At 45.7% G+C, this 144,179-nt stretch overlaps 2 protein-coding genes across 2 annotated transcripts; one reads left to right on the plus strand and one right to left on the minus strand.

The window, feature by feature from the left end:
• Positions 1 to 24,979: 24,979 nt before the first annotated feature.
• LOC120987316 lies at positions 24,980 to 105,257 on the plus strand. Its single transcript, XM_040415885.1, has 8 exons — positions 24,980 to 25,079; positions 49,338 to 49,490; positions 77,936 to 78,067; positions 78,159 to 78,308; positions 89,266 to 89,382; positions 101,000 to 101,149; positions 102,148 to 102,291; positions 104,951 to 105,257. Exons 1-8 carry the CDS (start codon positions 24,980 to 24,982, stop codon positions 105,148 to 105,150), a joined length of 1,146 nt encoding a protein of 381 aa, XP_040271819.1. The 3' UTR covers positions 105,151 to 105,257.
• Positions 105,258 to 129,709: 24,452 nt separating this feature from the next.
• On the minus strand, positions 129,710 to 135,360 carry LOC120987317 (phospholipase A2 inhibitor and Ly6/PLAUR domain-containing protein-like). Its single transcript, XM_040415886.1, has 5 exons — positions 135,309 to 135,360; positions 131,190 to 131,306; positions 130,962 to 131,111; positions 130,697 to 130,840; positions 129,710 to 129,897 (listed from the first exon to the last, which is right to left on the minus strand). The coding sequence occupies exons 1-5, from the start codon at positions 135,358 to 135,360 to the stop codon at positions 129,710 to 129,712; spliced, it is 651 nt and encodes a 216-aa protein (XP_040271820.1).
• Positions 135,361 to 144,179: the final 8,819 nt, after the last annotated feature.

Genomic DNA, 144,179 nt, shown 5'->3' on the forward strand with positions numbered 1-144,179 from the left:
CACCAACTTCAGCACAGCCAGAGGTAAACGTCAGCAGGCCGTTCTGAAACTGATGTGTTTGGGGGACAGGCCCCACACTGCGTAGGAGTTGTGGCGGGGTATAGAACAACAGACCGACGGGTGGTTGCTGCCAGTGAGCCTGAAGCCCGGTCTGGTGGTGTGCGATAATGGGCGAAATTTCATTGCAGCTCTGGGACTAGCCGGTTTGACGCACATCCCTTGCCTGCCGCGCTTCCGGCGTTCTCATCCTGCCGGCTGTCCATCGGCAGGATGCTCTACAGTGTAACTTTGGCCTTCCCGCCCACCACCTCATATGCGACGTGCCCACCAGGTGGAACTCCACCTTGCATATGCTGGACAGACTGTGCGAGCAGCAGCAGGCCATAGTGGAGTTTCAGCTGCAGCATGCACGGGTCAGTCGCACTGCGGAACAGCACCACTTCACCACCAATGACTGGGCCTCCATGCGAGACCTGTGTGCCCTGTTGCGCTGTTTCGAGTACTCCACCAACATGGCCAGTGGCGATGACACCGTTATCAGCGTTACAATACCACTTCTATGTCTCCTTGAGAAAACACTTAGGGCGATGATGGAAGAGGATGTGGCCCAGGACAAGGAGGAGGAAGAGGGGTCATCTCTAACACTTTCAGGTCAGTCTCTTCGAAGTGGCTCAGAAAGAGGATTTTTGCAACAGCAGAGGCCAGGTACAAATTTGGCCAGCCGGGGCCCACTACTGGAGGACGAGGAGGAGGAGGATGAGGAGGAGGTGGAGGAGGATGAAGATGAAGCATGTTTACAGCGGGGTGGCACCCAACGCAGCTCGGGCCCATCACTGGTGCGTGGCTGGGGGGATACGGAGGACGCAGACGATACGCCTCCCACAGAGGACAGCTTGTCCTTACCTCTGGGCAGCCTGGCACACATGAGCGATTACATGCTGCAGTGCCTGCGCAACGACTGCAGAGTTGCCCACATTTTAACGTGTGCTGACTACTGGGTGGCCACCCTGCTGGATCCCCGTTACAAAGACTATGTACCAACCTTAATTTCCTCACTGGAGCGTGATCGGAAGATGCACGACTACTGGCACACGCTGGTAGACGCGCTCCTGGTGCCGGGGGACAAGTGGAAGCACAAGGCGAAGGCAGGGGAGGAGGAAGAGGTCACCAACGCAGCTGTGTCAGCGCCAGCACATCAGAAGGCAGGGTTAGCATGGCCGAAATGTGGAAAGCTTTGTCACCTCGCCGCAACAACCGGCCCCAACTGCTGATATGGAGCGTGTTAGCAGGAGGCAGCATTTGAACAACATGGTGGAACAGTATCTGTGCACACGACTACACGTACTGACTGATGGTTCTGCCCCATTCAACTTCTGGGTCTCCAAATTGTCCACATGGCCAGAGCTTGCCCTGTATGCCTTGGAGGTGCTGGCCTGCCCTGCAGCCAGTATACTCTCTGAACGTGTATTCAGCACGGCAGGAGGCGTCATTACAGACAGACGCAGCCGCCTGTCCACAGCCAACGTGGACAAGCTCACATTCATTAAAACGAACCAGGCCTGGATCCCACAAGACTTGTCTGTACCTTGTGCAGAATAGACATTTATACCACCATCAAACATACATTCTTGTACTCAAGTCAAGTGCAATAATTATTTTCTTTTTTTTTTATTTGTCCCAATATTTTGGGGGCTACCTACCCCAATAAAAAATAAAAAAACATTGTTGGCTGCCTCCACCTACAACAGGTAACATCTGCAGGGGACATCTACTACATTATCTGTACTCAGAGAGTTATCACTGTGTTATCTGTGGTGTTACATAGGACTGCAGGTGACATCTATCACATTATCTGTACTCAGAGAGTTATCACTGTGTTATCTGTAGTGTTACATAGGACTGCAGGTGACATCTACTACATTATCTGCACTCAGAGAGTTATCACTGTGTTATCTGTGGTGTTACATAGGACTGCAGGTGACATCTACTGCATTATCTGTACTCAGAGAGCTATCACTGTGTTATCTGTGGTGTTACATAGGACTGCAGGTGACATCCACTACATTATCTGTTCTCAGAGAGTTATCACTGTGTTATCTGAGGTGTTACATAGGACTGCAGGTGACATCTACTACAATGTGTGTACTCAGAGAGTTATCACTGTGTTATCTGTGGTGTTACATAGGACTGCATGTGGAATCTACTACATTATCTATATTCAGAGAGTTATCATTGTCTTATCTGTGGTGTTACATAGGACTGCAGGTGACATCTACTACATTATCTGTTCTCAGAGAGTTATCACTGTGTTGTCTGTGGTGTTACATAGGACTGCAGGTGACATCTATCACATTATCTGTACTCAGAAAGCTATCACTGTGTTATCAGCGGTGTTACATAGGACTGCAGGTGACATCTACTACATTATCTGTACTCAGAGAGGTATCACTGTGTTATCTGTGGTGTTACATAGGACTGCAGGTGACATCTATCACATTATCTGTACTCAGAGAGTTATCACTGTGTTATCTGTGGTGTTACATAGGACTGCAGGTGACATCTACTACATTATCTGTACTCAGAGAGTTATCACTGTGCTATCTGTGGTGTTACATAGGACTGCAGGTGACATCTACTACATTATCTGTACTCAGAGAGGTATCACTGTGTTATCTGTGGTGTTACATAGGACTGCAGGTGACATCTACTACATTATCTGTACTCAGAGAGTTATCACTGTGTTATCTGTGGTGTTACATAGGACTGCAGGGAACATCTACTACATTATCTGTACTCTGAGAGTTATCACTGTTATCTGTAGTGTTACATAGGACTGCAGAGACATCTACTACATTATCTGTACTCAGAGAGTTATCACTGTGTTATCGGTGGTGTTACATAGGACTGCAGGTGACATCTATTATATTATCTGTACTCAGAGAGTTATCACTGTGTTATCTGTGGTGTTACATAGGACTGTAGGTGACATCTACTACATTATTTGTACTCAGAGAGTTATCACTGTGTTATCGGTGGTGTTACGTAGGACTGCAGGTGGCATCTACTTCAATATGTGTACTCGCAGTGTTATCACTGTGTTGTCTGTGGTGTTACATAGGACTGCAGGTGACACCTACTACATTATCTGTACTCAGAGAGTTATCACTGTGTTATCTGTGGTGTTACATAGGACTGCAGGTGACACCTACTAAATTATCTGTACTCAGAGAGTTATCACTGTGTTATCTGTGGTGTTACATAGGACTGCAGGTGACATCTACTACATTATCTGTACTCAGAGAGGTATCACTGTTATCTGTGGTGTTACATAGGACTGCAGGTGACACCTACTACATTATCTGTACTCAGAGAGTTATCACTGTGTTATCTGTGGTGTTACATAGGACTGCAGGTGACACCTACTACATTATCTGTACTCAGAGAGTTATCACTGTGTTATCTGTGGTGTTACATAGGACTGCAGGTGACACCTACTAAATTATCTGTACTCAGAGAGTTATCACTGTGTTATCTGTGGTGTTACATAGGTCTGCAGGTGACATCTACCACATTATCTGTACTCAGAGTTATCACTGTGTTATCTGTAGTGTTACATAGGACTGCAGGTGACATCTACTACATTATCTGCACCCAGAAAGTTATCACTGTGTTATCTGAGGTGTTACATAGGACTGCAGGTGACATCTATCACATTATCTGCACTCAGAAAGTTATCACTGTGTTATCTGTAGTGTTACATAGGACTGCAGGTGACATCTACGACATTATCTGTACTCAGAGAGTTATCACTGTGTTATCTGTGGTGTTACATAGGACTGCAGGTGACATCTACTACATTATCTGTACTCAGAGAGTCATCACTGTGTTATCTGTAGTGTTACATAGGACTGCAGGTGACATCTACTACATTATCTGTACTTAGAGAGTTATCACTGTGTTATCTGTAGTGTTACATAGGACTGCAGGTGACATCTATCACATTATCTGTACTCAGAGAGTTATCACTGTGTTATCTGTAGTGTTACATAGGACTGCAGGTGACATCTACTACATTATCTGCACTCAGAGAGTTATCACTGTGTTATCTGTGGTGTTACATAGGACTGCAGGTGACATCTACTACATTATCTTCACTCAGAGAGTTATCACTGTGTTATCTGAGGTGTTACATAGGACTGCAGGTGACATCTACTACATTATCTGTTCTCAGAGAGTTATCACTGTGTTGTCTGTGGTGTTACATAGGACTGCAGGTGACATCTATCACATTATCTGTACTCAGAGAGTTATCACTGTGTTATCAGCGGTGTTACATAGGACTGCAGGTGACATCTACTACATTATCTGTACTCAGAGAGGTATCACTGTGTTATCTGTGATGTTACATAGGACTGTAGGTGATATCTACTACATTATCTGTACTCATAGAGTTATCACTGTGTTATCTGTGGTGTTACATAGGACTGCAGGTGACATCTATCACATTATCTGTACTCAGAGAGTTATCACTGTGTTATCTGTGGTGTTACATAGTACTGCAAGTGACATTTACTACATTATCTATATTCAGAGAGGTATCACTGTGTTATCTGTGGTGTTACATAGGACTGCAGGTGACATCTACTACATTATCTGTACTCAGAGAGTTATCACTGTGTTATCTGTGGTGTTACATAGGACTGTAGGTGACATCAACTACATTATCTGTACTCAGAGAGTTATCCCTGTGTTATCTGTGGTGTTACATAGGACTGCAGGTGACATCTACTGCATTATCTGTACTCAGAGAGCTATCACTGTGTTATCTGTGGTGTTACATAGGACTGCAGGTGACATCTACTACATTATCTGTTCTCAGAGAGTTATCACTGTGTTATCTGAGGTGTTACATAGGACTGCAGGTGACATCTACTACAATGTGTGTACTCAGAGAGTTATCACTGCATTATCTGTGGTGTTACATAGGACTGCAGGTGACATCTACTACATTATCTGTACTCAGAGAGTTATCACTGTGTTATCTGTGGTGTTACATAGGACTGCATGTGAAATCTACTACATTATCTATATTCAGAGAGTTATCATTGTCTTATCTGTGGTGTTACATAGGACTGCAGGTGACATCTACTACATTATCTGTTCTCAGAGAGTTATCACTGTGTTGTCTGTGGTGTTACATAGGACTGCAGGTGACATCTACTACATTATCTGCACTCAGAGAGTTATCACTGTGTTATCGGTGGTGTTACATAGGACTGCAGGTGACATCTACTGCATTATCTGTACTCAGAGAGCTATCACTGTGTTATCTGTGGTGTTACATAGGACTGCAGGTGACATCTACTACATTATCTGTTCTCAGAGAGTTATCACTGTGTTATCTGAGGTGTTACATAGGACTGCAGGTGACATCTACTACAATGTGTGTACTCAGAGAGTTATCACTGCATTATCTGTGGTGTTACATAGGACTGCAGGTGACATCTACTACATTATCTGTACTCAGAGAGTTATCACTGTGTTATCTGTGGTGTTACATAGGACTGCATGTGAAATCTACTACATTATCTATATTCAGAGAGTTATCATTGTCTTATCTGTGGTGTTACATAGTACTGCAGGTGACATCTACTACATTATCTGTACTCTGAGAGTTATCACTGTTATCTGTAGTGTTACATAGGACTGCAGAGACATCTACTACATTATCTGTACTCAGAGAGTTATCACTGTGTTATCGGTGGTGTTACATAGGACTGCAGGTGACATCTATTATATTATCTGTACTCAGAGAGTTATCACTGTGTTATCTGTGGTGTTACATAGGACTGTAGGTGACATCTACTACATTATTTGTACTCAGAGAGTTATCACTGTGTTATCGGTGGTGTTACGTAGGACTGCAGGTGGCATCTACTTCAATATGTGTACTCGCAGTGTTATCACTGTGTTGTCTGTGGTGTTACATAGGACTGCAGGTGACACCTACTACATTATCTGTACTCAGAGAGTTATCACTGTGTTATCTGTGGTGTTACATAGGACTGCAGGTGACACCTACTAAATTATCTGTACTCAGAGAGTTATCACTGTGTTATCTGTGGTGTTACATAGGACTGCAGGTGACATCTACTACATTATCTGTACTCAGAGAGGTATCACTGTTATCTGTGGTGTTACATAGGACTGCAGGTGACACCTACTACATTATCTGTACTCAGAGAGTTATCACTGTGTTATCTGTGGTGTTACATAGGACTGCAGGTGACACCTACTACATTATCTGTACTCAGAGAGTTATCACTGTGTTATCTGTGGTGTTACATAGGACTGCAGGTGACACCTACTAAATTATCTGTACTCAGAGAGTTATCACTGTGTTATCTGTGGTGTTACATAGGTCTGCAGGTGACATCTACCACATTATCTGTACTCAGAGTTATCACTGTGTTATCTGTAGTGTTACATAGGACTGCAGGTGACATCTACTACATTATCTGCACCCAGAAAGTTATCACTGTGTTATCTGAGGTGTTACATAGGACTGCAGGTGACATCTATCACATTATCTGCACTCAGAAAGTTATCACTGTGTTATCTGTAGTGTTACATAGGACTGCAGGTGACATCTACGACATTATCTGTACTCAGAGAGTTATCACTGTGTTATCTGTGGTGTTACATAGGACTGCAGGTGACATCTACTACATTATCTGTACTCAGAGAGTCATCACTGTGTTATCTGTAGTGTTACATAGGACTGCAGGTGACATCTACTACATTATCTGTACTTAGAGAGTTATCACTGTGTTATCTGTAGTGTTACATAGGACTGCAGGTGACATCTATCACATTATCTGTACTCAGAGAGTTATCACTGTGTTATCTGTAGTGTTACATAGGACTGCAGGTGACATCTACTACATTATCTGCACTCAGAGAGTTATCACTGTGTTATCTGTGGTGTTACATAGGACTGCAGGTGACATCTACTACATTATCTTCACTCAGAGAGTTATCACTGTGTTATCTGAGGTGTTACATAGGACTGCAGGTGACATCTACTACATTATCTGTTCTCAGAGAGTTATCACTGTGTTGTCTGTGGTGTTACATAGGACTGCAGGTGACATCTATCACATTATCTGTACTCAGAGAGTTATCACTGTGTTATCAGCGGTGTTACATAGGACTGCAGGTGACATCTACTACATTATCTGTACTCAGAGAGGTATCACTGTGTTATCTGTGATGTTACATAGGACTGTAGGTGATATCTACTACATTATCTGTACTCATAGAGTTATCACTGTGTTATCTGTGGTGTTACATAGGACTGCAGGTGACATCTATCACATTATCTGTACTCAGAGAGTTATCACTGTGTTATCTGTGGTGTTACATAGTACTGCAAGTGACATTTACTACATTATCTATATTCAGAGAGGTATCACTGTGTTATCTGTGGTGTTACATAGGACTGCAGGTGACATCTACTACATTATCTGTACTCAGAGAGTTATCACTGTGTTATCTGTGGTGTTACATAGGACTGTAGGTGACATCAACTACATTATCTGTACTCAGAGAGTTATCCCTGTGTTATCTGTGGTGTTACATAGGACTGCAGGTGACATCTACTGCATTATCTGTACTCAGAGAGCTATCACTGTGTTATCTGTGGTGTTACATAGGACTGCAGGTGACATCTACTACATTATCTGTTCTCAGAGAGTTATCACTGTGTTATCTGAGGTGTTACATAGGACTGCAGGTGACATCTACTACAATGTGTGTACTCAGAGAGTTATCACTGCATTATCTGTGGTGTTACATAGGACTGCAGGTGACATCTACTACATTATCTGTACTCAGAGAGTTATCACTGTGTTATCTGTGGTGTTACATAGGACTGCATGTGAAATCTACTACATTATCTATATTCAGAGAGTTATCATTGTCTTATCTGTGGTGTTACATAGGACTGCAGGTGACATCTACTACATTATCTGTTCTCAGAGAGTTATCACTGTGTTGTCTGTGGTGTTACATAGGACTGCAGGTGACATCTACTACATTATCTGCACTCAGAGAGTTATCACTGTGTTATCGGTGGTGTTACATAGGACTGCAGGTGACATCTACTGCATTATCTGTACTCAGAGAGCTATCACTGTGTTATCTGTGGTGTTACATAGGACTGCAGGTGACATCTACTACATTATCTGTTCTCAGAGAGTTATCACTGTGTTATCTGAGGTGTTACATAGGACTGCAGGTGACATCTACTACAATGTGTGTACTCAGAGAGTTATCACTGCATTATCTGTGGTGTTACATAGGACTGCAGGTGACATCTACTACATTATCTGTACTCAGAGAGTTATCACTGTGTTATCTGTGGTGTTACATAGGACTGCATGTGAAATCTACTACATTATCTATATTCAGAGAGTTATCATTGTCTTATCTGTGGTGTTACATAGTACTGCAGGTGACATCTACTACATTATCTGTTCTCAGAGAGTTATCACTGTGTTGTCTGTGGTGTTACATAGGACTGCAGGTAACATCTACTACATTATCTGTACTCAGAGAGTTATCACTGTTATCTGTGGTGTTACATAGGACTGCAGGTGACATCTACTACATTATCTGTACTCAGAGAGTTATCACTGTGTTATCTGTGGTGTTACATAGGACTGCATGTGAAATCTACTACATTATCTATATTCAGAGAGTTATCATTGTCTTATCTGTGGTGTTACATAGGACTGCAGGTGACATCTACTACATTATCTGTTCTCAGAGAGTTATCACTGTGTTGTCTGTGGTGTTACATAGGACTGCAGGTGACATCTACTACATTATCTGCACTCAGAAAGTTATCACTGTGTTATCTGAGGTGTTACATAGGACTGCAGGTGACATCTACTACATTATCTGTACTCAGAGAGCTATCACTGTGTTATCTGTGGTGTTACATAGGACTGCAGGTGACATCTACTACATTATCTGCGCTCAAAAAATGTTATAAACTAAACTACAGGTATGTTACTACATTTTCTGTAAAAAGGGGCGTGTCCTCAGGTGGTGGACGCAATACATGGCTTGCCCTGGGTGCTAGTAACCCACGCTACGCCACTGTGTGAAAGCTTTCTCAGTTTAGGGAGTGGAGAGGGTCACGTTACCAGTTAGGGACGGAAACCATAGACGAAAGCTTTTTAGCAGAGAACCATATTGGATGTTTGAATTAGGAAGCTGTTTTCCCAAAGGTCTAAACAAGAAGTATGATTTGATTTTACGGTATCACTAGTATTGTTTGTGCACAATTTGTTTTATTCAGAATTTTTCTTTTTCCATGTTTTATGTGATACAAGTTCCAATGTGATTGTTGGGATGTGTAGTTATATGGAGGGGGCCACTCTTTGCAATTGATGTCATAAGTAAGGACTGAAACGCATAGACATTGCATGTGAATCTTGTCCATGGATTTTGCCGCGAACTAATAAAGAAAACCGCATTTTATCGGAAGCTGGATTTTCACCATTATTTCCTCTACTAAACATGCTGTATTGTACTGCATTGTCCCTCAGTGTATTATAGGCCTCCGTAGCTGCCAGTACCCAAGGGCTTTACAAGACTTGTGGTTGCCATGGCAACCATCGGGATGCCACCATCGCAGCGTAAGGACCCGATAGGGTGAGATAGGGACCGATAGGGGGAGAGAGGGAGCCCCTTCACTGTGCGAACCTTCTATATTCCATGTCTATCATTGATCGCGGCACATCATTCCAGTTGTGGCTGTATACGCTACATGTAGTAAGCTCCCCCTAGTGGTTACTGTATAATCTGTATGTAGTGAGCTCCCTCTAGTGGTGGCTGTATAATCTGTATGTAGTGAGCTCCCCCTAGTGGTGACTGTATAATCTGTATGTAGTGAGTTCCCTCTAATGGTGGCTGTATATATCTGTATGTAGTAATCTCCTGAGCCTCCCCTAGTTGTGGTTGTATATATCTGCATGTAGTAATCTCCTGAGCTCCCCCTAGTGGTGTCTGTATATATCTGTATGTAGTAATCTCCTGAGCTCCCTCTGGTGGTGGCTGTATATATCTGTATGTAGTAATCTCCTGAGCTCCCTCTAGAGGTGACTGTATATATCTGTATGTAGTAATCTCCTGAGCTCCCTCTAGTGGTGGCTGTATATATCTGTATGTAGTAATCTCCTGAGCTCTCTCTAGTGGTGGCTGTATATATCTGTATGTAGTAATCTCCTGAGCTTCCTCTAGTGGTGGCTGTATATATCTGTATGTAGTAATCTCCTGAGCTCCCTCTAGTGGTGGCTGTATATATCTGTATGTAGTAATCTCCTGAGCTCCCTCTAGTGGTGGCTGTATATATCTGTATGTAGTAATCTCCTGAGCTCCCTCTAGTGGTGGCTGTATATATCTGTATGTAGTAATCTCCTGAGCTCCCTCTAGTGGTGGCTGTATACATCTGTATGTAGTAATCTCCTGATCTCCCTCTAGTGGTGGCTGTATATATCTGTATGTAGTAATCTCCTGAGCTCCCTCTAGTGGTGGCTGTATATATCTGTATGCAGTAATCTCCTGAGCTCCCTCTAGTGGTGGCTGTATATATCTGTATGTAGTAATCTCCTGAGCTCCCTCTAGTGGTGGCTGTATATATCTGTATGTAGTAATCTCCTGAGCTCCCTCTAGTGGTGGCTGTATATATCTGTATGTAGTAATCTCCTGAGCTCCCTCTAGTGGTGGCTGTATATATCTGTATGTAGTAATCTCCTGAGCTCCCTCTAGTGGTGGCTGTATATATCTGTATGTAGTAATCTCCTGAGCTCCCTCTAGTGGTGGCTGTATAATCTGTATGTAGTGAGCTCCCTCTAGTGGTGACTGTATAATCTGTATGTAGTGAGCTCCCCCTAGTGGTGGCTGTATAATCTGTATGTAGTGAGCTCCCTCTAGTGGTGACTGTATAATCTGTATGTAGTGAGCTCCCTCTAGTGGTAGCTGTATATATCTGTATGTAGTAATCTCCTGAGCTCCCTCTAGTGGTGGCTGTATATATCTGTATGTAGTAATCTCCTGAGCTCCCTCTAGTGGTGGCTGTATATATCTGTATGTAGTAATCTCCTGAGCTCCCTCTAGTGGTGGCTGTATAACCTGTATGTAGTGAGCTCCCTCTAGTGGTGGCTGTATAATCTGTATGTAGTGAGCTCCCCCTAGTGGTGGCTGTATAATCTGTATGTAGTGAGCTCCCTCTAGTGGTGGCTGTATAATCTGTAGGTAGTGAGCTCCCTCTAGTGATGGCTGTATAATCTGTATGTAGCGAGCTCCCTCTAGTGGTGACTGTATAATCTGTATGTAGTGAGTTCCCTCTAGTGGTGACTGTGTAATCTGTATGTAGTGAGCTCCCCCTAGTGGTGACTGTGTAATCTGTATGTAGTGAGCTCCCTCTAGTGGTAGCTGTATAATCAGATGATTTTCCTATTTCATGACGTAAAGTCATGATTTTATTAAAGACACGGAGGCGAGTATTGCTATTCTCCTTCTTTACTCTGACCAATAGCAGCAAAGAAAAATATTGAAACATGTGACCAGCCCCTCCCCATAGTCCCAGTATATCAGGCAACACCGCCTGCAGAACCTCCTCTTTCTTTGTAAACCAAGTCCGAAAAGTCCAACTGAACCGCAAACCAGGAAAACCGGAACAGCCTGGGAACAAAACCGCCATCCATCCGGAAGCAAACTGGGAACCACTGGAAACAACACCGAAGGATGCTTCTCAACCTGTCCACCTCACACGATCGGCTGGAACTGAACTGCCGACCCTCCGAACCATGACGTAGACCAATGAATACAGCACAGTATGCCGGTCTCAACCTGAAAGGTGAAAAAACAGAGAAATGATAGAAACAGATTGGGGCATTGTATCCAAAATCAAATGGTTGCAACAAACCTACTCAGGAAAAGCTCATAGAGATAAAACCAATATGCCAATGACACACAATCAAAATCAGTCATAGTACAAACCTAAACATAGGGAGATAACACAGGGTGGGCAATACTCGCCTCCGTGTCTTTAATAAAATCATGGAATAGCCTGGGTTGGACGGCACTCCTCTGGTGTCCTTTTGGTACGGTGCTCAATGGTAATTTGAGGTAATATAGTGAAGGAAACCATGGCACTCGTTTATAGTAGTTTTGAAAATTAGTATTTTTCATTTCATAATATTTCATATCATTTTCATTTCATCATTTATCATTCTATTTTTGTCGGCATCCAGGAATATAATTTGCACAGACTGGCCAACGTTTCGGTCCTAGTATGGGACCTTGATCACGGCCTGGAGTAAAATATAATGCAATATATCAGGGTATATTTTACGTGATGAAAACATACATTTAGTTCATAGTATGTACAGCAAAAAATGTCCAATGTCTCATATATGGGGACACAGAGGATGGGTAAAAGGCATACTTTCAACTCATATTAGCATCATCAATAGTACAGTTACTTTGAGAGAGATATATAAAGACATATATAGTCAAACGCATCGGTGATTAGCAGTGAAGAAAACTGTAGAGAAATCAGCAGCAGCCGGGATCTAAATACGCTTGGCGAGGTTAGCACGGGCAGAGTAGTGCAGGTCAGCAGAGCGTCTCAGGGGTGGCGTGGCCTATAAAGTGTGGCATAAGTTATACCATGTTATCAGTAATCAAATGGCAAGTCATAGTAAGGCTAGGTATATAAACACAAGGCAGATCTGTAGTATATGAGTAAGTAAGTAGAGGCCATGGTCAGGTCACCTGTGGGCATCTATTGGAGCTGCCGATGGTAGAGAGAACAACAAGGGTGCAGGCAGAGCGGCGAGATACAAGTAGTTAGAAGGTCCAGTATTTACCTTAGTCTTTGTTGCATGTTGCCTGTGTGGGATGCGCTGGCTTGCACTGCGCTTGTGTCCCTTTTGAATGGTGCCGCTGGTGCAGGCGGGCGTCCTGCGCACGTGTGCCCGGCTCCGTCGCACGCATGACATCATCACGCTCGGGCGAGTGACGTCACTACGGCAACGGCGTCCGTGCGCATGCGCAGTGGGCCGGCCGGGACCCGAGCTGGCAAAGTAGTATTGGCAGCGTAGTGAAAAGGGGATTGGATTACCCAGACATAGATAAGTTTAGTGATCATGATCTCAGAAGGCATATAGGGTGATGCAGTATGCCCCCTGGGAGAAAGACCAGTTACAGCAGGCTTTGGAATAAAAAATATAAAAATATAAAAATATATATATATGGGGACCCAACCAGGGTAGACGTTTGCTAGCAGGCATGACATGTTAATTTATACTAATTAATACCATAAGTCAATAGTGCTACATTTTATCTATATAGTCAAGACATATTATAAGTATTGGAGCAGCACAATCTATTTTTGTATACTGTATTGACGCCAGTACAGCTATGTTAAACTTATACTATATGGAATACTATACGGCTATGGTATATCTCATACTACCTGGTTGGGATGGACTTTATGAGTCATTTTGTCTGTGGAAGGTAACGGAGAAAATATGGTGTTAGTAAGCATATCATAACAGGTTGAAGATATAAACATTAACAAGTGATACAAAAAGCAAAAGAAATTACGAGGTTTTAATGTCCAATCCTATATGTCATACGATATAGTGATATAGATCACGATGTACAAAAGTCAAAGTTTTCTTCACTGCTAATCACCGATGCGTTTGACTATATATGTCTTTATATTTCTCTCTCAAAGTAACTGTACTATTGATGATGCTAATATGAGTTGAAAGTATGCCTTTTACCCATCCTCTGTGTCCCCATATATGAGACATTGGACATTTTTTGCTGTACATACTACGAACTAAATGTATGTTTTCATCATGTAAAATATACCCTGATATATTGCATTATATTTTACTCCAGGCCGTGATCAAGGTCCCATACTAGGACCGAAACGTTGGCCAGTCTGTGCAAATTATATTCCTGGATGCCGACAAAAATAGAATGATAAATGATGAAATGAAAATGATATGAAATATTATGAAATGAAAAATACAAATTTTCAAAACTACTATAAACGAGTGCCGTGGTTTCCTTCACTTTAATAAAATCATGACTTTACGTCATGAAATAGGAAAATCATTTGATTTTATTACAAGACCCGGAGGCTCGTATTGCAAGTTCAAAGTTAAGACAAATTATCAATGATAGATGAGAACACATGAGGACCCGGCCGAAAATAAAATTCTCTGAACGTGGACCAATCTGCCAATTTCAAAATGTCCTCCAGTCTGGCGCCAGAAACCGCCAAAGAGGTAGCAGATGCCCCCCTAGCGGAATGCGCCGAAAAAAGAGAAGTGTCCACGCTCGCCAATTCCATGACCCACTTCATCCACCTGGCCAGCGTGGGAGTGGTCACTGGGGCAAAAGGCCGAATGATAGACAGGAAGAGCTGAGGAAACTCCCGCGACCGATGAAGAGAAGTACGAGCTTCATATTCCTTGAGGCACGCCACGGGACAAAGTGAAGGCGAGGCCGGGAAAGCAGGATAAGCGACCAAACGTATATGGGTCTTAGTCCTCCTAGAGATGTCAAAGGAGACCCCATCCGGGGTATACGAGCGGGCATCATAATCCAAAGCCCGCACATCTGACACCCGCTTGCAGGAAATCAGGCAGAAAAGGGTGACAAGCTTTGCCGACAGCTGCCTCAGGAAAAGGTCTGCATTCTGAGGCCAAGAAGACAAAAAAGAAAGGACACGAGATACATCCCAAGTGGCAGAAAACCTAGGCCTCGGAGGACGAGACATCCGAGAGCCGCGTAAGAGACGGCAGACCAAAGGATGTTGACCCGCAGGAGTGCCGTCAAAACCTTGATGAGATGCAGAAATGGCCGATCTGAACAGGCTGATCGTGCGATAGGCCTTGCCCTGGTCAAATAAAGAAGACAGGAAATGCAAGATCTCCGTCACAGGTGCCGAAACGGGATCCAAGTCCCTAGCCACGCACCAGCGAGCCCAAGATCCCCAGGCTGATCTGTAAGATCTCCTGGTTCCTGGGGCCCATGCATTCTCCAAAAGGACTGTTCCCGAAACTCCCGGGACCTCCCAGGGTCCCCTGAAAGCCGACATGCCAACAGGCGCAGGGATCCGTCCAAGAGAAGAGGATGTGGTTGGTGATGCGGAACCGCAAAAGAGAGTCTAAGATATCGGGAGCAGGTACGGGATCTCTATCATCATCTCCAGAAGATGGGGAGACCACGATTGGGAGTTCCAAAATGGGACCAGAAGAACCAGATCCGCCACATACTGGCGCACTTGAATCAGGGTCCTGGGAATCAGCTGGAAGGGATGAAACGCGTAGAGCAGGCCCTTGGACCAATCCTGTAGGAACACGTCCACCGCTTCGGCCTCCGGGTCCGGGGGCCAGCTGTAGAAACGTTGCAGTTGCGTGTTCAGGCGGGAGGCAAACGGGTCGATGCAGAAAGGTCCCCAAAGCGACGCTAAGGAACGGAACACCGCTGGATCTAACTGCCAGTCGCTGGAGTCGGAAAGATACCGAGAACCCCAATCCGCACGAATGTTCTGGACGCCTGGAAGATATTCCGCCAAAACAATCAACTCCTTGTCTAGGCAATAGTCCCAGAAGTCCTTCGCCAAACGAGACAAGATGGTGGAGCGGGTGCCTCCCATGCCGACACATTGTCCATGCGTAGTTGAATGCAGGATCTGGCCGTGTTTCTCGTGAAGCTCTTGATCGCGAACGAACCTGCCAACAGTTCCAGCACATTGATATGGAATCCTACTTCGGTCTCTGACCAGCCGCCTCCAGTTGTGACCCCCTCGCAGTGAGCTCCCCAGCCCGACAGGCTGGCATCCGAATCCACCACGAAGTCGGACGATGCCCGAAAATAGCCTTGCCGTTCCAAGCTTGTAAATTGTGGATCCACCAGGATAGCTAATCCTTGGTCTCCTCGTCCAGGGAGATCCAATCCGTATAGGAAGCTCCCGCCCGCAGGTGGGAAATTTTCAGGCGCTGAAGAGCCCGGTAATGGAGTGGGGCCGGGAAAACCGCCTGGATAGATGAGGCCAGCAGACCTATGATCCTCGCCAGTTGGCACAAAGGGATCTGGGAAGATGACTTGGCTCTGCACAATTCCTTCCGTATCGACCGAACCTTGGCCGGTGGTAGGCTGAGTGTCCCTGCCGTGGAATCCACCAGAAACCCCAGGAACTCCATCTCGCGAGACGGGGTGAGGCAGGATTTCTCCTGATTGAGGAGGAAACCCAGATCCGACAGAAGATCCATGGTCCAGCGAAGGTGATTTAGCAACACCGACCGATTCTGGGCCATGACCAGAATGTCGTCCAAATACACGATGAGGCGAACTCCCCGACTGCGTAGCCATGCCATAGCCGGGCGCATCAACTTGGTGAAGCACCAGGGAGTTGAAGAGAGGCCGAACGGGAGGCACGTGAACCGCCAAATCCTGTCCTGCCAAGAGAAACAGAGAAGGTTTCGGATGCGTCCTCGACAGGGACAGTAAGATGCGTCCTTCAGGTCCAACTTGACCATCCAATCGCCCACCTGCAGAAGGTCCCGAAGGAGATGGATGCCCTCCATCTTAAAGTGGCGGTATCTGACGAACGCGTTGAGGGCGCGTAAATTGATGACTGGCCGTAGTTGGCCCCCTTTCTTCGCCACTAGGAAAATATTGCTGATTATCACAAAAGGGGACATCGGAGCCGGCTCTATGGCTCCCTTGCGGAAAAGATCCGACAGCTCTGAGTCGACCAGTATGCGGCTCTCCACCAACAGCACTACAGGGTGTGGAGGCGGGATGGACAGTGGGGAGGACGTCAGCTCGATGTGGAAACCCCTGACTGTGGATAGGACCCATTGGTCTGAGGTGATACGGGACCAAGCTGGAGAAAAAAGACGTAGTCTGCCCCCTACACAAACATTTAAAGAACTGAAATGAGTTGGAAGACTCACCGTAGGGGCGTGTGGAATTAAGAATCCCTCTGTATCCTCTTGAACGCCAGGAACTTCCCCGGGAAGGGAAAAAAGATGACGGCTCCCGTCTGTGCTCCTGGAAGGCAGATCTCTGAGAGAAGGAGCCTCGGCCCGAACCACGGGACTGAAACTGGGCACGGCCGGACAGGGGGCCCCTAAAGCTGCCGGCCCTGGTAGAGACCCTACCGTGGAAAACTCTCTTCATTGAGCTTTGGGCTTTGTCTAGGGCAGTGAAAGCTCCCACAAACCGCCCTAGGTCCTTAATGAAGGACTCTCCAAATAATAGGCCCTGGGCCTCCTTACCAGCCTCAGTAAGAGCTAGGTTAGATAACTTGGGCTCAATTTTGAAAAGAATGGCTTTACGCCTCTCTATAGCTAGGGACGTATTTACGTTACCCGCTATGCAAATGGCCCGTTGTACCCATTCGCGCAATTCCACAGGATCAACCTGCTTATTCTTGGCTTTTGCCACCTCCGCCAGGTCAAATAATTTAGCTAGCGGCCCAAAGATGTCAAGGAGCTTGTCCTGACAAGATCTTAACGCCGACTCTAGACCCCTACGCGGGTTCCAACTGGATTTTGCGAGGAACTGCGTCATTTTGGGGTCCACAGCAGGAGTCTCGCATACCTTATTAGGGATGACGGGTCTGGGGCATTCCGCCCTAAGCTTATTGCGAGCCTTTTTGGAAAGAGGGCAGCGCACTCGAGCCTCCAAATATTTGGAAACGTGCTCCAACGGCAACCACTCAGCAGAACGGGGATGGTGGAGCGAATCCGGGTCAAACAAGGGTTCCCCCGAGGGATCCGTTAAAGATGCAGGCATTCCATCTGCAGCGGACACTAGGGAGCTACACCCGGGTAGGGGGTTATTATCCATGACCCCCGAGGGGTCCTCCTCTGCCTCCTCAAAGGCGTCATCCATAGCCTCCTCATCGGATCCGACCTCAGAGTCGGAATCCAAATCCTGTTGTGCTCTAGCACATTTCCAATTGCGCGTGCGTTCTGCCTGACGCGTACAGGCTCTTTTGCGCGGACCCAGCGCGCCAACATTGGTGGAAACATCATCACCCTTATTTCTTTTTCTGGAGGCAGACGGCCCTGGCCCGGTGGGTGTTGACACCATGGCGGGCTGCGGGGTATGTGAGGTAGCCGGATGGGCAGCAAGGGCCTGGGCAATAGTTTGGGAGATGACCGAAGTCATAGACCCCATGGCTAGAGCAATGGCGCTGGACCGTGACGCCTGAAAATCTATGGATTGATCACTAGGGATCGGGACATGACCATCCTCCCCCGAAGGGGTTAATTCAACTAGAGGAACGTCCTCCTCTGCAGGGCCCTGCTCACTATGCACAGCTTTAGGCATGCTGACCTGCTGACAATATATATATCTATAAATGCCGAAATTATATATAATATATGGATGCACTAAATAGGCTGGGGACTATTAGACTGGCGATAGGGATTTGCCCCAGGCCAGTAAGAGAAGAAAAATGACGGAGAAACCTGAAAAGGAAAACCCCAGAGACGGACCGAGGCAGCAGGAGCTCCGATCTGCACAGACACACAGCGGAAGCGGAAGCGCCTGAGTTCTCGCGAGATCTCGGGCGCGCCTGCAAGTATGAGAGAGAGCAGACGGCAAGCCGCACGGAGGTAAGTAGCGGCGGGAAAATGGGCCGCTGGATAACAAAAAGGGGGGGGGAAGGGAAGAGGGCACAGTACAGGCGAACTAGGTGAAACAGGGAGATAAAAGCGTCCTACAGACTAAAGAGAGGGAGGCGCAGAATTAACCCCCCAATAGCCACAACGAGGACAAGGACATGAAAACATACGTAGTAAAACAAAGTGTCAACAATATATATATATATACCCCCAAAGAGCCCCCAAAGGGGGGAAAATGCAGAATACAGATAAAACTAAAACCCAAAAATAAAACAATATATATATATATACGTAGGTCTATATGAAAAAAGACAGAAGCAATAAATCTCACTACTTATCTCTGCGTCAGCAGCAAAGAAAGAGGAGGTTCTGTAGGCGGTGTTGCCTGATATACTGGGACTATGGGGAGGGGCTGGTCACATGTTTCAATATTTTTCTTTGCTGCTATTGGTCAGAGTAAAGAAGGAGAATAGCAATACGAGCCTCCGGGTCTTGTAATAAAATCTGTATGTAGTGAGCTCCCTCTAGTGGTGGTTGTATGATCTGTATGTAGTGAGCTCCCTCTAGTGGTAGCTGTATAATCTGTACGTAGTAAACTCCCTCTAGTGGTGGCTGTATAATCTGTATGTAGTGAGCTCCCTCTAGTGGTGGCTGTATGATCTGTATGTAGTGAGCTCCCTCTAGTGGTAGCTGTATAATCTGAACGTAGTAAGCTCCCTCTAGTGGTTGCTGTATAATCTGTATGTAGTGAGCTCCCCCTAGTGGTGACTGTATAATCTGTATGCAGTGAGCTCCCCCTAGTGGTGGCTGTATAATCTGTATGTAGTGAGCTCTCTTTAGTGGGGGCTGTATAATCTGTATGTAGTGAGCTCCCTCTAGTGGTGGCTGTATAATCTGTATGCAGTGAGCTCCCCCTAGTGGTGGCTGTATAATCTGTATGTAGTGAGCTCCCTCTACTGGTGACTGTATAATATCTACATATATAAGCAAAACTTCGTGGCACTCTGCCGTCCGTTTGCCGCTGGAAGTCGGGTTCCCACCCCATTTCAGTGAAGATAATAAAACTGCAGCAATTGCGTTGCAAAACAAGGAATACTTTAATTGATATTTGCGGCTGTGTACAATTATGACGTTTCGGCCATACATGAGGCGCTTTCCAGATAGTGAGAACGCACAAATTATCCCGACGCCCGCATCCTGGAGATCTATCACAACAAGCGGCAGAAGTCTGATGAAGGCCAATGTATGGCCGAAACGTCATAATTGTACACAGCCACAAATATCAATTAAAGTATTCCTTGTTTTGCAATGCAATTGCTGGAGTTTTTATATCTTCACTGTATAATATCTACGTTGTGAGCTCCCTCTAGTGGTAGTTGTATAATCTATATGTAGTGAGCTCCAATTAATGGTGCTGTATAATCTGTATATAGTGAGCTCACTCTAGTGGTGGCTGTATAATCTGTATGTAGTGAGCTCCCTCTAGTGGTGACTGTATAATCTGTATATAATGAGCTCCCTCTGGTGTTGGCTGTATAATTTGTATGTAGTGAGCTCCCTCTAGTGGTAGCTGTATAATCTGAACGTAGTAAGCTCCCTCTAGTGGTGGCTGTATAATCTGTATGTAGTGAGCTCCCTCTAGTGGTGGCTGTATAATCTGTATGTAGTGAGCTCCTCTAGTGGTGGCTGTATAATCTGTATGTACTGAGCTCCCTCTAGTGGTGGCTGTATAATCTGTATATAGTGAGCTCCCTCTAGTGGTGGCTGTATAATCTGTATGTAGTGAGTTCCCTCTAGTAATGGCTGTATTATCTGTATGTAGTAAGCTCCCTCTAGTGGTAGCTGTATAATCTGTATGTAGTGAGCTCCATCTAGTGGTGGCTGTATAATCTGTATGTAGTGAGCTCCCTCTAGTGATGGCTGTATAATCTGTATGTAGTGAGCTCCCTCTAGTGGTGGCTGTATAATCTGTATGTAGTGAGCTCCCTCTAGTGGTGGCTGTATAATCTGTATGTAGTGAGTTCCCTCTAGAAATGGCTGTATAATCAGATGATTTTCCTATTTCATGACGTAAAGTCATGATTTTATTAAAGACACGGAGGCGAGTATTGCAATTCTCCTTCTTTACTTCTGACCAATAGCAGCAAAGAAAATAGAAAAATATTGAAACATGTGAACAGCCCCTCCCCATAGTCCCCCTATAACAGGCCACACCGCCTGCAGAACCTCCTCTTTCTTTGTAAGTCCAAACCGAAAAGTCCAACTGAACCGCCAACCAGGAACCGGAACAGCCTGGGAACAAAAACCGCCATCCATCCGGAAGCGAACTGGAACAACAGGAACCACTCTGAAGAATCTCCTGAAGCTGTCCACATCACACGATCGGCTAGAACCAAACTGCCGACCCTCCGAACCAAGACGTAGACCACAGGATACCGCCTATTAGGCCGATCTCAACCTGAAAAAAGGCGAAAAAACAGAACCATGATAGAAGCAAATTGGGACATTGTATCCACAAACAAATGGTTGCGACAAACCTACTCAGGAAAAAACTCATAGAGTTAAAGCAATATGCAAATGATACACAGTCAAAATCATTCCTAGTTTAAAACCCAAATAGGGAGGGAAAACATAGGGTGGGCAATACTCGCCTCCGTGTCTTTAATAAAATCATGACTTTACGTCATGAAATAGGAAAATCATCAGATTTTATTACAAGACCCGGAGGCTCGTATTGCAAGTTCAAAGTTAAGATAAATTCTCAATAATTGATGAGAAAACGTGAGGACCTGGCTGAAAATAAAATTCCCTAAACGTGGATACTCTGGACCAGTCTGCCAATTTCAAAATGTCCTCCAGTCTGGCGCCAGAAACCGCCAAAGAGGTAGCAGATGCCCCCCTAGCGGAATGCGCCGAAAAATAAGAAGTGTCTACGCCCGCAAGTTCCATGATCCACTTCATCCACCTAGCCAGCGTGGGAGCGGTCACCGGGGCAAAAGGACGAATGGTAGAAAAGAAGTGATGCGGGAATTCACACGACCGATGAAGCGAAGTGCGAGCTTCATATTCCTTAAGGCACGCCACAGGACAAAGTGAAGGCGAGGAAAGCAGGATAAGCGACCGAACGTATGTGGGTCTTAGTCCTCCTAGAGATGTCAAAGGAGACCCCCTCCGGAGTATACGATCGGGCATCATAGTCCAAGGCCCGGACGTCTGACACCCGCTTGCAGGAAATCAGACAAAAAAGAGTGACGAGCTTCGCCGACAGTTGCCGTAGGGAAAGGTCCGCATTCTGAGGCCAAGAAGATAAAAAGGAAAGGACACAAGACACGTCCCAATGGCAGAAAATCTAGGCCTAGGAGGACGAGACATTCGAGAACCGCGCAAGAGACGACATACTAAAGGATGTTGCCCCGCAGGAGTACCATCAAAACCTTGATGAGAGGCAGAAATAGCCGATCTAAACAGGCTGATAGTGCGATAAGCCTTGCCCTGGTCAAACAAAGAAGATAGGAAATGTAAGATCTCCGTCACAGGTGCCGATACGGGATCCAAGTCCCTAGCCACGCACCAGCGAGCCCAAGAACCCCAGGCTGATCTGTAAGATCTTCTGGTGCCTGGGGCCCATGCATTTTCCAAAAGGACTCTAGCTGTTCCCGAAACTCCTGGGACCTCCCAGGGTCCCCTGAAATCCGACATGCCAGCAGGCGCAGGGATCCGTCTAAGAGAAGAGGATGTAGGTGGTGATTCGGACCTCGGAGGAGAGTCTGAGATGTCGGGAGCAGGTACGGAATCTCTGTCATCATCTCCAGAAGGTGGGGAAACCACGACTGGGAGTTCCAAAATGGGACCAGCAGCACCAGCTCCGCCGAATAACGTCGTACTTGAATCAGGGTCCTGGGAATCAGCTGGAATGGAGGAAACGCGTAGAGCAGATCTCTGGACCAATCCTGCAGGAACGCGCCCACCGCTTCGGCTTCCGGGTCCGGGCGCCAGCTGTAAAAGCGTTGTAGTTGCGAGTTCAGACTGGAAGCAAACAGGTCGATGCAGAAAGGACCCCAAACTGACATTAAGGAACGTAACACCGTTGGATCTAACTGCCAGTCGCTGGAATCGGAAAGATACCGAGAACTCCAATCCGCATGAATGTTCTGGATGCCTGGAAGATATTCCGCCAAAACAATCAACTCCTTGTCTAGGCAGTAGTCCCAGAAATCCTTCGCCAAACGAGACAAGATGGTGGAACGGGTTCCGCCCATGCCGTTGATGTACCTCACCGCTGACACATTGTCCATGCGTAGTTGGATGCAGGATCTGGCCGGGTCTCTCGTGAAGCTCTTGATCGCGAAAGATCCAGCCAACAGCTCCAGCGCATTGATATGGAATCCTGCCTCGGCCTCTGACCAACCGCCTCCAGTTGTGATCCCCTCGCAGTGAGCTCCCCAGCCCGACAGGCTGGCATCCGAAGCCACCACGAAATCCGGACGATGGCCGAAGATAGCCTTGCCGTTCCAAGCTTGCAAATTGTGGATCCACCAGGATAGCTCCTCCTTGGTCTCCTCGTCCAGAGAGATCCAATCCGCATAGGAAACTCCCGCCCGTAGGTGGGAAATTTTCAGGCGCTGAAGAGCCCGATAGTGAAGTGGAGCCGGAAAAACCGCCTGGATAGATGAGGCCAGCAGACCTATGATCCTGGCTAGTTGGCGCAAAGGGATCTGGGCAGATGACCTGGCTTTGCACAATTCTTCCGTATTGATCGAACCTTGGTTGGAGGTAGGCTGAGTGTTTCTGCTGTGGAATCCACCAGAAACCCCAAGAACTCCATCTCGCGAGACGGGGTGAGGCAGGATTTCTCCTGATTGATGAGGAAACCCAGATCCGACAGAAGATCCATGGTCCAACGAAGATGATTCAGTAGTACCGAACGATTCTGGGCCATGATCAGAATGTCGTCCAGATATACGATAAGGCGAACTCCTCGACTGCGTAGCCATGCCATAGCCGGGCGCATCAGCTTGGTGAAGCACCAGGGAGCTGAAGAGAGGCCGAATGGGAGGCACGTGAACCGCCAAATCCTGTCCTGCCAAGAGAAACAGAGAAGGTTCCTGGACGCGTCCTCTACTGGGACAGTAAGATAAGCGTCCTTCAGGTCCAACTTGACCATCCAATCGCCCATCTGTAGAAGGTCCCGAAGGAGATGGATGCCCTCCATCTTGAAATGGCGGTATCTGACAAACACGCTGAGGGCGCGTAAATTGATAACGGGCCGAAGTTGGCCCCCTTCTTTGCCACTAGAAATATATTGCTGATTACCACGTAAGGGGACACAGGAGCCGGTTCTATGGCTCCTTTGCGTACAAGATCTGACAGTTCTGAGTCGACCAGAATGCGGCTTTCCGCTGACAGCACCACAGGGTGTGGAGGTGGAATGGACAGTGGGGAGGAAATCAGCTCGATGTGGAAACCCCTGACCGTGGATAGGACCCATTGGTCTGAGGTAATACGTGACCAGGCTGGAGAAAAAAGACGTAGTCTGCCCCCTACACAAGCATTTAAAGAACTGAAATGAGTTGGTAGACTCACCGTAGGGACGTCTGGAATTAGGATTTCCTCTGTATCCTCTTGGACGCCAGGAACTTCCTCGTGAAGGGAAGAAAGATGACGGTTCCCGTCTATGCTCCTGGAAGGTAGATTTCTGAGAGAAGGAGCCTCGGCCCGAACCACGGGACTGAAACTGGGCACGGCCGGTCAGGCGGCCCCTAAAGCTGCCGGCCCTGGTAGAGACCCTACCGTGGAAAACTCTCTTCATAGAGCTTTGGGCCTTGTCTAGGGCAGTGAAAGCCCCCACAAACCTCCCTAGGTCCTTAATGAAAGGTTCTCCAAATAATAGGCCCTGGGCCTCCTTACCGGCCTCTGTAAGAGCCAGGTTGGATAGTTTGGGTTCGATTTTGAAAAGAATGGCTTTCCGCCTTTCTATAGCCAGGGACGTATTTACGTTCCCTGCTATGCAAATGGCACGTTGTACCCATTCGCGCAATTCCACAGGGTCAACCTGTTTGTTCTCTGCTTTTGCTACCTCCGCCAGGTCAAATAGTTTAGCTAGCGGGCCAAAGATGTCAAGGAGCTTATCCTGACAAGACCTTAACGCAGACTCCAGACCCCGACGCGGGTTCCAGCCGGATTTTGCGAGGAACTGCGTCATTTTGGGGTCGACAGCAGGAGTCTCGCATACCCTGTTAGGGATGACAGGTCTGGGGCATTCCGCCCTAAGCTTATTGCGAGCCTCTTTGGAAAGAGGGCAGCGCACTCGAGCCTCCAAATATTTGGAAACGTGCTCCAACGGTAACCACTCAGCCGAACGGGGGTGGTGGAGCGAATCTGGGTCGAACAAGGGTTCCCCAGAGGGGTCCGTTAAAGATGCAGGCATTCCTTCTGCAGCGGACATTAGGGAACTACACCCGGGTAGGGGGTTATCATCCATGACCCCTGATGGGTCCTCCTCTGCCTCCTCAAAGGCGTCATCCATAGCCTCCTCCTCGGATTCGACCTCAGAGTCGGAATCCAATTCCTGTACTGCTCTAGCACTTTTCCAATTGTGCGTGCGTTCTGCCTGACGCGTACAGGCTCTCTTGCGCAGACCAAGCGCGCCAACATTGGTGGAAACATCATCACCCTTATTATTTCTTTTTCTGGAGGCAGAAATCCCTGGCCCGGTGGGTGAGGACACCATGGCGGGCTGCGGGGTATGGGAGGTAGTCGGATGGGCAGCAAGGGCCTGGGCAATAGTTTGGGATATGACCGAAGTCATAGATCCCATGGCTGCAGCTATGGCGCTAGACAGTGACGCCTGAAAATCAATGGATTGGTCACAAGGGGCCAGAGCATGATCATCCTCCCCCGCAGGGGTTAATTCAGCTAGAGGAAAGTCCTCTTCTGCAGGGCCCTGGCCACTATGCACATTTTTTGGCATATTGACCTGCTGGAAAGTTATGACTGAGAATAGAATAATCTATAATAAGTAATACTGAACCAGCTCTGCTATATGCTGGCGATAGGGTAGTTGAGGGTTAATATGCTGGCGATGGGGGAGTAGAGGGTTAATGTGCTGGCGATAGGGATTTGCCCCAGGGCAGAGAGAAAAGGAATAAGCCGAAAAAACCTTGAAAGGAAGAGCCGAGGAACGGGTTGAGGCGGCAGGCAGCTCCGATCCACACAGACGTACAGCGGAAGCGGAAGCGGCCGAGATCTCGCGATATCTCGGGCGCGCCTGCAAGTAAGAGAGGGAGAGCCGCCGCAGCCGCACAGAGGTAAGAAACGGCGGGAATTTGGTCCGTCCGACAAGGGGGGAAGGAACAGAGGAGGGCACAGTAAGGCTGAACAAGGGAAGATAAGGATGAAAGTGCTCCACAATAAAGAGAGGGAAGGCGCAAAATTAACTCCCTGATAACCAAACAGGCGATGAGAGGGAAAAACCTAATAAACAGAGGGACAAAAAATATATATATATATATATATATATATATATATATTCACTCTAGAATAGCCCCAAAAGGGGGAAGCAAGTACAGATAAAAAACTAAAACCCCCAAAATAAAAAACTAGGAATATGGGTCGCAATAAATCCCACTACTTATCTGCGGTCAGCAGCAAAGAAAGAGGAGGTTCTGCAGGCGGTGTGGCCTGTTATAGGGGGACTATGGGGAGGGGCTGTTCACATGTTTCAATATTTTTCTATTTTCTTTGCTGCTATTGGTCAGAAGTAAAGAAGGAGAATGCAATACGAGCCTCCGGGTCTTGTAATAAAATCTGTATGTAGTGAGCTCCCCCTAGTGGTGACTGTATAATCTGTATGTAGTGAGCTCCCTCTACTGGTGACTGTATAATATGTATGTAGCGAGCTCCCTCTACTGGTGACTGTATAATATGTATGTAGTGAGCTCCCTCTACTGGTGACTGTATAATATCTACATATATAAGCAAAACTTCGTGGCACTCTGCCGTCCGTTTGCCGCTGGAAGTCGGGTTCCCACCCCGTTTCAGTGAAGATATAAAAACTCCAGCAATTGCGTTGCAAAACAAGGAAGACTAATTGATATTTGCGGCTGTGTACAATTATGACGTTTTGGCCATACATGAGGCGCTTTCCAGATTGAGCTCCCTCTAGTGGTGGCTGTATATATCTGTATGTAGTAATCTCCTGAGCTCCCTCTAGTGGTGGCTGTATATATCTGTATGTAGTAATCTCCTGAGCTTCCTCTAGTGGTGGCTGTATATATCTGTATGTAGTAATATCCTGAGCTCCCTCTAGTGGTGGATGTATATATCTGCATGTAGTAATCTCCTGAGCTCCCTCTAGTGGTGGCTGTATATATCTGTATGTAGTAATCTCCTGGGCTCCCTCTAATGGTGGCTGTATATATCTGTATGTAGTAATCTTCTGAGCTCCCTCTAGTGGTGGCTGTATATATCTGTATGCAGTAATCTCCTGAGCTCCCCCTAGTGGTGGCTGTATATATCTGTATGTAGTAATCTCCGAGCTCTCTCTAGTGGTGGCTGTATATATCTGTATGTAGTAATCTCCTGAGCTCCCTCTAGTGGTGACTGTATATATCTGTATGTAGTAATCTCCTGAGCTCCCTCTAGTGGTGGCTGTATATATCTGTATGTAGTGAGCTCCCTTTAATGGTGCTGTATATTCTGTATGTAGTGAGATATCCCTAGTGATGGCTGTATAATCTGTATGTAGGAAACTGAAGAAAAATAACTGAAATAAAGTGGCCATGGTGGCTCCCGACATCCTCCATTGTATGCATTTTTGCTGGGGATTGCCGCTAGCAACGGATCACATGCGGAGGAATTGCTCCCCCGGTTACAAACATGCTACAGTGTTTGGGGTTTTTGAGCATTTGCTCCCATGGCCACTTTATGTCAGTTATTTTTCTTGAATTGTTTAGAATGTGCCATTGCGTACTGCTGGTAGCATTCTGTTGCACCTGGTAGCCTGTGTCACATGGCCTGTTATAGGTGGAGCTTACAGCCTTATCATCTCTCCCACTGCCTGAGTGATCTCACTTTGGAGGTATGTGGGAGTTGGCCGTAAGTGTTATCTTAGCACCTCTCAGACCGTTGTTCACACTCCGTAGGTAGCTTAGTGGTAGGAACCCGTAGCGCCCTCTAGTGGTGGATGTATAATCTGTATGTAGTGATCTCCCTCTAGTGGTGGCTGTATAATCTGTATGTAGTGAGCTCCCCTTAGTGATAGCTATATAATCTGTATGTAGTGAGGTTCCTCTAGTGGTGGCTGTATAATCTGTATGTAGTGAGCTCCCTCTAGTGGTGGCTGCATAATCTTTATGTAATGAGCTCACTCTAGTGGTTGCTGTATGATTTGTATGTAGTGAGCTCCCTCTAGTGGTGGCTGTATAATCTGTATGTAGTGAGCTCCCCTTAGTGGTAGCTATATAATCTGTATGTAGTGAGGTTCCTCTAGTGGTAGCTGTATAATCTACATGTAGTGAGCTCCCTCTAGTGGTGGCTGCATAATCTTTATGTAGTGAGCTCCCCCTAGTGGTTGCTGTATGATTTGTATAAAGTGAGCTCCCTCTAATGGTGGCTGTATAATCTGTATGTAGTGAGCTCCTCTAGAATGTGTCATAGAATGTGTCGGCAGATAAGAACCATTTGGCACATCTAGTCTGCCCAATATACTGAATACTATGGATAGCCCCAGCCCTATCTTATATGAAGGATGGCCTTATGCCTATCCCATGCATGCTTAAACTCCTTCACTGTATTTGCTGCTACCACTTCTGCAGGAAGGCTATTCCATGCATCCACTACTCTCTCAGTAAAGTAATACTTCCTGATATTACTTTTAAACCTTTGCCCCTCTAGTGGTGGATGTATAATCTGTATGTAGTGAGCTCCCCTTAGTGGTGGTTGTATAATCTGTATGTAGTGAGCTCCCTCTACTGGTGGCTGTATAATCTGTATGTAGTGAGCTCCCTCTACTGGTGGCTGTATAATCTGTATGTAGTGAGGTTCCTCTAGTGGTGGCTGTAAAATCTACATGTAGTGAGCTCCCTCTACTGGTGGCTGTATAATCTGTATGTAGTGAGCTCCCTCTAGTGGTGGCTGTAAAATCTACATGTAGTGAGCTCCCTCTAATGGTGGCTGTATAATCTGTATGTAGTGAGCTCCCTCTAGTGGTGGCTGTATAATCTTTATGTAGTGAGCACCCTCTAATAGTGGGTCTATAATCTGAATATCGGGAGTTCCCTCAATTGATGGCTGTATGATTTATATGTAGAGAGATCCCTCTGTTGGTGGCTGTATGATCTGTATGTAGTGAGCTCCCTGTAGTGATAGTTATATAATCTGTATGTAGTGACCTCCCTCTAATGGTGGCTGTATAATCTTTATGTAGTGAGCACCCTCTAATAGTGGGTCTATAATCTGAATATCGGGAGTTCCCTCAAGTGATGGCTGTATGATTTATATGTAGGGAGATCCCTCTAGTGGTGGCAGAATGATCTGTATGTAGTGAACTCCCTCTAGTGGTGGCTGTATAATCTGCATGTCGTGAGCTCCCTATAGTGATGGCAGTATGATCTGTATGTAGTGAACTCCCTCTAGTGGTGGCTGTATAATCTGCATGTCGTGAGCTTTCTTTAGTGGTGACTGTATAATCTGTATGTAAGGAGCTCCCACTTGGTGGCAGGCTGCAGTTCACAGCACGACCACTGGGTGGCTACTCAGAGTTATCTAGGACACTATTGGAAAAAGTACTGCCTACTCTGGTGGCCAGGACTGTGAGACTACGCATAGTCCAGAACATTTTCCTATAGTGTGCAAGCACGACTAATGCTGTTGGATTATAGGGTTGTCATAACCAGAGATGAGCGAAGTTTTCAAAAATTCAATTCGGACGATTCAATGAATTTAAAAAAAAAGATCGATTTGATCCAAATTAACTTGTCACAAAGCACATCATAAATCAGTAATTTCTCAGTCTGCAGAGAGAGTGTATGCTGTGTACATCATGGGACCCCCACCAATCAGCTGTTTGAGAAGGCACAGGCGCTCAATGTAGCTGCGCTGCCTTCTCGCAGCTCACCAAGCAGGGGAGCTGACCCTGTGAAACATTATATGCGAGGGCCTGCAGATGAGCTGACCCTGTAAAAAATTGTAGGTGAAGGCCTGCTGGTAAGTTAACCCTGTAAAAAATTATATGCGAGGGCCTGCTGGTGAGTTGACCATGCAAAAAATTATATGCCAGGGCCTGCTGGTGAGTTGACCATGCAAAAAATGATATGCCAGGGCCAGCTGGTGAGCTGACCCTGTAAAAGATTTTAGGTGCGGGCCTGTAGGTGAGCTGACCCTGTAAAACATTTTAGATGCGGGCGTCGCTATTAGACTCAGTTCACACTTCACTTATTTGGTCAGTTACAGTTCAAAAACTTAGCAAATAACTGAATTGTGAACTCAGCCTTACAGGTAAAAAGAACCGGCCCGAGATACTACTATAGACTGAAAGAGCGCACTCGTTTTACACCATCAGCTGATTCCACATAAATGTCTACAGAACCTGTTCTGTTACACGCTGAGACAAGTTATGTCCCCCCGACAGAGTGGAGAGGGTGTCAGCAGTAAGTTTGTGTTGACGTCACTGATTATTTTCCCCTTTTTCTCATCCGTCATAAGAACAACCCCATAAAAACGTATCCTGTCTGTGGAGCATCCGCCTTTACTCGGTCAGCATTTGGTCAGTAATCCATCAGTATTGCTAAGGCCAAAAAAAAACATGAGAGAGTCCAAAACAGAGATGACACGTGAATGGAATATTTGCATGTCTTCTGTGTTTTGGACCCACTCGTGCTTTTGGCTTCCAAATCACAATCAAATCCCAATGCAAAATATTGACCATGTGACAGAAACCTTGTGGATTCTCCAAAGACGGGATCTGTTGTGTTTCTTATTTTTCGTTTCTTCTGACAGATAAGAAGAGTAAAATAAACAATGACATCAACAAGGCCAAACAGGAACACTAGTGGACCAGCCACAGAGTGGTGAGGGTGGCAACAGCATGAGGAGTCATCATAGTAGCCCAGTAACAGAGTGGTGAGGTGGTAGGCCACATCTGTGGCAGAAACAGCCCAAGATAGTGGCAGTAGGAGAAGATGTCAGAGGCATCAGGCGGTAGCAGCATCAGAATAGTGGCTAAAGCACGTGGCCAGAAGTAACGGGCCATTTTTCCCAGTGTTCTGGTGTGGCATCCAGAATGATCTAGACTGATGCATGAGGCACTAGCTTGTTGAAATCCTGGCTGATCCATGCCTGATTCATCTTTACAAAGGTCAGTCTCTCCAAATTTTGTGTTGAAAAGCAAATTCTCGTTAGATTAACTATGCCCCCTGCCGCACTAAACACCCGCTCTGATGCCACACTACTGGCCGGGCAGGAAAGCTTGTCCAGGCCAAATCAGGTTTGGCTGCCCAGTAGTTCAAGGGGATCTTGGATGTGGGATGGCGGAATGCACTCCAAGTATGCCATTACCTGCTGGTTCAGGTTCTGCTCCATGTCCTGCTGCTAGTGGTGCTGGGTGGTTTCTTCAGTAGGCGAGGGAAGAAAAGTGATCATTAGAGACTGAAAAATAAAGTGGCCTCCTTAAAGGGCCTGAGCAAATGGCAGGTGTCAAACATGAGCTGCCACTGGCTAACGTCAAAGTTACACAGGGGAGTACTTCTGTCCACCTGCATCATCAAGAAATCATTTACGGTCTTCCTCTGCTCATATAGTTGATCCAACATGTGGAGGGTGAAGTTCCGACGTGTAGAAATGTTGCATATAGGATGATGTTGGGGATCGCTATTCTGCCTTTGCAGCTCATGGAGGGCGTGTTTTGCAGTGTAAGAGTGGCTGAGGTGCATGGAAAGTTTCCTGACCATTTTCAAGATGTCTTGCAGTTGGGTGGAAGACTTCAGGAACTGCTTTACAACCAGATTAAAGATGCACGCCATGCAGGGTGCATGGGTCGGCCCTCCTTGACTCATCGCCAATACAATATTCTTCCCATTATTGGTGACCATGGTTCCTATCTTCAGTTGGCGTGGAGACAGCAAGGATTCAATTTCTTCTTGAAGAACGAGGAGCAGTTCCTTTCACAGTTTGACTCAGTTTGCTCAGCAGGCCAGGTGCAAAACAGCGTGACACTGCCGTGCTCTGCACATGTGGTATGCTGGAGGACCACTTCCAATTGTGTTTACAGTGAAGGCTGAGGACAAGGTGGAAGATGAGGAGGCAGAGGCGGACATTGGCGCAGGAATCGCAGCTTGAAAATGCTGAGGCAGCATTGCCATCACCTGGTCAAGTTGCTGGTGTGCCTGTGCAGGAACCATATTTATCAAGTGGGTCATAAAGGACAGATATTGTCCTTGACCATAGTTACAGCTCCACATATTGACGCTGCCATGTACTGTACCAGACACTGACAGTCTCAATGACTGGCCCAACTTCTGCTCAACATACGTGTGCAGGGCTGGTACTGCCTTTTTGGAGAAGTAATGACGGCTTGGGAATCTTCACCTCGGCTTGGCAAAGGCCATCAGTTCTCTGAAAGGTGCAGAGTCAACCACATGGAAAGGGAGGGACTGTAGTACCAGCAACTTGGCCAGGAGCATGTTCATCTTCTGTGCGAGGTGAAGGAGGAGGAGGGGCAGAAGCATTAGGACCAGTAGATGATGGGAAGAAAACACAGCTCCCTTCCGCTGAGGTGGTGGAGCACCCTGGCCACGCTTCTCCTTCTTCCCAAAGATTCTACATACGGCCACACTGACATCCTCCAGCGACTTGATGAAAAATTCCCACACCGGCGAGTATATTATTTTACCCCCACCACTCCATGCTGACTGCCTGTCGCTGCCTCTATGAAGCCGTATACCACTAGTTGTTTCTAGACAGGTAGGCTCCAGAGTAGCAGACGGTCTACCATGGTATGTTTGTCTTCATATCTCACACATCTGCAACCCTGCTGACTCATGGCCATGCTTGCACCCTTCTGGCTCAGCCGATGTCTCATGCGCAAGCTGGCACCTTCACCCCCTGATTATGATGATGAAGCCTTCTCTTCACCTGGCTCCCACTTGTGATCTGATACATTATCATCCACTACTGTCTGCATATTACTGATGTCACCTTCATCAGTCTCATGGCTGCATCCCTGACCGCTCACAAAAACTGCTTCCACGGGACTCTCATAGTTGCTACTTGCGCGCCTCCCGTCGAAGCAGCGGATCTCTCCTCCAATTCTTGGCTGGGCAATAGCTGCTGACTGTCCTCAATAAGCTTGTCCTCGCTGAAAAGCAGAGCAGAACTGGCAGCATACAAAACTTCCCGAGCAGAAGAAGCAGAAAAAGAAAGAGGCAGGTTCAGGACAGGTGGTGGCACAGAGCTTGTTCCTGGCCCATGCCAACTAAGTGTGGTGTCAGAGGAACCCACTGACTTCTGGATGTGGGTTCCTGATATCAGTTGAGGTGATGCTGAAGACTGAGTCAACAATTCAAGGGCAGCTGGGTTGCTGGTCAAAACTCGACCACTGGATGACCCTGGCCGCTCTGGCCTGTTGCTGCGACTGCTGCTATCCCCCTTCTTCTGCTAGCTCCAGAAGCATTTTTGCCACTGCCCATTTCCTTTGAAGGCCCTGGTACCTGTCTGTTGGACATACTGGACTGTATCAGTAACTGTAAGTATGAAATAGCTGTAGTATTAGAGCTCTTTTTCACTCCAATTAGAGAATGAAGGCTTAATGGAATTACTTATCTATAAAACAAGGTGGAAAAACAAATAACTGTAAAAACAGAGCGCTATTTTACCCCAATTACGGCGTTATAGAATTACTTATGTATAAAACAATGAGGATACCCCAATAGCAGTAGTATTAGACCACTTTTTAACCCTAATTACAGAATTGATCTCCCTACACTGTCCCTGCGCTGTCCCTTCCTATTCAACTATTCCTATCCAATATTTTACAATTAAAGTCTATCCTAATCACAGTCCCTAGCGCCTGTCACGGCTCTACCTGCACTAACTTCACAGTAATATGGTGGAGACCGGACAGGATGAGCCTTTTTATAGGGCTGTGACATCATGGTGGTGGGCTATCTGTTGATTGGCTGGCTGCATGGCATTATGGGTGCTCCCTCATTGCCGGGCTTCTTTGTCTCTTCTTCTGCAACAGCCATTTAAAAAAAAATATCTGATTCGTTACCACGAAGCGCGAGGAACTTTTCCTGATATTCGGATCAAATTCCACTTCGTTAACCTTGATTTGCTGAACACTAGCTATGATGTCTCCGCAAAATGACTCCAACCTGTCTATGATATCATCTAATGCAGTGTTCCTCAACTGCAGTTCTCAGGGCCAACCTGCCGGTCATGATTTGAGAATATCACACAGAATGAAGACTTGTGGTAAGTCCTGACGCACTGACACTAATTATATCACCTGCTCAATACTAAGGAAATCCTGAAAACTTGACCGTCAGGTGGGCCCTGAGGACTGGAGGTGAGGAACCCTGATCTAATGAACCTCATTGGTCCAGTTCGTCACGTGTCCCTCTAGAAAACTTAGGGTGAGGTGGGCTTTATGTAGCATGGGCACCTAATACAGCAGAGCTTCACCTTCAATCTCTCTACCCAGACCGCAAAGAGCATGTCCTGCACCTTGTATTTAGGAACATTCAACATAGCAACACTCATTGAAAAGAAAACCAGGGGTGAAATTGTGGAAATGTTGATGTCTTTTTCCATGTTCCCCAGTCTACTTTATGCATGAATTTGTATCCTGCCGACTACGGCAGATGTAAGAGAGTCAAAAGCCTACAGGTGTGCCTTATGACCACCATACTGTAAAGGGTGGGGCAGTGACTGGACACACGGCAAGTGGTTTACTCAGTTTGAAGCAATGAGCATAGTCTCCCATTGAGGATGGTTAGGGCAGGATCGCATTGGCGTTATTGAATTCCGTTATAAATTCCATTATAACAGAGTTATAACTGAATATAACAGAATTCTAGGAATGCAAAGCGGAAGCCTTTAAGAGGCATTCAGTTTTGCTCCATCCTAATACATGGCGGCACATAATTCGGTTCAGTTTGGTTCCGTTATACATGATGGAAAAAATAGTCCTGTTGACGGAACCTATAACGGAATTCAATAACGCAGATATATACAGGCAGAATTGCGGTACATTACACATCAAATACAATATCTGCATAGTACAGAATATTAGACTTTACATACCATAATATGGCAAAGCATACAATGGAGGTTCAGTGAAGAATTCTGTGTGCTGGAGGGGGTAGGTCAGTGCTCTGACGGTTCTCATCGGGGCACCCCCTTACAGGCTGACCCAATGCATTTATGGCGCTGCTGGTGGCAGAAGATTGATTAGATTATTTGCATCACTGTTGCAACTTTTTCATACTCAGGGGACATCAAACTAATATGCGTCAAACATCACCGACTTCTTGTCACCTGTGCCCTGCTCCTGCCTCCCCAAGGGGCCCTGCCAGGTGTCTTACTGCAGAGCAGTCAGTAAGAAGCTGACACTCATCAGGACAAGAGTCACCATGAGACTCCTACTGCTCGTCTGCATTTCAGTGGCTTCAGGTAAATTCTACTCCATTCCTATTTTTGTTTCAAGGCTGACTTAAGGGGGTGTCTGGACCATAAAGGGGTTCCTCTAACTGAGCTGATCCAAAAAACTTCAGGTGACATAGTTTGTAGGGGTGAAAAAAAGCCCTCAGTCCATCTAGTTCAGCTGGTCATCCTGCAAGGTGATCCAGAGGAAAAAAAAAACAAACCTGTGAGGTAGAAGCCAATTTTCCTCATTATAGGGGAAAAAAATCCTTCCCGACTCCAATCGGGCTGCTGAGATGACCAGGTGCTATCACTGGAGAAGCTACAGAGTGAAGAAGTCATTCGCTGGCCACCAGTAGGAGACCATATAAATCCTAGCTAGTAGAGTGGGTTCAAATCCCCCTTCCAAGACCTCCACATGCCCTTGTAGGGACTATGGTCAAGGTATTTTATCCATGGGGCAAGCAAGGATTATGACTGCTACCAATCCAGTATCTGTGGGGAGCCACTGTATCTATAGGAGGTGCGCAATCTGCAGCCACAGTGCACACTGTCTAGTACACCATATAGCTAGAGGGTGCATCCAGGTTACAGAAGAAGACATATCGTAGATGGGGCCTCTGGAACAGGTTGGGTGCAGAAGATTTAAGTTGAACCTCTAAATACAAGCTATGTATGCCGCTGTATATACAGTACATATAAAAACCCTAAAGTCCACAGCAGATCCACAGATTCTTTGTATGAGCAGGAGGGTGGGAATAAATGTAGGACAACTAAAGAGGTGTAGCTAGGCTTTCTTACACCGGGGGCAAGGATTCAGATTTTTCACCCCCACCAGAACCCTTCCCAACCCTGTCGCCGCAAATTTTTCACTTCTCTAACTCCGTCCAATGCATAACAACACTGTCCCAACTATCATAGGGTGCACGGCGGTACCAATACTCCTTGCAATAAACAAAAGAACCAACTGGTCCTACCTCATCCAGGGTGTTGCTGAGGTCAGCGTGATGTCCCTTAATCACATAAAGAAGGGATGGTGAATTATCTGGTAAATACCTACAAGGGGGCACTGTGCTGGCCTGCAAGATCGAGCCATCCCAATGTATAACAAGGGTAATTTAGGGCATTTCCCCTTAGTGCTACCACACAGTACTAATGCCCACATTGTGTCCCCTCACAGTTATTATGCCCACCTTGAGGCCCCCTCACTGTAAGTTATGCCCACCTTTTTGCCCATCACAGTAGTTATGTCTCATTTCTGCCCATCACAGTAACTATGCCCATCTTTGTGCCCCTTCACAGTAGTTATGCTCATCTTTGTGCCCCTTCACAGTAGTTATGCCCATCTTTGTGCCCCTTCACAGTAGTTATGCTCACCTTTGTTCCCATCACAGTAATTATGCTCTCCTTTGTTCCCATCACAGTAATTATGCTCTCCTTTGTGGCCCTTCACAGTAGTTATGCCCATCTTTGTGCCCCTTCACAGTAGTTATGCTCTCCTTTGTGCCCCTTCACAGTAGTTATGCCCATCTTTGTGCTCCTTCACAGTAGTTATGCTCTGTTTTGTGCCCCTTCACCGTAGTTATGCTCACCTTTGTGCCCCTTCACAGTAGTTATGCCCATCTTTGTGCCTATCACAGTAGTTATGCTCACCTTTGTGTCCCTTAACAGTAATTATGACCACCTTTGTGCCCGTCATAGTAGTTATGCCCACCTTTTTGCCCATCACAGTAGTTATGACCACATTTGTGCCCATCACAGTAACTATGCCCATCTTTGTGCCCCTTCACAGTAGTTATGCCCATCTTTGTACCCCTTCACAGTAGTTATGCCCATCTTTGTGCCCCTTCACAGTAGTTATGCTCACCTTTGTTCCCATCACAGTAATTATGCTCTGCTTTGTGGCCCTTCACAGTAGTTATGCCCATCTTTGTGCCCCTTCACAGTAGTTATGCTCTCCTTTGTGCCCCTTCACCGTAGTTATGATCACCTTTGTGCCCCTTCACAGTAGTTATGACCACCTTTGAGCCCGTCACAGTAGTTATGCCCACCTTTGTGCCCCCTCACACGTTACATAATGTGGATGACTGGGTGCGTGTACGTCACTTATCTGGAGAAGAGATGGCATCAGGTGCACTATAGGAGGAAGACAAGCTGGTGGAGGGAGTGTGGTGTTCTGGGCAATATGCTACTTGAAACCTGGGGTCCTGGTATCTTGCGGATGTAGCAAGTACCACCTACCTTACGACTGTGGAGACAAGTGCCCCCTACACGGCAGCAGTGCCACTTAATGGCAGTGACCTCTCTCATCAGGATAATGCCTCGGCCACACTGCAAATACTGTCCAGGAATGAGGAACATTACAAAGAGATTGAGGTGATGACTTGTCTCCAGATTCCAAGCTCTCAATCTGATCATCATCGGTGGGATGTCTGGAGGCTGCACCGAGCAACTTAAAGGATCTGATTCCACATGACATCTCTGAGGTCTTGTGGAGTCTATGAGCCGACGGGTCAGAGGACGAGCTGCACTAGATTTTATATGTTGTATATACAGTACAGACCAAAAGTTTGGACACACCTTCTCATTCAAAGAGTTTTCTTTATTTTCATGACTATGAAAATTGTAGATTCACACTGAAGGCATCAAAACTATGAATTGACACATGTGGAATTATATACATAACAAACAAGTGTGAAACAACTGAAAATATGTCATATTCTAGGTTCTTCAAAGTAGCCACCTTTTGCTTTGATTACTGCTTTGCACACTCTTGGCATTCTCTTGATGAGCTTCAAGAGGTAGTCCCCTGAAATGATTTTCACTTCACAGGTGTGCCCTGTCAGGTTTAATAAGTGGGATTTCTTGCCTTATAAATGGGGTTGGGACCATCAGTTCCGTTGTGGAGAAGTTAGGTGGATACACAGCTGATAGTCCTACTGAATAGATTGTTAGAATTTGTATTATGGCAAGAAAAAAGCAGCTGAGTAAAGAAAAACAAGTGGCCATCATTACTTTAAGAAATGAAGGTCAGTCAGTCCGAAAAATTGGGAAAACTTTGAAAGTAAGGGCTATTTGACCATGAAGGAGAGTGATGGGGTGCTGCGCCAGATGACCTGGTCTCCACAGTCACCGGACCTGAACCAAATCGAGATGGTTTGGGGCGAGCTGGACCGCAGAATGAAGGCAAAAGGACCAACAAGTGCTAAGCATCTTAGGGAACTCCTTCAAGACTGTTGGAAGACCATTTCAGGGGACTGCCTCTTGAAGCTCATCAAGAGAATGCCAAGAGTGTGCAAAGCAGTAATCAAAGCAAAAGGTGGCTACTTTGAAGAACCTAGAATATGACATATTTTCAGTTGTTTCACACTTGTTTGTTATGTATATAATTCCACATGTGTTAATTCATAGTTTTGATGCCTTCATAGTCATGAAAATGAAGAAAACTCTTTGAATGAGAAGGTGTGTCCAAACTTTTGGTCTGTACTGTATATGTTCTGTCTGTGATTTTATACAGTTTTATTCCATGTTCTTCAGGTTACCGTCTTACATGTGAAACATGTTACTCGTCTGCTGAAACACCAACCGACTGTAAGGGGCAAAGCATACTGTGTTTTACAAACGAGCAGTGCCTCACTCTGCATATGAACACAATATTTGGTGAGTACGGTACAATGCCAATATCTCAGAGGGCCACCCCCGTCACTGGGGGTGATTGATGATGAGAAGCCATATTGACCCAAATTATAACTGGTCTCTTTAATTTTATTGTAGTAAGGACAATACGCCGGGGACCTGGTGTGTCAGAAATTGAGCTCCTAGTTGTTCCCTGTCGGTGACAACTTTTTCAAAAGTTCAGCATTAAAGGGGTGGTCTGTTTCAGAAAAGTAAAATGATGTAACATTAGAGAGGTTGTCCACAGGGCACATTAGTGGGGTGTGACCTTTGACACTACTAAAGGGCCATGATTCTTGCATCGACAATCCGACACTTGATCCGTGTACCTACAGAAGGACAGGATGCCGCGACATGAGCTCGTTTATTGTCTGTACTGTATATGTCATTGTTATTTAGCCACCTTATGACAGTCTTATTTATTCAATTTATTTGTTTCTTGGGCACCACATGGAAATATCATTTGGGCACCACGGGGGTCATTTATCATTCTGAAATACACCTAAATTAGGTGGATTTCAGGCACAAAATGTGGAGTAACAGCTTGTTACCCCGCATTCTGCGATTTCGCCCCGCTCCCGCCAGGCATAGAAAAAGGTCTAAATGTAAGAAATCTGGGAGGTTCGGAAGAAGTCTTACATTTAGAACTTGCGCTTCATAACGTCGGCGGATCCTCCGCTAGCGCAGGGGCTTATTAAGACTGGCATCTAAAACCGGTCCTAATAAATGTGCCTCCATGTTCTTTGGACACCTCTTTGCAGTGTTATTCAGGCACCTTAGGCCAGATTTACTTTGGCACCTTATGACAGTGTTTTTTGGGCACCTTAAAGCAGAGTTAGTTAGGGGCCTTATAGCAATGTTATCTGGGAAAGGCACCTTATGGCAGTGTTATGGTAATATTAATCAGTCACAATCTTGCAGTGCCATTTTTGCACCTTATGTACCTTATGGCAGTTTTTTTGGGGCACCTTATGGTAGTGAGATATATGAACTAGGGATCAACCGATTATCGGTTTTACCGATATTATTGGCCGATATTCAGTATTTTGACCGTTATCGGCATCTATTTTGCCGATATTCCGATAACTTATTGGGAACACAGATCGCGCTGCTGACGGCGCTCTCCGTGTTCCCTCAGCAGCACAGGGGAGAAGGAAGCAGTGTCTCCCTCCCCCTGTGCTGCTGCCGCCAGTGAGAGGACGGAGGACAAGATGAGGAAAGGGGCTGTGGCCGCTGCGCCACCAATGAAGATAAGTCTCTCATTAATTCATATACAGGAGGCGGGAGCTGGCTGCAGAATCACATAGCCGGCTCCCGACCTCTATGAGCGGCAGCTGCGATCTGCGGTAATTAACCCCTCAGGTGCCGCGGATCGCAGCTACCGCTCATAGAGGTCGGTAGAGCGTAGTGCGCCCCCCCAAGGCCCCCAGTATTAATCATTGGTGGCGCAGTGCGACCCCCACCCCCACCCCAGTATTAAAAACATTGGTGGCGCAGTGCGCCCCCCAGTATTAATCATTGGTGGCAGTAGCCACAGGATACCCTCTCCCCTGCTCCTCCGATCGGAGCCCCAGCAGTGTAAGCCTGGGGCTCCGATCAGTTACCATGGCAGCCAGGACGCTATTGAAGCCCTGGCTGCCATGTTCAGCTCCATGCTGCTGTGTGCACAAAGCACAGAGCAGCAGGGACAGTGTGAGCTCCTATTCACCCTGATAAAGATCTATCAGGGTGAATAGGACAAGGGTTCTAGTCCCTAAGGGGGCTAAAAGTTAGTAAAAAAAAAACCACCAAAATATTAAGTATGAATAAAAAAGAAAGATTTACAAAAAAAAACAACACGTTAACAATAAACATATTAATTTTCTGCAGATTTGTGTAGGATTTTTTTTTATTCCCAGAATATCGGAAACTTCACAAATTATCGGTATCGGCCCTAAAAAATCAATATCGGTCGATCCCTAATGTGAACCTTATAACGGTTTCATTTAGGCACCTTATGGCAGGGTTATTTAGGCATCTTTTGGCAGTGTTATTCAGGCACTGTATGCCAGTGTTTTTTGGACACCTTATAGCAGTGTTATTCAGGCACTGTATGCCAGTGTTATTTGGACACCTTATAGCAGTGTTATTCAGGCAGCGTATACCAGTGTTATTTGGACACCTTATAGCAGTGTTATTCAGGCACTGTATGCTAGTGTTTTTTGGACACCTTATAGCGGTATTATTCAGGCACTGTATGCCAGTGTTATTTGGACACCTTATAGCAGTGTTATTCAGGCACTGTATGCCAGTGTTATTTGGACACCTTATAGCAGTGTTATTCAGGCAGCGTATACCAGTGTTATTTGGACACCTTATAGCAGTGTTATTCAGGCAGCGTATACCAGTGTTATTTGGACACCTTATAGCTGTATTATTCAGGCACTGTATGCCAGTGTTATTTGGACACCTTATAGCTGTATTATTCAGGCACTGTATGCCAGTGTTTTTTGGACACCGTATAGCAGTGTTATTCGGGCACTGTATGCCAGTGTTTTTTGGACACCTTATAGCAGTGTTATTCAGGCACTGTATGCCAGTGTTTTTCGGACACCTTATAGCAGTGTTATTCAGGCACTGTATGCCAGTGTTATTTGGACACCTTATAGCAGTGTTATTCAGGCACTGTATGCCAGTGTTATTTGGACACCTTATAGCAGTGTTATTCAGGCACTGTATGCCAGTGTTATTTGGACACCTTATAGCAGTGTTATTCAGGCACTGTATGCCAATGTTTTTTGGACACCTTATAGCAGTATTATTCAGGCACTGTATGCCAGTGTTATTTGGACACCTTATAGCAGTGTTATTCAGGCAGCGTATACCAGTGTTATTTGGACACCTTATAGCAGTGTTATTCACGCAGCGTATACCAGTGTTATTTGGACACCTTATAGCAGTATTATTCAGGCAGCATATACCAGTGTTATTTGGACACCTTATAGCAGTGTTATTCAGGCACTGTATGCCAGTGTTATTTGGACACCTTATAGCAGTGTTATTCAGGCAGCGTATACCAGTGTTATTTGGACACCTTATAGCAGTGTTATTCAGGCAGCGTATACCAGTGTTATTTGGACACCTTATAGCAGTATTATTCAGGCAGCGTATACCAGTGTTATTTGGACACCTTATAGCAGTGTTATTCAGGCACTGTATGCCAGTGTTTTTTGGACACCTTATAGCAGTGTTATTCAGGCACTGTATGCCAGTGTTATTTGGACACCTTATAACTTTATTATTCAGGCACTGTATGCCAATGTTATTTGGACACCTTATAGCTGTATTATTCAGGCACTGTATGCCAGTGTTATTTGGACACCTTATAGCAGTGTTATTCAGGCACTGTATGCCAGTGTTATTTGGACACCTTATAGCAGTGTTATTCAGGCACTGTATGCCAGTGTTATTTGGACACCTTATAGCTGTATTATTCAGGCACTGTATGCCAATGTTTTTTGGACACCTTATAGCAGTGTTATTCAGGCACTGTATGCCAATGTTTTTTGGACACCTTATAGCAGTGTTATTCAGGCACTGTATGCCAATGTTTTTTGGACACCTTATAGCAGTATTATTCAGGCACTGTATGCCAGTGTTATTTGGACACCTTATAGCAGTATTATTCAGGCACTGTATGCCAGTGTTATTTGGACACCTTATAGCTGTATTATTCAGGCACTGTATGCCAGTGTTATTTGGACACCTTATAGCAGTGTTATTCAGGCACTGTATGCCAGTGTTATTTGGACACCTTATAGCAGTGTTATTCAGGCACTGTATGCCAATGTTATTTGGACACCTTATAGCTGTATTATTCAGGCACTGTATGCCAATGTTTTTTGGACACCTTATAGCAGTGTTATTCAGGCACTGTATGCCAATGTTTTTTGGACACCTTATAGCAGTATTATTCAGGCACTGTATGCCAGTGTTATTTGGACACCTTATAGCAGTATTATTCAGGCAGCGTATACCAGTGTTATTTGGACATCTTATAGCAGTGTTATTCAGGCACTGTATGCCAGTGTTATTTGGACACATTATAGCAGTATTATTCAGCCACTGTATGCCAGTGTTATTTGGACACCTTATAGCAGTGTTATTCAGGCACTGTATGCCAGTGTTTTTTGGACACCTTATAGCAGTGTTATTCAGGCACTGTATGCCAGTGTTTTTCCGGACACCTTATAGCAGTGTTATTCAGGCACTGTATGCCAGTGCTATTTGGACACCTTATAGCAGTGTTATTCAGGCACTGTATGCCAGTGTTATTTGGACACCCAATGGCAGTGTTGTTCAGACACCATATTGCAGTGTTATTTAGGCACTGTATGTTATTTTTTGCACACTGGTGCACTATAAAGCAGAGAACACATACAACTACATATTCTCATATTTTGACATTAGCGCTTTTTCCGATTTTATTTTGGAAACAACTTTCCTAACATCTGCACATATATTATTTGGAAACAATAGAACTAGGGATTAGGGATTATTCTGGATTACAGTGGTACTATACCTACTATACATGAAAAATGGAAGCTCTTTGCGCACATTTTTGATCAAACGTGTGTGAGACCCATCTACCGACGTCAACTGGCATCTGCCCAGGAGAGGCAGCTCTATTAGTGTTAGGTACCCATCTGAAGAATTCACCTTGACGTTGGTAGTCTTAGATGGGTCCGACACACGTTTGATCAAAAATGTGCGCAAAGAGCTTCCTTTTTCAAGTATAGTAGGTATAGTACCACTGTAATCCAGAATAATCCTGTCACGGATGGTGTACAGGGAAACAAGACAATACAATATAATCTATGACTCACTGGATCCACAACTAAGGAACAAAAGGGAGACCCCTGCATGAGACCTGCCACTCTCCCTGACTGCTCAGCCTATGCGAACACCCCAAAGGTGGATGGGCGCATATCCACGTACCTCGACTATCTTACACCTGAAGACCCTACAATAGTGAGGGGACACGACCACCGGCTCCCTACACAGACACGGAGGGAGTCAGGGTCACCTGGATCCAGTAAACAGAAAATCACAAATACATAAACAGCACTTATCTTGCAGACGACTGGGAACTAGGAACAGCAAGCACACACACTCCAGGAAGTTGTATAAGCCGCAACCTAATGCATTATGGGGAGGAACTTAAAGGGAAGCAATCAGTCCAACTGCATGACAGCTGAGATAGGCTAACGAGATGAGGAACTGAAACCAAAACAAAGAAACTCAAGGAGGAGGTTTTAGACGGCTCCTGTCAGAGCTTCTCAGCTGTCTGGTTGTGACAGTACCCCTCCCTCTACGAGTGGACTCCGGACACTCAGAGCCCACCTTCTCAGGATGGGACCTATGGAAAGCCCTGATGAGACGAGTGGCCTTAATGTCCGTCACTGGGACCCACATCCTCTCCTCAGGACCATAACCCTCCCAATGAACGAGGTACTGGAGGGAACCGCGGACAAGACGAGAATCCACAATCCTAGAGACCTGAAATTCAAGATTTCCATCAACCATAATCGGAGGAGGAGGCAAAGGCGAGGGTACAATAGGTTGAACATAAGGTTTCAATAAGGACTTATGAAAAACATTATGGATCTTCCAAGTCTGAGGAAGATCAAGACGGTAGGCAACAGGATTGATGACAGACAGGATCTTGTAAGGCCCAATAAACCTAGGACCCAACTTCCAGGAGGGAACCTTCAATTTGATATTCTTGGTAGACAACCACACCAGATCACCAATATTCAGGTCCGGACCAGGCACACATCTCTTATCCGCCACACGCTTATATCTCTCACTCATGCTCTTTAGATTATCCTAAATCTTTTGCCAAATAGATGACAAAGACGAGGAGAATCTGTCCTCATCAGGTAAACCAGAAGACCCCTCTCCCGAGAAAGTCCCAAACTGCGGATGAAACCCATATGCACCAAAAAATGGTGACTTATCAGAGGACTCCTGACGACGGTTATTTAAAGCAAACTCAGCAAGGGACAAAAAAGAACACCAATCCTCCTGATTCTCCGCTACAAAAGAGCGCAGATATGTCTCCAGATTCTGATTGACGCGCTCCGTCTGGCCATTCGACTGCGGGTGGAAAGCAGAAGAGAATGACAACCGAACCCCCAAGCGAGAACAGAAAGCCTTCCAGAATCTGGAAACAAACTGCGTGCCCCTATCAGAGACTATGTCTGAAGGGATACCATGCAATTTGACAATGTGGTCAATAAATGCCTGCGCCAGCGTCTTAGCATTGGGCAAACCAGGAAAAGGGATGAAATGCACCATTTTGCTAAAACGGTCCACCACCACCAGAATCACAGTTTTCCCCGAGGAACGAGGCAGGTCCGTTATGAAGTCCATGGACAGGTGTGTCCAAGGACGGGAAGGAATGGGTAAGGGAAGGAGAGGACCTGATGGCCGTGAATGAGGGACTTTGGCACGAGCGCAAGTCTCGCAGGCTGCCACAAAACCCTCAACCGACTTACGAAGCGCAGGCCACCAGAATCTCCGAGCGATGAGATCCAGTGTGGCTCTTGCCCCCGGGTGCCCAGCAAGGACCGTATCGTGGTGTTCCTTAAAAATCTTGTGTCTTAAAGTGAGAGGCACAAACAACCTCCCAGGAGGACAAAGATCAGGAGCCTCCGACTGGGCTGCCTGCACCACTGCCTCCAATTCAGGAAAAAGAGCAGAGACCACCACACCTTCAGCCAAAATGGGACCCGGGTCTTTAAAATTCCCACCTCCCGGAAAAAAACGTGACAGGGCATCTGCCTTCACATTCTTAACCCCAGGGCGGAACGTGACAACAAAATTAAACCTTGAAAAGAACAAAGACCATCTGGCCTGTCTCGGGTTTAGACGCTTGGCTGACTCAAAGTAGGCCAGATTCTTATGGTCAGTAAACACGGTAATAGGGTGTCTGGCTCCCTCTAGCCAATGGCGCCATTCCTCAAAAGCTAACTTGATGGCCAACAACTCCCTATCTCCCACATCGTAATTTCTCTCTGCGGAGGAGAGTTTCTTCGAGAAAAAGGCACACGGTCGCCATTTGGCAGGAGAGGAACCCTGAGACAAGACCGCACCCACACCCACCTCAGAAGCATCAACCTCAACTATGAAGGGTAAAGAAATATCAGGTTGTACCAGGATGGGAGCGGAAGCAAAACTCTCCTTGATATTAGAAAAGGCCTTACGCGCCTCTACCGACCAGGAAGAAAAATCTACCCCCTTTCTGGTCATATCAGTGAGTGGTTTAACAACAGAATAATAATTCAAAATAAATTTCCTGTAATAATTGGCAAAGCCCAAAAAACGCATCAGCGCCTTCTGATTCTCAGGAAGCTCCCACTCAAGCACAGCGCAGACCTTCTCAGGGTCCATGCGAAAACCAGAAGCGGAGAGAAGAAACACCATAAATTGAATTTCCGGAACTGCAATCACACATTTTTCCAGTTTCGCGTATAATTTATTCTCCCGCAGGATGAGCAAGACCTGACGTAAGTGTTCCTTATGAGTCTTGAAATCAGGAGAAAAAATCAAAATGTCATCCAAATACACTAATACAAATTTTCCCATTAAATGATAAAAAATGCTGTTGACGAAATGCTGAAAAACGGCTGGGGCATTCATCAAACCAAAAGGCATAACCAAATTCTCAAAATGGCCCTCTGGGGTATTGAAAGCCGTCTTCCATTCGTCTCCTTCTCTTACCCTGACCAGGTTGTATGCCCCTCTTAGGTCTAATTTGGAAAAGACTTTAGCCCCAACAACCTGGTTAAACAGGTCCGGAATCAGAGGAAGCGGATAAGGGTCACGAATAGTGATACTGTTCAGCTCCCTGAAATCCAGACAAGGTCTTAAAGAACCATCTTTTTTCTTAACAAAGAAAAAACCAGCGGCAACAGGTGACTTTGAGGGTCGTATGTGTCCTTTTCCCAGACTCTCAGAGATATAAGCACGCATAGCGACCCTCTCAGGTTGGGAAAGATTGTATAAACGAGATTTAGGCAGCTTGGCGCCTGGGATGAGATTAATAGGGCAATCGTACTCCCTGTGCGGAGGCCAATCCTGAACTCCACTCTCAGAGAAGACATCCGAAAATTCAGAGAGGAAAGGTGGTACAGTCTTAGTAGAAACCTCAGAAACAGATGTCATGAGGCAATTCTCTCTGCAAAAGTCACTCCAACCATTTATTTGCCTCGCTTGCCAATCAATGGTGGGGTTATGTTTAGTGAGCCAGGGTAGCCCCAACACTAGAGGAGTAGGCAAACCGCTAAGGACGAAACATGACACATCCTCAACATGAGCATCACTCACAATTAAACGGATATTGTGAACTATGCCCTTTAATGATTTCTGAGAAAGTGGAGCGGAATCAATAGCAAAAACAGGAATATCCTTTCCCAAAGTGCATACCTGGAAACCATGAGTTATTGCAAATCGATTATCAATGAGATTGACAGCTGCTCCACTATCCACAAAAATCTCACAAAAAATGCTCTTGCTCTCTAGCGCCACCCTAGCAGGCAGGACAAAACGGGAACTACAAGCAAACGGAAAACCTTCAATTTCCACCTCAACCCTGCCAATAGTAACAGACGGAACATTTTTAAAAGATTTTTTCCTTTTTGTTTCTTTATTACTCTCAGAAAACTGCCTGAATCTCCTAGAGGGACACATTTGCCAAATGATTTATACCTCCACAACAAAAACAAACCCTCCCATGCGGGCTGAATCGTCTATTGTCTGAGGCAATCAACCCCAGCTGCATGGGTTCCTGCTCAGAAGGGGCTGACAGCGACTGAGACCCCTGCGCACAGAATGAGACCGCTGCACTGTCCCGGGACTGAGTATGACAGGAAGGAGAGATCTCTCCTCTCTCTCTAAGACGCCTGCCAATACGAACGGCCTGAGACATAGCAGAATCCAAGGAGGTAGGTCTCTCATGAAAGGCAAATGCATCTTTCAATCCTTCTGAAAGATCATGGCAAAATTGACTTCGGAGTGCAGCATCATTCCAACCAGTATCAGGTGCCCATCTCCGAAATTCTGAGCAGTATATCTCTGCGGATTGTGTACCCTGGCATAACAGACGTAGTCTAGACTCAGCCAGAGCAATACGATCCGGATCATCATATATCTGACCCAGGGCTAAAAAGAATTCGTCCACTGAACAGAGGGGCCGTGTCCCCTCCGGCAGCGAAAAGGCCCAGGACTGAGCGTTACACCTGAGCAGCGATATAATGATCCCCACCCTCCGTTCCTCATCACCAGAGGAATGGGGAAGAAGGCGGAAATGGAGTTTGCAAGCCTCTCTAAAACGCACAAAATTCTCACTACCCCCGGAGAACGTATCCGGGAGCGAGATCTTAGGATCAGAACAAACTCCATGAACGCAAGCTGAACCGGTCACTTGAAACTGAGAAAAAGTCTTACGGAGATCAGCTACCTCCAATGAAAGACCCTGGAAGCGTTCAGCCAAAAGTGAAACCGGATCCATGCTTGAGACGGTTTTGGCGGCTTATAATGTCACGGATGGTGTACAGGGAAACAAGACAATACAATATAATCTATGACTCACTAGATCCACAACTAAGGAACAAAAGGGAGACCCCTGCATGAGACCTGCCACTCTCCCTGATTGCTCAGCCTATGCGAACACCCCAAAGGTGGATGGGCGCATATCCACGTACCTCGACTATCTTACACCTGAAGACCCTACAATAGTGAGAGGACACGACCACCGGCTCCCTACACAGACACGGAGGGAGTCAGGGTCACCTGGATCCAGTAAACAGAAAATCACAAATACATAAACAGCACTTATCTTGCAGACGACTGGGAACTAGGAACAGCAAGCACACACACTCCAGGAAGTTGTATAAGCCGCAACCTAATACATTATGGGGAGGAACTTAAAGGGAAGCAATCAGTCCAACTGCATGACAGCTAAGATAGGCTAATGAGATGAGGAACTGAAACCAAAACAAAGAAACTCAAGGAGGAGGTTCTAGACGGCTCCTGTCAGAGCTTCTCAGCTGTCTGGTTGTGACAAATCCCTAATCCCTAGTTCTATTGTTTGCATATATAACAGTGTGCTGCCATTTTTTGTTTGCTTTTTGTCTAGCTTTATGGATGTGCACCTGTGACTTTGGATGTGCTGGTCTAAATGTTCTTGCAGATATTTTTTTGGAACAGATATTAATTTGTTCTTATTTTTCTAATTCTTAGTTGAAGATCGAGTTAATCAGCATTTCACCAGAAGACAATGTTGGGATTACCGAGCTTGTGGTCAGAGTGGCAGAATCTCCTCACCATCACATAAAATGACATTCAGCACCTCTTGCTGCTCCTCAAATAACTGCAGGGCGCCACTTCCGGAATGTAGGTATTATGGGTAAACCTTAATGGCTTTGTTTACTGGTGCTGTGTGATGTGCCATCATTCACTAGCGGTATAAAACCTCTTTATAGGGATATTCCAGTCAGTGTAGGTGGTTAATTGGTGGGGGTCTGATAGCTAGGACCTGCACTGATCGCTTGGATCGGCACGGTATCAGTGCACAGACATTGGGAGGGCATGGCGCATGTTCTGTGCAAACTTCTCCCAAGCACCAATGGGCACTGGGAGAAACATGGAACCCTGTTCTAGAGAACTTGAATTTGTGCCATTTCTTTTCCACTCTTCTTGTAGGTTATTCTGCATGATGTGGAAGTTTAGGTTGCTTAGAAAACCACTTTTGTTTAGGTGACCACCTTTGGAGAACCTGTAGCGAGTTGTCACACAGTTGTCAGACATTTTTAACACGTTAAGGACCCAGGACCAGAATGCTCGTCCTAAAGGGCTGGTACTTAGTGTCCCAGGACGAGCATTCTCGTCCTGCGGTCCTTCCTCCCCCCAGCGTGCGGTGTCGTGATCAGCACAGAGATACTGACAGCCAGATCCCTGCTGCATCCACCAGCATCGGTGATAAGACCGATGCCGGTGGATTAACCCCTCATTTGCCGTGGTCAGTGCTGACCACGGCATATGGGAGGTTGGCGCTCCCTCACCTTATCCATCGGGTCCCCGTGCTACTTTGGCGGGGACTCGATGGCTGCCATGGCAGGCCCAAGCCATTCCAAGGCTTGGGGCCCGGCATGTACAGAGGCCTAAGAGGCCCAGCCCCAGGCTGGGTCTCCTAGGCAACTGTTAGCATCTTACAGTGTAAGACACTAACAGTTCAATACAGCACAATAAAGATGTATTGTGCTGCATTGAAACAGGCATCAGACCCTGTAATGTTGAAGTCCCAGAGTGGGACATAGTAACATAGTACATAAGGCCGAAAAAAGACATTTGTCCATCCAGTTCGGCCTGTCATCCTGCAAGTTGATCCAGAGGAAGCCAATTTTCCTCACTTAAGGGGAATAAAAAATTCCTTCCCGACTCCAATCAGGCATCAGAATAACTCCCTGGACCAACGACCCCTCTCTAGTAGCTATAGCCTGTAATATTATTACACTCCAGAAATACATCCAGGCCCCTCCTGAACTCCTTTATTGTACTCACCATCACCACCTCCTCAGGCAGAGAGTTCCATAGTCTCACTGCTCTTACCGTAAAGAGTCCATAGTCTCACTGCTCTCACAGTAAAGAGTCCATAGTCTCACTGTTCATACAGTAAAGAGTCCATAGTCTCACTGCTCTCACAGTAAAGAGTCCATAGTCTCACTGCTCTTACCGTAAAGAGTCCATAGTCTCACTGCTCTTACAGTAAAGAGTCCATAGTCTCACTGCTCTTACCGTAAAGAATCCTCTTCTATGTTTGTGTACAAACCTTCTTTCCTCCAGACGCAGAGGATGTCCCCTCGTCATCAGGAGTGATCTCTGTACTGACCCCTGATATATTTATACATATTAATTAGATCTCCCCTCAGTCGTCTTTTTTCTAAAGTGAATAACCCTAATGTTGATAATCTTTCAGGGTACTGTAGTTGCCCCATTCCAGTTATTACTTTAGTTGCCCTCCTCTGTACCCTCTCCAGCTCTGCTATGTCTGCCTTGTTCACAGGAGCCCAGAACTGTACACAGTACTCCATGTGTGGTCTGACTAGTGATGTGTAAAGTGGTAGGACTATGTTCTCATCACGGCATCTATGCCCCTTTTGATGCAACCCATTATCTTATTGGCCTTGGCAGCAGCTGCCTGACACTGTTTTTTGCAGCTTACTTTGCTGTTTATTAAAATTCCTAGATCCTTTTCCATGTCAGTGTTACCGAGTATTTTACCATTTAGTATGTACGGGTGACTTGCATTATTCCTTCCCATGTGCATAACCTTACATTTGTCAGTGTTAAACCGCCACTTATCTGCCCAAGCCTCCAATCTATCCAGATCCCTCTGTAGTAGTATACTGTCCTCTGTAGTGTATATATACAGTATACTGTCCTCTGTAGTATATATACAGTATACTGTCCTCTGTAGTATATATACAGTATACTGTCCTCTGTAGTATATATACAGTATACTGTCCTCTGTAGTATATATACAGTATACTGTCCTCTGTAGTATATATATATATATACAGTATACTGTCCTCTGTAGTATATATACAGTATACTGTCCTCTGTAGTGTATATATACAGTATACTGTCCTCTGTAGAATATATACAGTATACTGTCCTCTGTAGTATATATACAGTATACTGTCCTCTGTAGTATATATATACAGTATACTGTCCTCTGTAGTATATATACAGTATACTGTCCTCTGTAGTGTATATATACAGTATACTGTCCTCTGTAGAATATATACAGTATACTGTCCTCTGTAGTATATATACAGTATACTATCCTCTGTAGTATATATACAGTATACTGTCCTCTTCAGTGTAAATTACTTTACACAGTTTAGTGTCATCTGCGAAAATTGATACTTTACTCTGCAAGCCTTCTACAAGATCATTAATAAATATCTTGAAGAGAATAGGGCCAATACTGACCCCTGAGGTACTCCACTAGTGACAGTGACCCAATCTGAGTGTGTACCGTTAATAACCCCCCTCTGTTTTCTATCCCTCAGCCAGTTACTTACCCACATACAGACGTTTTCTCCCAGTCCGAGCATTCTCATTTTATATACTAACCTTTTATGTGGTACAGTGTCAAATGCTTTGGAGAAGTCCAGATATACGACATCCATTGATTCGCCGCTCTCAAGTCTAGAACTTACCTCCTCATAGAAACTGATTAAATTTGTTTGACATGACCGATCCCTCACGAAGCCATGCTGATATGGCGTTATTTGCTTATTTCCGTTAAGATGCTCTAAGATAGCATCTTTAAAAAAAACCTTCAAACCGTTTACCCACAACAGATGTTAAACTTACCGGCCTATAATTTCCAGGCTCTGTTTTTGGACCCTTTTTGAATATTGGCACCACATTTGCCATGCGCCAATCCTGTGGAACATTCCCTGTCAGTATAGAGTCCGCAAATATCAGAAATAAGGGTCTGGCTATGACATTACTTAATTCCCTTAGGATACGGGGGTGTATGCCATCTGGTCCTGGCGATTTGTCTATTTTAATCTTTTTAAGTCGCTGTTGTACTTATTCCTGGGTCAGACAGGACACTTTTAATGGGGAATTTATTTCAACATTCTGCATTTCATCTGACAGTTTATTTTCCTCAGTGAATACATTGGAAAAAAAAATATTTAACAGCTTTGCTTTCTCCTCGTCGCTTTCTGCGACTCCCCCCTCATTGCTCTGTAGAGGGCCGACACCTTCAGATTTATACTTTTTACCATTTATATAATTGAAGAACATTTTAGGGTTAGTTTTACTCTCTTTGGCAATTAATCTCTCGTTTGGCCGCTTTTATTTGTTTTTTACATGTTCTATTTTTTTCCTTATAGTTTTTCAGTGCTTCCGTGCTACCCTCCTGTTTTAGTGTTTTATATGCTTTCTTTTTGTCATTTATTGCCTTCTTTACAGCTCTATTTATCCACATTGGTTTCTTTTTGTTCCTTAACCTTTTATTCCCATAAGGTATGTACCTCTCACAATGAGCTTTTAGGATGCTTTTAAAGATATCCCATTTTGTGGCTGTATTTTTATTTTTGAGGACTTTATCCCAGTTAGTTAGGCCTATGGCCTCTCTTAGTTGGCTAAATTTTGCTTTTTTGAAGTTTGGTATTTTTGTTCCTCCCTGTAGAAACGCTCTTTTGAATGATAATTGTAAGGTTATTACTTTATGGTCACTATTTCCCAGGTGTCCCCCGACCTGCACTTCTGTTGTTCTGTCAGGTCTACTGGTTAGTACTAAGTCCAGTATGGCCGTCCCTCTAGTCGGGTCCTGAACCAGTTGGGAGAGGTAATTGTCTTTGGTTATAGCCAAGAACCTGTTTCCTTTATGAGATGTACAGCTCTCAGTTTCCCAGTCTATATCTGCGGAGTTCCCCCATAATAACCACCTCATTATGATTTGCCGCCTCGTCTATCTCGTTTAGTAGTAGATTTTCTGTGGACTCTGGTATATTAGGTGGTTTATAGTAAACTCCTATTAGTAATTTATTGTTGTTTTTAGCTCCATGTATCTCTACCCACAGAGACTCCACATGTCCATGTCCATCACTTATATCTTCTCGGACTGTGGGCTTTAGACAGGACTTTACATAAAGGCAGCCCCCCCCCCCCCCCTCTCTGGTTTTGACGATCCTTTCTAAACAGACTGTAACCCTGTACATTAACTGCCCAGTCATAGCTATCATCCAGCCGTGTCTCAGTTATTCCTACTGTCATAGCTATCATCCAGCCGTGTCTCAGTTATTCCCACTGTCATAGCTATCCTCCAGCCATGTCTCAGTTATTCCCCCTGTCATAGCTATCATCCAGCCATGTCTCAGTTATTCCCACTGTCATAGCTATCATCCAGCCGTGTCTCAGTTATTCCCACTGTCATAGCTATCATCCAGCCGTGTCTCAGTTATTCCCACTGTCATAGCTATCATCCAGCCATGTCTCAGTTATTCCCACTGTCATAGCTATCATCCAGCCGTGTCTCAGTTATTCCCACTGTCATAGCTATCATCCAGCCATGTCTCAGTTATTCCCACTGTCATAGCTATCATCCAGCCATGTCTCAGTTATTCCCACTGTCATAGCTATCATCCCGCCATGTCTCAGTTATTTCCACTGTCATAGCTATCATCCAGCCATGTCTCAGTTATTCCCACTGTCATAGCTATCATCCAGCCATGTCTCAGTTATTTCCACTGTCATAGCTATCATCCCGCCGTGTCTCAGTTATTCCCACTGTCATAGCTATCATCCAGCCATGTCTCAGTTATTCCCACTGTCATAGCTATCATCCAGCCGTGTCTCAGTTATTCCCACTGTCATAGCTATCATCCAGCCATGTCTCAGTTATTCCCACTGTCATAGCTATCCTCCAGCTATGTCTCAGTTATTCCCACTGTCATAGCTATCATCCAGCCATGTCTCAGTTATTCCCACTGTCATAGCTATCATCCAGCCATGCCTCAGTTATTCCCACTGTCATAGCTATCATCCAGTCATGTCTCAGTTATTCCCACTGTCATAGCTATCATCCAGCCATGTCTCAGTTATTCCCACTGTCATAGCTATCATCCAGCCATGTCTCAGTTATTCCCACTGTCATAGCTATCCTCCAGCTATGTCTCAGTTATTCCCACTGTCATAGCTATCATCCAGCCATGTCTCAGTTATTCCCACTGTCATAGCTATCATCCAGCCATGCCTCAGTTATTCCCACTGTCATAGCTATCATCCAGCCATGTCTCAGTTATTCCCACTGTCATAGCTATCCTCCAGCTATGTCTCAGTTATTCCCACTGTCATAGCTATCATCCAGCCATGTCTCAGTTATTCCCACTGTCATAGCTATCATCCAGCCATGTCTCAGTTATTCCCACTATGTCATAGCAATCATCCAGCCATGTCTCAGTTATTCCCACTATGTCATAGCAATCATCCAGCCATGTCTCAGTTATTCCCACTGTCATAGCTATCATCCAGCCGTGTCTCAGTTATTCCCACTGTCATAGCTATCATCCAGCCGTGTCTCAGTTATTCCACTGTCGTAGCTATCATCCAGCCATGTCTCAGTTATTCCCACTGTCATAGCTATCATCCAGCCATGTCTCAGTTATTCCCACTGTCATAGCTATCATCCAGCCATGTCTCAGTTATTCCCACTGTCATAGCTATCATCCAGCCATGTCTCAGTTATTCCCACTGTCATAGCTATCATCCAGCCGTGTCTCAGTTATTCCCACTGTCATAGATATCACCCAGCCATGTCTCAGTTATTCCCACTATGTCATAGTCCTCCTCACACATCACTAATTCCAGCTCCCCAGTTTTATTAGTCAGGCTTCTGCCATTAGTATACATACATTTGAGAGGTTTATGTATATTTTTTACCCTACACCTTTCCTTCTGAGCTGTTCTAGTCCCTCCTTCCATTCCTCCCCCAGTCCCACTACCTGCCCCCGGTCTCTATCTGCACTATCTTCCCATCCTGTAACGTAATTACCCACCCCCCCAGGGACAAATAATAAAGTAACAAAAAAAGCTAAAAAAAAAAAGTTTAAAAAAATATTAAAAGTTTCTAATAAAAAAAAAGCGTCCTTTTCCCAAAATAAAGTAACAACATTTGTAAAAAATATTAGGTATCGCTGTGTTCGTGTCTGTATCGACCGGCTCTATAAAAATATCACATGACCTAACCCCTCAGATGAACACCGTCAAAAAAATAAAATAAAAACTTTTTTTGTCATCTTACATCACTAAAAGTGCAACACCAATCGATCAAATAGGCGTTTGCCCCCCCCCACAATAGTACTAATCTAACCGTCACCTCATTCTGCAAAAAATGAGCCCCTACCTAAGACAATCGCCTAAAAAGTAAAAAAAGCTATAGCTCTCAGACTATGGAGACACTAAAACAAGATTTTTGGGGTTTCAAAAATGCTTTTATTGTGTTAAATGTATTTTATTTTTTTAAAGTAGACATATTAGGTATCGCCGCGTCCGGAAAAACCTGCTCTATAAAAATGTCACATGACCTAACTCCTCAGATGAACACCATAATTTTTTTTTTTATAAAAACGGTGTCAAAAGCCATTTTTTGTCAACTTACATCACAAAAAGTGTAATAGCAAGCGATCAAAAAGTCATATGCACCCCAGAATAGTGCCAATCAAACTGTCATCTCATCCCGCAATGATACTCTACCTAAGACAATCGCCCAAAAAAATAAAAAAAACTATGGTTCTCAGAATATGGAAACACTTAAACATGATTTTGTTTTATGTTTCAAAAATGATATTATTGTGTAAAACTTAAATAAGTAAAAAAAAGTATACATATTAGGTATCACCGCGTCCATAACAACCTGCGCTATAAAAATATCACATGACCTAACCACTCAGATGAACACTGTTAATTTTTTTAATAAAAAACATTTTTTGTCACCTTCCATCACAAAAAGTGTAATAGAAAGCGATCAAAAAGACATATGCACCCCAAAATAGTGCCAATCAAACCTTAATCTCATCCCACAAAAAATTATACCCTACCTAAGACAGTCGCCAAAAAAAATAAAAAAAAATATGGCTTTTAGAATATGGAAACACTAAAACATGATTTTCTTGTTTCAAAAATGCTGTTATGGTGTAAAACTTACATAAATAAAAAAAGTTGACATATTACGCATCGCCTCATCCTTAATAACCTGCTCTATAAAAATATCACATGACCTAACCCCTCAGGTGAACACCATTAAAAAATCGATGAAGCCTCTTTCCGATTGTTTGGGACATCTGGAAAATGGCTTGTCCGGAGAAGAAAAGGTGAGCACCCAATTTTTTGAAAAATTCACAATTTTCTAAATTTCAATTTCTCTGCTATTGAAACAGAAAGTGATACCTCATAAAATATGTATTACTTAAAGGGGTTATCTAATATCATAAACTGCCCCCCCATGTGCCGAGCCCCTCACAGGTAATATACTTACCCCGCTCCCTGCACCGCTCATGCTACTCCCCGTGCGCCGATGAAAACATCTGGTGTCGGGGGGAAGCAGCCAATGGTAGGCTGGGATGGGGACGAGCCTCCCTAGCATCGCGGGTGACGCTCCATGGACCATGCTACTAAGTGTGTGTCCTCTGCAGTGTGTCCATGCCTTGAAGAGCTATTTGAGGGTGAAGATGTTAGCACTAGATGCATGTTGCATATTTGGAAGCCCAGATTCTGGATCTAAATAGGCAGCTTGCAACACACAGGTGCATTGCTGACCTGGAGAGAGGCTTAGACCTCACTGTGCAGGCACTGGCTGCGGTCAGTGAAATGGAGGTGGGTGGAGGAGGGGAAGATCAGGACTATGGGGTCAGTAGGGGTAGAGGTGCCAGGGAGGCTAGTCATTAGTTGGAACGCCCTTGTAAATATGCCTGTTTGGCTGATTTTAGGGACGAAAGCCCAAGGCCAGCAACACTGCAGCAGGGAGCTGGTCCTAGCACCCAGGAGGATGACTGCTGTAGGAAGGGTGGGAAAAGGAGTGCAGCAAAGATCAGACAGATGCTGGTGGTAGGGGACTCTATTATTAGGCGGACAGACAGGGTCATCTGTCGCGAAACCGTGAATGCAGTGTGTTGTCCTCTGGGTGTTTGGGATCTGCATATTGCGGATCGTATAGTTAGATCGCTGGGTGGGGCTGGGGAAGACCCGGTGGTCATGGTCCATATTGGTACCAATGACAAAGTCAGGGGGAGATAGAAGGTCTTTAAAAACAATTTTAGGGAACTAGGAGAGAAGTCCAGAACCTCCAAATGTTTTTGAAATACCACCAGTGCTAAGAGTGTCACCAGATAGACAGTGGGAGCTTAGGGAGTTAAATAAGTGGCTCAGAAGCTGCTGCAGGAAGGAAGGGTTTGGGTTTCTGGCTCTACAGAAGGCACGGGCTTCACCTTAATGGGGAGAGTGCAGCTGCTCTGGGGGAAAGAATGGTTAGACGGCTGGAGGAGCTTTTAAACTAGGATCTGGGGGGAGGGTAAGGGGGTCATACTAATAAGGGGGTAGATAGTGTAGGTAGAGAGTGGGATAGAGCAGGGGACAGAGGGGATTTAGTTGGGGTTGGGGTTAGTAAGGAAAGTAGGGAGAAGACTGGGCAAAACATTACACCAATGTAAAATAGAGCTGCTGGTAACATACTAACAATATCAACCAAGGTACCCAAAAAATCCCAGATATTTACTTAAAAGGTAATAGTAATTTAAAATTCACAAATGCCAGAAGTCTAGCTAGCAAAATGGGGGATCTGGAGTCTGTGGTACTAGAGTAACACATATATGCAGTTGGTGTGGCTGAGACATGGCTGGACTCTTCACATGACCGGGATGTGAATATTCAGGGTTTTACACTATTTAGGAAAGACAGGGTTAATAGAAAAGGCGGTGGCGTGTGCCTGTATGTGAGGAGTGAAATGTAGGCAATTGTGAAAGAGGCAATTGTGGATGTTGAAACCTTATGGGTGGAATTGCAAAGGGATATAAACACTGAAAAAATGATACTTGGTGTAATCTATAGACCCCCTTACATCCCAGAGGAGACAGAAATTCAGCTGTATAACCAAATAGAGCGGGCTGCAGAGGCTGGCACAGTGGTCATAATGCGAGATTTTAACTTCCCTGACATTGATTAGGGTCATGGTTCTGCCTCAACTGCAAAGGGGAGAGGATTCCTCAACTTGCTGCAGAACCGCTTTATGGGACAGTTTATAGAAGATCGGGTAATTTCTAATGGTGCAGAGTAGAGTAGAGTTCGTACCGAACTTTAGGCTTTTCGGCACCCGGACCTGAACCCGAACATTTACGTAAAAGTTCCGGTTCGGGTTCGGCGATTTTATGGCACTTTTTGAAAGGCTGCAAAGCAGCCAATCAACTAGCGTCATACTACTTTCCCCAAAAGGCCATCACAGCCATGCCTAATCACTGCATGGCTGTGATTGGCCAACTGCAGCATGTGACCCAGCCTCTATTTAAGCTGGAGTCACGTAGCGCCACCCGTCACTCTGCTCGGATTAGTGTAGGGAGAGGCTGCAGCTGCTGTGAGGGAGAGATCAGGGAGCGATCTTATCAATAACTGGTTTATGTACTCAGCGATCTACAGAAAAAGTGTTTTGTGGGTGCAGTGCACAATTTTTTTAAGCCTGCCCTGAGCCAACTACTGCAGAAACGAACTTTTTTTTCTTCATTTCATCAATATCAATACCTCATCTGCAGCCATTTGATGCAACGATAGCCTGTGCTGGTGCACTATCTGCAAGTCTGCAAGTCCATAAATACAGCTTTGGCATACTGGGGTGAAAAAACCCTCTGATATACGGCACATCTGGGATTAGACAAGCATAAGTGACTGTCACATTTAGGCCAGAAATACGGCTTTTTGGTTACTGGGGTGAAAAAACCCTCTAATATACTGCACATCTGGGATTAGACGTGCATAAGTGACTGTCACATTTAGGACAGAAATACAGCTTTTTGGTTACTGGGGTGAAAAAAACCTCTAATATACTGCACATCTGGGATTAGACAAGTATAAGTGACTGTCACATTTAGGACAGAAATACAGCTTTTTGGTTAGGGTGAAAAAACCCTCTAATATACTGCACATCTGTGATTACACATGCATAAGTGACTGTCACATTTAGGACAGAAATACAGCTTTTTGGTTACTGGGGTGAAAAAAACCTCTAATATACTGCACATCTGGGATTAGACAAGCATAAGTGACTGTCACATTTAGGACAGAAATACAGCTTTTTGGTTAGGGTGAGAAAACCCTCTAATATACTGCACATCTGGGATTAGACGTACATAAGTGACTGTCACATTTAGGACAGAAATACAGCTTTTTGGTTACTAGGGTGAAAAAAGCCTCTGATATACTGCACATCTGTGATTACACATGCATAAGTGACTCTCACATTTAGGCCAGCAATACGGCTTTTTAGTTAGGGTGAAAAAACCCTCTAATATACTGCACATCTGGGATTAGACATGCATAAGTGACTGTCAAATTTAGGACAGAAATACAGCATTTTGGTTAGGGTGAGAAAACCCTCTAATATACTGCACATCTGGGATTACACATGCATAAGTGACTCTCACATTTAGGACAGAAATACGGCTTTGGCATACTGGGGTGAAAAAAGCCTCTCATATACTGCACATCTGGGATTACACGTGCATAAGTGACTGTCACATTTAGGACAGAAATACAGCTTTTTGTTTAGGGTGAAAAAACCCTCTAATATACTGCACATCTGGGATTAGACAAGTATAAGTGACTGTCACATTTAGGACAGAAATACAGCTTTTTGGTTAGGGTGAAAAAACCCTCTAATATACTGCACATCTGGGATTAGACGTGCATAAGTGACTGTCACATTTAGGACAGAAATACAGCTTTTTGGTTACTAGGGTGAAAAAAGCCTCTAATATACTGCACATCTGGGATTACACGTGCATAAGTGACTGTCACATTTAGGACAGAAATACGGCTTTGGCATACTGGGGTGAAAAAAGCCTCTCATATACTGCACATCTGTGATTACACATGCATAAGTGACTGTCACATTTAGGACAGAAATACAGCTTTTTGGTTACTGGGGTGAAAAAAACCTCTAATATACTGCACATCTGGGATTAGACAAGCATAAGTGACTGTCACATTTAGGACAGAAATACAGCTTTTTGGTTAGGGTGAGAAAACCCTCTAATATACTGCACATCTGGGATTAGACGTGCATAAGTGACTGTCACATTTAGGACAGAAATACAACTTTTTGGTTACTAGGGTGAAAAAAGCCTCTGATATACTGCACATCTGTGATTACACATGCATAAGTGACTCTCACATTTAGGCCAGCAATACGGCTTTTTAGTTAGGGTGAAAAAACCCTCTAATATACTGCACATCTGGGATTAGACATGCATAAGTGACTGTCAAATTTAGGACAGAAATACAGCATTTTGGTTAGGGTGAGAAAACCCTCTAATATACTGCACATCTGGGATTACACGTGCATAAGTGACTCTCACATTTAGGACAGAAATACGGCTTTGGCATACTGGGGTGAAAAAAGCCTCTCATATACTGCACATCTGGGATTACACGTGCATAAGTGACTGTCACTTTTAGGACAGAAATACAGCTTTTTGTTTAGGGTGAAAAAAGCCTCTGATATACTGCACATCTAGGATTAGACAAGCATAAGTGACTGTCACATTTAGGCCACAAATACCGCTGTCATATAGTTAAAAAAAATAATAATAGAGTGCAATACCCTACATCAGGGTTTTTATTGGCGGTTAATTATTTTTAACAGACTTAACCACTTTTTACTTTGCTTTGTGAACGCTAACTATGAGGCAAACATCTAATAAGGGATGCGGTCATGATCGTGGTGGTGGTGTTGGTGGAGCCTCTGGTGCAGGGAGAGGACGTGGCCGTTCTGCCACAGCTACACGTCCTACTGAACCTACTACCTCAGGTCCCAGTAGCCGCCAGAATCTACAGCGATATTTGGTTGGGCCCAATGCCGTTCTAAGGATGGTAAGGCCTGAGCAAGTACAGGCGCTAGTCAATTGGGTGGCCGACAGTGGATCCAGCACGTTCACATTATCTCCCACCCAGTCTTCTGCAGAAAGCGCACAGGTGGCGCCTGAAACCCATGCCCATCAGTCTGTCACATCACCCCTGTGCATATCGGGGAACCTGTCTGAGCCTCAAGTCATGCAGCAGTCTCTTATGCTGTTTGAAGACTCTGCTGGCAGGGTTTCCCAAGGGCATCCACCTAGCCCTTCCCCAGGGGTGGAAGACATAGAATGCACTGACGCACAACCACTTATGTTTCCTGATGAGGACATGGGAATACCACCTCAGCACGTCTCTGATGATGACGAAACACAGGTGCCAACTGATGCGTCTTTCTGCAGTGTGCAGACCGAAAAAGGAGGTCAGGGATCAAGACTGGGTGGAAGACGATGCAGGGGACGATGAGGTCCTAGACCCCACATGGAATGAAGGTCGTGCCACTGACTTTCAGAGTTCGGAGGGAGAGGCAGTGGTGAGACCGAGCCAACAGCGTAGCAAAAGCGGGAGCAGGGTGCAAAAGCAGAGCAGCCGTCGCCAAAACAGTTCGCCTGCTACTGGCCACCCTCAACAGGGACCGAGCACACCAAAGGCAGCTTCAAGGAGCTCCCTGGCATGGCAGTTCTTTACACAATGTGCTGACGACAAGACCCGAGTGGTTTGCACGCTGTGCCATCAGAGCCTGAAGCGAGGCATTAACGTTCTGAACCTTAGCACAACCTGCATGACCAGGCATCTACATGCGAGACACGGGCTGCAGTGGAGTAAGCACCTTCAAAACCAAGAAAGGGCTCAGGCCCCTCCTGCTCCCTCTTCTGCTGCTGCCTCGGCCTCTTCCTCCGCCTGTGGAGGAACGTTGGCACCTGCCTCCCAGCAAACAGAGGATGTGCCACCAACAACACCACCTCCGTCACCAAGCATCTCAACCATGTCACACAGAAGTGTTCAGCTCTCCATCTCCGAAACCTTTGAGAGAAAGCGTAAATTCCCACCTAGCCACCCTCGATCCCTGGCCCTGAATGCCAGCATTTCTAAACTACTGGCCTTTGAAATGCTGCCATTCAGGCTGGTGGAGACGGACAGCTTCAAACAGCTCATGTCGCTTGCTGTCCCACAGTACGTCGTTCCCAGTCGCCACTACTTCTCCAGGAGAGCCGTGCCCTCCCTTCACAACCAAGTATCGGATAAAATGAAGTGTGCAAGGTCCACCTAACCACAGATACGTGGACCAGTAAGCACGGCCAGGGACGCTATATCTACCTAACTGCACACTGGGTAAATGTAGTGGCGGCTGGGCCCCAGGCGGAGAGCTGTTTGGCGCACGTCCTTCCGCCGCCAAGGATCGCAGGGCAACATTCTTTGCCTCCTGTCTCCTCCTCCTCCTACTCAGCTTCCTCCTCCTCTTCTTCCACCTGCTCATCCAGTCAGCCACACACCTTCACCACCAACTTCAGCACAGCCCGGGGTAAACGTCAGCAGGCCATTCTGAAACTCATATGTTTGGGGGACAGGCCCCACACTGCGCAGGAGTCTTGGCGGGGAATAGAACAACAGACCGACGAGTGGTTGCTGCCAGTGGGCCTCAAGCAGCTCTGGGACTAGCCGGTTTGACGCACATCCCTTGCCTGGTGCATGTGCTGAATTTGGTGGTGCAGAAATTCATTCACAACTACCCCGACATGTCTGAGCTGCTGCATAAAGTGCGGGCCGTCTGTGCGCGCTTCCGGCGTTATCATCCTGCCGCTGCTCGCCTGTCTGCTCTACAGCGTAACTTCGGCCTTCCCGCCCACCGCCTCATATGTGACATGCCCACCAGGTGGAACTCCACCTTGCACATGCTGGACAGACTGTGCGAGCAGCAGCAGGCCATAGTGGAGTTTCAGCTGCAGCACGCACAGGTCAGTCGCACTGCGGATCAGCCCCACTTCACCACCAATGACTGGGCCTCCATGCGAGACCTGTGTGCCCTGTTGCGCTGTTTCGAGTACTCCACCAACATGGCCAGTGGCGATGACGCCGTTATCAGCGTTACAATACCACTTCTATGTCTCCTTGAGAAAACATTTAGGGCGATGATGGAAGAGGATGTGGCCCAGGACGAGGAGGAGGAAGAGGGGTCATCTCTAACACTTTCAGGCCAGTCTTTTAGAAGTGGCTCAGAAAGAGGGTTTTTGCAACAGCAGAGGCCAGGTACAAATTTGGCCAGCCGGGGCCCACTACTGGAGGACGAGGAGGAGGAGGATGGGGATGAAGCAGGTTCACAGCGGGGTGGCATCCAACACAGCTCGGGCCCATCACTGGTGCGTGGTTGGGGGGATACGGAGGACGCAGACGATACGCCTCCCACAGAGGACAGCTTGTCCTTACCTCTGGGCAGCCTGGCACACATGAGCGACTACATGCTGCATTGCCTGTGCAACGACTGCCGAGTTGCCCACATTTTAACGTGTGCTGACTACTGGGTGGCCACCCTGCTGGATCCCCGTTACAAAGACAATGTGACGTCTTTAATTCCCTCACTGGAGCGTGATCGGAAGATGTACGACTACAGGCGCACGCTGGTAGACGCGCTCCTGAGAGCATTCCCGACTGACGCCGGGGGACAAGTGGAAGCACAAGGCGAAGGCAGGGGAGGAGGAAAAGGTCGCCAACGCAGCTGTGTCAGCGCCAGCACCTCAGAAGGCAGGGTTAGCATGGCCGACATGTGGAAAAGCTTTGTCACCTCGCCGCAACAACCGGCCCCAACTGCTGATATGGAGCGTGTTAGCAGGAGGCAGCATTTGAACAACATGGTGGAACAGTACCTGTGCACACGATTACACGAACTGACTGATGGTTCTGCCCCATTCATCTTCTGGGTCTCCAAATTGTCCACATGGCCAGAGCTTGCCCTGTATGCCTTGGAGGTGCTGGCCTGCCCTGCAGCCAGTATACTCTCTGAACGTGTGTTTAGCACGGCAGGAGGCGTCATTACAGACAGACGCAGCCGCCTGTCCACAGCCAACGTGGACAGGATCACTTTCATTAAAATGAACCAGGCTTGGATCCCACAAGACTTGTCCGTACCTTGTGCAGAATAGACATTTATACCACCATCAAACATACATTCTTGTACTCAAGTCAAGTGCAATGATTCTTTGTTTTCTTTTTTATTATTTGGCCCAATATTTTGGGGGCTACCTACCCCAAAAGAAATTAGAAAAACATTGTTGGCTGCCTCCTCCTCCTCCATTACTGCCTCCACCTACAACACCACATTCACCGCCTCCTCAACCTCCGACTCCATATCCACCTCCTTCTCTGAGTTGCAGATTAATAATTTGTAATTTTTAGTTATTTTATTTTATTTTAAGTTATTTCCCTATCCACATTTGTTTGCAGAGCAGTTGCCATGCTCTTAAGCACATTTTACTGCCTTTCACATCCCTCTAGCCTTTTCAAGGACTATTTAAAAAAATATATTATTTTCAATTGTCGGGTGACATTTTACCATTTTTGGCATATACAAACCCCTGCTATGCCTGGGTGACAGGGGCCTAAATCTCCAAAATCCTCTGTTGTATTGCTGGGTGACATGAACCCCCTTTTGACATAAATGAAACCCTGCTGTGCCTGGGTGACAGAGGCCTAAATCTCTCAAAATCCTCTGTTCTATTGCTGGGTGACATGAACCCCCTTTTGCCGTGAATGAACCCCTGCTCTGCATTGCTGACAGGGGCCTAAATCTCTCAAAATCCTCTGTTGTATTGCTGGGTGACATGAACCCCCTTTTGACGTAAATGAACCCCTGCTGTGCCTGGGTGACAGGGGCCTAAATCTCTCAAAATCCTCTGTTCTATTGCTGGGTGACATGAACCCCCTTTTGCCGTGAATGAACCCCTGCTCTGCATTGCTGACAGAGAACTAAATTTAGTGAAAACATCTGTTACTGATGGGAAGATGCGCGACTACAAGCGCACGCTGCTGATGGCATTCCCACCTGACAGCGGGGACACAGTGGAAGCACAAGGCGAAGGCAGCGGAGGAGGAAGAGGTCGCCAACGCAGCTGGGGCACCGCCAGCACCTGAGAAGGCAGGGTTAGCATGGCCCAAATGTGGAAAGGCTTTGTCAGCCTTGGAGGTGCTGACCTGCCCTGCAGCCAGTGTATAGTGTGAACGTGTGTTTAGCACGGCAGAGAGCATTATCACAGGCCGCAGCCAATGTGGACAAGCTGACGTTTATTATAATGAACCAGGCCTGGATCCCACAGGACTTGTACCTTGTGCAGAATAGACATTTATACCAGCCTCAACCATCCATTCTTGTACTCAAGTGCACTTATTCTTTGTTTTATTTTGTTATATGTCCCAATATTTTTATATGTCCCCAATTTAAAAAAAAAATAACACAAATCAGTGTTGGCTACCTATTCCTCCTTCACCGCCGCTTCCACCTACACCGCCACGTCAACCTACACCGCCACATCTACCCATCCACCGCCTCCTCAACCTCCTACTCCTAGATCCAGATTGTTATTTTAAATTTTCTGTATTTTATGTTATTTTAAGTCATTTCCCGGTCCACATTTGTTTGCAGAACAGTTGCCATGCTCTTAAGCACATTTTGATGCCTTTTGCAGCCCTCTAGCCCTTTCCAGGACTATTTTAGAGCCATTTTAGTGCCCAAAAGTTCGGGTCCCCATTGACTTCTTTTCAACTTGACTTTTTTTTCAAGTTCGGCCGAACCTGCCGAACCCGGACATCCAGATGTCCGCTCAACTCTAGTGCAGAGCTTGTTAGAAATGTTACTGTTTAAGAAACACTAGGTAATAGTGACCACAAAATAATAGTATTACCCCTGAAATATAAAAAGCAACCTCTGGCTGGGAGAGCAAATACACTGAATTTTAAAAAGGTCACATAATAATATTGAGGATACATGGAAGAGCTTTAAATCGAAATTTTATAATTGCACAGAAAAATGTATTCCTGCAGGTAACAAGTAGTGATATTCGTGATATTTCGCAAATATTTGGGCGAATATTCGCCATATATTCGCAAATTTGTTATCTGCAGACATTATTTTCTAGATTGCGGAAATCGGCAATTGAGAAATTCGTGATAAAAATTTCGCAATCAACACTACTCCTAAAGTCAAAGATATTGCAGCCTTCTCATTGGCCCACCAGCTAGAAGCAGGGAGGGATCATGGGTACTGATTAAAAAAAAATCTCGAATATTTGAAATTACGAACATATATCACTATATTCTAAATATTCTCAAATTCTTGAAGTGCCGATTTTCGCGATAAAAATTGACAATTCGAATATTTGTGATCAACACTTGCAACAAGTATAAACAGCTAAAATTAACACACCCCTTCCCATGGTTTACAGCTACTGTAAAAAGGGCGATAAATGACAAAACAAAGGTATTTAAAAAATACAAATCTGAGGGGTCAGCTATAGCCTTTGAAGTTTACAAAGGGCTTAATAAAATATGTTAAAAGGAGATAAAATCTTCAAAAATACAAAACGAACAGCAGGTGGCAAAAGAGAGCAAAACAAATCCACCAAAATTCTTTAAATATATAAATGCTAAAAAACCAAGGTCAGAGCAGGGAGGTCCCCTAAATAATAGTAAAGAGGGGTTAGTCACTGAAAATAAGGAAAAGGCAGATTTACTAAATGTTTTTTTTAGCTCTGTATATACAAAAGAAGAGAAAGGAGATGATATCTGTGGTGCTGGGGCTGTTAGTACATCAACTAATATATTCAACTAGCTAACTGTAGATATGGTCCAAGCTATGTTAATTAAGGTAAATGTGAACAAGGCTTCGGGTCCAGATGGATTACACCCAAGAGGTTTTAAACAGCTCAGTTCAGTCATTGCTGTCCCCTTGTTTATAATTTTTTAAAGATTCTCTAGGGACTGGTACAGTGCCAAGTGATTGGCAAAAGACAGATGTGTAGGTCATATTCAAAACAGACTCTAAGTCCTCCACAGGTAATTATAGACCTGTTAGGTTAACTTTTGTTGTGGGAAAAATGTCTTAAGGACTCTTAAAGGGGTTGTCCGTGAACCTGGACATACCCATAATTTCACCCAGGCAGCCCCCCTGACAAGAGCATCATAACAATTCATGCTCCGATGCTCTCCCTTGCCCTGTGCTGGATAGAGCAGGGCAAGGGCTCTTTTATTTACAATAACACACTGCCGGGTGGAGGCTTCCGCCGAGCAGTGTGTTCGGTGACATCACTGGCTCTGATAAGCCGGCTTTAGCACTGCCCTAGCCGCTTTACAGGATAGGGCAGCGCTAAAGCCCGCCCATCAGTGCCGGTGACGTCACCGGGCTCACTGGTTGGTGTAAACCTCCGCCTGGCAATCCTAAGGAGAGCCCGGTTCGTCACCGGAACTCCAGAAAATGCCTTTGCCCTGCGCAAAGGAGAGCATCGGAGCATGAACTGCTCCGATGCTCAAGTCAGGGGAGCTGCCTGGGTGAAAATGGGGATATGTCCGGGTTCAGCTCTGAACCCGGACAACCCCTTTAAGGGACTATATACAGGAGTATGTGACTGTTAATAATACCATAAGTGATAACCAACACAGGTTTACCAAGGACAGAAGTTGTCAGACTAACCTGATTTGTTTTTATGAGGAGGTGAGTAGAAGTCTGGACAGAGGGGCGGCTGTGGATGTAGTGAGATGAGTAGAAGCCTGGACAGAGGGGCGGCTGTGGATGTAGTGAGGTGAGTAGAAGCCTGGACAGAGGGGCGGCTGTGGATGTAGCAAACTAAGTAGAAGCCTGGACAGAGGGACGGCTGTGGATGTAGTGAGGTGAGTAGAAAGCTGGACCTAGGGGCGGCTGTGGGTGTAATGAGGTAAGTAGAAGCCTGGACAGAGGGACGGCTGTGGATGTAGTGAGGTGAGTAGTAGCCTGGACAGAGGGGCGGCTGTGGATGTAGTGAGGTGAGTAGAAGCCTGGACAGAGGGGCGGCTGTGGATGTAGTGAGGTGAGTAGAAGCCTGGACAGAGGGGCGGCTGTGGATGTAGTGAGGTGAGTAGAAAGCTGGACAGAGGGGCGGCTGTGGATGTAGTGAGGTGAGTAGAAGCCTGGACAGAGGGGCGGCTGTGGATGTAGTGAGGTAAGTAGTAGCCTGGACAGAGGGGCGGCTGTGGATGTAGTGAGGTGAGTAGAAGCCTGGACAGAGGGGCGGCTGTGGATGTAGTGAGGTGAGTAGAAGCCTGGACAGAGGGGCGGCTGTGGAGGTAGTGAAGTAAGTAGTAGTCTGGACAGAGGGGCGGCTGTGGATGTAGTGAGGTAAGTAGAAGCCTGGACAGAGGGGCGGCTGTGGATGTAGTGAGGTAAGTAGAAGCCTGGACAGAGGGGCGGCTGTGGATGTAGTGAGGTGAGTAGTAGTCTGGACAGAGGGGCGGCTGTGGATGTAGTGAGGTATGTAGTAGTCTGGACAGAGGGGCGGCTGTGGATATAGTGAGGTAAGTAGAATCCTGGACAGAGGGGCGGCTGTGGATGTAATGAGGTAAGTAGTAGCCTGGATAGAGGGGCAGCTGTGGATGTAGTGAGGTAAGTAGTAGCCTGCACAGAGGGGCGGCTGTGGATGTAGTGAGGTAAGTAGTAGTCTGGACAGAGGGGCGGCTGTGGATGTAGTGAGGTAAGTAGTAGTCTGGACAGAGGGGCGCCTGTGGATGTAGTGAGGTAAGTAGTAGTCTGGACAGAGGGGCGGCTGTAGATGTAGTGAGGTAATTAGAAGTCTGGACAGAGGGGCGGCTGTAGATGTAGTGAGGTAATTAGAAGTCTGGACAGAGGGGCGACTGTGTATGTAGTGAGGTAAGTAGAAACCTGGACAGAGGGGCAGCTGTGGATATAGTGAGGTAAGTGTTTCTGGATTTTGCATAGGCTTTTAATACTGTCCCTTATAGATGTTTAATAGGTAAAGTAAGGTCTATAGGTTTGGAAAGTATAGTTTGTAATTGGATTGAGAACTGACTGAAGGACCGTGTCCAGAAAGTTGTGGTCAATGATTCAAATTCGGAATAGTCCCGGGTTATAAGTGGTGACCCCAAGGTTCAGTGCTGGGTCCTCTATTATTTACTATATTTATTAATGATATCGAGGACGGGATTAATAGCACCATATCTATTTTTGCAGATGACACTAAGCTGTGTAGTACTGTACAGTCTATGGAAGATGTCCATAAACTAGAAGCTGACCGGGACACTGATTGGGCATCAACTTGGCAAATGAGGTTCAATGTGGATAAATGTAAAGTTCTGCATCTTGGTAGTAATAATCTCCGTGCTTCATACAGTGGAGGAAATAATTATTTGACCCCTCACTGATTTTGTAAGTTTGTCCAATGCCAAAGAAATGAAAAGTCTCAGAACAGTATCATTTCAATGGTAGGTTTATTGTAACAGTGGCAGATAGCACATCAAAAGGAAAATCGAAAAAATAACTTTAAATAAAAGATAGCAACTGATTTGCATTTCATTGAGTGAAATAAGTATTTGAACCCCTACCAACCATTAAGAGTTCTGGCTCCCACAGAGTGGTTAGACACTTCTACTCAATTAGTCACCCTCATTAAGGACACCTGTCTTTACTAGTCACCTGTATAAAAGACACCTGTCCACAGAATCAATCAATCAAGCAGACTCCAAACTCTCCAACATGGGAAAGACCAAAGAGCTGTCCAAGGATGTCAGAGACAAAATTGTAGACCTGCACAAGGCTGGAATGGGCTACAAAACCATTAGCAAGAAGCTGGGAGAGAAGGTGACAACTGTTGGTGCGATTGTTCGAAAATGGAAGGAGCACAAAATGACCATCAATCGACCTCGCTCTGGGGCTCCACGCAAGATCTCACCTCGTGGGGTGTCAATGGTTCTGAGAAAGGTGAAAAAGCATCCTAGAACTACACGGGAGGAGTTAGTTAATGACCTCAAATTAGCAGGGACCACAGTCACCAAGAAAACCATTGGAAACACATTACACCGCAATGGATTAAAATCCTGCAGGGCTCGCAAGGTCCCCCTGCTCAGGAAGGCACATGTGCAGGCCCGTCTGAAGTTTGCCAATGAACACCTGAATGATTCAGAGAGTGACTGGGAGAAGGTGCTGTGGTCTGATGAGACCAAAATAGAGCTCTTTGGCATTAACTCAACTCGCTGTGTTTGGAGGAAGAAAAATGCTGCCTATGACCCCCAAAACACCGTCCCCACCGTCAAGCATGGGGGTGGAAACATTTTGCTTTGGGGGTGTTTTTCTGCTAAGGGCACAGGACAACTTATTTGCATAAACGGGAAAATGGACGGAGCCATGTATCGTGAAATCCTGAGCGACAACCTCCTTCCCTCTGCCAGGAAACTGAAAATGGGTCGTGGATGGGTGTTCCAGCACGACAATGACCCAAAAAATACAGCAAAGGCAACAAAGGAGTGGCTCAAGAAGAAGCACATTAAGGTCATGGAGTGGCCTAGTCAGTCTCCGGACCTTAATCCAATCGAAAACCTATGGAGGGAGCTCAAGCTCAGAGTTGCACAGAGACAGCCTCGAAACCTTAGGGATTTAGAGATGATCTGCAAAGAGGAGTGGACCAACATTCCTCCTAAAATGTGCGCAAACTTGGTCATCAATTACAAGAAACGTTTGACCTCTGTGCTTGCAAACAAGGGTTTTTCCACCAAGTATTAAGTCTTTTTTTGTTAGAGGGTTCAAATACTTATTTCACTCAATGAAATGCAAATCAGTTGCTATCTTTTATTTAAAGTTATTTTTTCGATTTTCCTTTTGATGTGCTATCTGCCACTGTTACAATAAACCTACCATTGAAATGATACTGTTCTGAGACTTTTCATTTCTTTGTCATTAGACAAACTTACAAAATCAGTGAGGGGTCAAATAATTATTTCCGCCACTGTATGTCCTAGGGGATGTAACACTGGGAGAGTCACTTATAGAGAAGGATTTGGGTGTCCTTGTAGATCGTAGATTAAATAACAGCACAAAGTCAATCAGCTGCTTCTAAGGCCACCAAGATAGTGCCATGCATTAACCCTTAGAGAGTTTTTTTTTTTGTTTTTTTTTCTTTCCTGTCTTTCTTGAGCCATAACTTTTTATATTTCTGTTCACATAGCTGTATGAGGGCTTATTTTTTGCGGATGGGAAAACGTGATGTGAACCCACTCTTAGCCCCTGTGCCTTGAAGCACCCTAAGACTTGTCGAGAAGTCCTTTCTGTAAAGAAAAGGCCACTAGTGAGAGATGTGTAAAGAGTGCACCTATTGTGCGTCCTGATGAGCCTCTAAACGCCAGTGCAAAGTGTGAGTAGTGTATTGGGAGGTAGGAGATACCCGTAAAACCTCTGCAGATTGTGAGAGGCAGTGCCGCAGCCGATAAAGACGCAACATCTGTCTTCCTTGATGTGCAGCTAAAAGAGACAGCAGCCAGAATGTGGAACGCCCAGGCAAATTGGATGCAACTCACGCTAAGGGAGATTATGGTTGTTGCCTTTCACAGAGACTATGCCCTCCCAGAGAGACTCTCATAACCACTTGCTCGTTGCCCCCTGTGAGACTCTAACCACTAAGCCTATTACCTCCTGTGAGAAACCTGCAACCGTCAAGCTTCTTGCCCCACCACATCCATAAAAGCCTTTGTTACAAATTATCAGTGTGTCCGCCTGTTTCCTTTCACCATCCTTGGGTGGGGAACCACATATACCCCTCAGGGGCAAACAGATTCTGGATAAGGACTGATATCCCATATAAACTATTCTACAGACCAGGTCGCTTCCACTCAGGCATCAGAAAACATTTGAAGATTATACTAGGAACCGTCCTTCTCTAGGCATAAAGCAAATAAGAAGTGGGAGAAAAGCAAAGCAAGGCTTGAGGACAGGGCTGGCACTGCTATGCAGACATTGTACGGTATATTACCTGTGCACTGTATGGGGGTGGTAGTATTGCATCCTGCTAGCAGGGTGGTATGGTTATCATTAGCATCATACTGTATGGAGCTTATAATTAGGGCTTATTTACACTATTTATCTTCTCTGTGTGCGTTCCATTTTAAAAATGTCAGAACATGGATGTCACAGTCTCTAACGTGACAGGTGTCAGAAAATCGAAGAGACTGGCTGCACGTGACGTGATCTGACAGCCTCTTTGGTATCACTTGTTTTCAGTGTTGTTGCTGGTACGACCACACCTCTTGTCTCAGGTGTAGCTTAGTGGTCATTACAACTCCTCTATTTAGTCTGGCTTCACCCATCATGCTACGCGGTTAATAGCTTCAGTTTGGTATTGGTAGTGCTGGTGTGTGGTCCTCTTCCGAGTTCCTGCTCGTCCATTTACATCTGAAGTTAAGTGTTACTTCCCTTTTATATTTTGTTGTTTTCCCTCTGACTTTTGTTACTTGGCCTCAGGGAGACGCTGGTTCTTTCATATTGGAAGGAACAGGCCGTCTCAAGCCCAGACACTACTCCAGGGCTATTCAGGGTCTCCAAGGTCTTAGGTTCCATGCAGTGCAGTTTCTAGGTAAAATTTCTCTCAAAGCGAGTGTCAATCCCCCCCCCCCCATCAAAACTGCTCGATTAAATCATATCAGAAGAGTACCTTCTCATTCAAAGAGTTTTCTTTATTTTCATGACTATGAAAATTGTAGATTCACACTGAAGGCATCAAAACTATGAATTAACACATGTGGAATTATATACATAACAAACAAGTGTGAAACAACTGAAAATATGTCATATTCTAGGTTCTTCAAAGTAGCCACCTTTTGCTTTGATTACTGCTTTGCACACTCTTGGCATTCTCTTGATGAGCTTCAAGAGGTAGTCCCCTGAAATGGTCTTCACTTCACAGGTGTGCCCCGTCAGGTTTAATAAGTGGGATTTCTTGCCTTATAAATGGGGTTGGGACCATTAGTGGCGTTGAGGAGAAGTCAGGTGGATACACAGCTGATAGTCCTACTGAATAGACTGTTAGCTGCTTTTTTCTTGCCATAATACAAATTCTAACAGTCTATTCAGTAGGACTATCAGCTGTGTATCCACCTGACTTCTCCTCAACGCCACTGATGGTCCCAACCCCATTTATAAGGCAAGAAATCCCACTTATTAAACCTGACGGGGCACACCTGTGAAGTGAAGACCATTTCAGGGGACTACCTCTTGAAGCTCATCAAGAGAATGCCAAGAGTGTGCAAAGCAGTAATCAAAGCAAAAGGTGGCTACTTTGAAGAACCTAGAATATGACATATTTTCAGTTGTTTCACACTTGTTTGTTATGTATATAATTCCATATGTGTTAATTCAAAGTTTTGATGCCTTCATAGTCATGAAAATAAAGAAAACTCTTTGAATGAGAAGGTGTGTCCAAACTTTTGGTCTGTACTGTATATATTTTTTTTATGTTTAACACAAGATTTATTGAGAGCAAAAGAAAATCATAAATTACTGCTTAAACTGCTAAAAGTGGCAGGCAGAGTGGTAGAGGAGAACTGCAGTATAAAGGAAGGCAATACCCTTAGAAGAGTAGTCATGAAATACAATCATCAATAATGTGCAAAGCCAAAAAACTGTCATGTTAGCATTTAATAACTAACTAAAACCCAATCACAGCAGGTCTCACCTAGCACACGCAAGTAAATGTACAAAAACCAAGTAACATATAAAACCAGATTCAAAGCATAGATGGCGAGGCTCATATGGAAGAATGCAGGGAATGCTTCCAAATTTACTGAATTCATTCATAAAGTCGGCGGCGTGCGCGTGACGTAGTGAGTCACGCTGCGCTCGCCCGTCCTGCCTCCTGCCTGCGGCACCTCCTCCCTGAGCTCCCTATCCAGACGGTACCCTACAGCAGTGAGCAGCGGTGACTCTAGGAGCAATATATAGGGGGATCACAGAAGATACACAGTCAAAAATGGGGGGGCACTAATAATTTTCACCAGTTAATCATACTACTGAAAAAAACGAAATAAGTTATATATAAATAAGCTAAAATACGAGAGTATTGTGGTATGCAGAGATACCTTTTTATTCATTTATTTATTTTATTTTATTCATACACCATGCTGTACAGTATATACAGGATGTACAGGATTATAATATATGCTGTACAGCATGGTGTATGAACTATGCTGTATATTGGCATGGTGTATGGATTATACTGTATATTGTATGGCATAGTGCAAGGATTACTGTATACTGTACATAAATGTATGGAGGCTACACCATGCCGGACAATATAACCTCTGTGCCATGCTGTACAATAAACAGTATAAACCCTACACAGTGTAGCGGTATACTGTATATTGTGTGGCACAGTGTAGGCTATATGTGTATAACATAAACATACTCCACATGAAAACTTACAATTACTTGGCTTGGACCTCTGGGATCTCGGACACCACTTCAGCTGGGGGGCAACGTCTAAGAACATGCCGTCCACTGGGCAGTATGGTTTTTTTGGTTCTTCCTCTTCGGACTCTGTACATGAGGTAACAAGGGGTAATACAGTCCTGATCAAAAGTTTAAGAACACTTGAAAAATGGCAAAACATCATATTTTACATTGTTGGATCTTAACAAGGTTCCAAGTAGAGCTTCAACATGCAACAAGAAGAAATGGGAGTGAGACAAAACATTTTTTGAGCATTCAATTAATTGAAAACAACGAATTAACTGAAACAGGCTGTTTTTCAGCTGATCCAAATTGTAGGACCACATGCCTTTAAAAGGCCAAATATGTGCAAAGATGTGGATTCATTGTCATTTTCTGTCAGGTAGTCACACGTTGTGATGTCAAAGGCAAAAAAACACTCCCTTTTTGAAGGTGGTCGGGTTGTTGAACTGCATAAGCAGGGTCGATCACAGCGCGCCATCGCTGCTGAGGTGGGACGCAGTAAGACAGTCATTTGGAATTTCTTAAATGATCCTGAGGGTTATGGAACAAAAAAGTCAAGTGGAAGACCCAAAAAAATTGGCTGTCCGTCAAGACACTGGACGATCCTCGACCCAAATGAAGGCCCTTACTGGTGCTGATTGCAGCCCCATAACCATCAGACGGCATCTGAGACTGAAGGGCTTCAAAAACAAAAAAGTCTTCAAAGACCTCGTCTCCTTGACCACCACAGAACTGCTCGTTTGGACTTTGCAAGAGAGCCCCAAACATGGGACATTCAAAGGTGGAAGAAAGTTTTATTCTCTGATGAGAAAAAATGTAACCTTGATGGTCCTGATGGTTTCCAACGTTACTGGCCTGACAAACAGATCCCACCTGAGATGTTTTCTACACACCACAGTGGAGGGGGCGCCATAATGGTCTGGGGGGCTTTTTCCTTCAGTGGAACAATGGAGCTTCAGGAAGTGTAGGGGCATCAAACGGCCGCTGGCTATGTCCAGATGTTGCAGAGAGCATTCCTCATGACTGAGGGCCCTCGTCTGTGTGGTAACGACTGGGTTTTTCAACAGGACAACGCTACAGTACAGAATGCCCGCAGGACAAGGGACTTCTTCCAGGAGAATAACATCACTCTTTTGGCCCATCCTGCTTGTTCCCCTGATCTAAATCCAATTCAGAACCTTTGGGGATGGATGGCAAGGGAAGTTTACAAAAATGGACAACAGTTCCAGACAGTAGATGGCCTTCGTGCGGCCGTCTTCACCACCTGGAGAAATGTTCCCACTCACCTCATGGAAACGCTTGCATCAAGCATGCCAAAACAATAACGGCGGAGCTACTCATTACTGAGTTCATGTTTGGAAGTTGGATTTCTGTTTTGGGGGAGTTTAGTTTTTTTTTGGAGGTGTGGTCCTAAACTTTTGATCAGCTGAAAAACAGCCTGTTTCAGTTTATTCGTTGTTTTCATTAAATTGAATGCTCAAAAAATGTTTTGTCTCACTCCCATTTCTTATAAGTTATATTACCCCTGTATAATGTCCCCTGATAGACCTCTTGAGTTATATTACCCCTGTATAATAATGTACCCTGATACCCCTTAGTTATATTACCCCGCTTGGGTAATATAACTAAGGGGTATCAGGGTACATTATTATACAGGGGTAATATAACTCAGGACTAGGCCTATCAGACATTATACAGTTATAATGACACCCACAGCAGCCTCCATTCTAAATAATGTCCACATTGATCCTTATTAAAAATAATGTCCCCCACAGTGGCCCCCATTTTCATGTCCCCCACAGTGGCCCCCATTTTCATGTCCCCCACAGTGGCCCCAATTTTTATGTACCCTGCATCGGCCCCCGCCCCCCATTGTAAAAAATGCCCCCCCACAGTGTCTCCCCATTGTAAAAAATGTGTAACCACATCACACGGTCACGGTGACGCACCCACTGTCCAGGTCTGTCCCACAGACTCAGGCTCTCACAGCAGGCTTCTTTCTCCGCACTGCTCGGGGCGGGCGGTAACAGGCAGGCAGAGCGGGCGGCGGCGATCACTCACTGTACGTCACGCGCCTGCGCCGCCGAGTGGGAGGAGCAGGCGCGTGACGTCAGTGAGCGCCGCCCGCACATCCTGGAGCTGAGTGACTGGTGAGGTATGGACACGGTAATTAAGAGAGGAGCGCAGGTCGCAGGGCAGGAGAGATCCGAGGGAGGGAGCCAGGGCGCAGGAGAGTCAAAGAGGAACGGCGCCCCCAGCAACAAGAGGGCGCTCTACGCGGTGGCCCTGCCTGCGCCCCCCTTCTGACAGCGCCCCGGGGGGGGCCACCCGGCCCGCCCGGTCCAAGAAACGGCCCTGGGTTCCAGTGTATGAACCTTCCTACCCTCAAGTTCCGTTCATACGGATAGCAGTCAGGGCTAGGATTAGGGTATCCATAGGTGGTCACCGTTTCTCTTTCCCTAGCTTTGAGGCCTAGTTTTCCCTTCCCTCCTGTTGTCGTTGTGGTGTTCCCTCCCACATCAGTACGTGACAATGGACCCACGGAATCTAATGGAGATTCTCTGATACGCCAGCCCGGTCCTATAAACTCAGTGAAGGTCCTGGTTGTGACTGGTTACTTCACTTCATTCTTTACTTTTAGAACTACCGTATGTGGTGCAGTGCTGTAGGGTAATATTTATTTATTTATTCTTTATAGTTTTAGTAACTAAAATTTTCTTCTTTTTGTTTTTAGTGCCACCAGAAAATGTAACAAATAACGGACTGGTCTGCCCGGCCTGTTCCACCTTCTCGGGGTGTAAAGATCAGCCGCGCAGCGCCATGAAATGCCGCGGAGATGAGACACGGTGCTTTCAGTACACACGCTGTAAACACTTTATTGATACTCTGTAACCTTTTGTCTCCATGGTGACGTCTATTATAATGAATACATTGGTTTCTATTTTCTTTTCTATCAGCTTTGAATCAAAAGGAGTACATATTCGGCTGCGCGTCTCTTTGGTATTGTAATTTACGTCTCTTAATTGGTCAAATATATCGCGCTAAACTCGAACCAGTGATAATGAAAAACTGCACAAAGGCGAGCAGCACAAGTTCTCTGCCAGTGGGTGAGTTTACTTTATTGTATTTGTGTCGTAATAACTGGTCGTTTAGGGGCACACGCAGGATTTTGTAAAAGGGAGGTTCACAGAGACCTATCCGCACACATGTACTTCTATGGTGCCATAAAGCACCCGGATAAATACTAACTGCAATACTCAAAGAACGCAATGTGCTGTCATACAGCACCATGATACTGCAGGCAGTAATGTAACATAGTAACATAGTTTATAAGGCTGAAAAAAGCCCTCTGTCCATCCGGTTCGACCTGTTATCCTGCAAGTTGGTCCAGAGGAAGGCAAAAAAATAACTTTGAGGTAGAAGCCAATTTTCCTCACTTTAGAGGAAAAAAATCCTTCCCGACTCCAATCAGAATAACTCCCCTCTCTAGTAGCTATAGCCTGTAATATTATTATACTCCAGAAATACATCCAGGCCCCTCCTGAACTCTTTTATTGTACTCACCATCACCACCTCCTCAGGCAGAGAGCTCCATAGTCTCACTGCTCTTACCGTAAAGAGTCCACAGTCTCACTGCTCTTACAGTATAGAGTCCATAGTCTCACTGCTCTTACAGTATAGAGTCCATAGTCTCACTGTTCATACAGTAAAGAGTCCATAGTCTCACTGCTCTTACAGTAAAGAGTCCATAGTCTCACTGCTCTTACCGTAAAGAGTCCACAGTCTCACTGCTCTTACAGTATAGAGTCCATAGTCTCACTGCTCTTACAGTAAAGAGTCCATAGTCTCACTGCTCTTACAGTAAAGAGTCCATAGTCTCACTGCTCTTACAGTATAGAGTCCATAGTCTCACTGCTCTTACAGTAAAGGTCCATTGTCTCACTGCTCTTACTGTAAAGAGTCCATAGTCTCACTGCTCTTACAGTAAAGAGTCCATAGTCTCACTGCTCTTACAGTAAAGAGTCCATAGTCTCACTGCTCTTACAGTATAGAGTCCATAGTCTCACTGCTCTTACAGTAAAGAGTCCATAGTCTCACTGCTCTTACAGTATAGAGTCCATAGTCTCACTGCTCTTACAGTAAAGAGTCCATAGTCTCACTGCTCTTACCGTAAAGAGTCTATAGTCTCACTGCTCTTACAGTATAGAGTCCATAGTCTCACTGCTCTTACAGTAAAGAGTCCATAGTCTCACTGCTCTTACAGTATAGAGTTCATAGTCTCTCTGCTCTTACAGTAAAGAGTCCATAGTCTCACTGCTCTTACCGTAAAGAGTTCCATAGTCTCACTGCTCTTACAGTAAAGAGTCCATAGTCTCACTGCTCTTACAGTAAAGAGTCTATAGTCTCACCGCTCTTACAGTATAGAGTCCATAGTCTCTCTGCTCTTACAGTAAAGAGTCCATAGTCTCACTGCTCTTACAGTATAGAGTCCATAGTCTCTCTGCTCTTACAGTAAAGAGTCCATAGTCTCACTGCTCTTACAGTAAAGAGTCCATAGTCTCACTGCTCTTACAGTAAAGAGTCCATAGTCTCACTGCTCTTACAGTAGAGTCCATAGTCTCACTGCTCTTACAGTAAAGAGTCCATAGTCTCACTGCTCTTACAGTAAAGGTCCATAGTCTCACTGCTCTTACAGTGAAGAGTCTATAGTCTCAACGCTTTTACAGTGAAGAGTCCAAAGTCTCACTGCTCTAACAGTAAAGAGTCCATAGTCTCACTGCTCTTACAGTAAAGAGTCCATTGTCTCACTGCTCTTACAGTATAGAGTCCATAGTCTCACTGCTCTTACAGTAAAGAGTCCACAGTCTTACTGCTCTTATAATAAAGAGTCCATAGTCTCACCGCTCTTACCGTAAAGACTCCATAGTCTGACTGCTCTTACAGTAAAGAGTCCACAGTCTTACTGCTCTTATAATAAAGAGTCCATAGTCTCACTGCTCTTACAGTAAAGAGTCCACAGTCTTACTGCTCTTATAATAAAGAGTCCATAGTCTCACTGCTCTTACAGTAAAGAGTCCATTGTCTCACTGCTCTTACAGTAAAGAGTCCATAGTCTCACTGCTCTTACAGTAAAGAGTCCATAGTCTCACTGCTCTTATAGTAAAGAGTCCATAGTCTCACTGCTTTTACAGTAAAGTGTCCGTAGTCTCACCGCTCTTACAGTATAGAGTCCATAGTCTCACTGCTCTTACAGTAAAGAGTCCATAGTCTCACTGCTCTTACAGTAAAGAGTCCACAGTCTCACTGCTCTTACAGTAAAGAGTCCATAGTATCACTGCTCTTAAAGTAAACAGTTTATAGTCTCACTGCTCTTACAGTAAAGAGATCATAGTCTCACTGCTCTTACAGTATAGAGTCCCATAGTCTCACTTCTCTTACTGTAAAGAGTTCATAATTTCACTGCTCTTACCGTAAAGAGTCCATAGTCTCACTGCTCTTACAGTAGAGTCCATAGTCTCACTTCTCTTACCGTAAAGAGTCCATAGTCTCACTGCTCTTACAGTAAAGAGTCCATAGTCTCACTGCTCTTACAGTAAAGAGTCCATAGTCTCACTACTCTTACAGTAAAGAGTCCATAGCCTCACTGCTCTTACAGTAAAGAGGCCATAGTCTCACTGCTCTTACAGTAAAGAGTCCATAGTCTCACTGCTCTTACAGTAAAGAGGCCATAGTCTCACTGCTCTTACAGTAAAGAGTCCACAGTCTCACTGCTCTTACAGTAAAGAGTCCATAGTCTCACTGCTCTTACAGTAAAGAGTCCATAGTCTCACTGCTCTTACAGTATAGAGTCCATAGTCTCACTGCTCTTACAGTAAATAATCCATAGTCTCACTGCTCTTACAGTAAATAATCCATAGTCTCACTGCTCTTACAGTATATAGTCCATAGTCTCACTGCTCTTACAGTAAAGAGTCCATAGTCTCACTGCTCTTACAGTAGAGTCCATAGCCTCACTGCTCTTACAGTAAAGAGTCCATAGTCTCACTGCTCTTACAGTAAAGGTCCATAGTCTCACTGCTCTTACAATAAAGAGTCCATAGTCTCACTGCTCTTACAGTAAAGAGTCCATAGTCTCACTGTTCTTACAGTAAAGAGTCCATAGTCTCACTGCTCTTACAGTAAAGAGTCCATAGTCTCACTGCTCTTACAGTAAAGAGTCCATAGTCTCACTGCTCTTACAATAAAGAGTCCATAGTCTCACTGCTCTTACAGTAAAGAGTCCATAGTCTCACTGCTCTTACAGTAAAGAGTCCATAGTCTCACCGCTCTTACAGTAAAGAGTCTATAGTCTCACTGCTCTTACAGTAAAGAGTCCATAGTCTCACTGCTCTTACAGTAAAGAGTCCATAGTCTCACTGCTCTTATAGTAAAGAGTCCATAGTCTCACTGCTTTTACAGTAAAGTGTCCGTAGTCTCACCGCTCTTACAGTATAGAGTCCATAGTCTCACTGCTCTTACAGTAAAGAGTCCATAGTCTCACTGCTCTTACAGTAAAGAGTCCACAGTCTCACTGCTCTTACAGTAAAGAGTCCATAGTATCACTGCTCTTAAAGTAAACAGTTTATAGTCTCACTGCTCTTACAGTAAAGAGATCATAGTCTCACTGCTCTTACAGTATAGAGTCCCATAGTCTCACTTCTCTTACTGTAAAGAGTTCATAATTTCACTGCTCTTACCGTAAAGAGTCCATAGTCTCACTGCTCTTACAGTAGAGTCCATAGTCTCACTTCTCTTACCGTAAAGAGTCCATAGTCTCACTGCTCTTACAGTAAAGAGTCCATAGTCTTACTGCTCTTACAGTAAAGAGTCCATAGTCTCACTACTCTTACAGTAAAGAGTCCATAGCCTCACTGCTCTTACAGTAAAGAGGCCATAGTCTCACTGCTCTTACAGTAAAGAGTCCATAGTCTCACTGCTCTTACAGTAAAGAGGCCATAGTCTCACTGCTCTTACAGTAAAGAGTCCACAGTCTCACTGCTCTTACAGTAAAGAGTCCATAGTCTCACTGCTCTTACAGTAAAGAGTCCATAGTCTCACTGCTCTTACAGTATAGAGTCCATAGTCTCACTGCTCTTACAGTAAATAATCCATAGTCTCACTGCTCTTACAGTAAATAATCCATAGTCTCACTGCTCTTACAGTATATAGTCCATAGTCTCACTGCTCTTACAGTAAAGAGTCCATAGTCTCACTGCTCTTACAGTAGAGTCCATAGCCTCACTGCTCTTACAGTAAAGAGTCCATAGTCTCACTGCTCTTACAGTAAAGGTCCATAGTCTCACTGCTCTTACAATAAAGAGTCCATAGTCTCACTGTTCTTACAGTAAAGAGTCCATAGTCTCACTGCTCTTACAGTAAAGAGTCCATAGTCTCACTGCTCTTACAGTAAAGAGTCCATAGTCTCACTGCTCTTACAATAAAGAGTCCATAGTCTCACTGCTCTTACAGTAAAGAGTCCATAGTCTCACTGTTCTTACAGTAAAGAGTCCATAGTCTCACTGCTCTTACAGTAAAGAGTCCATAGTCTCACTGCTCTTACAGTAAAGAGTCCATAGTCTCACTGCTCTTACAGTAGAGTCCATAGCCTCACTGCTCTTACAGTAAAGAGTCCATAGTCTCACTGCTCTTACAGTAAAGGTCCATAGTCTCACTGCTCTTACAGTAAAGAGTCCATAGTCTCACTGCTCTTACAGTAAATAGTCCATAGTCTCACTGCTCTTACAGTAAAGAGTCCATAGTCTCACTGCTCTTACAGTAAAGAGTCCATAGTCTCACTGCTCTTACAGTAAAGAGTCCATAGTCTCACTGCTCTTACAGTAAAGAGTCCATAGTCTCACCGCTCTTACAGTAAAGAGTCTATAGTCTCACTGCTCTTACAGTAAAGAGTCCATAGTCTCACTGCTCTTACTGTAAAGAATCCTCTTCTATGTTTGTGTACAAACCTTCTTTCCTCCAGACGCAGAGGATGTCCCCTCGTCACAGTCACAGTCCTGGGGATAAATAGATGATGGGAGTGATCTCTGTACTGTCCCCTGATATATTTATACATAGTTTTTAGATCTCCCTTGAGTCGTCTTTTTTCTAAAGTGAATAACCCTAAATTTGATAATCTTTCAGGGTACTGTAGTCCCCCATTCCAGTTATTATGTTAGTTGCCCTCCTCTGAACCCTCTCCAGCTCTGCTATGTCTGCCTTGTTCACATGAGCCCAGAACTGTACACAGTCCTCCATGTGTGGTCTGACCAGTGATGTGTAAAGTGGTAGGACTATGTTCTCATCACCGGCATCTATGCCCCTTTTGATGCAACCCATTATCTTATTGGCCAAATAATTTATTGTGCGCCAAGCTGGTGCCCATGGTTGACCATACTATATCATACAGTGGTTCCTTTGACATTGCCGAAAAAGAAAGTGTCATTAAAGAGCACCCATCAGCAGGATCAACCCTATAAAACCAAGAATACTGCATGGTAAGGCTGATGCCTGTCTTGTGAAACTTGGTTGCAGCATTCCCCCTAAAAAAAAGTAAATGCAAACGAGGGCTTTAGTGCACCGAAGGGCTTGGCCAGCACTGGAAATCTCAGGAGCTGAGGTGCATCTGAGCTCTTCAGCTTTCCAGCGCTGGCCAAGCCCTTCGGTGCACTAAAGCCCTCATTTGCACACAGAAGTAAAAGTCATATTTTTTTTTTATCTCGGGAATGTTACCTATTTTCACAAGATAGGTTAAATTTCATTCAGCAGGATTAACCCTACCAGCCAGTGTGCCAGGTTTAATAGGATTGATCCAGCTGACAAGTGCTATTAAAGTGTTCCCATTCTTTGCCTTTGTAAAGGTCATCAATGCACTGGGAGGGCATAAAGTGTAAAAAGTCCCCAAAAAAGTGCCAACCCATGTCCAGAGTGTAATATTATTCCAGACTAATGTTGCCCACAGCAGTGTCGAAAATGTGTGACTTTTTACTACTTATGTACAAAAAGTGGGTGGGGCGAGGGAGGAAGCGTGTGGCCTGACACATTTATGATTGGCGGTCTCCTATATGAAATATAGCGGTATGTAACTTATGATTGCTGTAGTTTTGCTGAAAAAATGATTTTATACAAACGCAAATCACCTGTGAAAAGAGCCAAAGGGGGGCCCAGCTGCGCCCCTTCCCAGTGAGCCCAGCACCTCCCCTCATCCTCAAGTCCCCTATTAACCCCTTTGACGTCATTCCGAGGCCGCACTGTAATCATGGAAAGAGTCGGCGCATGCGTAGTTCTTTCCATAAGGCTGATGGCAGCACAGGGACAGGAGATCGCGAGGACGCTTACGTGAAAAGTAAACACACTTGTACAAGATTACAGTGCGGCCTCAGAATGACATCAGAGGAGCTTGGAGGGGACCTGCGGATGATGGGAGGTGCTGGGCTCCACTGACGGCTAGGACTCCCCTTGGGCTCTTTCACAGGGGATTTGCATATATATATATATATATATATATATATATACAATCGTTTTTTCAGGAAATCTACAACAATCATAGGTTACATATGACATTACATTTCTGACATGCTATAGGAGAGTCCCAATAACATGTAATCAGGTCTATAAGGCTTTTATTTGTATGCAAATTACCCCTTGTTGCAACAAGGGCATTGCAGTTGCACCAAAGGTTCCGATCATTTTCCTTGTTGGCTTTGCCCCCGATCCTTTGACTGACAGGGCCCGGCAGTGTAGACATTCTAAGACCTCACCCTGAAGTACTGCAGCATCGTGTTCAGAGCACGCTCAGTACATGTGTAGTATCCCATAGTTTCTGGATGCAAGTTTATTCAAGTAAAGCTGTTGAACTTTCACTAAGTCCTGACTTGACTTATTCTCTTCCTCCTACAACTAACCCCTTTATTTCTTCGGAGCCTAGCCCTGGGAAGCAATGGTAACCAGGTAGGAGCACCTTAACACACACACAGAGACTGTTAAGGCCGCACCACACCATTTGGCATTCCTATAAACCTGGGACTCGATCGGCCCTGGGGTCAGCAAGTTGCAATATTTGCCGTCACGAACAGGATGTTACTTTTGTGCCTTTTTGCTATTGAAGGCCTACAGTACTTGCATACCCCCAGAAACATGACTTTATTGCTGTTAGGCCCGGTGAAACTGCACCAGGTGCGCGACGGCACATGAGGGGTTAATCGGCCATCTTGGCCATGTCTGGCGTAAGTTCTTTTAACACAGCCAGATCGAGAGGAATAAGAGGGCACACCAGCAGCAGCCTGACTGGGGCTCCATGATGTAGGGTGATGAGCCCGAGATAAAAGAGGCCCTAACTGAGATCCAGGCTGCCCTGGAGAAGCGGGCACCTGGAGGACTAGAAGTGTCCACCATATCAGCCGGTGAGGCGGACGAGTCAGGAGCGTCCACTCCGCGGCCCAGAGTTGCAGTACCCCCTACCTGACTGAATTCCAAAGTCCCAGCCTACGTTGTTGCCCACGCCAAAGACAGCTAGGAATATAAGAAACCAATTGTAGAATGGGTGATACAGGTCATGGAAAATCCGAGGCGGGGCAATCCGCAACTGGAGCAATGCATGGGGACTGTCATCTGGTCCACATTTGGAGCGGGGAAGCGGCTTCTTTGCCGACTCTGAGACCAAGGAGGAGAAGTTTTTAGGCCGCAGGTCAGTCAAGTGGGCAGTCTATATGCAGGAGACCAAGTGGAGTACACCCCCATGGGCTCTGCTATGGGCCGCTTTGCTGCTAGAGTGATTCTAATATCTAAGTTCCTGGTTCCAGCGGCGGTACCCAAGGTCCGGCAGGAATATCTAGGGGCATCGTTCTGAGGTCACTGTTTGCAAGAGGCTGCAGAGGGAGTCCTTTGATTTCAAGAAAAGCAGCAGCTACAGCCAGAGGTCTTGATCCCAGGCCTGCCTCCACCACCTATGCTCCACCTAGGCTCCCAGGTGAATACAGTCCTTTTATATCGGCCCACGATTGTCCAGTACCAGCTGCTGTGGAAAATGCAACCACCTGTTGCTGGCAAGGGGCAGGAGAGACACCTTATGTCTTTCAGTAGCTCAAGCAGCAAGGAGGACTTCAGGTTCCTTGCTAAGAAGTTCCTGGTCTGACATCATAAATAAACATGTACAATCGGAGCACCTACATGGACTGCGCGTGAAGGGTGAGAACTTGTTGGCCCGTTTATTGCTTTGTTTTTGTTGCCCTTGGTTGTCCTCACCCAGAGGGTCATGTTTTGTCAGTACACTTCCCCAGCCACGAACTGTCTCCAAGTTGCGGTGAGTGCGATGACGTCATCGAAGGTCCTTTTGCAGGTCCTGCAGGAAGAAGAAAGAAGACGATACCGGCTGTGCGGATGAGGTGAGTTTATTTTATTTATTTTTTTAACCCCTCAATATACAGTACAGACCAAAAGTTTGGACACACCTTCTCATTCAAAGAGTTTTCTTTATTTTCATGACTATGAAAATTGTAGATTCACACTGAAGGCATCAAAACTATGAATTAACACATGTGGAATTATATACATAACAAACAAGTGTGAAACAACTGAAAATATGTCATATTCTAGGTTCTTCAAAGTAGCCTCCTTTTGCTTTGATTACTGCTTTGCACACTCTTGGCATTCTCTTGATGAGCTTCAAGAGGTAGTCACCTGAAATGGTCTTCCAACAGTCTTGAAGGAGTTCCCAGAGATGCTTAGCACTTGTTGGCCCTTTTGCCTTCACTCTGCGGTCCAGCTCACCCCAAACCATCTCGATTGGGTTCAGATCCGGTGACTGTGGAGGCCAGGTCATCTGGCGCAGCACCCCATCACTCTCCTTCATGGTCAAATAGCCCTTACTTTCAAAGTTTTCCCAATTTTTCGGCTGACTGACTGACCTTCATTTCTTAAAGTAATGATGGCCACTCGTTTTTTTTTACTTAGCTGCTTTTTTCTTGCCATAATACAAATTCTAACAGTCTATTCAGTAGGACTATCAGCTGTGTATCCACCTGACTTATCCTCAATGCAACTGATGGTCCCAACCCCATTTATAAGGCAAGAAATCCCACTTATTAAACCGTACAGGGCACACCTGTGAAGTGAAAACCATTTCAGGGGACTACCTCTTGAAGCTCATCAAGAGAATGCGCTGTGACGTGTCCTTTTGGTTCTTTGGTTATACCGAGAGGGAAATGGAAAATAAGACACCCTACTCAAAAGGGCAGAGACCTGAAGGTAGCCATTGCTATTTCAGTTTATGTATATGGTAATAGGAAGTAGTATAAAGCAGCATTCTAACTTATAAAAGGAGCATACCCTAAGCACAAGCTGAGGGTGGCTTGGTTTTAAGTAAGGGGGTATGTAGTACCCTAGAGTGGCACTAACATTCCTACACCCTGCTACTGTCTCTAATGGCTAACAATAATGTCATCTGTGTATTTATTCCAGTTCCTCTTACACTGTGCATTGATAATATTGCTATGAAACTGTTATGCTCATGTGCTGTGTCAGGTGGCAGTGTATCTCGCAGAGAGAGATCTGTACATAGAATGGAACTTACTATTCCATTCTCTTCACCTCCACCCTTTGGCCAGAAGTGGGCTAGTTCTGCTACCTAGCAATAAAAGGGTTGCTGGAAGCTATAGTTTAGTTCTAGTCTATTCCAGTTGAGATTTGATAGTGGAGCTGAGAAGACAATAGATAATGGAGCAGTGAGGGGAAGGGCCCCCTCCTGCAGAAGGAGACTCACCAGGGAAGCAGCTCATAGAGCCCCATGACTCAGAACAGATTAAGAGTCAGAGCATTGCGAGGTGGTTAATAGTCAAAGCACTCCATTCCAAAGGTACAAGAACTGCAACAGAGTACAGTGAAGCCTGAGTTTAGCACAGCAGAGAGAGAATATTCAAGCATGCCTGCCAGCTTATGCCAAAACCTGCTGGAACCAAGAGAAAGACCAAATAATTTCAGGATGCAAGTTTATTCAAGTAAAGCTGTTGAAATTTCACAAATTCTGGGCTCGAATTATTTTCCATCCCCTACAATTCTCCCCTTCACTGCTTTGGAGCCTAACACTGGGGGTCGGCTGCATCCATGTAGGAGCACCGTGACACATACACAAGAGCATTTAGGCTACTTTCACACTAGCGCTTGATCGGATCTGTTCTGAACGGATCCGATCATATTAATGCAGACGGAGGCTCCGTTCAGTACGGATCCGTCTGCATTAATAACTTAGAAAAATTTCTAAGTTACGAAAGTAGCCTGAGCGGATCCGTTCAGACTTTCAATGTAAAGTCAATGGGGGACGGATCCGCTTGAAGATTGAGCCATATGGTGTCATCTTCAAGCGGATCCGTTCCCATTGACTTACATTGTAAGTCTGGACGGATCCGCACGCCTCCGCACGGCCAGGCGGACACCCGAACGCTGCAAGCAGCGTTCAGCTGTCCGCCTGGCCGTGCGGAGGCGAGCGGAGCGGAGGCTGAACGCCGCCAGACTGATGCAGTCTGAGCGGATCCGCATCCATTCAGACTGCATCAGGGCTGGACGGAAGCGTTCTGCTCCGCTCGTGAGCCCCTTCAAACGGAGCTCACGAGCGGACAGCAGAACGCTAGTGTGAAAGTAGCCTAAGGCGGCAACACACCACTCGGCATTCCTATAAGCCTGGGACACAATCATCCCTGAGGGGTGGCACGTTGCACAAGGCCGGAAATTGCTGGGCAGATGCACAGACAAATATCATCCCAATACATGAACTGTGCATGCACTGAACGTGCTACCGCAAGTCTTCAGGGCCAGGTAAGAGTGCGGTCAGACAGCAAGGGCAATAAGTGAAGCCTCGGAAGCAAGGGCAGCTACACTGTCATTGCACCAAGGGGTTAAGTTGTATACATTAAAAAGCCTTATTTCTCATAATTAGATGCTCAGATAAGGATGCAAACATTTGAACATGCGGTTGTTATTACTTACCAGTATGCGGTGACAAAAAATGTCTTATACATTAATTTCTTTTAAATTCAGAAAATTATTTGATATGCAAGCAATGTCAAGGCGATCTAGACTACAAATGTGAAAATTATGCTAAATGTGCTCCAGAGCATGATGCCTGCGTGACCACAATTTCACAGACCATATACGGTAGGTAAAGTTACAATATATATGATTGTACATAAAGGATCTGTTAATTCACCTGATTAGTATAGTAAAGAAGATCTGCCAGCTCTCCAGTGTGGTGTAGTATAGAGGATCTGTCAGCTCTCCTGTGTGGTGTAGTATTGAGGATCTGTCGGCTCTCCTGTGTGGTGTAGTATAGATGATCTGTCAGCTCTCCTGTATGGTGTAGTATAGAGGATCTGTCGGCTCTGCTGTGCGGTGTAGTATAGAGGATCTGTCAGCTCTCCTGTGTGGTGTAGTATAGAGGATCTGTCAGCTCTCCTGTGTGGTGTAGTATAGAGGATCTGTCAGTTCTCCTGTGCGGTGTAGTATAGAGGATCTGTCGGCTCTCCTGTGTGGTGGAGTATAGAGGATCTGTCAGCTCTCCAGTGTGGTGTAGTATAGAGGATCTGTCAGCTCTCCAGTGTGGTGTAGTATAGAGGATCTGTCACCTCTCCTGTGTGGTGTAGTATAGAGGATCTGTCAGCTCTCCTGTGTGGTGTAGTATAGAGGATCTGTCAGCTCTCCTGTGTGGTGTAGTATAGAGGATCTGTCAGCTCTCCTGTGTGGTGTAGTATAGAGGATCTGTCAGCTCTCCAGTGTGGTGTAGTATAGAGGATCTGTCAGCTCTCCTGTGTGGTGTAGTATAGAGGATCTGTCAGCTCTCCAGTGTGGTGTAGTATAGAGGATCTGTCAGCTCTCCAGTGTGGTGTAGTATAGAGGATCTGTCACCTCTCCTGTGTGGTGTAGTATAGAGGATCTGTCGGCTCTCCTGTGTGGTGTAGTATAGATGATCTGTCAGCTCTCCTGTGTGGTGTAGTATAGATGATCTGTCAGCTCTCCTGTATGGTGTAGTATAGAGGATCTGTCGGCTCTGCTGTGCGGTGTAGTATAGAGGATCTGTCAGCTCTCCTGTGTGGTGTAGTATAGAGGATCTGTCAGCTCTCCTGTGTGGTGTAGTATAGAGGATCTGTCAGTTCTCCTGTGCGGTGTAGTATAGAGGATCTGTCGGCTCTCCTGTGTGGTGGAGTATAGAGGATCTGTCAGCTCTCCAGTGTGGTGTAGTATAGAGGATCTGTCAGCTCTCCAGTGTGGTGTAGTATAGAGGATCTGTCACCTCTCCTGTGTGGTGTAGTATAGAGGATCTGTCAGCTCTCCTGTGTGGTGTAGTATAGAGGATCTGTCAGCTCTCCTGTGTGGTGTAGTATAGAGGATCTGTCAGCTCTCCTGTGTGGTGTAGTATAGAGGATCTGTCAGCTCTCCAGTGTGGTGTAGTATAGAGGATCTGTCAGCTCTCCTGTGTGGTGTAGTATAGAGGATCTGTCAGCTCTCCTGTGTGGTGTAGTATAGAGGATCTGTCAGCTCTCCTGTCTGGTGTAGTATAGAGGATCTGTCAGCTCTCCTGTGTGGTGTAGTATAGAGGATCTGTCAGCTCTCCTGTGTGGTGTAGTATAGAGGATCTGTCAGCTCTCCTGTGTGGTGTAGTATAGAGGATCTGTCAGCTCTCCTGTGTGGTGTAGTATAGAGGATCTGTCAGCTCTCCTGTGTGGTGTAGTATAGATGATCTGTCAGCTCTCCTGTGTGGTGTAGTATAGAGGATCTGTCGGCTCTCCTGTGTGGTGTAGTATAGAGGATCTGTCAGCTCTCCTGTGTGGTGTAGTATAGAGGATCTGTCAGCTCTCCTGTGTGGTGTAGTATAGAGGATCTGTCGGCTCTGCTGTGTGGTGTAGTATAGAGGATCTGTCAGCTCTGCTGTGTGGTGTAGTATAGAGGATCTGTCGGCTCTCCTGTGTGGTGTAGTATAGAGGATCTGTCGGCTCTCCTGTGTGGTGTAGTATAGAGGATCTGTCAGCTCTCCTGTGCGGTGCAGTATAGAGGATCTGTCAGCTCTCCTGTGTGGTGTAGTATAGAGGATCTGTCAGCTCTCCTGTGTGGTGTAGTATAGAGGATCTGTCGGCTCTCCTGTGTGGTGTAGTATAGAGGATCTGTCAGCTCTCCTGTGTGGTGTAGTATAGAGGATCTGTCGGCTCTCCTGTGTGGTGTAGTATAGAGGATCTGTCAGCTCTCCTGTATGGTGTAGTATAGAGGATCTGTCAGCTCTCCTGTGTGGTGTAGTATAGAGGATCTGTCAGCTCTCCAATGTGGTGTAGTATAGAGGATCTGTCAGCTCATCTGTGTGGTGTAGTATAGAGGATCTGTCAGCTCTCCTGTGTGGTGTAGTATAGAGGATCTGTCAGCTCTCCTGTGTGGTGTAGTATAGAGGATCTGTCAGCTCTCCTGTGTGGTGTAGTATAGAGGATCTGTCAGCTCTCCTGTGTGGTGTAGTATAGAGGATCTGTCAGCTCTCCTGTGTGGTGTAGTATAGAGGATCTGTCAGCTCTCCTGTGTGGTGTAGTATAGAGGATCTGTCAGCTCTCCTGTGTGGTGTAGTATAGAGGATCTGTCAGCTCTCCTGTGTGGTGTAGTATAGAGGATCTGTCAGCTCTCCTGTGTGGTGTAGTATAGAGGATCTGTCAGCTCTCCTATGTGGTGTAGTATAGAGGATCTGTCAGCTCTCCTGTGTGGTGTAGTATAGAGGATCTGTCAGCTCTGCTGTGTGGTGTAGTATAGAGGATCTGTCAGCTCTCCTGTGTGGTGTAGTATAGAGGATCTGTCAGCTCTCCTGTGTGGTGTAGTATAGAGGATCTGTCAGCTCTCCTGTGTGGTGTAGTATAGAGGATCTGTCAGCTCTGTGTGGTGTAGTATAGAGGATCTGTCAGCTCTCCTGTGTGGTGTAGTATAGAGGATCTGTCGGCTCTCCTGTGTGGTGTAGTAGAGAGGATCTGTCAGCTCTGCTGTGTGGTGTAGTATAGAGGATCAGTCGGCTCCATGTGTGGTGTAGTATAGAGGATCTGTCAGCCCTCCTGTGTGGTGTAGTATAGAGGATCTGTCGGCTCTCCTGTGTTGTGTAGTATAGAGGATCTGTCAGCTCTCCTGTGTGGGGTAGTATAGAGGATCTGTCAGCTCTCCTGTGTGGTGTAGTATAGAGGATCTGTCAGCTCTCCTGTATGGTGTAGTATAGAGGATCTGTCAGCTCTCCTGTGTGGTGTAGTATAGAGGATCTGTCAGCTCTGCTGTGTGGTGTAGTATAGAGGATCTGTCAGCTCTGCTGTGTGGTGTAGTATAGAGGATCTGTCAGCTCTCCTGTGTGGTGTAGTATAGAGGATCTGTCAGCTCTCCTGTGTGGTGTAGTATAGAGGATCTGTCAGCTCTCCTGTGTGGTGTAGTATAGAGGATCTGTCAGCTCTCCTGTGTGGTGTAGTATAGAGGATCTGTCGGCTCTCCTGTGTGGTGTAGTATAGAGGATCTGTCAGCTCTCCTGTGTGGTGTAGTATAGAGGATCTGTCGGCTCTCCTGTGCGGTGCAGTATAGAGGATCTGTCAGCTCTCCTGTGTGGTGTAGTATAGAGGATCTGTCAGCTCTGCTGTGTGGTGTAGTATAGAGGATCTGTCAGCTCTGCTGTGTGGTGTAGTATAGAGGATTTGTCAGCTCTGCTGTGTGGTGTAGTATAGAGGATCTGTCAGCTCTGCTGTGTGGTGTAGTATAGAGGATCTGTCGGCTCTCCTGTGTGGTGTAGTATAGAGGATCTGTCAGCTCTGCTGTGTGGTGTAGTATAGAGGATCTGTCGGCTCTCCTGTGTGGTGTAGTATAGAGGATCTGTCAGCTCTCCTGTGTGGTGTAGTATAGAGGATCTGTCAGCTCCCCTGTGTGGTGTAGTATAGAGGACCTGTCAGCTCTCCTGTGTGGTGTAGTATAGAGGATCTGTCAGCTCTCCTGTGTGGTGTAGTATAGAGGATTTGTCAGCTCTGCTGTGTGGTGTAGTATAGAGGATCTGTCAGCTCTCCTGTGTGGTGTAGTATAGAGGATCTGTCAGCTCTGCTGTGTGGTGTAGTATAGAGGATTTGTCAGCTCTGCTGTGTGGTGTAGTATAGAGGATCTGTCAGCTCTCCTGTGCGGTGTAGTATAGAGGATCTGTCAGCTCTCCTGTGTGGTGTAGTATAGAGGATCTGTCAGCTCTGCTGTGTGGTGTAGTATAGAGGATCTGTCAGCTCTGCTGTGTGGTGTAGTATAGAGGATCTGTCTCCTCTCCTGTGTGGTGTAGTATAGAGGATCTGTCAGCTCTCCTGTGTGGTGTAGTATAGAGGATCTGTCAGCTCTCCTGTGTGGTGTAGTATAGAGGATCTGTCAGCTCTCCTGTGTGGTGTAGTATAGAGGATCTGTCAGCTCTCCTGTGTGGTGTAGTATAGAGGATCTGTCGGTTCTCCTGTGTGGTGTAGTATAGAGGATCTGTCAGCTCTCCTGTGTGGTGTAGTATAGAGGATCTGTCAGTTCTCCTGTGTGGTGTAGTATAGAGGATCTGTCAGCTCTGCTGTGTGGTGTAGTATAGAGGATCTGTCGGCTCTCCTGTGTGGTGTAGTATAGAGGATCTGTCAGCTCTTCTGTGTGGTGTAGTATAGAGGATCTGTCAGCTCTCCAGTGTGGTGTAGTATAGAGGATCTGTCGGCTCTGCTGTGTGGTGTAGTATAGAGGATCTGTCAGCTCTCCTGTGTGGTGTAGTATAGAGGATCTGTCAGCTCTCCTGTGTGGTGTAGTATAGAGGATCTGTCAGCTCTCCTGTGTGGTGTAGTATAGAGGATCTGTCGGCTCTCCTGTGTGGTGTAGTATAGAGGATCTGTCAGCTCTCATGTGCGGTGTAGTATAGAGGATCTGTCAGCTCTCCTGTGTGGTGTAGTATAGAGGATCTGTCGGCTCTCCTGTGTGGTGTAGTATAGAGGATCTGTCGGCTCTGCTGTGTGGTGTAGTATAGAGGATCTGTCAGCTCTCCTGTGTGGTGTAGTATAGAGGATCTGTCAGCTCTCCTGTGTGTAGTAGTATAGGGGATCTGTCAGCTCTCCTGTGTGGTGTAGTATAGGGGATCTGTCGGCTCTGCTGTGTGGTGTAGTATAGAGGATCTGTCAGCTCTCCTGTGTGGTGTAGTATAGAGGATCTGTCAGCTCTCCTGTGTGGTGTAGTATAGAGGATCTGTCAGCTCTGCTGTGTGGTGTAGTATAGAGGATCTGTCTCCTCTCCTGTGTGGTGTAGTATAGAGGATCTGTCTGCTCTCCTGTGTGGTGTAGTATAGAGGATCTGTCGGCTCTCCTGTGTGGTGTAGTATAGAGGACCTGTCAGCTCTGCTGTGTGGTGTAGTATAGAGGACCTGTCAGCTCTCCTCTGTGGTGTAGTATAGAGGATCTGTCGGCTCTCCTGTGTGGTGTAGTATAGAGGATCTGTCAGCTCTCCTGTGTGGTGTAGTATAGAGTATCTGTCGGCTCTCCTGTGTGGTGTAGTATAGAGGATCTGTCAGCTCTCCTGTGTGGTGTAGTATAGAGGATCTGTCAGCTCTCCTGTGTGGTGTAGTATAGAGGATCTGTCAGCTCTCCTGTGTGGTGTAGTATAGAGGATCTGTCTGCTCTCCTGTGTGGTGTAGTATAGAGGATCTGTCAGCTCTCCTGTGTGGTGTAGTATAGAGGATCTGTCGGCTCTCCTGTGTGGTGTAGTATAGAGGATCTGTCAGCTCTCCTGTGTGGTGTAGTATAGAGGATCTGTCAGCTCTCCTGTGTGGTGTAGTATAGAGGATCTGTCACCTATCCTGTGTGGTGTAGTATAGAGGATCTGTCAGCTCTCCTGTGTGGTGTAGTATAGAGGATCTGTCAGCTCTCCTGTGTGGTGTAGTATAGAGGATCTGTCAGCTCTCCTGTGCGGTGTAGTATAGAGGATCTGTCAGCTCTCCTGTGTGGTGTAGTATAGAGGATCTGTCAGCTCTCCTGTGTGGTGTAGTATAGAGGATCTGTCAGCTCTTCTGTGTGGTGTAGTATAGAGGATCTGTCAGCTCTGCTGTGTGGTGTAGTATAGAGGACCTGTCAGCTCTCCTGTGTGGTGTAGTATAGAGGATCTGTCTGCTCTCCTGTGTGGTGTAGTATAGAGGATCTGTCAGCTCACCTGTGTGGTGTAGTATAGAGGATCTGTCGGCTCTCCTCTGTGGTGTAGTATAGAGGATCTGTCGGCTCTCCTGTGTGGTGTAGTATAGAGGATCTGTCAGCTCTCCTGTGTGGTGTAGTATAGAGGACCTGTCAGCTCTCCTGTGTGGTGTAGTATAGAGGATCTGTCAGCTCTGCTGTGTGGTGTAGTATAGAGGATCTGTCAGCTCTCCTGTGCGGTGTAGTATAGAGGATCTGTCAGCTCTCCTGTGTGGTGTAGTATAGAGGATCTGTCAGCTCTCCTGTGTGGTGTAGTATAGAGGATCTGTCGGCTCTCCTGTGTGGTGTAGTATAGAGGATCTGTCAGCTCTCCTGTGTGGTGTAGTATAGAGGATCTGTCAGCTCTCCTGTGTGGTGTAGTATAGAGGATCTGTCAGCTCTCCTGTGTGGTGTAGTATAGAGGATCTGTCAGCTCTCCTGTGTGGTGTAGTATAGAGGATCTGTCAGCTCTCCTGTCTGGTGTAGTATAGAGGATCTGTCAGCTCCCCTGTGTGGTGTAGTATAGAGGATCTGTCAGCTCTCCTGTGTGGTGTAGTATAGAGGATCTGTCAGCTCTCCTGTGTGGTGTAGTATAGAGGATCTGTCAGCTCTCCTGTGTGGTGTAGTATAGAGGATCTGTCAGCTCTCCTGTGTGGTGTAGTATAGAGGATCTGTCAGCTCTGCTGTGTGGTGTAGTATAGAGGATCTGTCAGCTCTCCTGTGTGGAGTAGTATAGAGGATCTGTCGGCTCTCCTGTGTGGTGTAGTATAGAGGATCTGTCAGCTCTCCTGTGTGGTGTAGTATAGAGGATCTGTCAGCTCTCCTGTGTGGTGTAGTATAGAAGATCTGTCAGCTCTGCTGTGTGGTGTAGTATAGAGGATCTGTCAGCTCTCCTGTGTGGTGTAGTATAGAGGACCTGTCAGCTCTGCTGTGTGGTGTAGTATAGAGGATCTGTCAGCTCTCCTGTGTGTTGTAGTATAGAGGATCTGTCGGCTCTCCTGTGTGGTGTTGTATAGAGGATCTGTCAGCTCTGCTGTGTGGTGTAGTATAGAGGATCTGTCAGCTCTCCTGTGTGGTGTAGTATAGAGGATCTGTCAGTTCTGCTGTGTGGTGTTGTATAGAGGATCTGTCAGCTCTGCTGTGTGGTGTAGTATAGAGGATCTGTCGGCTCTCCTGTGCGGTGTAGTATAGAGGATATGTCAGCTCTGCTGTGTGGTGTAGTATAGAGGATCTGTCAGCTCTCCTGTGTGGTGTAGTATAGAGGATCTGTCAGCTCTCCTGTGTGGTGTAGTATAGAGGATCTGTCAGCTCTCCTGTGTGGTGTAGTATAGAGGATCTGTCAGCTCTCCTGTGTGGTGTAGTATAGAGGATCTGTCAGCTCTCCTGTGTGGTGTAGTATAGAGGATCTGTCAGCTCTCCTCTGTGGTGTAGTATAGAGGATCTGTCAGCTCTCCTGTGTGGGGTAGTATAGAGGATCTGTCAGCTCTGCTGTGTGGTGTAGTATAGAGGATCTGTCAGCTCTCCTGTGTGGTGTAGTATAGAGGATCTGTCAGCTCTCCTGTATGGTGTAGTATAGAGGATCTGTCAGCTCTCCTGTGTGGTGTAGTATAGAGGATCTGTCAGCTCTCCTCTGTGGTGTAGTATAGAGGATCTGTCAGCTCTCCTGTATGGTGTAGTATAGAGGATCTGTCAGCTCTCCTGTATGGTGTAGTATAGAGGATCTGTCAGCTCTCCTCTGTGGTGTAGTATAGAGGATCTGTCAGCTCTCCTGTGTGGGGTAGTATAGAGGATCTGTCAGCTCTGCTGTGTGGTGTAGTATAGAGGATCTGTCGGCTCTCCTGTGTGGTGTAGTGTAGAGGATCTGTCAGCTCTCCTGTGTGGTGTAGTATAGAGGATCTGTCGGCTCTCCTGTGTGGTGTAGTATAGAGGATCTGTCAGCTCTCCTGTGTGGTGTAGTATAGAGGATCTGTCAGCTCTCCTGTGTGGTGTAGTATAGAGGATCTGTCGGCTCTCCTGTGTGGTGTAGTATAGAGGATCTGTCGGCTCTCCTGTGTGGTGTAGTATAGAGGATCTGTCAGCTCTCCTGTCTGGTGTAGTATAGAGGATCTGTCAGCTCTCCAGTGTGGTGTAGTATAGAGGATCTGTCAGCTCTCCTGTGTGGTGTAGTATAGAGGATCTGTCAGCTCTCCTGTGTGGTGTAGTATAGAGGATCTGTCAGCTCTCCTGTGTGGTGTAGTATAGAGGATCTGTCAGCTCTCCTGTGTGGTGTAGTATAGAGGATCTGTCAGCTCTCCTGTGTGGTGTAGTATAGAGGATCTGTCAGCTCTCCTGTGTGGTGTAGTATAGAGGATCTGTCAGCTCTCCTGTGTGGTGTAGTATAGAGGATCTGTCAGCTCTCCTGTGTGGTGTAGTATAGAGGACCTGTCAGCTCTGCTGTGTGGTGTAGTATAGAGGACCTGTCAGCTCTCCTGTGTGGTGTAGTATAGAGGATCTGTCAGCTCTGCTGTGTGGTGTAGTATAGAGGACCTGTCAGCTCTGCTGTGTGGTGTAGTATAGAGGATCTGTCAGCTCTCCTGTGTGGTGTAGTATAGAGGATCTGTCAGCTCTGCTGTGTGGTGTAGTATAGAGGATCTGTCATCTCTCCTCTGTGGTGTAGTATAGAGGATCTGTCGGCTCTCCTGTGTGGTGTAGTATAGAGGATCTGTCAGCTCTGCTGTGTGGTGTAGTATAGAGGATCTGTCAGCTCTCCTGTGTGGTGTAGTATAGAGGATCTGTCAGCTCTCCTGTGTGGTGTAATATAGAGGATCTGTCGGCTCTCCTGTGTGGTGTAGTATAGAGGATCTGTCGGCTCTCCTGTGTGGTGTAATATAGAGGATCTGTCGGCTCTCCTGTGTGGTGTAGTATAGAGGATCTGTCAGCTCTCCTGTGTGGTGTAGTATAGAGGATCTGTCAGCTCTCCAGTGTGGTGTAGTATAGAGGATCTGTCAGCTCTCCTGTGTGGTGTAGTATAGAGGATCTGTCAGCTCTCCTGTGTGGTGTAATATAGAGGATCTGTCAGCTCTCCTGTGTGGTGTAGTATAGAGGATCTGTCGGCTCTCCTGTGTGGTGTAGTATAGAGGATCTGTCCGCTCTCCTGTGTGGTGTAGTATAGAGGATCTGTCAGCTCTCCTGTGTGGTGTAGTATAGAGGATCTGTCAGCTCTCCTGTGTGGTGTAGTATAGAGGATCTGTCAGCTCTCCTGTGTGGTGTAGTATAGAGGATCTGTCAGCTCTCCTGTGTGGTGTAATATAGAGGATCTGTCAGCTCTCCTGTGTGGTGTAGTATAGAGGATCTGTCGGCTCTCCTGTGTGGTGTAATATAGAGGATCTGTCGGCTCTCCTGTGTGGTGTAGTATAGAGGATCTGTCAGCTCTCCTGTGTGGTGTAGTATAGAGGATCTGTCAGCTCTCCAGTGTGGTGTAGTATAGAGGATCTGTCAGCTCTCCTGTGTGGTGTAGTATAGAGGATCTGTCAGCTCTCCTGTGTGGTGTAGTATAGAGGATCTGTCAGCTCTCCTGTGTGGTGTAGTATAGAGGATCTGTCAGCTCTCCTGTGTGGTGTAGTATAGAGGATCTGTCAGCTCTCCTGTGTGGTGTAGTATAGAGGATCTGTCAGCTCTGCTGTGTGGTGTAGTATAGATGATCTGTCAGCTCTCCTGTGTGGTGTAGTATAGAGGATCTGTCAGCTCTCCTGTGTGGTGTAGTATAGATGATCTGTCAGCTCTCCTGTGTGGTGTAGTATAGAGGATCTGTCTGCTCTCCTGTGTGGTGTAGTATAGAGGATCTGTCAGCTCCCCTGTGTGGTGTAGTATAGAGGATCTGTCAGCTCTCCTGTGTGGTGTAGTATAGAGGATCTGTCAGCTCTGCTGTGTGGTGTAGGATAGAGGATCTGTCAGCTCTCCTGTGTGGTGTAGTATAGAGGATCTGTCAGCTCTCCTGTGTGGTGTAGTATAGAGGATCTGTCAGCTCTGCTGTGTGGTGTAGTATAGAGGATCTGTCAGCTCTGCTGTGTGGTGTAGTATGAAACTGGTGATTTCCCAGTCTACAGCTATTGATGACTTATCACTGGAGTAGGAGCCGAGGCGCAGTCAGAGAATCGCGCCGTCTGTTAGTCCCGATGCCAGCGATCGGAGGGGGCGCTGGGGGTTTGACTCTGGTTTGATATTGATGTCCTATCTTTAGGCTCGGTTGTCAGTATTTGTATTCCGGAAAACTCCTTTAAAGATGGTTTCCACAGGTGTTATTGGATGGGACCGGTGGCTGATGCGGATCTCGCGGTCACGCACACGCGGAGCTGCATCAAGTTGTGTTGTGATTGTCTCTCGGCTTTCTCTTTTCACCTTGCTCCTCGGTCACAGTGTAGGTGCACCCGGTGCCTCCTGCTGTGGTCCGTGCTGCTTCCTGACAAGTGTCTGTGACTTCCTTGCAGGCTCCCCAGCTCTTTGTTATCTCCATCTCTGGGACCGCCATCTTGGAGGCCGTTCCACTCCTCTAATCCTGCTAGAACCATTTGCTCCTTTTCTGCTTTTGCTCTGCAGCAGCTCCTACCACCTCCATCCTGCCGGAGCGTCGGCCACTTTCTCCTCTCGTCTTCCTCTTGTCTTGTACCTTTCACTGTACAGCGGCACCTACTGTAGCTTACACCGGCACCTACTGTAGCTTACACCGGCGCCTACTGTAGCTTACACCGGCACCTACTGTAGCTTACACCGGCACCTACTGTAGCTTACACCAGCACCTACTGTAGCTTACACCGACACCTACTGTAGCTTACATCGGCACCTACTGTAGCTTACACCAGCACCTACTGTAGCGGCTCTGTTCACCCTCCGTCTTCAGACTGTGGACCTTCCACTTCAAGTGATTATATCTCTAGCTAGAAATATTACATTAGTAAAAGGTTTTAAATTTTTTTTATGTTCTTTAAAAAGCCCGGTGTAGGTTAAAGAGGTGACCAATTAAATGCCATAGACAGTCTTGTTTTCTCAATGCGAGCGTACATGACATTGTTCTGCCCCCCCCCCAGCTGTGATAGTGACGGCCCTCGGCAGTGTAAACATGAAGACCAGACATGTTCCTTGTCCACATGATGCAAGTTGGCGGTGATGAGTTGATTTGTTGCTGTGTCCCCTTCCTCTGGCTGTTCCTAGCTTCCAGTACTTTGGTTTAGGAGTTAAATGGTTAAGTGGACACATGTGGTGCATACGCAGATGCTGTATCTGTGCAGGCGCCGGACATGTCCCCTTTGCGTTCAGTGCCAGTGCTGAAGCCTGAAGAAGCGGTTCCATTCTCCTGACCACCACCATCTTGTATCCTATGGACACTGATGATACCCGGGCTGTATGTTGACACCACTGATAATGGGGTAGCGGGGGGCTTCACTGACATCACGTATACTTGAACAGAGCAAACATGGTCGCCCTTTTAGTGTCCGATTGAAAGGCTATTCCTGTGAGTAAAGTCTCATTGTGATACTTGGTTACAATGTTTCTTCATCTCTACTGATTGGAAACATTCATTTATGTAACAGGAGGATACAAGAGGAATATACAGCGCACAAGAAGATGTGGGTCCTCCGCAGAGTGTGACACCGCCGGGATCATCACCACCGTTCAGAAGATTATTTCCAGAAGCACCACCTGCTGTTATTATGACAACTGTATTCCTCCATTACCAACTTGTAAGTATCTGCGCTGTCTGAAAACCACTTACCTCAATATGGACCAGTGTCCTTGTGTTTTGGCAGAAAGTTCCAAATCCCCTGAATACAAACCTCACAGTTAGATGATAACCACCTGCCACCACTAGAGGGAGCTCTGGTGCCTTCTGTATTCCCCTTATGCAGTGAGCTCCCCCTAGTGGTGGCTGAAGCAGACAGAATTTTATTACTTAACTTTTTGAAAGGGGAAAATGATGTTTCAACAGAAATCAATCAAAAGGTAGAGCAAAAGTTTTACTAATAAATGGACATGAAGAGGCGGAGTCATATCACATGCCGCTACTAGATTATTGCCTTTTCTTATTTTATGGGAAATTATCCCACCTGGATTTCTAAATTCAACTTTGTTTTGTAACCTCCAGTGATGAGCTCAAGTTGCATAGAAAAACACATTACCCAGCAGTAGTGATGAGCAGCATAGGCAATTTTCGAATTCGCAATATTTCGCAAATTTTTGGCCTAATATTCACCATAAATTTGCAAATTTGTGATCTCCAGTCATTATAATCTTGATTGAGAAAATCGGCAATGTAAAATGCGCATATTGCGCTCGCAAAACCGGCGTGGCTCACTTTTGCTACATTTTTCAAGCTGCTAGAAGTTTCCTGAAACTGGAGATAATGGTTGGCAGCAACTTTCGTGACTCCTGATCACTGGAAGTAATTTTACATTACAGCAGTGTGCTCCAATATATTCGCGATTACGAATATATAGCACTACATTCTACAAGTGCCGATATTCGCGATAAAAAATTCACGATTAGAATATTCCCGATAAACACTACCCAGCAGCGCCCACCCCAGGGGAAGCGTGGTATTACATGGAATCCAGGCAAAAAAAAAGAGTATACACAGAATTAAAAGGACCTTGATGTAACAAGTAGAGAGGGAGGAAGGGTAAGTCCAGATCGGGGGACCCCTTTAATAACATTTGTGATGACTCTGTCTTTTTCTCTCCAGTGCCCTCAGAAAGCAATGAAACCAATGGACACATCTGTGAAAACTGTTATATTAAAGAGCAGGATAGATGCGTAGCCAGAGATCACATCGCCTGCACCGGGAACGCAACGCGCTGTATTTCTTACACAGAGGAAACCACCGAAGGTAAAAGAACAGGATGGAGGTTCTGCAGTAGAATTCAGTCATCCGGCAGCAATGGGACCTGATGGGTGCTGTAGTACAAAGCCTCCCATATAATCAGTGCCCTTTTAGGCTCAGGATCCCCCCTAGGAGCCATAGTGGAGAGGAGCCGAGGAGGAAGTCTCCAGCCATGATGTTGGTGGTCATCCTGCTTGGATCCAGGGGACGGCTGAGCAGGCTGTGAACTCCGCAGGGGATTCGCCTGTTCTTCTGGAGGATCCAAGATGGCGGACAAGCATGAGCGAACATGGTGTTATGTCTCCCCTGGGGAGGAGGATGCTGGAAGTGGCTTGTCAGGAAGAGCAGGTCTTAAAAGGCCTCATGGGAAGGCGACAGGATGAAGACAGATGCAGCAGAGCCGGAGAGCTAGTGTAGCAGAATGCACAAGAGTTAAAGGGGTTATCCGAGTTAATAATAAAAAAAATAAAAAAACACTTAAAATCCATCAGGATATACATATAATTTGGTTAAGCTAGATTTCATCAAGTTAAAACCCATATTTGCACCTTTTCATGGTTCTGTCATTGCTTTGTTTACATGCTGAAGTACAAGGTGAGGGGGCGTATAACAACAAAGCCTGAGCTCTGCCTCATGAATATTTCTGGGCGTGAACAACCTGACCTTCCCCGCCCCCTGCTCTGCACTTTGCATAAAAATAAATAAATACACACACAGGGCAGAAGAGCTCCCTGTCACATTGCAGCTGCACAGTGTAAGTTATGTTATTTTACATACATTTCTTTCATGTTTGGTTTTGTTTCTAGTCTAAAAATGTTCTTTCTGTTATTACAGTATATCAAGGAGGACGTATTTGCACTAATTCCAAATTCCGTCACCATAGAAAATGAATGGGTCCGCACCCGTTCCGCAAAATTGCAGAACAAATGCGGACCCATTTGCGGACGTGTGAATGGAGCCTAAGGCTACTTTCACACTAGAGGCAGGATCGATCCAACAGGCTGTTCACCCTGTCGGATCCGGCCAGCTGCTATTTGGCCGTGCCGCTGGACTGCCGCTCTGTCCCCATGGACTATAAAGGGGACGGTGGTGGAGCTATGGCGCAGCACGGCAGTGCACAGCGAGCGGCCACTTGACTAAAAGTCCTGGATTTTTGACTTTTTAGGGTACTTTCACACAGCGTTAGTGTGATCCGGCAGGCAGTTCCATCGTCGGAGCTGCCCGCCGGATCCGCCGATCAGTGTGACAACTGACAGCATTTGTAGACGGATCCAGGTGCGGATCCGTCTAGAAATGCATTGCAATAACGGATCCGTCTATCCGCTTGTCATGTCGATGGACGGATCCCTCTGTCAGTCTTTTTCACATTTTTCATGTTCTGCGCATGCGCAGACCGGAAGGGCGGATCCGTCCTTCAGTTGTTTTGCAATGCCGGATCCGCAAGGCAGTTCCGTCGTCGGAGCTGCGTGCCTGCTGGATCCGCCGATCAGTGTGACAACGGACAGCATTTGTAGACGGATCCAGGTGCGGATCCGTCTAGAAATGAATTGCAATAACGGATCCGTCCAGCGGCACCGTCAAATAGCGGCAGGGCGGATCCGACAGGGTGAACAGCCTGTCGGATACGTCCTGCCGCTAGTGTGAAAATATCATTAGCATTATCTGTATCTAAGCAATATCTATATTATTCAAATATATATTCAATATGGATATTGCTTAGATAAATCCATATATTGGTGGCAGATAAGGATTTTATATAGCTGAATAATGATGATGATAATAATGATGGCCAATAATTTATTTATATTTCCCAGGGGGTGTTGAATGTGTACTAGTGGGGGGGGGGGACCAGGGCTGTAATAACGATCCCCAGATGCAGAGGGGAACGTTTACAAACTGCCACCTCTAGCCCCAGTGAATGCAGGAGGGACAAACATACCCTGTGCTGCTGGAGATCACCTCGGCTCTGGTATGTACTGCACATGAGCGATCGCATAGCAGAGCCGAGGCAGTGACCAGAGCTGGAGGGGGAGGGCACCAGAGGCTCTGACGTCTCGTTTACACAGCCTGGACACTCCCTCAAGCAGGGAGAAGCTTGTAAACGAGACGTCACCAGCAGAGCAGGCTTACTGACGTCAGGGGTCACATGACCCTGAACTGAACTGGCCAAACAGTGATAGGTGATGAAAGTGATTTTAAGAATCTTTCACTGGTCTACAATAAATGCAATTAGAATAGATTTATTTAAGTCGGATAACCCCTTTAAATAGGAGTAAAAGGGGTTGAGGCTGCAGCGCAGATGAATTGATGCAATGATGTAGCCGGGCCAGGGTAGTAGTGCTGAGCTGGAGTAGCACCGGTGGATTAGTGGGCCTGGACTTGATGCAGCAGGGTTGATGTAGTAGAGTTGAACTTGATATAGCTGGCTGATGTAGTGGACAGAACTTGATGCAACCGAGGTGATGGAGTGGAGCTGCACTCGATATAGCAGAGCTGAAGTAGTGGGCTGAACTTGATATAGCAGAGTTGATATGGAACAGAACTTGACGCAGCAATGTTGATGTAGCAGAGCTGAATGGAGTTGGGATGTGGCAAATCCTAAAATAAATGAACAAAATGTAAGTGCGTCTAATTCCAAAGATTATTATTATCATCATATCTTCAGGGCTGTACAGAAGCAAAGAAATCCTGCATGGCTGCACCCACCCCAGTATATGTGACAGCAAAAATGTGACCGTCACCCACGATGATAGGACCCTCCAGGAGACCAAAATATGTGGCCCTCCAGGAAGAAGCAGCGTGCATCCTCCTCACCTCCTACACGTCTGCTTCATAGTCGTGTCATTGCTTACACTTGGGAGGTGAGGACAGGCGACCTCCAACAAGCCGGAAATCCGCCAATCCGTCTCCTCAGATCCAGTGGAGGGCGGGCTCCGGATAAACAGCGCCTCATCTCCGTGGATCAGCTTACTAGTCCGTAACCTTCATGTAATTACAAGCTATGGACGATAGGAGTTATTGTCTAGAATTGTACAAAAGCTTTGATGGTAAATATGGAAGTCGATTACAATGTAACAAAAGTGTCTATGAGTCGGACTTATTTCCGGGGCCAAAATGTAGGGAGTTTTGTGTTTTTAACTGTATTGATTTAAGCAGGGGCAGTTCCCTGCTAGAGAAAGGGCTGTATGCGAGCTCTGCGGTTTGCTCCTCAGGGGCGGGGTTTACAATGTAACTTCCTGTATACCTTCTATCATAGCTTTAGTTGACCCCAGAGCGCACTCCTTCTGCCAACATGATGCACAAATTGCAGTTTTCCAGTCCTATTGATTCTCCCAATATTAGGAGCACTAGAGGTGTCCGACCACTTACTGTATTTTGTTGAAACATAGGGTTGACGTCCATTCATTGAATGGACTTTTATTGTATATTTACTAATACTCAATAGACAAAAAAAATAGAGTCCTAACAAATAGAAAACTCCACTATCCAAATCATCCAGAATTTCCTTCATGATTCCATTATTGTGTCAGAGCCTGGGCCCACGAGGGCATTCCGTGGCACTCTGGTGGTCTAGCCTGACCCTGCATAGAAGTATCTAATCTAAACTACGGTCTGAAACCTTATAGATGGGAATGGAAAACAGCACAGGATAAAAATAGTAGATCCACCGCTCCTCCTGCACACAGAGCCCTGTAGGGCAATGGCGAATGTGGACAACAAGGTCATTATGATGAATCCTGACCTACATAATAAGCCATGCAATGCCGCCTACAGTTGCATCATCTGCTCGTGGAATGAGTCATGGAACTTCACAATGGGCTCTTTCCAGGGTGCACAGGGGACAGAATAGGTTGATGGCTTTAGTAAGTTTAAAGGCGTTGGACACTTTTATAACATTTAATGTTTTCTTGCTATGTAATTTCTACAATGGAAGGAAACATTAACCGCTATGTGTCCAAACTGTTTAAAATGTGGGGTGTCCTTGCCCTTTAAATACCCAGCCACATGGTGGCAGCACAGTGGTCTGCCCCGGCCCAGGAGAAGAAGCATCGCAACCCACAGACCATAATGATAGCTGAACAGTCAGGACGACTCGTGACCGGGACGGAGCAGCTTCTCGTGTTTGGTCGCTACAGTATTTTTCTGCCTATAAGGGTCCATTCACACGTCCATAAGTGTTTTGCGGATCCGCAAATCGCGGATCCGCAAAACACAGACACCTGCAATGTGCGATCCGCAATTTCGCGGACCGCCCATCACAGACACTATAATAGAAAATGCCTTTTCTGGTCCGCAATTGCGGACAAGAATAGGACATGTTCTATTTTTTTTTCAGGAACGGAATTGCGGATCCCGAAAAAACGGATCCCGAAAAAACAGATGCGGATCCCGAAAATGCGGATGCGGATCTCGGAAATGCGGATTCGCATCTGTTCCGGGCCCCATTGAGGGTCCATTCACACGACCGTAAGTGTTTTGTGGATCCGCAAATCGCGGATCCGCAAAACACGGACACCTGTAATGTGCGATCCGCAATTTGCGGACCGCCCATCACAGACACTATAAGAGAAAATGCCTCTTCTGGTCCGCAATTGCGGACAAGAATAGGACATGTTCTATTTTTTTCAGGAACGGAATTGCAGATCCCGATAAAAACGGATCCCGAAAAAAAGAATGCGGATCCCGAAAATATGGATGCGGATCCTGGAAATGCGGATTCGCATCCGTTCCAGCCCCATTGAAAGTGAATGCGGAACTAATTCGGACCCAAATTACGGACGTGTGAATGGATCCTAAGACGCACCTCTGTTACATAACAGAAAACAGTTACTTTGCAACAGTTACATCAATTAACCAATTAATCACTGCTGATACTTGTTGTAATACCCTTGGTAATTAAGTTAATTACAGTATCTATCCTTACCTGTTTCCACCCCCCCCCCCCCTTTTCCTTATTAACCCTTTGAATATTACCTTAACATTTAAACGTATCAATGTTCATATAAAACTTTCTAACCTCCAGGAGTTTTTCTGACCCTCCATTCTAAATCCATAGGCTTTAAAGCGGCTCTGTCCCCCGGATCAACCCTATTATACCAGACATACTGCCTGGTAGGGCTCATCGGGCTGATCAAAACTACAACAACAAAGAAATCACAGAAAAAAGATAAAAAGCAAAGATAAAAACACCCCGCATGATATAATAAATAAATATGTGGAGGCCCATGGCTACATCATAGAAAACAGATAATAATGCACTAACACAATAGATGCAAGCACCGTAGTTGTGTACAGATGTGTGCCCCCTCACAGTAATTGTGCCCACATTGTGCCCCCTCACAGTAATAATCCCCATTGTGTCCCCTTTACAGTAATAATGCCCATTGTGCCCCCTTAATAGTAGTAATGCCCACTGTGCTGGTAATGCCATCTGTGCCCCCTTCATAGTAGAAATCCCCATTGTGTGCCCTTCACAGTAATAATGCCCATTGTGCCCCCTTTATTGTATTAATGCCCTCTGGCTCTGTGCCCCCTCCATGCCCATTGTCCCCCTTCACAGTAATAATGCCCACTGGGCCACCTTCATTGTATTAATGCCCTCTGGCTCTGTGCCTACTCCATGCCCATTGTGCCCCCTTCACATTAGTAATGCCCTCTGTGCCCCCTTTACATTAGCAATGCTCTCTGTGCCCCCTCCATAGTAGTATCTGTGCCCCCTCCATAGTAGTAATGCCCTCTGTGCCCCCTTTACATTAGCAATGCCCTCTGTGCCCCCTCCATAGTAGTAATGCTCTCTGTGCCCCCTCCATAGTAGTAATGCCCTCTGTGCCCCCTCCATAGTAGTATCTGTGCCCCCTCTATAGTAGTAATGCCCTCTGTGCCTCCTCCATAGTAGTAATGCCCTCTGTGCCCCCTCCATAGTAGTAATGCCCTCTGTGCCCCCTCCATAGTAGAAATGCCCATTGTGCCCCCTTCACATTAGTAATGCCCTCTGTGCCCCCTCCATAGTAGTAATGCCCTCTGTGCCCCCTCCATAGTAGTATCTGTGCCCCCTCTATAGTAGTAATGCCCTCTGTGCCTCCTCCATAGTAGTAATGCCCTCTGTGCCCCCTCCATAGTAGTAATGCCCTCTGTGCCCCCTCCATAGTAGTAATGCCCTCTGTGCCTCCTCCATAGTAGTAATGCCCTCTGTGCCCCCTCCATAGTAGTAATGCCCTCTGTGCCCCCTCCATAGTAGAAATGCCCATTGTGCCCCCTTCACATTAGTAATGCCCTCTGTGCCCCCTCCATAGTAGTAATGCCCTCTGTGCCCCCTCCATAGTAGTATCTGTGCCCCCTCTATAGTAGTAATGCCCTCTGTGCCTCCTCCATAGTAGTAATGCCCTCTGTGCCCCCTCCATAGTAGTAATGCCCTCTGTGCCCCCTCCATAGTAGAAATGCCCATTGTGCCCCCTTCACATTAGTAATGCCCTTTGTGCCCCCTCCATAGTAGTAATGCCCTCTGTGCCCCCAGCTGTTTGAAGAGAGGGCAGCGCTCATATGAGAGCTACTTTCTCTGCTCTGTTCACCCGCTCGCCGCTACAATTGCAGTGATGAGCAGGTAAACGGAGCGGAGAAGGCAGCGCTCATACAAAAAGAAAAGCGGACAACCTTTTATAGACACACTTGGAAAACATTCCATACAGCGCTACAGAACGTCCAGGGTCAGACAGCCCCACATATCTACCTCTTACTTCCAGACATTCTCTTTCCTCATCTTCTCCTCTCAGACCAGACCGCCATGGTGACTTCTTTCAGCCGCGCCTCGTCTCTGCAGAGTTTAACAAACAGACATCTTATTTACTACTTTTCCATCATCCTCCTCACCTTCTCAACACCCCATCCTGACCCCCAATACTGTGTCCACTGTGCTCCCCAATACTTTCCTGCAGAAACAGTCCCCCTGAAAATACTGGTACCACACAGATAGTGCGTCAGTACAAAAACACCCCTTTATATTGTGCGCTAGTACAACCCCCCTTCCTTTCAGATCAGACCCCCATATAAAAGCCTAAATTAGATCTCCGAATCTCAGACCAAACCCTCTTTAGACCTCTATGTCAGACCCCATATAAAAACCCCAGTTTAAGACCTCAGATAAGACCCCCAGTAGACCTCCAGACCCACATATCAAACCTCAGACTAGACCCCCATATCAGACCTGCAGACCCCCATGATACCTCCAGACCCCCATATCTGACCCCCATTAGACCTCCAGACCCCCAATCAGACCCCCATTAGACCTTCAGACCCCCAATCAGACCCCCATTAGACCTCCAGACCCCCAATCAGACCCACAATAGACCACCAGACCCCCATTAGAGCACTCCAGACCCCCCCAGTCAGACCTCCTGAACCTTCCAGTCAGACCTCCAGACCCCCCCATAGACCTCTCTAGACCCCCCATTAGACCTCCATATCAGACCTCAGATCTGAAGACTGTAAAATAATAAAGTAACTTACCTCTCCTGCCGCCTCTCTCCCTGCCCTGACTGTCTTCTCCTCTCAGGGCCCGCGCTGCAGTTACCTGACCTCCTGCGGCGTCAGGTCAGAGTGCGCTCTGTACCTCCTGACGCTGCAGGCAGCCAGGACACAGCAGCGCGGGCCCTGAGAGGAGCGAGCAGCAGGAGGAGGTAAGTACTGGACAGCGCTCACAGCGCTTCTCTCCCCCTCCTCCTGCAGACTAGTGAGCTCATCCATTATGGAAGCGCTCACTAGTATTCCCTTTATAAGAAGCACTGCGTCTTATAAAGGGAAAAGCAATGAGCGCTTCTATCTGTATTGATGGAAGCGCTCAATGCTTCTGTTCTTGCACCCCCCTGAGAGCCGGGGCCTGCTGCCCCCCCCCCCCCCCCCCCCCCCCCGGGCACGCCAAAGACTGTATTTTTTGCTTTATAAGACGCACTTCCCCCCCCCCAAAAAAAAGTGGGGGGGAAATGGCAGTGCGTCTTATAAAGTGAATGGTGCGCTGACACTGATACATCGCCGGCTGCTATGCTGCACAGCACGGCCTGTGATGTATCAGCGCGGAGGGAGGAGGGGCTGGAGGCCGGCAACTGCTGTTTACTCGCGGCGGGGCCCGGCGCAGTCACTGTACTCCATTACACCGGGCCGCGCTCATAGCAGTTTTCATATGTAAAGTCCATTCATGTAATCTTCAAGCAGTGGCTCTGCTTTAAACTGGCGCAATCCTCTGTAGTAGTGCTCAGGCCGGCGGCGTAACCTCACTCACTCCGTCACGCTCCTGCTTCATTAATGACTGACTGAGTGAGTTACGTTACGCTGCCGGACGGACGGCTGCTTTGATAGTGAGCACTGTTACAGAAGAAAGCAGAGCCATTGCTGGAGCATTATATAAAAAGATTTTACATATAAAGACTGCTGTGAGCGGGGCCCGGTGGTGTAATGGGGGTCACTATTCACATGGGGACAATATACTGTGACACATATGATACTGTGACCAGAATGAGATCATCTTATATCATATGTGTCACAGTATATTGTCTCTGTGTGAATAGTGACCCCCATTACATAAGATGCTATATTTGTGTCATCCACTCATCCCCCATAGCAATGTATCATCCACACATCCCCATAACAGTGTCATCCACAGATCCCCCATAACAGTGTCATCCACAGATCCCCCATAACAGTGTCATCCACAAATCCCCCATAACAGTGTCATCCACAGATCCCCCATAACAGTGTCATCCACAGATCCCCTCCATAACAGTGTCATCCACAGATCCCCCATAACAGTGTCATCCACAGATCCCCCATAACAGTGGCATCCACAGATCCCCCCATAACAGTGTCATCCACAGATCCCCCATAACAGTGTCATCCACAGATCCCCCCATAACAGTGTCATCCACAGATCCCCCATAACAGTGTCATCCACAGATCCCCCATAACAGTGTCATCCACAGATCCCCCCATAACAGTGTCATCCACAGATCCCCCCATAACAGTGTCATCCACAGATCCCCCATAACAGTGTCCTCCACAGATCTCCCCATAACTGTGTATCATCCACACATCCCTATAATAGTGTCATCCACAGATCTCCCCATAACAGTGTCATTCACAGAACCCCTCCATAACAGTGTCATCCACAGATCCCCCATAACAGTGCCATCCACAGATCCCCCATAACAGTGTCCTCCACAGATCTCCCCATAACTTGTATCATCTACCGATCCCCCATAACAGTGTCATCCACAGATCCCCCCATAACAGTGTCATCCACAGATCCCCCCATAACAGTGTCATCCACAGATCCCCCCATAACAGTGTCATCCACAGATCCCCCATAACAGTGTCATCCACAGATCTCCCATAACAGTGTCCTCCACAGATCCCCTCCATAACAGTGTCATCCACAGATCCCCCATAACAGTGTCATCCACAGATCCCCCATAACAGTGTCATCCACAGATCCCCCCATAACAGTGTCATCCACAGATCCCCCATAACAGTGTCATCCACAGATCCCCCATAACAGTGTCCTCCACAGATCTCCCCATAACTGTGTATCATCCACACATCCCTATAATAGTGTCATCCACAGATCTCCCCATAACAGTGTCATTCACAGAACCCCTCCATAACAGTGTCATCCACAGATCCCCCATAACAGTGCCATCCACAGATCCCCCATAACAGTGTCCTCCACAGATCTCCCCATAACTTGTATCATCTACCGATCCCCCATAACAATGTCATCCACAGATCCCCCCATAACAGTGCGTCATCCACAGATCCCCCCATAACAGTGTCATCCACAGACCACCATTATTTAAAAACCCACCAAAAGCACACCTTTTGGTTAAAAATAAATTTTGTCCTCAAAAATCCAGGTGTGTCTTATAAAGCAAAAAATACGGTAATAAAATCTGAAACTTTCAGCTAATATATTTTGATCAAAACACAACTGTGCCCACCTACCCGCACCAAGGTGGTTTCAGCCAGGCAGGTCCTACTCTAAACCTACCTATGCCTACACCTACATCATACATTTATTCATCATATTATGCAATTTGTTTAATTTGTAGTTTACACTTGAATGAGTGGCACCTTCAAGTGGGAGTAGCATTTTTGTGCACTTTTGCCTTGCCTATCCCACAGGCGACCTTGGTACATATAGCTGTGCAGCTCCTCCTCTCATTGGTTGCTGGATGCACACAGAGGTAACTAGGAGCAGCACACTATATGTGCAGGGTCTGCTCTCCTGAATGTAGATGCTCAACGGCATAGGTAAGTTTACAGTAAGACCTGCCTGACTGAGACCACCTTGGCACAGGTAGGCGGGCACATATGTGTTTTATCATATCAGAGTCAGTGCTTAGTCCATATATAATGCTTACATCTATTGTGTTAGTGCATTATTATGTGTTTTCTGTGATTTTTCGATTTCAATTATACCTTTCTTTAGTCTGTATGCTAAACAGCTGCAGAGACATATGCATTTTATTCATATGCAAATGAGCAATTTGAGCACGCCCCCCTCCCCTTGATTGACAGGGCTAGACCAGGCTGAGGGCAGAGCTGTGTCCTGGCTTATACTTATCCACTGTGTATATGTGTATTGTACACACTATGTACTATAGCTTCACCACACTGAGATCTGCCTAGAGAGCTAATTTACATATCACTAGAGATAGCCTTGTGGTTCGCCCGGCGGTCGTTTCACGGCGAACTTTGCTCATTCGCGATTTGCCGAACATGCGAACATATGGCGATATTAGCACGCACCATATTTTTTTTCATCAGGTGGGACAGGACAGCCAATTGAGACGTTCCAGCACATGGACACACCCCCAACCCTATAACATAAGCCGATCTGGCCGCCATTTTACATTCAGTCTTTTGCCAGTGTAGGGAGAGGTTGCTGTGCGGAGCAGGGACAGGCTGTTAGGGACACCAAACGCTAGCTAATAGGGCCACAAAAGTCCTTCTAAGGACTGGTATAGGTGTGCTATCGATAGGTGTGATACACAGAGGGGTGCGATATACTTATAATATACTTTCTAACATATAAATTATATTATAGTGCATTTGTATTGTGCAGGAGTTGTGTGCGGTTCTGCTGCGATACCGCAGCTATACAGAGGGACAAATGCTATTGGAACAAATAATTGCAATGGGTGTGATATACCTGTTGCCCCCCCAAAAAACAGCTTGAGGGCTGCAATATACCTTCTTCCACAAAATCCTGATTGAGGGGTGCTATATACCAGTTTCCGCCAAATACTGATTGAGGGCTGCTATATCCTTTCTTCCACAAAATACTTATGAGGGGTGCCACATACCTGTTTTCCGCCAAATCCTGATTGAGGGGTGCTATATCCCTTCTTCCACAAAATACTGATTGAGGGGTGCCATATCCCTTCTTCCACAAAATACTGATTGAGGGGTTCCATATACCTGTTTCCGCCAAATACTGATTGAGGGGTGCTGTATACCTTTTCCCGCCAAATACTGATTGATGGGTGCCATATACCTTTTCCTGCCAAATACTGATTGAGGGGTGCCATATCCCTTCTTCCACAAAATACTGATTGAGGGGTGCCATATACCTGTTTCCGCCAAATACTGATTGAGGGGTGCCATATACCTTCTTCTACAAATTACTGATTGAGGGGTGCTATTGCTATATAACTTCTTCCACAAATACTGCTCTTCTCTACGGATTTAGGCAGAGGGTCATTTAGAAAATGACAGGCAGAGGAAGAGGCAGACCGTTCCGCAGGGGTGGTAGGGATCGGGCAGATACACCAGGCCGGAGCCTAAGTGGGAAGTTGGCGAAGGCGCGTGCAATAACTTCAAAGGACACACCAGAGTTGGTTAAGTGGCTCACTCAGCCATCTGCTTCTGCACCTTCCTCATCCTCTGTATCTGCACCCTCCTCACTCTCTGCTGTGTGCACCCCCAAAGACACCACCACCACCACCATATCCCCTCCACTCGAGTCAGAGGAATTATTTTCCCATCCATTCCCAGACCTTACCGATGCGCAGTCATTCTTGGCATCGGATGAGGAAGAGGGGGTAGCAATGCCAAATACTGATTGAGGGGTGCTATATACCTGTTTCGGCCAGATACTGATTGAGAGGTGCTATATACCTGTTTCCGCCAAATACTGTTTGAGAGGTGCTATATACCTGTTTCCGCCAAATACTGATTGAGGGCTGCGATATACCTGTTTTTCGCCAAATACTGTTTGAGAGGTGCTATATACCTTCTTTGACAAAATACTGATTGAGGGCTGGGATATACCTTCTTCCACAAATACTGCTCTTCTCTACGGATTTAGAAGGTCATTTAGAAAATGACAGGTAGAGGAAGAGGCCGGCCATTCCGCTAGGGTGGTAGAGGTCAGGCAGGTGCACCAGGCTGGAGCCTAAGTGGGAAGTTGGAGAAGGTGCGTGCGATTACATCAAAGGACGCACCAGACTTGGTTGAGTGGCTCACTCAGCCTTCCGCTTCTGCACCCTCCTCATCCTCTGTATCTGCACCCTCCTCACTCTCTGCTGTGTGCTCCTCCAAAGACAATACCACCATATCCTCTCCACTCGAGTCAGAGGAATTATTTTCGCATCCATTCCCAGACCTTACCGATGCGCAGCCATTCTTGGCATCGGATGAGGAAGAAGAGGTAGCAACGGCCGCCATCAGAGGTCTGACGGCAGTACCCAGATCAGCCCAAGGAGGGTGGTCCCCGCTGTTGCTGCCTACTCTGAGATCTCTAATGTCAGTGGTGGTGAAGGTGATGATGATGATGTGTCGATGGACGTCACGTGGGTGCCCACAAGAGAGGAAGATGAGGGGAGTTCAGAGGGAGAGATGGAGCAGCAGATAGGGAGGAGAAGGAGGAGAAGCAGGAAGAACCCACAGTGCACAGGAGGCAAAAAGCAAACTGCTAATGTATCTGGAGCGAGCCATCCACCATGCACGGTCACATCTTGCGCTCCCAGGACGCTGGAACGTGACTCCGCAGTGTGGGCGTTTTTTTAACGTGTCAGCTGCTGACAATAGTGTTGTCATCTGCAGCCTGTGCTGTCAACATATAAGTCACCTAACACTCACCTAGGAACGACCGCCTTAAGAAGGCACCTGGCCTCCTATCACCGAGTCAGTAGGAGCAACACTGTCAGAACCCACAAAGCCACAATCCCGGCGCTCCACGTCCTGCCTCTTCTCCTTCTCCTCTCTCCTCCCATTTGTCCTCCACTCCACCTTCCATGAGCTGTTGTCACGTTCATCTGGCACAATGCAGGCTTCCGTGGCCCAAATGTTCGAGCGTAAAAAAATGATGACGCCGGATAACCCTCTTTGACCGCTGGCTTGTCGGAACTGCTAGCCAGCCAACTACTGCCATATAAATTGGTGGACTCGGAGGCCTTTAGAAAATTTGTGGCCATTGGCACACCGCAATGGAAGGTCCCCGGAAGGAAATATTTCTCCCAGAAGGGCATCCCAGAACTATATAGCCACGTTCAGCGGCAAGTGAATGTATCTCTGGCACACAGTGTCGGTGCCAAGATACATCTGACCACAGACACGTGGTCTAGCAAACACGGGCAGGGAAGGTACATAACTTTTACTGACCACTGGGTGAACCTTCTGACGGCCATCAAGCATGTAACCCGTGGCACCCGTGTGGATTTGGTGTTACCGCCACGGATTGCATGCAGGCCTGCCTCTTCTTCTCCTCCTCCTACTCCATCCTCCGTCTCCTCCTTTTCCGCTGCTACCGCCTCTTCCGCTGCATCCCCCCAGCTCCCAGAACCTATTAGACGTGCCAGGTGAGACATTGCCATGCTGTGCTGCGGCTGTTGTGTCTGGAAGCCAAGAGCCACACCGGTCCTGCACTCCTTTCAGCTCTGCGGTCACAGGCCGATCAGTGGCTAACCCCGCTCAATTTCACAGTTGGTAAAAGTGGTGTGCGACAACGGTGCCAATCTGCTGAGCGCGCTGAAACAGGGCAAAATGACACATGTGCCGTGCATGGCACACGTCCTGAACTTAGTCATACAGCGATTCGTTGTCAAATACCCCGGGGTCCAGGATGTCTTGCGGCAGGAAAATCTCTGCCCATTTTAGAAGATCTTACATGGCCATGGCTCGCCTTGCTGACGTTCAGTGGAGACACCACTTGCCCGTCAGACGTCTGATTTGTGACTGCCCGACGCGCTGGAACTCCACCTTGTATATGCTTGATAGGCTGCTCCAGCAGAAACGTGCCGTTAACGACTACCTATACGAACTCTGCGGCAGGACAGGTTCTGCGGAGCGTGGTTTCTTTTCACCGCGCCAGTGGCTGCTCATGCGCGACGCATGCAGACTTCTGCGGCCATTTGATGAGATCACCAAACTGGTCAGTCACAGCCAGGGCGCCATCAGAGACATCGTACCTTACGCCTTCTTTCTGGAGCGTGCATTGCGTCGTGTCATTGATCAAGCCGTCGAGGAGCAGGAGGATGAGGAAGTCGCAATGCTGGATGAATTCCCAGGGGGGGGCTACTCCATCTGAGACAAGTCAGCAGGAGTCTGAAGAGGAGTCAGAGGAGGATAGTGGCTGGGGGGAGGAGGATAAGCAAGAAGAGCAGGCTTTAAACTTTTTGGGGATCCCTGGTGTTGTCCGTGGCTGGGGGGAGGAGACCAAGGACGACAATCTCCTGGGCGATGAGCAGGAGCCAGGCCACTCCACCGCTTCCAATTTAGTGCAAATAGGGCCATCATGCTCCAGTGTTTGAAGAGGGACCCCTGTATAAAAAGCATAAAGGTCAAGGACCAGTACTGGGTGGCAACGTACTTAGACCCCTGGTACAAACACAAAATGGCGGACATGTTGCCACCAACACAGAGGGCTGTCAGAATGCAGCATTTCCAGGCCTTGCTGCGAGAGATGCTGAATTCTGCTGCTGCGGGCGCTGGCAGAGGAATTTCCACCCACAGTGAAACAGGTGAAGGTACCAATCCTACCGTGCCTGCAAGAAGAGGGCGGTTTGAAGATGTGTTGGTCACTTCGGGTATGAGATAATTCTTGCAGCCAACCCATCGACAGCCGCCCTCCGAATCCAGCCTCAGGGAAAGCCTAGACCGATAGGTGTCTGACTACATCGGGTTAACGGCCGATGTGGACGCTCTGAGAAGCGAGGAACCCCTTGACTACTGGGTGGGCAGGCTTGACCTGTGGCCAGAGCTGGCACAATTTTCCAAGGAACTCTTGGCTCGCCCCTCATCGACTGTCCTGTCCGAAAGGATGTTCAGCGCAGCAGGGGGGATCGTGACCAATAAGCACACTCACCTAGCTCACGACAGTGTGGACTACCTCAGATTTTTTTAAATGAATGAGACATGGATCTCGGAGGAATTCAACAGCTGTGTTGACCACATGTAATTGAATTTCCTCATGCCAGCCCACACATATCCGCCACCACCCAGATCAAAGAATGGTCCTTGCCTTATGTATATACAGTGGCATAAAATGCCTTTTATGTCAGGCGAATGCTTAATTTTTGGGGCCTGTACTGGCCGACAATTACATATTTATCCTGTGACTGCCTAATGTCCCTCCCGCCACATAATCCAAAGTTCTTTGCTGTCAGGTGAATGCCTATTGCCTAATTTATGAGGCCTGTACTGGCCGACAGTTCAATTTTTTATCTCTAGCCGCATAATCACACCCCTGTCTCACTCCTCTGCCTCTCATTATGGTGGCGTATGAACTGCATTCACCATAAGGACCTTTTAATGTCACAGGGTCATGTGACTGTGCACCCCACCCCGTACTGTGCCCCCTTACACCCTGCATTGTGCCCTCTTACCACACCCTGTGCAGTGCCCCTAGTCATTCCCTGTACTGTGCCTTCTTATACCCTTTTATCCGGTCACGGTATGGCGGTGTTATCAGGTCACTGTACAGAGGTGTTATCCGGTCAATGTATGGCAGTGGTATCCAATAACTGGATAGCCATAACTGTATCCCTTTCCCTGCCCACACCATCCTTTTTTAGACCTGGCATGAGTGGGAAAAATATGGAGATTGTGTTACTAAGGACCTTTGCGCAACAATCTGTGTCAGAAATACGCCTAACATAGACGTATTTCTATATATTAAATGATCACCTAAATGTATTATCATTCGGGGGTAGGGCTAATATCTTTATATTATATAGAATCTAGTGTATTATACTGTGCCCTGTATTTCCCAGTTGAAAATGATCCTGGGGAAACACAGTCCTCATCTCTGACCACCAGGACCAGGTAGCGCTCTGTCAGTACATGGTGCCCTCCCCTCTCCGCCACGCTGCGCAGCTGTGTACTGGGGCTTATTCTGACACTAGGTCTGGGTTCACATCCAAAAATGTATGCATCAACAGATGTCTCAGACTGATGCCGTACAGTGGCGTCCATTCACCATACATGCTAGAAAGAAAAATTACGTTAACGTATGCATTTTTTTACTGGATACAAAAACGTGGAGTGCTGCACATTTGTATACATCAAACCGATAGGAAATAACATTTTTCTAGGCTCTAGCAGGGCACATTTTTGAGAGTTTCCCTTTAAGACGCATAAAAAATAAAATAAAAATTGTGGACATTTTTGCCAATGATCCCCCTCTGGTATGTCACTGTCCATGTTGTGGGACTATTTGTGCACTTCTAGTAAGTATTTACTGGCTGCAAATATGACCTGAAGGTTTTTCAGGTTCGCCTGCTATTAAAGACAATGGGCGCGATGTGAACGCGAATATTTGACTGTGAATTCGCATTCGCGAATCGTCCCCGCCGATGTTCGTCCTTCATATCACTGCTTTATTCACAGGCACAATGTATGAATATACAGACAACAGTAATATGTGATAGCTTATAAGTAGAGTTGAGCGAACACCTGGATGTTCGGGTTCGAGAAGTTCGGCCGAACTTCCCGGAAATGTTCGGGTTCGGGATCCGACCCGAACTTCGTCCCGAACCCCATTGAAGTCAATGGGGACCCGAACTTTTGGGCACTAAAAAGGCTGTAAAACAGCCCAGGAAAGAGCTAGAGGGCTGCAAAAGGCAGCAACATGTAGGTAAATCCCCTGCAAACAAATGTGGATAGGGAAATGAATTAAAATAAAAATAAAAAAAATAAAAATGAACCAATATCAATTGGACAGAGGTCCCATAGCAGAGAATCTGGCTTCACGTCAGCAGAGAATCAGTCTCTTCATGCCATAGCAAAGAATCTGGCTTCATGTCAGCAGAGAATCAGTCTCTTCATGCCATAGCAGAGAATCTGGCTTCATGTCACCCACCACTGGAAGAGGCCACTGTCACACATTTAGGCCCAGGCACCCAGACAGAGGAGAGCGGTCCTGTAACAGAGAATCTGGCCTTATGTCAGCGCAGAATCTGTCTTCATGTCATAGCAGAGAATCAGGCTTCACGTCACCCACCACTGGAACAGGCCACTGTCACACATTTAGGCCCAGGCACCCAGACAGAGGAGAGCGGTCCCGTAACAGAGAATCTGGCCTTATGTCAGCGCAGAATCTGTCTTCATGTCATAGCAGAGAATCTGGCTTCATGTCACCCACCACTGGAACAGGCCACTGTCACATATTTAGGCCCAGGCACCCAGGCAGAGGAGAGAGGTCCCGTAACAGAGAATCTGGCCTTATGTCAGCGCAGAATCTGTCTTCATGTCATAGCAGAGAATCAGGCTTCACGTCACCCACCACTGGAACAGGCCACTGTCACACATTTAGGCCCCGGCATCCAGACAGAGGGGAGCGGTCCTGTAACAGAGAATCTGGCCTTATGTCAGCGCAGAATCTGTCTTCATGTCATAGCAGAGAATCAGGCTTCACGTCACCCACCACTGGAACAGGCCACTGTCACACATTTAGGCCCAGGCACCCAGACAGAGGAGAGCGGTCCCGTAACAGAGAATCTGGCCTTATGTCAGCGCAGAATCTGTCTTCATGTCATAGCAGAGAATCAGGCTTCACGTCACCCACCACTGGAACAGGCCACTGTCACACATTTAGGCCCAGGCAGAGGAGAGAGGTCCCGTAACAGAGAATCTGGCCTTATTTCAGCGCAGAATCTGTCTTCATGTCATAGAAGAGAATCAGGCTTCACGTCGCCCACCACTGGAACAGGCCACTGTCACATATTTAGGCCCAGGCACCCAGGCAGAGGAGAGAGGTCCCGTAACAGAGAATCTGGCCTTATGTCAGCGCAGAATCTGTCTTCATGTCATAGCAGAGAATCAGGCTTCACGTCACCCACCACTGGAACAGGCCACTGTCACACATTTAGGCCCAGGCACCCAGGCAGAGGAGAGAGGACCCGTAACAGAGAATCTGGCCTTATGTCAGCGCAGAATCTGTCTTCATGTCATAGCAGAGAATCAGGCTTCACGTCACCCACCACTGGAACAGGCCACTGTCACATATTTAGGCCCAGGCACCAAGGCAGAGGAGAGAGGTCCCGTAACAGAGAATCTGGCCTTATGTCAGCGCAGAATCTGTCTTCATGTCATAGCAGAGAATCAGGCTTCATGTCACCCACCACTGGAACAGGCCACTGTCACACATTTAGGCCCAGGCAGAGGATAGAGGTCCCGTAACAGAGAATCTGGCCTTATGTCAGCGCAGAATCAGTCTTCATGTCATAGCAGAGAATCAGGCTTCACGTCACCCACCACTGGAACAGGCCACTGTCACATATTAAGGCCCAGGCACCCAGGCAGAGGAGAGAGGTCCCGTAACAGAGAATCTGGCCTTATGTCAGCGCAGAATCTGTCTTCATGTCATAGTAGAGAATCAGGCTTCACGTCACCCACCACTGGAACAGGCCACTGTCACACATTTAGGCCCAGGCACCCAGGCAGAGGAGAGAGGTCCCGTAACAGAGAATCTGGCCTTATGTCAGCGCAGAATCTGTCTTCATGTCATAGCAGAGAATCAGGCTTCACGTCACCCACCACTGGAACAGGCCACTGTCACATATTTAGGCCCAGGCACCCAGGCAGAGGAGAGAGGTCCCGTAACAGAGAATCTGGCCTTATGTCAGCGCAGAATCTGTCTTCATGTCATAGCAGAGAATCAGGCTTCACGTCACCCACCACTGGAACAGGCCACTGTCACATATTTAGGCCCAGGCACCCAGGCAGAGGAGAGGTTCATTCAACTTTGGGTTGCCCCGCAATATAATGGTAAAATGAAATTAAAAATAGTATTGAATGAGGAAGTGCCCTGGAGTAGAATAATATATTGTTAAGGGGAGGTAGTTAATATCTAATCTGCACAAGGGATGGACAGGTCCTGTCGGATCCATGCCTGGTTCATTGTTATGAACGTCAGCTTGTCCACATTGGCTGTAGACAGGCGGCTGCGTTTGTCTGTAATGACGCCCCCTGCCGTGCTGAATACACGTTCAGACAAAACGCTGGCCGCGGGGCAGGCCAGCACCTCCAAGGCATAAAAGGCTAGCTCTGGCCACGTGGACAATTTGGAGACCCAGAAGTTGAATGGGGCCGAACCATCAGTCAGTACGTGGAGGGGTGTGCTCAGGTACTGTTCCACCATGTTAGTGAAATGTTGCCTCCTGCTAACACGTTCCGTATCAGGTGGTGGTGCAGTTAGTTGTGGCGTGGTGACAAAACTTTTCCACATCTCTGCCATGCTAACCCTGCCCTCAGAGGAGCTGGCCGTGACACAGCTGCGTTGGCGACCTCTTGCTCCTCCTCTGCCTTCGCCTTGGGCTTCCACTGGTTCCCCTGTGACATTTGGGAATGCTCTCAGTAGCGCGTCTACCAACGTGCGCTTGTACTCGCGCATCTTCCTATCACGCTCCAGTGTAGGAAGTAAGGTGGGCACATTGTCTTTGTACCGGGGATCCAGCAGGGTGGCAACCCAGTAGTCCACACACGTTAAAATGTGGGCAACTCTGCTGTCGTTGCGCAGGCACTGCAGCATGTAGTCGCTCATGTGTGCCAGGCTGCCCAGAGGTAAGGACAAGCTGTCCTCTGTGGGAGGCGTATCGTCATCGTCCTGTGTTTCCCCCCAGCCACGCACCAGTGATGGGCCAGAGCTGCTTTGGGTGCCACCCCGCTGTGAACATGCTTCATCCTCATCCTCCTCCACCTCCTCCTCATCCTCGTCCTCCTCGTCCTCCAGTAGTGGGCCCAGTCTGGCCACATTTGTACCTGGCCTCTGGTGTTGCAAAAAACCTCCCTCTGAGTCACTTCTAAGAGACTGGCCTGAAAGTGCTAAAAATGACCCCTCTTCCTCCTCTTCTTCCTGGGCCACCTCCTCTTCCATCATCGCCCTAAGTGTTTTCTCAAGGAGACATAGAAGTGGTATTGTAACGCTGATAACGGCGTCATCGCCACTGGCCATGTTGGTGAAGTACTCGAAACAACGCAACAGGGCACACAGGTCTCGCATGGAGGCCCAGTCATTGGTGGTGAAGTGTGTCTGATCCGCAGTGCGACTGACCCGTGCGTGCTGCAGCTGAAATTCCACTATGGCCTGCTGCTGCTCGCACAGTCTGTCCAGCATATGCAAGGTGGAGTTCCACCTGGTGGGTACGTCGCATATGAGGCGGTGAGCGGGAAGGCCGAAGTTACGCTGTAGCGCAGACAGGCGAGCAGCGGCAGGGTGTGAACGCCGGAAGCGCGAACAGACGGCCCGCACTTTATGCAGCAGCTCTGACATGTCGGGGTAGTTGCGAATGAACTTCTGCACCACCAAATTCAGCACATGCGCCAGGCAAGGGATGTGCGTCAAACCGGCTAGTCCCAGAGCTGCAACGAGATTTCGCCCATTATCGCACACCACCAGGCCGGGCTTGAGGCTCACCGGCAGCAACCACTCGTCGGTCTGTTGTTCTATACCCTTCCACAACTCCTGTGCGGTGTGGGGCCTGTCCCCCAAACATATGAGTTTCAGAACGGCCTGCTGACGTTTACCCCGGGCTGTGCTGAAGTTGGTGGTGAAGGTGTGTGGCTGACTGGATGAGCAGGTGGAAGAAGAGGAGGAGGAAGCTGAGTAGGAGGAGGAGGAGACAGGAGGCAAAGAATGTTGCCCTGCGATCCTTGGCGGCGGAAGGACGTGCGCCAAACAGCTCTCCGCCTGGGGCCCAGCCGCCACTACATTTACCCAGTGTGCAGTTAGGGAGATATAGCGTCCCTGGCCGTGCTTACTGGTCCACGTATCTGTGGTTAGGTGGACCTTGCCACAGATGGCGTTGCGCAGTGCACACTTGATTTTATCGGACACTTTTTTGTGCAGGGAAGGCACGGCTCTCTTGGAGAAGTAGTGGCGGCTGGGAACAACATACTGTGGGACAGCAAGTGACATGAGCTGTTTGAAGCTGTCTGTGTCCACCAGCCTAAATGACAGCATTTCATAGGCCAGTAGTTTAGAAATGCTGGCATTCAGGGCCAGGGATCGAGGGTGGCTAGGTGGGAATTTACGCTTTCTCTCAAATGTTTGTGAGATGGAGAGCTGAACGCTGCCTTGTGACATGGTTGAGATGCTTGGTGACGCAGGTGGTGGTGTTGGTGGTACATCCCATGTTTGCTGGGCGGCAGGTGCCAACGTTCCTCCAGAGGCGGAGGAAGAGGCCGAGGCGGCAGCAGCAGAAGAGGCTGAGGCGGCAGCAGCAGAAGAGGTAGCAGGGGGAGCCTGAGTGACTTCCTTGTTTTTAAGGTGTTTACTCCACTGCAGTTCATGCTTTGCATGCAGGTGCCTGGTCATGCAGGTTGTGCTAAGGTTCAGAACGTTAATGCCTCGCTTCAGGCTCTGATGGCACAGCGTGCAAACCACTCGGGTCTTGTCGTCAGCACATTGTTTGAAGAAGTGCCATGCCAGGGACCTCCTTGAAGCTGCCTTTGGGGTGCTCGGTCCCAGATGGCGGCGGTCAGTAGCAGGCGGAGTCTCTTGGCGGCGGGTGTTCTGATTTTGCCCACTGCTCCCTCTTTTGCTACGCTGTTGGCTCGGTCTCACCACTGCCTCTTCCTCCGAACTGTGAAAGTCAGTGGCACGACCTTCATTCCATGTGGGGTCTAGGACCTCATCGTCCCCTGCATCGTCTTCCACCCAGTCTTGATCCCTGACCTCCTGTTCAGTCTGCACACTGCAGAAAGACGCAGCAGTTGGCACCTGTGTTTCGTCATCATCAGAGACGTGCTGAGGTGGTATTCCCATGTCCTCATCATCAGGAAAAATAAGTGGTTGTGCGTTAGTGCATTCTATCTCTTCCACCCCTGGGGAAGGGCTAGGTGGATGCCCTTGGGAAACCCTGGCAGCAGAGTCTTCAAACAGCATAAGAGACTGCTGCATAACTTGAGGCTCAGACAGTTTCCCTGATATGCATAGGGGTGATGTGACAGACCGATGGGCTTGGTTTGCATGCGCCATCATTTCTGCAGAAGACTGGGTGGGAGATAATGTGAACGTGCTGGATCCACTGTCGGCCACCCAATTGACTAATGCCTGTACCTGCTCAGGCCTTACCATCCTTAGAACGGCATTGGGCCCCACCAAATATCGCTGTAAATTCTGCTGGCTACTGGGACCTGAGGTAGTTGGTTCACTAGGATGTGTGGCTGTGGCAGAATGGCCACGTCCTCTCCCAGCACCAGAGGGTCCACTAACACCACCACGACCATGTCCGCGTCCGCGTCCCTTATTAGATGTTTTCCTCATTGTTCCCGTTCACCACAATTTTGAGAATGGCAAATTTGGGAATGCTTTTTCAACCCAGAACAAAAAGTGTGCTTTTACGGTCACTACAAATAACTCGACCAGCTAAAACAGTGCAGATTTGGTTGAATAGAGATGTGAGACCTGTTTTTTTTTGCGCTGTGTGACAGGTATAGGTTTAATCACAGAATCACACTTCTATCAGCACGCTAGCGTGTGTCTTAGGTTTTTCTGAATGACACTATCAATACCTTCAATGTAAGATTTTCTTTTTGGGATAGATTTTAAGTAGGCCTGAAATACCAGAAACTAGTTATTTTGAGAATGGCAAATTTGGGAATGCTTTTTCAACCCAGAACAAAAAGTCTGCTTTTACGGTCACTACAAATAACTTGACCAGATAAAACAGTACAGATTTGGTTGAATAGAAATGTCAGGTCTATTTTTTAGGCGCTGGGTGACAGGCTCAACTTGCCCCTGATGTAGTATATGGCCAAAAAATAACCACACTGTTGATGGTTAAATGCACTTGGGTGACACAGGCTCAGCCTGCACCAGATGTAGTATATGGCCAAAAAATAATCAGACTGTTGATGGTTAAATGCACTTGGGTGACACAGGCTCAGCCTGCAGCTGATGTACTATATGGCCAAAAAATAATCAGACTGTTGATGGTTAAATGCACTTCAGTGACACAGGCTCAGCCTGCACCTGATGTAGGATATAGCACAAAATAACCACACTATCGATGGTTAAATACACTTGGTGATAGCTTTTGCTGGCGCACCACAAGCCACAAAATGGCCGCCGATCACCCCAGAAAAAAAGTGATCTAAAAACGCTCTGGGCAGCCTCAAAAAAGTGAGCAAGTCAATAATAGCACTTCAATGATCCACAGCTGCAGATCGATCACAGAATGAAGTCTTTTGGAGGAGTTAATCTGCCTAATCTCGCCCTAACATCGCAGCTGCAACCTCTCCCTACACTGATCATAGCAGAGTGACGTGCGGCGCTACGTGACCCAAGCTTATATAGAGGCTGGGTCACATGGTGCACTGGCCAATCACAGCCATGCCAATAGTAGGCAAGGCTGTGATGGCCCTTTGGGCCAAGTAGTATGACGCTTGTTGATTGGCTGCTTTGCAGCCTTTCAAAAAGCGCCAAGAAAGCGCCGAACACCGAACCCGAACCCGGACTTTTACGAAAATGTTCGGGTTCGGGTCTGTGTCACGGACACCCCAAAATTCGGTACGAACCCGAACTATACAGTTCGGGTTCGCTCATCCCTACTTATAAGCATAGAAAAACCATGCATCTCTATGTGGTAATGCTATAGCTTGGTGGTATAGTGGTCTACCTACCAGGAGAGACATATATTTTCTTTCAATTATTATTTTTTAGTTTTTTCTTTAAAACCATATTAAAAGGTTATACTATAATAAATAAGATAATAATAATAACAATAAGGCCTTACTATATTGAGAATAGTGTTGTTTTTTTTTTTGTTTTTTTTGCTACGACCTGTTACTGGTTTATTCTTCAACACAATATATGATTATAAAGAAACCAGTAATATTTATTAGCTTTCTTAAAAACATTATTCTCAATATGATAAGGACATAGACTTTTTTTTCTTGTGGGATAAATGTGGAAAAAATAATATCTGAAGAAAAAAACTTCTCTCCTGAGATTCAAACTAGGGAACTCTACATACAAAACCAATAGCTTAACCTCTAAGCTATAGCATTACCACTCAGAGTTATCTGATTTTTCTATGCTTATAGGCTGACACATATCACTGGTGTCTATAATCATATACAATATTGTACCTATGAATAAATCTGTGATATGTAGATGAGCTTTCTGACAGATCTCAGTGTGGTGAAGCTATAGTACATAATGTATATGATATGTAGACTAGCTTTCAGGCAGAACTTAATGTGGTGAAGCTATAGTACATAGTGTATATGATATGTAGACTAGCTTTCACGCAGAACTTAATGTGGTGAAGCTATAGTACATAGTGTATATGATATGTAGACTAGCTTTCTGATAGATCTCAGTGTGGTGAAGCTATAGTACATAGTGTATATGATATGTAGACTAGCTTTCAGGCAGAACTTAATGTGGTGAAGCTATAGTACATAGTGTATATGATATATAGATTAGCTTTCTGACAGATCTCAGTGTGGTGAAGCTATAGTACATAGTGTATATGATATGTAGACTAGCTTTCAGGCAGAACTTAATGTGGTGAAGCTATAGTACATAGTGTATATGATATGTAGACTAGCTTTCTGACAGATCTCAGTGTGGTGAAGCTATAGTACATAGTGTATATAATACACATATATCCAGTAGATATGTATAAGCCAGGACACACCTCTGCCCTCAGCCTGATGGCTAGCCCTGTTAATCAAGAGGAGTAGGGTGTGTGCAAAGCACAGGGGGTGTTACAAAGTAGTGCTCAGAATTTTCAGCCCCAGCTCTTAGGGCTGGAAGTGCTGGAATAAATCAGAGGCAGCACTTGCCATTTCTTATCGCTTTAAGACTGAAGTGGCTCCGAACCTGCGCTCACTGGTGGTGCTCAGCCAAAACATCCATATATAATAACAAAGCAAAAAAAAACAGTGCTCAACTAATACTGAGTGACTTTATGACTTTCTACCTATGCAAAGTTTTGGAAGGAAAAAAATAGACACACTGGCCTTCTGACTGTCTGGTTTAGTTCTGTTGTTTATGTCTAGAAAAGCTGCTTAGTCATTCCCATAAAATTGTAACCTTGTTTCTGTTTAGGCTGTGTATCTCCATTCCACCTCTTCCTACAAGGTTCTAGTTCAGCTACAAACTGTATATAAGGAGATCAGTCAGAGCCCCTAGTTGTGTGAAGATAGGGACCAGTTTCATAGGGAGAGACTCTACAGATATGGACCAGTGCTTAGTAAGAGAGACTATGCTAGTCTGCAGATAGAGACCAGTACTTAGTAGGAGAGACTCTGCTTGACTGCATGAGTGACTTGAGGAAAATGATGAGATGGGGATGCTGAGCCACAGACCCCGGGTTACCAGCTCGTTGACCAAGGATCCAGTCAAATGACTGAGCCACAGACCCTGGGCCACTAGCCTTTGGCCAAGGTACTAGAATTCAGAGACAAAGAGAAAGGGAGAGCTAGCTCAGGCCTTCCTCACCATAGAACCTTCTTCTGCCTGGTAATCCAAGTTGCATAAATTAGTGCAGGGGTCAGACCATGGATTGTAGAGGGACCCTTGGTGTTTAACAGCTAATATATCAGGTCTGAGTGGCTCCCCATGTGTTCCATGTCCCTTACTTGGACTCTGCAAAAATCTTTATCTGATAGATCAGAATCCTTTAATAATTTTGAGATTAAGGATCATTGGTGCCATTTTCTATTGTGATATACTCTTCTTGCCTATAGGGCCCATGTGCTTCCGTACAGGCTGCACTAATGGTATGTCCAACCCTTGGGGAATCTGCACATAACACACATTTGTTTGCAATAGGTCATCAATATCTAGAACCTGGAAAACCCCTTTAAGGGCAACTTTAGGGACAAAATAGCAGCCTCTAGTGGTAAGGAGTGAAAGTGCAGCACAAATTCTTCAAAGTGTGAAACAGTGGCCACTAATGGTCATTTAGTAACATACATAAAGCATACTATGCAACCAGGTGTGGGGGAAGGGGATTGACAAATGCTTGGATCACATTTTCCATTCAAGCAAGTGGTTGTCGAGCGATCAATGCCCCAACAAAGATTTCTAAATACCTCTGAACTATAATACAGCCCACTGGGGGACTAATATGTTACTAGATTATGCTAGCTCTTCTACTTAATCGTGGACCATGCTAGGACAATGTAGACACAAAACCAGATACCTGCAAAGCCACAATGTATTATTATAATGGGTTACAAAAAAATCTAAATATATTAAACACACTATAAATAAAGAAGCAATATCAGTACAACATCCAGAAGAAAAACAAAAAACTTTGGCTAGTCAGGGATGAGCCCCTTTTCCATGGTGTTGGTTCATTTGGTTCATGCTCCATCTTCAGACAAGACCCCTACAGCTTGGTCACCGTTGATCGGTTGTGAATTGTTTTTATGCTGATGTAGTTGGGTTGTAGTGGAGATGGAGTTCTGCCATCTGGAGATCTTCTGACATTTCAGTAGATCACTTCCTTATAGTCTTTGAGCTTGGACCTTCAGTGGTTTTCTAGAACTTCAGACCTTCCAAGGTAGGGATTCCCTTAATATTTCTATCAATGATGTTTTGTGTAGAATCCAAAAATCTCCAGTGACAAAAATCTCTAAGTCGTGGCAATGTGACTCCAACAAGGTGATCTTATCTGTCTACAATCCTGATCCACTGTACTTATCCCAGGTGGGTCAGGTCATCAGCCATGCCACTTGTCTCTATGTTTTGGTCATTGACTGATCTTCAGATTCATAAAGTAGATTGGAATAAGCCCTGGGCAACGTTTCATAGTCAACTTACAAGTCTTACTTCTTCAAGATGTCCACCTTGTGGCCAATGCAAGCATCAGGATTATTACAGCATTGGAGGAGTGTATTGATTTTCAAGGGAAAGTGACATATCCATTAGGATCTTCAGCTTCCATTAAATTGATATTTTTGAGCTTGTAAGTGTCCATCACATTGAGAGAACAAGTCTGAGGAACCCTAGGATCATGGGTAAACTGTAGTAGAGACTGTCTGCGCTGTTGTAGCACTTCCTCTTAATTTCCATGCTGATTCCATCTCCATAGATTGAACTGCTCGCCATGGCACACGTGTTCTCCGTGGCACATCCACCAAAATAAAGGGTGGATTTAGTGGATTCTGTAGATAAGAAAATATATCACTTTATAGTTGATGAGTTTTTTAAGATGTTTCACTACTTCACACCTATATCTTTACAGCTGACATCACTATTCAGCTTGCACACTTAAAGGGTAACTCCACATTTCACAGTGACTTACTATAAGTTAGAGCTGTGGGTGTGGAACCACTGTGCTAACCAATTGATTTGTCTTGGGGCTAATCCTACAGGCATCATCCTGCCGGCAGCTCCCTGGTATTCACCCTTTAACCTCTATACAGGGGTCTGGAGTTTGCTGTAGGGGAACCGCCAGGCTAGTACCTCCTGGAGTAGTCTCTGTATGGTAAACAGATGATCCACGAGGGTCAGAGATACCAGTTCATGGCACCGTGGGGTCAGGCAGAATACATAGTCAGGGATAGGCTGAGGTCAGGGCTGGAGAAGTGCATGCAATACGGTAAACAGTCCATGGTCAGGGCAGGCAGTGAAGAATTAATGCAAGGAACGTAACAGGTGCAGGTCAGGCAACGGAAGGTTGAGAGAACAGTAAATGGGCAGAGTTTGGTACATGTGCGGACAACAGAGCAGTGCACCATGGCAGGTAACTTAACAAGGAAAGGAACCTTTTGCTCAGGCACATTCCCCAAGGACTACAAGCCATTGCAACTGCAGTCACAGTCACTCCTCTCCCTCCCTCTCCTGTCTATTTTCTATATATCGTCTTACACTAGGTGGATTATCTTGGAGACTGAGGAGGTTTCTGTATGTTCCGTCACAACGCTTAGCTATAAAGATACATAGTAACAGGCGTGCACTCACCTAATGTTGTAGTCGCTGAATATCGGACACAATGTATCTGATCTCCGGTGCAGGATGACACGTTCTTTATATCACAGGGTTCCATAAGGGTTTCCACATAGGACGGGCACATTAACCCATTCAAGGTGTAATTTTCCACTGGTACTAGGGGCAAAAAAAAAAAAACGTCTATAGATGATATGATACTAAATGTATAGAAAATGATCAAAAGCAAAAATAAATGTAAAGGAAAATCAATACGAATGTGGACTAATGGGATGCTTACGGGTCGGCACGGAGGTGGTGCAGTTGTCAGTGAAGCAGCACGTCGTTCCGGACGCTGTGGTCGCGTACAGACCGGTCACACTCGCGTTATTGAAGCACTCGGTGGTACTCACACAGGAGCGGATGTAGTAAAAGCTCGTCCAGCGGTATCCTGAAAATGAACGGAATTCGATCAGTCAGCACTGCCTGCATTTAAAGGGGCAGTAAACGTAAAAATCAGTTTTGTTACCTCTGGTGCGGATCACCGTCGTCCCGCAGGCATCACTAACGGAGGCGCAGTCCTGTAAGCTGCCGGTGCAGGGGGTGTTACTGAAACCAGTGCACTGCACACACTTCAAGGACCAGACTACAAGACAATATCGTAGGTCACAATTTAGACAATTTAAAGGCTGATATTGTTCCATGTGAAAACAGCCCCAAAATGGACAGAAACGCACAGCGATGCAACATTTGCATAAGCCACGCCCCCTTTATGGTCCACGGTCGGCAACATTTGCATAAGTCACGACCCTTTTATGGTCCACGATCAGCAACATTTGTGAAACCAATAGGTATTGTGGAAATATACCGGTAAAAAAGAGTGATAGGGACGGGTTATAGGGATATCCCACTGACAAAACCAACTGATGGGTCCGAAACTATTTAAATTGGGAGACTGGAAACCCCCTTTAAGGTAAAGAATTACCCCATAAGGGCGTAGGGGGTTCCAACAATGCTCCCTTCCCCCATGGACTTAACCTTCTAATGTATCAGACGTCATCCAATGCCCTATAATATGTAAATACAAAGTATCAGTTTATTATTAATTGACACTTTGTACTATTGTTGATTATCCATTGGAAGGTTTTCACAACTCCACCTCTTAAAGGGCCATGCACCCTTAGTGTATGATGGCTGTGTACATCCTCAGAGCTGTACAAAGCCATGATGTGTCCCCCAGAGAGGTCTATTGGGTCCCACTCTACCTCCACATGCAGGTTTTGTTCTGTCAGATGTTGCAGTCTAGGAGAGCGCCCCCTATAGGATTTGAATTTGCTTTCTGTTTGACAGTAAACTTGACAACAGTCTAAAAAAGCGTCAGCTCTGCAAATTCTTATCCTATGAAGAGAGGCTCGGAGTGAGAGCGACACAAAACGCCTCCGGTCATAGAACTGGAAAAACGAGTCCTGAGGGAAGGGATTGTCAGTGAAGATTAAAAATCTATTAGTCACTGACATCATCAGCACATATTGGTAATGTCTCTATGCAGATGTTGATGTAGCAGAGCTGAACTGCTCGCTGGACTGGTTCTTTATTGCATTGTGATCACAGGTTTACCTACAGTCCCATGTAAAGCTGGGGAAATTAATACAATGGGGAGTTATGAAATGCAATAAATCATAAATTCGATAGAAGTGCTGAAATTCTCAACAAACTCAACACTGCTACATCTGTACGCCAATTATTAGAGTCTGGCCATAAGGCACCATCTATCTACTGTATTTATTGTGTGCACTTATATAGAGCTACTATATTCTGCAGCGCTTTACAGACATTAGCATCCAACTGTCCCCAACGGGGCTCACAATCTAAGGTCACTATCACTATCTATTATCTATCTATCTATCTATCTATCTATCTATCTATCTATCTATCTATTATCTATTATCTATCTATGATCTATTATCTATCTATTATCTATCTATCTATCTATCTATTATCTATCTATTATCTATTATCTATCTATTATCTATCTATTATCTATCTATTATCTATTATCTATCTATTATCTATCTATTATCTATCTATCTATTATCTATCTATTATCTATTATCTATTATCTATTATCTATCTATTATCTATCTATCTATCTATCTATCTATTATCTATCTATCTATTATCTATCTATCTATCTATCTATCTATCTATTATCTATTATCTATCTATTATCTATCTATTATCTATCTATCTATTATCTATCTATTATCTATTATCTATTATCTATTATCTATTATCTATCTATTATCTATCTATCTATCTATTATCTATCTATCTATCTATCTATCTATCATCTATCTATTATCTATCTATCTATCTATTATCTATCTATCTATTATCTATCTATTATCTATCTATCATCTATCTATTATCTATCTATCTATCTATCTATCTATCTATCAATCATCTATCTATTATCTATCTATTATCTATTATCTATCTATTATCTATCTATCTATTATCTATCTATTATCTATCTATCTATTATCTATCTATCTATTATCTATCTATCTATTATCTATCTATCTATCATCTATCTATTATCTATTATCTATCTATCTATTATCTATCTATTATCTATCTATCATCTATCTATTATCTATCTATCTATCTATTATCTATCTATTATCTATTATCTATCTATCATCTATCTATTATCTATCTATCTATTATCTATCTATTATCTATTATCTATTATCTATCTATTATCTATTATCGATCTATGATCTATTATCTATCTATTATCTATCTATCTATTATCTATTATCTATCTATTATCTATCTATTATCTATCTATCTATCTATCTATCTATCTATCTATCTATCTATCTATCTATTATCTATCTATCTATTATCTATCTATCTATTATCTATCTATCTATCTATCTATCTATCCATCTATTATCTATCTATCTATTATCTATCTATTATCTATCTATCTATCTATCTATTATCTATCTATTATCTATCTATCTATCTATTATCTATCTATTATCTATTTATTATCTATCTATTATCTATCTATCTATTATCTATCTATTATCTATCTATTATCTATTATCTATCTATTATCTATCTATCTATTATCTATCTATCTATTATCTATTATCTATCTATCTATCTATCTATCTATCTATCTATTATCTATCTATCTATTATCTATCTATCTATTATCTATCTATCTATCTATCTATTATCTATCTATCTATTATCTATCTATCTATCTATCTATCTATCTATCTATCTATTATCTATCTATTATCTATCTATCTATCTATCTATCATCTTTCTATTATCTATTATCTATCTATTATCTATTATCTATCTATTATCTATCTATTATCTATCTATCTATTATCTATCTATCTATTATCTATCTATTATCTATCTATTATCTATCTATTATCTATTATCTATTATCTATCTATTATCTATTATCGATCTATGATCTATTATCTATCTATTATCTATCTATCTATTATCTATTATCTATCTATTATCTATCTATCTATTATCTATCTATCTATCTATCTATCTATCTATCTATCTATCTATTATCTATCTATCTATTATCTATCTATCTATTATCTATCTATCTATCTATCTATCTATCTATCCATCTATTATCTATCTATCTATCTATCTATTATCTATCTATTATCTATTTATTATCTATCTATTATCTATCTATCTATTATCTATCTATTATCTATTATCTATCTATTATCTATCTATCTATTATCTATCTATCTATCTATCTATCTATCTATCTATCTATCTATCTATTATCTATCTATCTATCTATTATCTATCTATCTATTATCTATCTATCTATTATCTATCTATCTATCTATCTATCTATCTATCTATTATCTATCTATCTATTATCTATCTATTATCTATCTATCTATCTATCTATCTATCTATCTATCATCTTTCTATTATCTATTATCTATCTATTATCTATTATCTATCTATTATCTATCTATTATCTATCTATCTATTATCTATCTATTATCTATCTATTATCTATTATCTATCTATTATCTATCTATCTATTATCTATCTATGTATCTATCTATTATCTATCTATCTATTATCTATCTATCTATTATCTATCTATTATCTATCTATCTATATCTATCTATCTATCTATTATCTATCTATTATCTATTATCTATTATCTATCTATTATCTATCTATCTATCTATCTATCTATCATCTTTCTATTATCTATTATCTATCTATTATCTATTTATTATCTATCTATCTATTATCTATCTATCTATTATCTATCTATTATCTATCTATTATCTATTATCAATCTATTATCTATCTATCTATCTATCTATCTATTATCTATCTATCTATCTATCTATCTATCTATCTATCTATCTATCTATCTATCTATTATCTATCTATCTATCTATTATCTATCTATCTATCTATCTATCTATCTATCTATCTATCTATTATCTATCTATTATCTATCTATCTATCTATCTATCTATCTATCTATCTATCTATCTATCTATCTATCTATCCGTCATCCACAGCTTTTCTCCCATTAATAATAAGGCCAATCTCTCACCTGAGGTGACACAGACGGTCAGGAAAAAGATGGCGGTGACTGTGGGGGTCATCCTGGGGGGCAGCGTTCTCAGCTCAGGAGCCACTCTGTATCTGAATGGGAGTAGTAGTCCTGTATTATAGCAGAGGAGCTGGGGCCACCCCCGAGTGAGCGCAGAATATGGAATGAGGTAGGTGCAGGGGGAGCAGGTTTTTAAGGTGTGTAGGTGGCCGGTATCTCACAGAGCCTGACATTCCTCTCTTCTGTCACACAATTTCATTTTTAACTCTTTCTCTGCCTCGTTTTGGACACTTGGTCCCTGTGTGTGTATGTCGGGGCCACTGCATGTGCAGAAATGGCCGGATGGGTTTGTTGAGGAGCCAGGGTATATCGGGCAGCAGGTGAAGGAAGTCCGGGCCCCCGCTCACACAGTGAGGGCAGGGGCGCAGGGGTAGCAATCACAATGGGGCCCTTGAGCTGGAGGGTCCCAATAAGCAGACAGCTTCTTATTGTTAGAGCATCCCTCTCCTATGCCTCACATAGCCCCGTGTAAGACTGCAGGCGTGTATGTCTAGACTCCCCCAGTGTCTGTAGAGCTCCCCTTTAAGATTCTTCCTTCTCCTCAGACTGGAGAATGTGACACTAGAGAAACGCAGTGATTAGTACAGACTGCACCCGAGCTCGGGGGCCCGCAAGTCGTCATTCTCATCATCAGTGACCTCAGCACCTAGAGGCACTATTATTACCCGGTAGAGTTTAAGGCCGCCCCCCGACCACATGAATCACTACATTGTATGATTCACACTGACGTCCTTGTACTGTCCTCACCTGTGAGACGTCAGAAGTCCTGTTCAGCCATTCTGTTTCCGAGAACGCTGGGGGGCATCCAATATGGGCACCATTACTGTTCCCACATGGATTGTCACCCAGCTTTCCAGGAACCCTGAAGGACTAATCTGCCTAAATACGATAGCGGGGAAGCGTCACTCTCCTGGAATAGCAGCCGGATTGTCCTCCAGCCAGTGCCCTCACCTTCTGCTTCATGCGTCTAAATCCTTCAGTGCGGCTGAAATACATTTTGCCAAGAAAAGAATAAAGATAAAATAATAAAAAAAATACAAAGAAAATAATAACAAGAATACAAAATGATATTTTTTTAAAATATAATAAAATAAAGTAATTAATGATAAAACATTTTTGCTAATATAAAAGATCTGAATACAAAATGCTAAAAAAATTATAAAAAAAATACAATAATTAATAATAATAGAAAGTAATAAAAATAAAAAAATGATTCCCTTTATTTTAAAGTAAGTAAAACTACAAAACAACAGCTCCCAGAACCTTTATCGCTACTGATGTCAAGTGAAATCCACGTCTCCACGGTTACAGACTACAAACAAACCCCTTGCGTAGTCTGATCCTGCAGCCGAGTGTTATTTTCTTCCCTGCATCTGCTCGTCTTGTTGACTGTATTAATATGAATTCTGAGATTCAAGAGAAAATAGACTTATCACGACTTTAAAGTTTACTAGACTACGATAAAAGATACACTATATAAAGATGACATACAGAAAGTGAGGGTGGGTTCACATCATGTTTGACGTATACGTTACAAAAAAAAAAGGATACAAAAACGCATTCTTGTTTCCTGCAGGTCCGATAAAAAAAACAAAAACGTATACGTGTTTTTTGCAATGGTAAAAAAAAGTACACTTTTTTTTTTTTTACAATGGTACCCTATGGTGAACAGATGCCACTGTTTTGCATCGGTCTGAGGCATCCATTTAACGTGATGTGAACCCACCTTTAGTAACTGTCACCAAAGCCGTGAACAAATGAGGGAGCTCCTTATTGACCAGTTCCCAACATGGCACTCGGCCGACGACCCATGATACAGAGTTGATGGTAGCAAGACACATCTCCCCCTGATGAAGTCCGTAATGGAGCCAAGCTCATTGTTACCTACCTGGATGTTTTCTAGCTTCCTGGCCCTTCCTGAGGGTCTTCAGTGAACAGAACGAATGTCCAGTTACTTCGGACTTCAGAAATGGGGCTCAGTACCACCAGGTACCACTAACCAACTACATTACAAGGAATTAAAGGAGAAAGAACCACTAAGATACCTTGCTGTACACTGTCCTATAGTTGATAGTACATGAGATCAGGCTGCACCAGGGTTATTTGTATATCAGACAAAGACTATCAGCCGCCACTGCGGTGGGTCACCCGTTTTCCAGTCTGACTCTCAGTATCGAACCCCAGTTTGTATAAACAGTGACTCTAGTCATTTCCCAAAACTTTGTCACACCCAGTAGCTGCTGAAGCATTTAACTCCAGCAGAGGGCAGCAGAACCATGGTCTGGACAGCCGGGGAGGAGATTCAGAGGTGGGCAGGAAGCACTGCTTCAGTGTGTGCACGTGTGTGCAGAGACCTGGCATGTAGGAGAGTCAGGTTCATAGCCCGGGCACCAGAGCTATGCTGTATACGGTACCATTGTAATTCATTTTGAGGCTGGACTAGTCTTTTCTAGTTTCAAGTACTTCTATAGAGTGTGTGTGCACCGGTCCACCCCCCAGGGCCGATCGTGTCCCAGGTTTATACGAATAGCCGAGTAGTGTGGTGCGGCCTTAATAGTTTCTGTGCATGTCACGGAGCTTGCAACAACACAGGTGGGGTTCCCACTATTGGTCTCATGAGGTTGTTCAGAGTCATAGCTTAATATACTGTCATTTTAATTTTAGTGGGAACATTTAAGGCAGTTCCCACTTAACTTGAGAAGGGGGGAAAGGGTATAACAAAACATGGCCCTCTGGGGCAACACAGGACCACTAAGAGGCAACACAGGACCACTGAAGGACATAATGGGTCTTTGCTACCCCTTTCCAGCAACAGGTGCGGCAGCTGTACAGCTCCACTGCCCTCAAGTGGATGCACATGGTTGTAACAGGGCCACAGGGCTGAAAATGGCAAACGGAACCTCTTTCTTGGTGCCGGAACCTCCAGCCAGAGCAGGGGGGCTGGGTGCCTCTGGCTGCAGTGGTAGCTGTAAAAGAGCCTCTGTTGGGGGCCTGATGAAACAGACTCCTTATGGAGCTGCTGACTAACTAGTCGACATCTTCCACGGGGGCTGGTACTTGACGATCGCAGGGCGGTATGAGAAGGCTGTGGTCACCTGAGAGCCTAGGTGGAATGTAGGTGGTGGAGTTAGGCCCAGAATCAAGACCTCCTCTGTCTCCTGCAGGCAGCGCACCCAGGACGGTGCTCCTGGATCCTCCTGCCAGTTCTCAGGTGCCTTGGGCTGTTGACCCTCTCGTGATGTCTTGGTGCTCTATGAGCTGCTTCCCTTTTGGGATTCTTGCAGCAGGAGGGGCAGCCATTCCCTTCACTGCACAATCTTGACTCGTCTGCTTCCAACACTAGACTCAACTCCACTACAACTAGACGTAACTGACTAAAGCTTCCTGCAACCCCTCCCTTGGTAGGACGCAGAACTAACCCACTTCTGCCCAAAAGTCGGAGAATGGGATGGTAAGTTCCATTCTATCTAAAGAGCTCTCTCTCTGCCAGATACACTGCCACCTGTTGGTGAACCAGGCACATTACATGAACATAACATTTTCATAGCAATATTATTAGTGCACAATATAGGAGGACCTGGAATCTTGGACTATAATTCGCAAAAACCCTTGATTCTAATATGGGACATAGATATGTCCGGGATTTGGTTTACAGTAGGCACTTGGACTTTGGAAGAGCATGCTCTAGTCTAGGACATGTACAGGGGCGCTGTGCAGGGAGAGGGAGGAGGAGGTGTCCCTATAATCTATTGTCTATAATGTGATCCTGAGATTTGCCTCCAGCTTTATAAGAGAGGCACTGGATTATATGTGTACACAGCACAATCTGAACAGTGACATGAAAATGTCAACCTATTGTGAAAGCTGCAGTATTTTAGGAATTTCATTCTCAAATGGTGACATGGAATCTAAAAAAAGTGTAGAAGTAAACAATAGACCACTCTCTGATGACAGATGACCTACGCAGGCGTGCCATAAACCGGTCCGTCTCCTACCACAAAAACAGGGGGTTCTTTATTTTGAGAATTAAAGTACCAGTGTTCCTATAATAGTGTAGGTCCTCCTCATGCTACCAAAACAGCTTTAGGGGCTGGACTCCACAAGACCTTTGAGGTGGTCTGTAGTATCAAATCTTGTAAGATGCTCGGTGCAGCCTCCGTGGATCTGACTATTCCACATCCCACAGATGACAATCAGATTGAGATCTGAGAATTTGGAGACAATAATTTTTATTGAATTTTTTTTCCGGACAGTGAAAATGCAAACAACAGTATAATAACTATTTGATAAAACAATTCAATGACAATACTTTGGTAATACAGAAACGACAAGTAGATGTAATATATATATGTATAGTGGGCACTCAATATCTGGTACTGCACATTGGGTACAACATATTTATTATAATAACGAGTTATTCACAATATCATCAATCAATTACATACATTTAAAAAATATATATAAAAAATATCATTATTCCCAATTGTTGTGTATGACAATATAAATCAATATCTACAATTACTAAAAATTATTCAGATGGAAATTCCTGGAGGTTTTTAGAAAAAATTTATTAAAGTGGTTATTAGTTGATTAAAATATCACATATTATTCGCATATTGTTCATTATTCCATAGGCTTCATAAAATCCATAAAATTCCTTTAAAATCTTCCACGTTAAGAAAATGCAATTGATAGGATATAGTTGAGAAAGTGCAATTTGTGCAGTGCACTTGTTAAATGTTCATCAACAGTATTTTGATATCTAGCTCGGTAAGTGGTCTCACTTGTATAGCAGATTATTATGGGGTATCACTTCTAGTTAGGGGTTAGTTGCATGCAGTTCATTATTCACTTACTGCTTGATGTTCAACTTGTCTCTGTATCTGACTGTAGTGGCGTCCCACTGCTAGTCAGTTCACTCACCCCTCTTCTTATACACCGTAAAGTATATTTACTTGCGCTCCCACTCTGGGATGTTGCTGCGTTGTTCTCAGGTCTCATGTCGGTCTCTGTTCAGCGTCCCACGTGTTGATGACGTATCACGTGATCGGAGCGTCAGAGCGTCGGAGCGTCAAAGCGTTCCACGTGACCTGGACTTGGTGTAGTTGAATTAATTTGAGTTCCGGAGGCGGTACCAACCTCCGTATATACGATTTTCTGGCAATATTCCTCTTGGTTTTTCGCAATAGTCTTTTTGCTAATTGCAATGCTGTAAGACGTCTTATCAGTGTAAGGATCTCATCCACTCCTGCTATACGCGTTTCGAGGTTGCGTACCTCTTCCTCAGTAGCTGGTTTTTGAGATCCTCATTTCTTACTTATATACCCTTATACGTCCCACCCTTTCCTCTAATTGAGGTTCCTCATAAAATCTGCTCAGGAACTCCTAGAATGTGAATAATATATCCTCCTTTAGCTATGTTTTTCTCCCATATTTCAGTGCAGTTTTCATACGAAAATTCTCATACGAAAAATCATATATATAGCTATATCATACGGAAATGTTCCATGCAGTTAGAATTCATATACTTAAAGATCCCCTAAAATTATCATACGAATTCCCTAAAATTATTGTACGAATTTAATAATTTTCGTACGAATTTTAATAAACGAATCATTGGTTATGTGTCATACTTAAAAAATATGTGTCTAAAATTTACGATAAAATTTACAATAAAATTATAACTTATTGCCTATTCATCAATTTCTCTACGACTTAGGTTATTTTCTGTTTCAAATCTTTTCTGTTTTCATATTTTCTGTTTTCTCCTCTATTCCGATTACCGTATATACTCGAGTATAAGACGAGTTTTTTGGCACATATTTTTGTGCTCAAAAAGCCCCCTCGTCTTATACTCGAGTCTAGGTCTGTATTATGGCAACTTACATTGCCCGGATCCTTAGACACGCCCATCTCATTAGTATTCACTTGGCGCAATGTGATCCCGGCGAGCGAGGGTGCTGGGCGCATGTGCAGGATCTCCGAATGTCAGGGACAGGAAAATACCGCCCAGCGAAGTGAATACTAATGAGATGGGCGTGTCTAAGGATCCGGCAGTTGGGACGCGGCTGGGCACAAATGCGGCACAAAGAACGCCCCTTGGGCAGAAAGGAGAGGTGATTATAAAGATTATTTTTAACGTTTTACAATGCGCACAGGGATAATACTTATATGAATTGGAAACTTATTATAAGACCTAGGGGGGCATATAAAGAGCTAATTATGCTCTGTCAGTGTCCCTTTAAGCTCCCAGTGTAAATCTCGCGAGACACGCGGGCCGCGAGATTTACACTGGAAGCAGACCGCGAGATTTACACTGGCAGTAAGTACCGGCCCCTGCACAGCCTCCCCTCCCTGTATTTAATGCAGAGTGTGTGTGTATATAATGCACACACTCTGCATTAAATACAGGGAGTCAGAGTCAGACTCCCATCAATCTGAGTCACCCTCTTGCAGATGTGTGTATATAATGTAGAGTGTGTGCATTATATACACATACACTCTGCATTATAGCTGCATTTCCCACCCTAGTCTTATACTCGAGTCAATAATTTTTCCCATTTTTTGGGGGTAAAATTAGGGGCCTCGGCTTATACTCGGGTCGGCTTATACTCGAGTATATACGGTATATTCTTATTGTCATTATATTCTTAGTGTATGCACACCTGACCAGTTAGTCTGCCCTGGAGGCTGGTTTTAAAGTCAGTATAAAACTGAGTCTACTTTTACAGCGTCTACCAGTAGCCATTTGGCTCCAGGAGAAGTATATGGTGGGCTCAGCATGCATGTTGGTACTTGCATCCCTGGATCCGATGAAAGCTGTAATGGCACCGGACGGGGTTAAAAGCAGAGTGTGCTTGGCGTGCATGCTGTACCTGCTCTCCCTGGACTTTGTGTGGCTATCATGGCCCATAACAGGTAGGAACTAGTGTTAGGGACCACTCATAGAGGCGACCTTGACGTGGTGAGTGGCTTATTACGCTTTGGCCAAAATGTACACCAATGCCTCATCCAGCATAGAGGCAGGGCAGAATGCTGGTTGCAGAGTGCGATTGCATTTGTGTTTTTGCGTTTGAATGATACACAGTTGTACATCGATCACTTCAGTAATTGTTTTTGAAGACTAAATCACTGCCTAATCTCGCCCTAATAGCAACATCTGCATACTATCCCTACACTGATCAGAGCAGAGTGACGTGTGGCGCTATGTGACTCCAGCTGAAATAGAGGCTGGGTCACATGCTGAACTGGCCAATCACAGCCATGCCAATAGTAGGCAAGGCTGTGATGTCCTCTTGGGGCAAGTAGTATGACGCTAGTTGATTGGCTGCTTTGCAGCCTTTCAAAAAGCGCCAAGAAAGCGCCAAACACCGAACCCGGACTTTTACGAAAATGTTCGGGTTCGGGTCCGTGTCACGAACACCCCAAAATTCGGTACGAACCCGAACTATACAGTTTGGGTTCGCTCATCTGTAACTATTACTACCAAGATGCAGAACTTTACATTTATCCACATTGAACCTCATTTGCCAAGTTGATGCCCAATCACTCAGAGTGTCCAAGTCAGCTTGTAGTTTATGGACATCTTCCATAGACTGCACAGTACTACACAGCTTAGTGTCATCTGCAAAAATAGATATGGTGCTATTAATCCCGTCCTCGATATCATTAATAAATAAATTAAATAATAGAGGACCCAGCACTGAACCTTGGGGTCACCACTTATAACCCGGGACCATTCTGAATAGGAATCATTAACCACAACTCTCTGGACACAGTCCTTCAGCCAGTTTTCAATCCAATTACAAACTATACTTTCTAAGCCTATAGACCTTACTTTACCTATTAAACATCTATGAGGGACAGTATCAAAATCCTTTGCAAAATCCAGAAACACTACATCCACAGCCGCCCCTCTGTCCAGGCTTCTAATCACCTCACTACATCCACAGCCGCCCCTCTGTCCAGGCTTCTACTCACCTCACTACATCCACAGCTGCCCCTCTGTCCAGGCTTCTACTCACCTCACTACATCCACAGCCGCCCCTCTGTCCAGGCTTCTACTCACATCACTGCATCCACAGCAGCCCCTCTGTCCAGACTTCTACTCACCTCACTACATCCACAGCAGCCCCTCTGTCCAGACTTCTACTCACCTCACTACATCCACAGCTGCCCCTCTGTCCAGGCTACTACTCACCTCACTACATTCCCAGCCACCCCTCTGTCCAGGCTACTACTCACCTCACTACATCCACAGCCGCCCCTCTGTCCAGGCTTCTACTCACCTCACTACATCCACAGCCGCCCCTCTGTCCAGACTACTACTTACCTCACTACATCCACAGACGCCCCTCTGTCCAGACTGTCACGGATGATGTTGCAGATAGCTGGAACTTATGAATAAACGTCCGACTGGCTTGATGCCAAACTAAGGAGCATATAGGTGAGCCCTATAAAACCCTAAGAGCTCTCCCTGACTGCTATGCCCATGCAAGGGTCTCAATGGTAGACGATTGCATGCCCACGTACCTATGACTGTGTGATACCTGAAAACCCTTGTAACGGATCTCCTAGAACCCCGACCGGGTACCTCCGTCGATAGATGCTCCTAGTGCTTTCCGAGGACTCCAAGCACTCCACTTGACACCGTACGCACTGCAGACCCCACAAACCGCCGAAGCTTGGTTAAGGTCTCGCCATCTCCTACCCACCCTGGACCTACGACAAGGCTCCAGGCTCCAGTGGGTCAACCTCTCCTAAGTCCAGAGAGCAGGAACAGCTCTTACAAAAGCTAGTAGTTATAGCCAG

This window comes from Bufo bufo, chromosome 1, assembly GCF_905171765.1.
Source record: "Bufo bufo chromosome 1, aBufBuf1.1, whole genome shotgun sequence".
Classification (NCBI taxonomy): Eukaryota; Metazoa; Chordata; class Amphibia; order Anura; family Bufonidae; genus Bufo; species Bufo bufo.

Excerpts from the sequence above, each read along its gene's own strand:
- LOC120987316 (XM_040415885.1), top strand. The coding sequence starts at position 24,980 with ATGACAGGTCTGGGGCATTCCGCCCTAAGCTTATTGCGAGCCTCTTTG. Across the intron at positions 25,080-49,337 it reads TTTGGAAACGTGCTCCAACG|TTGAAGATCGAGTTAATCAG; the intron begins GTAACCACTCAG and ends TCTAATTCTTAG. Across the intron at positions 102,292-104,950 it reads CACAGAGGAAACCACCGAAG|GGCTGTACAGAAGCAAAGAA; the intron begins GTAAAAGAACAG and ends TCATATCTTCAG.
- LOC120987317 (XM_040415886.1), bottom strand. The coding sequence starts at position 135,360 with ATGACCCCCACAGTCACCGCCATCTTTTTCCTGACCGTCTGTGTCACC. Across the intron at positions 131,307-135,308 it reads GACCGTCTGTGTCACCTCAG|TCTGGTCCTTGAAGTGTGTG; the intron begins GTGAGAGATTGG and ends ATTGTCTTGTAG. Across the intron at positions 129,898-130,696 it reads TTCAGCGACTACAACATTAG|AATCCACTAAATCCACCCTT; the intron begins GTGAGTGCACGC and ends TCTTATCTACAG.